The following is a 120,000-nucleotide window of genomic DNA, read 5'->3' on the forward strand; positions in this document are numbered from 1 at the left end:
TTGGACCACATACTATGGTCATTTTGGAGCACATACTATACTATGATTTTTGGCTAATTTTGGACCACATACTATACTATGACTTTTTTGGTGATTTTGGACCACATACTATACTTTTTGGGTAATTTTGGACCACATACTATACTATGACTTTTTTGAGTGATTTTGGACGACATACTATACTATGACTTTTTTTGGTGATTTTGGACCACATACTATACTATGACGTTTTTGGATGATTTTGGACCACATACTATACTATGACTTTTTTGGGTGATTTTGGACCACCTACAAAACTAGGCAATCAGAAATGGCAAACTTCAACCCATTCACACAAAAAGCTTCTGTTGGCAAAACGGTAGCCTGTCTGACCCCAGATCAGAAGGTTGCATCTTCAAATGCATGTCAGGTTCAAACCTCTTGGGGAACGTGCAGAAACATGTGCCTAGTATGTGTGTCTATCACAAATTCTCACAAGCCTCTGTTGCTTATATTGGCAAGTGCGGAAGCACAGAGCCACCAAAAACATTACTTCACTCCCAAGAGGTAAAGTAATAATAACAATGAAGTAATTAATTGTCAAATATCTTCATCATTTATCATTCACCTTGAGATTTTTTTTCTAAAATTAAAACAAGCTCTCTGTTTTTTTCAGCATGAAAATATTTATTTTGAATAATATTTTTTTGCATCTCACATATGTTTGTATGTCACATAAGTCCTTATTTGGGAGTTATAACATGAAATTTCTCTAAAACTGTACAGTAAAAATGTCTAATTTACAGTCATTTCGAGGCTTCGGAAACACTGATCAAGAAAATAATTGACAGATTAATTGATTATCAAAATAATTGTTGGTTACAGCCTTAGTACATATAGCCACATTCTTTCCCCAGGTTGTCTGTTTATATTTGGTATGCAGTCTGTACTGTTTGAATAGAGGTATTATGGCTGTGCTTTCACTGGATTTAAAAGTGAGCAGTTGTTCATTTTCAAAGTCCTTGTGGGTGTTTTTATAGTCACCCAAAAACACATTAACGTGCTGAAGTGCAGGTTCAACACAACAGAAATGCATCACTCACACAATAAAGGTTGCATATACTACGCATACTGTACCCATATATACAAATATATATATATATATATGTATATATACATATATGTATATATACATTGTCTACGCTATGTACAACATATATACAGTATATACAAAAAATAAGAGTTGCTGTTTTGTTTTTATGTATATATATATATATATATACATATACATATATTCATATATATGTATGTATATATATATATATATATGTATGTATATATATATATATATATATACATGTATGTATATGTATAAATTGTCTATGTTGTATATATGTACAACATATATATATATATATATATACACAACAAAATAAGACCTGCTGTTTTTCCGGTCAGTGTGTACAGTATCTTTCATTATGCCTGAAATGCTGAAGTGAGTTCTGTGAGGCTGCAACTACTCTGTGCTGCATTGGGAGCGAGATATTGATTCTACTCCTTTCTCCTTCTTATGTTTGTGCCGGTGAGCACTGAGAAACTGCAAGCTGTCACTACAGTATGTCCGCTCCCTTGCTGCCAATGTCTGAAACATTTTTCACCTGATGGTTAAGATAATTCACAGTGACAGCTGACCAAGCAGACTAATTTGAACAGGAAAGCCTTTTCTCTCTCTCTCTCCACTGCAATTGTGCAGCACGCAACCAGCGACTGTTGTGGAGCGGAAAACTAATTTATTCTGTGGCTCTTGGGCTCTGACGATAGTTTCAATAAGCCACTAATGGTGCTAAAAAAATATGACTGGCATAATGAAATACTATACGCCACAGAGTCTATGTACCGGTGTGCTACCCAAACCCTCATTTAAGATGCCAAACATATTAGAGATGCAAATTGCACTGAATTCACATCTCACGCCTCTTCCGCTCTCGACCTCCTCTCCCCCATAACCCTGCATCGGATTTGCTGGATGCAAAAACAAATGCCCCTGTGTTTTCCGGGGAGCCACTGCTGAGTGATATATCTGAGAGACATACAGGACGAAAGATAAATAGATAGCAGGGAATTCATGGCCTCTGGAATGCTGTACCTGCTTAAGCACATTCATTCCTTTAATGTGTCTCTTACCAGGCTTCCTTATAGCGGACATAGGGGGAGAGGAACCGTGAAAGAGGTTTCTGTTTCCCTCCTGTCATTAACCCCTCTCCTTCAGTCCTATTCAACCCTTGTTTTCGTCCACACACAGACCTTATCCTGCTCTTTTCTGCCTGCCTCCTTAAAACTAAGCCCAAAATCATCTCACTGTCTCTTTCCTGGGCTTTTTTCTTCTTCCATTTTCTCAGATGCTGCACGAAGACAAAGCTCCGCAGACTCCTATCTCTCTCCAGCAAAATTCTTTCTAGTAGGATTAAAGGCATGCTACGCTGACCCGAAATCAGCGGCTATCTGTTATCTGATTGGCTGGCATAGAGAGCTGTCTGTGGACTTTTTGGTTACCGGGGAGAGCAGAGAGATAGTGGCATCACATCCACGACTCCTGGAGGTGATAATAGAGTAAAATAGAACAGTCAATCATGTACTAAAGTGAGAAAAGGCTTCATAGACGTTTTTTTTAATGCAATTGGTTGAGAGATATATGCATTAGGGTGTTTACTGCTGAAACAAAAGATCGCTGCGAGTCATGACATGACAACAAACAAGTGAGTGGCAGCAACAGTATAATTAATACTATACACATACACACCAGCACTTCAAGAATACATTCAAGGGCAAGTGTAAGAATCACTATTTTCTTTCATTTTTTAACAAAATGACCGGCTTTCCCACATTCACAAAAACCTCTGCCATACATGTTTTTACGTATCCCATTATGTGCACTGCGAATAAAAGAGAAATAACTATTATCCAAATGCCACTCTTCAACAAAGATACATGGAGGAAATGCCGAGAATCGGTCCTGATTGGCAGTCAGAAGAGGCTTTGTGAACGACGCTACCCTGCTGATTGCAGCCTTTCATGATGGGTGCGCTAGTTCAAGTGCTGCAATCTAACATGACTGTGTCACAGTGACACATCTCTTCCTGTCCCCACTCCTCAATATATGCTTCTGTTGCTCTTTTGCAGATTCCCAAGTCAACCCACAGTTTTAGGACGAAATTAATCAATGATTTCCTAGAGTTTTGGCTTATTAAACTGTGGTGCGTAAAAGATTTAAACAATACAAGTTCATACAATGCACAATCATGTGACTCTCTATGTTTCTCAGTGTAGCGGTGTTTGGATCTTGAGTCGCCCAGCAACATTCCGGTACAGCTCACATTTGTTTTATGTCAACACAGGCGGAGGCAACACCAACATTGCACTAGTAAAGCGAGATGACTACAAATAGGTTGGAGTATATGATTAAAAACCACAAAGAAAGTAAATTCTGCTGTTCAGGAAAACCCATTCATTCATTCATTTATTCAGCAAATTAAATGGATAAGCTCTTCCTGCCCCACCGCCTCTATGCCACTGTACACACATGCTCCCTCTGACAGGACTGATAGTTTTGCTTGACAGAGCACGTTTGCAGATAAAGGAAGGAGCTTGCAAATAATGTCTTTTCTGTTCATGAAGACCAAACAGAAACGGTTTCAAACAAAAAAAACATTTGATTAGATTAGATAAACAGTAAATATGAAGAATTACAAGTGGCAGCTTCATGGTCCCCAGTGGGAATCATAGTAGCAAGAAATGTGCAGAACACATACTCACAGGTGGAGCAACACAGTGAGGCAGCAGCTCCACAGATGCAACACTGCATTCGTACAGCCATGGTCACTTGCAATCATCTGTGTGCATGTGTGTGCGTGTGTGTGTGTGTGTGTGGATGACACAGTGTTATTCCACACTCTCACACACAAATACACAGACAGTTATATGCAGCAGTGAAGCATTCATCTGTTCCACTACATTCCTCAGCTTCATGCAACCCATTAGAGCAATCTTACCACAGTTAGTTTGAAAGATGGGAAGAACATCAAACAACCTTTACACACACACACACACACACACAGACACACATTCCCATTTCCTTGCTTGCACTGAAAAAAAATTGCCCATCTACTCACTCTCAGTCATCTCAACACTTTTCTTCTCTCTCTTTTCATCTTTGTTTGTTTTAGCTCTGCCTTTCTTACATCTTTCATCTCAGACATGTACTTCAATCCTTGGGAAATACCATCAACAAACAGCAAAGGTGCATCATGTGTGCATGCTGACCGTGCAACTTTTTATGTGACTTTATGAGAGAAAATGAGTCATCCTGCAGATAAAACATGTGTTGAGGATGTCCTGATAATGTGTTTGGGGGCTTTGGGGACCTCATTCAATGCTGTCAGGCTGCACACAAAGGCACACCAGGCTAAAACAATACTCAAACACAGCTTTGCCGACACCTTCAGCAACACAATAGGGTGCAAAGTGAAAATGACAACACATCCCATACACAAGAGGGATGAATGCATCAAAAGCCACAGCACCTGTAGCTCAGAGTCACACAGAACCTTCAAATAATTGACATCAGAGCATATATATTCAGAGAGCGAGAAATAGGACATTTTTTGCTGCTTATGACTCACTCACACACAAAGTTCACATGATAAAGTTACCACGCTAAATTTTGTCACATATTATGGGAATGAGACGATATAATACTCAGTATCAGTCAAAAACTGGTCAAAATCACAGGATCGGCTATTGGACAGATAAAAATGTAATATGAACTGTAAAAATGTAGATAAAATCCAGTAACAGCATTTAAGGTGAGTCGTGCTTATTTCTTCTTCATGTTTGTTACATAATTGGAGAATTGTGTATTTGAAATAGCTAAAAATGGCACCAATACGTTGTTAATTATTAATTGATAACTGTATCATAGAGTTTATGATATCGGTACTGGTATCTGGTGTTGAATAAATAAAACTGCATTCACTAATTAAAGAGATCATATTGATGGCACAATGGAGAGAGAGGAGAAGGCAGAAAAGGCAGGTATGAAACTTTGGAAAGGATAGAGACATTTCATAACAAATAAACCACTAAAATATCTCACAAAACAAAACAAAAAATACTACACAAACTACATGCAGCCAAGAAGAGTAAACATCAATATGAGGGAGAGGCGTGTCATCAATTCACAACGTGATAATGAGCTGGAAGTGGAATTAATTAAATGCTGTGAACGTGTGATTTAATTGAATAAAATCAGCGTTGTTTGCCTTTACACTCGCGGAGAGGGTCAAACATCTGCTGACAAAGAGTTGTTTGAAGAACTGTATAATTAGAGATAATAACACCGCACACATTGTCACACTCTCACAAGACTGCATATACTGTATCTGACCATGTCTCGGTGAGCAGTGTTGCTCTCCTCAATTGTTAGATTCATTTAATTCAAGGTGCTTCGACAAAAGAACTTTAAGGCAGCACACTGGCAGCATAATACTGCACGTCAGAATACGCCGTAGAGTCAGTGAACACTGGTGCAGTACGAGCTGAGCTGAGAGGTTAATTTAAGCAAATGTGGCAAACTGAGGACTTGCAATAAAGGTGCATTTGCATAATGCTTCAGTGAATAAAATAGGCGTGTGTGAGCACTGGAACTTTTTCATCAACTCTGCTCCATTTCACACTATATATATATATATATATATATATATATATATATATACATACATATATAGATATATATATATACATAGATATATACACATATATATACAGGTTATTTAAGATTAAGGAGGATTCTACCACACACACATGCACACCAGAATGCCTTTTGCCTGTTTAGGGAGAGGTCTCTTTCAACAACACTCGGACTGGGAGATCCTGCCTCCTACATCCAGCCAATCTCAACAAAGTATTTAATGCTAAAGGTTCCATTAAGGAAGTCCCACATTAGCCTCAGCACTCGCAACTCCTTTCACGACAGACTCTGTTTTTTCCTGCCTGTCAATGCCAGGAACCCATTAAGGAGCAGGAGAGGGGACACGATGCGGGGAAACAATGAAAGGATGGACCTGGTCATTGTTTCTGAGTGTTGCTTCTTTAAGAAAATGTCCGGTTATATTACATGACTTCTGGCTCAACCTGCAGTGCATGACCCACCTCCACGTTCTAACCTGAAAACCCTGCACGTATAAATGATTTCTGTGTTTGCCTCACAGGAAACGACATCCCCACCACCAGCCTCAGAGCATCAAAGCTGTGGTTTTACATGTTCTGGCTCATAAACTAAATGTGGTTTGAGGCACAAGAGAACGACAATCCAATTACAGTGAGATTTTAAATTTTAAAGCCGATGTAAATTAGTTTGGAACTGACTCAACTTTTTTTTTTCTCTCGCACGACTTTTTAGTTTGGAAACTTTCACTGTGTACGAGCAGTGTTCTCATCCAGATTTGGCGAGTTTGAATATACTGCACGAGAAAAAATTGAATGCGGGCTCTTCCAAAAAAGCTCATGTCTGATGAGCCTGGGCACATCATGGTGCTGGATGATGCAGCAAGCTTAATTCAGTCAGGAACATAATTAAACCATTTAGAAATGCAATTAGACTTAGGCCCTGAATTGGCCGTGAAGCATACAAACCCAAAACACAGTTGACCTGCAGCAAACCCCATACAAGAGCCAAAGCAAGTTAAACTGAATTACCTTTTAAACTCTGAACTAGAAAGGTGAAAGTTAGTGGTGGCAACAAAGTTTTGCCAGCAGCAGCTGAAAAATGCGAGTAAGAGTAAGGAAAGCGTCTTGATTAAAATGGACCATCGTGAGAGTGGCTGTGTTTGGAGCAGGACTAATAGACTGTGGTCAACTAGCTGTCAGCCATCTACAGCTGGGGCATATGAATATTTTGTCCTGCATGAAATACGACAAACTTTGATTTTGTGCCGTTTTAGGGTGAGTTCACACAAGTGGCTGTTGCTGGTCTTTGACAAAGGGGAACCCATTTCAGGTCCAGTTATTTAAACATAACTTCTTACATGAATTCTGCAAATGAACAACTAGAACAAGAATAGGCTCTGCTGTATGCTTCTGCAATGCTGTCAATCAAAAGCTGGTTCCGCCTTTCAGACACTTCCTCCAATATTCATGCAGAAGCCCAGCATCCAGAGAAGCTGAGCTTCTGTGGAAGTCGAGCTCGAAAACCTATTCTCTGCCATCCCATAGAAAAGCTGAGCTTCAAGTGGTTTTAATGCAGGGGCTGCTACGGGAATATGAAAATCACATAAGACGATCAGTCACTTGTGATAAAACAGCTGATTCTGAACGAACGAGTGACACGTTCTAATCGTGTTCTAGCGGATGTTTAGTACAGAAATGTGAATACAACACAGAACATAATTTGACAACAATTTAGAGGACGCTGAGCTTCCCTTGCTGTCTTAGAGTCTTCACCACTGGTTCACACGAGCTTCATTTAGTGTGGTTGAATCACACCCAGGCGTTTTTACCCCATAGTAAAGTTCTTTTGGGTCAGACTACCAAAATAGCAGTTGCAAGTTACCTCTGGAGCAGTTTAAGACTGTAGTATTTCTCCTCAGTTTAACAGTGTAAGAGCATAAGAAATCAATCCCCACCTGGACAGAGGTGGATGAACACCGGGAAAGATAAGGTCCCTGAATCATGATATCAATGGAACAACACTAAACTGAACGATTCAAGTTTGTTTGCCAACAGAACCAGACTGAGGGTTAAATGGGTTCACAGAGTGCAGTGCATTTGTGCTGCACAGATCTAAGGCAGCTGACATTCCTTTAAACACAACATGTGCTTTCAGGGCAAATAAAGAAATCTGCCCACCTTGGCAGTCGCTTCAATGTTGCTTGGGTGATGTCCAAAGAAATGGGCTCGATAAACTCATATATTATCACAGTGCTGATGTTTACAAAATTCTCATTTTGCAAAAAGAATGAAAGAAGTGAACTCCTTGTGAAATTTAATTTTGCAGCTTGTTTATATCTTTTAAGATGCACTGTCTTTACAATCTGAATATGGTAGATTTTGTCCTCAGTGTATTCACTAGTGTTGGACCATCTGATGAATTAGGTAACCTGAAAGAATTTCTCCTATACCCACTCCAAACCACAGAGGACCACTGAGCCACTTTATCTTAACTCCTGCAAAGTCCCACTGCTTTTTGAGGCATGCAGTCGCTGGGACGCTGCGGTTTGCTGAGCTACAGGCACAACGTATTCACGCACACATAAACACACACCTCTGGCTCAGTGTGTGAACTTGCCCCTCTGCTGACACTGATAGCAAGGAATATACCTCCAGCTTTGAGATGCTAACATGGTGGTAGAGAGAGCTGCAGAAGCATGGCACAGCTGAGAAATAGTGTGTCAACAGAGAATGAGATTAGTATTACTATCCCTAGGCGTTCACTCAGCTGGTGTGTGTGTGTGAGTGTGAGTGCAGACATGGCTTTCATGGAATTGTCTGTTCTCAGTGAGGGTTTTTCTGGCTTCTTTTGATGGACACAGACAGAGAGTGCGGGGAGTCCCTCTCCCTCCCACAGCACAGCTAAGACACCCTAAAGCTCCTTTACCCAGACGCCGCCACAAGTTTGACGACACAGAATCTAAAACAATGAACATTTCAACATAGTGTTACTCTGCCATGGTCATTTTAAAAACAACAGTGCATATAGCTTTTAAATATAAACACATGAGTGAGATTCAAACGGTTTGTCAAATGAGTTCCCACGATGCTGAATAAACCGATCAGCGCTCTCTGTGTTTCTCAGTAAAGCAGGGTTTGGATGTGGAGTCACCTGGTGACGTTCCCACACTGCAAAACACAGAGTGATTAGTTTTACGTCAAGGCAACAGCAACATTGTGTTTGTAAAGTGAGACAGTCACCAATAGACTGGAGTACTACTGAAAAAATGGAGAAGGGTTTCAGATATGAATTCTATTGCTCAAAAACCTCGATGGTCTCCATGGTGTCATGAGTGATATAATGTCCATCGTGTGTTTGCAATGTACCACACTAAGGTCAAAAACCAGCTATCGCTTTAGAATGAGTCGAATTTTGTGGAAGTTTCACTCCAAATTCTCCTTACGAAGGTCGAGACTGTGACATCGTTTCAATCCATATTAGTTTTACAATCGAGATTGTGTAACCCCTGGTGGATACAAAGACGCAGCATACAAATAATGTAACCCTCCACGTTCCAGCCTTACGCACACTTGCATGGAAGCAAGTTTGAAAGCACATACCTCACTCTTTCTTTTTCTTTCTTGTCTGTATTTCGTCTGGTAAAAAACAACAACACCACATTTATCCTTTTAAGCAACCGTCTCAGTACACACATTAGTGCACCAACACACCCGTGCAGTGTGGGCCAACAGAGCCATTTGCAGGTTCAGCAAAGCCTTAGGAGGAGTCAGTGGATGTTAAAGTCTCGAGAATATGAACCACATGGGAGCACCGGGCACTCAGCCAGCCGAGACAGAGCACAGACTGGCAATGACTGGCACCGGTCAACTTCACACCCATGCACACACACACACACACGGTGTTCATCTAGTTCTCACTCTGTGAGAAAACAACCTGCAGCACACTGATCCAGACACTCTAGACACGCACACATCACTACACTACACTGGCTGTGTTACATGCCGTGTGGTTTGTGCCGAGTTGTTTCCGTGCTGACAGCAATCTTTACAAATATATGTGTGATGTAACAGAAATTAAGAGGGCGCGCTGCTCTTGCCCGACACGTGAACATATGTCCATGTATGTGTGGTGGCGAGCACAGGAACACATAGCATGTTAAGCTCTATATTGTGAAGCAGCCAACCTAAGATGCTCACTGGACTGCAGCTGATTCTGGGTGGGCCTGTGTGTGTGTGTGTGTGGATTCCTACCCTTGAATACACTTTCCATCAGATTAAGCTGCTTCATGTTCCCTATAGCTCACAGCTCGACCTATGGCTCAACCTCTAATGCTAAATCAGCAATTGGTGGCCCGTGGGCCAAAACTGGCCCGCCAGCATCAGTATCTGGCCCGGGCAGATGATTTAACAAATCTGATCTTAAATTATTTGCTTATTTCTTCACAAAAAAAATTAAATTTCATTAAAACAAGATTTCTGATTGTTTAAGCTTCTTAAATGTGAGTATTTTCTTCATTTCTTTGCTCTAGATAAGAAAGAAATCATTCAAAGTTAATCATTTTTGTTTGTGGACAAGACAAGACATTTGAGAACATCATTATTTCCTGGTTTGAAGAACACCAATCAACATTTTTTCTGATATTTTATGGACCAAACAACAACAATCGAGAAGATAATCAACAGATTAATCGATTATGAAAATATAGAGACAGACAAACAACCATCCACTCTCACACTGAGTGTCCACTTTACCTAATCCTCAAACATTACACTCAAAATTATAAATGTCAACCTCAAAGAGGCCGTGGAGAAAAGGTCCTGGAAACACCAAAGCATCAAAGAAAGCAAATCATCAAATGTACTTCCTGCTTGAATGTATTTGTCATTCGCTGCTTTGATTCAGCAACATCGCAGCAGCGTGAACCACATAACACTAACAGTCTCTTTGACACAGAATCCTGCGAGAGTCACTCATCAGTTGTAAACATTGTATCACGATGACGCCGACAATGAAAGGCAACGCTCGTATCTCTGCCGTTAATATTTTAACACGATTCAAAAGATTACAAGCTCCTCGGAGCGTTGAGCAAATTTGCTCAACAGCTGGGATTATATAGCCTCCTAAAATGTCATTAAATAATCTCACAGATTTGCAGACAGTTCTGTTGGTCTTCATTATATCAGACAGTGTCAATTATGTAATCGCACATTGAGGTATCCTCACAGAGAACGACCCTGAGAGCCGTCAACATGTGAGCTGGCGTGACTCACTTCTCTGCATCGACAAGGAAATCACACTGACACACACAGAAACATCAACACATGCAGAGTGTGGGGACGCACATGTGGATCAGACAGACATGTGATAAAATAAAACTACATAATTAGCAAATCCTAAAAAGAAGCCATTTAAAAATGTTCAAATTTCGATTGTTCAAAGTTCTATTACCATGATTCCCAAAGTATGGGCTGTGGCTAGTGGGCAGTGACGGTACTGCAGGTCATTCCATGTTTTTAATTTTCAGTTTTTTTAGATTCTTAAACTTAAACGGTATAGACTTCTGTTTGCAATGCAACAATGATAACAATCATAAGCTCCCCATTGTGGCACGTTAACGTTAAGGACTGTACGCTGGTGATTTTCAAGTCACTCACGTGAAATATTAATGTTTTTCTCCAGTCATGATGAGCACAATAACAGAAATTCACCACGGTTAACTTACTGTAAGAGCTTTTAATCACGATAAGTGATAATATATTGTATATTGTCCCATCACTAATTGCAAATCAAATTGAAATATAATAGTAGTAGTAGGAGAGATTTATTGTAATTGTTAAAAGAGCAAACAACATAATAAAGGCCAAATTAGGTATTTAAATTTAATTAAAAGTACAAAATAATGCAGTGACACTAGATATTCAAACCAAACAAGCAACAAAGAGATCATTTGGCGTTTATTTTCTCGAATAATTGATAAGTTGTTTGGTTCATACTTGTCAGAAAATGTTGATGATTTGAATGATTTATTTGTTATAAATAAGTCATTTATAACAAATAACTTGTTTTAATTATTTAAAAAAACGCTGAAACCGATGAATCGATCATTAAAATAGATTCATTTCCTTACCAATTATTTATCGATGCATCACTGCAGCCCTAAATGTGTGTGTGTACATGTGTAGTATGTAAATAAGAATGTGCCCTTTAAACTGAGCATGGCAGGAGAGCGCTTTCTTAATGTCAGTGAACACAGCACCACACTATACACACACATGTGGCACCCTGTAAACATGTTGTTTACATTTTTACTGAAATCTGGCCCCAATTAATGAAATACTTTAGTGAACGGATCAACTGGTATCAAGAGACATAAAAGAGACAGATAGCAGAAGGAGCAAAGGAAGAAAACTAGAGATAAAGATTGGTCAGTGTGATAGTGCACACAAGCACAACTATGTATATGCATGCCAGACTTGCAATATCTGATCCACACACACAGATGCTGAGGATCCCGAAGGCAGGAATGTGGAGTGTTTTTATGCTCTTAACCTGTAGCACTTTGAGATTTTATGAATAAAATATATTTTTTATCATATAAACGCTTTTGCTGTGGTATGAAAATGTAGATTTTCCAGAAATAAAGTGTGCCTCTATTATTATTTCTCTGTATTTTCCCTCTTGGCACGATTCATAATAAATGGGGGGATATTAGAAGACGGAATATGTAAAAATATAGTAATGAAAAGGATGCACGATATGGTAAAAATATCTTAGAAGAAGAAGAAGAAAGGGCTTTGAAAGGAAGAAAGAGAATAAATGAAGAAAAAAGCCACAGGAATAAGTGAGGACTAAATCAATTATATTCCCTTACCTCTGCAGCTGTGTGTAGTATCCTTTCTGACAAAACGAAGAGGAAACTTCCACCTTTTCTACTTCTTTCCGAGGTAGTGACTGAGTATCTCTACCTACCAGTCAAGGGGAACACCTCAGTTTACTACGATGGTCCTCAGTCTACCTGTGTGGGCTTGTGTAAATGTATCCTAGATGGGGATGACTAGTGGTGAGTAAAAAGAGACGAGTACTACTACAGTGGCAGAGAGCAGACAGACTGGCTGGGCTGAAACAGGAGAGCAGCGGGGAGAGGAGAGAGCAGACTGAGTAGGATGGTGGAGTCACTGCTTCCTAACATCAGAGCAGCTGAGCTGGATACACCCACCTCTTCAGCATGCATTGAATGGGAGCTGCTCAGATGCTCTGAAGTATGCAGAGAGAGAGAGAGACAGGGAGAGAGAGAGAGAGAGAGATAGGGAGAGAGAGACGGGGAGAGAGAAATATGTGCAGTGTGAGATCTGATCTAATCTGAAACATGCTCATGTGCATGCAGGGATAAGCAACCATGCATACACTGACTCACAGAGAATCTCATTAAATCCATTTTCCATTACTGCTACCATCACCACTACTACTACAACCACTACTACTTCTACTATTACTACTACCACTACTACTACTACTACTACCATCACCACTACTACTCTAATACCTGTTCCTGTGGAATACCTGTGGACAAAACAAGACATTTGAGTCTTGTTTTGTCCACAAACCAAAATGATTAAGTTTTAATGATTTATTTGTTTCTTGCAAAGAAATCAGAAAATATACACATCTTAAAGGCTGAAAACCTAGAATATGTGTTTAAATTCTTGGTAAAAAAATTCTTGAAAAAAACCCCCACTCAAATCAATGACTCAATTATCAAAATGAGAAGTCACTCCAAGCAACTCTAGAAACACGTGTGATCAAATAGTTAATAACTTCGTACCTTTACTGGCCTGTAAGATTATGAGTGCATACATACAGTATGTGTACAGAAGGGGATTTGTCGTCCGGAGGTAAACTAAACTAGACTTCATGACATGCTTGTCATTCTTGGAGCGCACTATTGCTCGTCGCTCAACATGCCTTCATTTTCCCTCCAGTTTTCTGGGAGAAACGGTGGGTGGGTGTGGGTGTGGGTGTGGGTGCTCTCATGTCATGGGCCACAGTTTTGAGCTGCTTCACCACCCACCTCTCCTGCTCTGGCCGTGAGAGCTTCGTGCCTCTTGAGACAAAGCCCGCTTTGATAAAAGCCAATTCTATACAGCTCATTGGATGGAGAATGATCCTCATTACTACTACAGGTTAGAGGTTACATTCCTGCTGGATCTGTTAGTAGGTGGCATCTCTAACATATTTGCATTCATCGCAGTCGAGGTCAGTTTGTCTTTAATAAATGGAAAATGTCTTGAGCAGGAATACTACAACGATTCATTTCTCAATTAACCCAAAAGTGTTTTGGTCCATCATGTCAGAAAATGTTGAAAAATGTTTCGCAAACCTTAAAACAATGATGTTCTTAAATGTCTTGTTTTGTCAGTTCTAATGATTTCCTTGTCCGGAGCAAAGATGTAATATTGCTGCTTAGAAAATTATACAAAGCTCCTGGTTGGACTTAAAGGGCCAGTTCTTGTTTTGAAGTGTGGTTGTATGAGCTAACACAGTGAAACATCAACACTGATCAGACTCTCCCTCTCACTGATAACGGGTCTGCCAGCAAGGACAGAAGGAAAAACAGCAACAAAACTCACGTACAAAAATCTATGTCTGTTCAAGTCTTCTTCTTCTTCTTCTGCTATGATATCTTAAGAATATGTTTGCCATTACTAACTGTACACTCTCCTTCACAAAAGCCCATAGAGAAAATCAGTGATTTTAGATCCTGGCACACAGTGAGTTGTTAATCTACTGCTGCCTCCATCAGTAGCTTCAAAGGTGTTATCTTGTGACTTTGGTGTTTGAAATCTTTAGTTTGAATTCACATAAGTGACCCAAAGCTAAAAAGGATGATTTCCTCTATGGACCTTGGTGTGGGAGAGCGAGCGGTTTACAAGCTTTAATTTCCAGATGGAAAAAAGGCTGTGTAAGGGCCACATAAAGAGACCAACATGTTAGTAGGTGTACAGCAGGTTGTTAGGTGAGCCTTTTCTCACTCACTCATTCATCTTCTACTGCTTTATCCTCCACATGAGGGTTAGGGATAGAGCAAAATTCATGGCATCAGTCCATCACAGGGCCACACATAGAGAAAAAACAACAACCATCCATTCTCACACTTACAGTCAATTTAGAGTGTCCTAAATTTGGACTAATCCCCAAAATCTGCATTTCACCTGGAGATCATGCAAACTCCATGCAGAAAGGCCCTTGTTCCGACCAGGTGACAAAGGCAAGAGTGCTAGTCACGACGCCAACCGCGTGGCCCGTGTAGCCTGTTCTCATGTGGTTAAAATCAGTTTTTCCTTCTCTCATCATCACTAAAAGCAAGTATCCAGCACCCAGACAGGTCCACAGGCATGGAGCATGCTACTACTTCTTACAAACACACTTCAAAACATTGTAACTATTCCTTTAAGATTGGAAGTGAGGGGACATAACGCACCCTCCCCTTCACACACACACCCCTGTTAAATCTGGATAAATCACCTGCTGGTTACGGCACCTTTTTCATTAAGCGAAATACATTTCAATTATACAATTAATGGGGCCTGTGGTGTGAAGGTGCACTCGTTCTGGCGAACTGTGCAGCTACAGCCAGCAGCAGAGCTGGAGATTGTTGAGATAACAAATGGTGATGATGCTTCAGAACAGATGATGATGATGATGATGATGATGGTGGTAGTGGTGGCATGCAGTGGCTCCATCGTCACCTACACTTTTCGGGTGCAACCTAACGACCCAGCATCAGCATCCTGTCCTGCAACATCACTTGATCACTAAGCCAGAAAACACACGAGCGGACAGTTGGAAGCCGGAGCTGTGTGTGGCTCACGTCCATCGACAGTGTGCGTGTTTGTTTGCTGCTGACCAAGCAGGCAGCACACACAAACACTCCGCATCCGGAGCAGCTGCAGCTGCAGCACCGGAACGTGCTGCATTCACACACTACCGTCGGTTTTAACCCAACTGCCTACATCATGCATGGATGAAACATCACACCTGTCATTGCTCATGTCTGTGCTGCATCCAGGTGCAGCACATCCTCTCCGTGTCGTAAAAAAAAAACACAGCGTTAACGCGCTGTAGCCTCATTAAAACCAACACAGTGTAACTCAAGAGCGAGCTCGAACTAAACAGTGGACGTGAACACAGTAGGTTTATCTGTTTCAGTAAAAATGAACGGGAATCGTCAACAGTATCTTACCGTGAAAGTCCCTGAAGGATCAGCCTCTGCTGACAAGAGGAGGAGATGCTCAGTGAAGGGGGGACGGATGCTGACGGACACTCGCGCATCAGTTTCCATGGGCAATGTCGCCCCCTGCCGGTGAGCCGACTCTCAGCAGTCATGTCAGCCTGTTCTGTATTCGCCTGTGTTGCAGTCAAGGGATACATGAGTAAAAAATAAGTGAAAATGACTTTGGTAGAAGTTGAAGTCACTTAAGTAAAAGTCTTAAACTTAAAGTATATGACATTTACTGTACTTAAGTACCAAAAGTAACTTTCTGATACAAAATGTACTTGAAGTAAAAGTAAAAGTATTAAAAAAAAAGTGAGGAGTAGAGCAATGGTAGCACAGTGGTATGGTGAGTTGTCGTTCAACTAGAAGGTTGTGTGTTCAATTCCTGGCTCTGATAGTCTATATGTGTCTTTGAGCAAGACACTTAACCCCATGTTGAAGAGTGTGAATGGATATGAAAGATGTGTGAATGGGTGAAAACTGCAGTGTAAAGCAGCTCATCAAGACTAGAAAGGCTCTATATAAATACAGACCATTACCAACACTTCTTCTTCTGACTTTCTTTGGTAGTAACAAGTAACAAAGATAGTTAGAGGAAATGTAGTTGCCATAAATACGTGACCCTCATGTGGAGGATAAAGCAGTCGAGGATGGATGGATGGATGAAGTACTTGTGCTTTGTTACTTTGTCACTCTATCCTATACTTTGAACTATTCCTTTAAAATGTTTATTTGATGATAATAAAGGGCCGAGCACACCAGCAGGCATTAATGTCTCACTGTTTGTGCTTCAGTTTTTATGGTTTTCTCCTGCTATGACTTCTTTCTTCAACTATGTATTCTTTTTAAAATATTTAATTTTCTTCCCTCGAAAATGAATGGAACCCTCACCTGCCTTTAATGTGTCCCTGGTTTGCCATGGTAGGCAGCTTGTGCAAGGATCAAAGACCAAGACTTGTACAATCAACTTTCAAAAAGTGCATTTGTTTAATGGAAATGCACATTTACATGGCTAATTTTTACATTTTCTAACATAATACATTTGTATTTCATGTTGTTTCATTATTTATTACGTTTTATTTAAAAAAGTAAAGAAAATATGAGGCCACAATGAATAGAGCCTCTTAAAACAGGGCATGGGATCAAATGTGAGCCTTTACATTAAACCTGAAAGGAATTGTGCTTCAAATGAAGATGAAAAATGTCTTTTGAAAACCCTGGATTGGTTAACTAAACTAGTAAAAAAAGAAAATTATTTCAAAAATCAAAACCACAGCACACATCCCATTTAACATGTTGCACACCACCTCTATTTCTCTCAATGTTGCTCTTTACTTTGTATCTACAATAACAGTGCATTTCAAAAACAGTTACAAACTTGGGACCTTGTCTGGAGTGATGTAGTCAATCAAAAGATGAAAGGAAAGGATTTAGAAGGTTTTAGGTACATATAGATATTCAGCCTTTTGATATTGAACTGGAGGTTTGGGAGTTTGGAACTGTAGACAATAGCAGCCTGCGGTAGAAGATATTTGGTGGCACAGTCGAATACTAAAGATGAAGTCCAAGAGTAAACTGGCATGATCAGCTTGGGATAAAGTTTAGACTGCCTGAGCAGTAAAGTGAATTGTTTTTTTTGTAAGGCAAGACAAATTCATTTCCAAGTCCGTCACTGGCATCAGAGCTTTAGAGCTACATTTTCGGTGCAGAAATCTGACTTCATATTGAAAACATGTGCGAGGTGATCATGAAAGAGCAGGAACAGGTGATATCCAGCACAGACCTGCAGGAAAACTCCTCAGAGGAAGAGATTATGTTCATGAAGGGGGTCCATCAAAGCAAGGTCCAACCGCCCTTCAGCATTGTGCTGGCCACCTTGCTCTACGTCTCAGAGTTCATCATCACTGCCGTGGTCTGCACCAAGTTTGACAGAAACGGCCATGTGTTCTGGATGAGCTATTCAGTCATCTTCCTGCTGCTGCCTGCCGTGCTCAGTCAGTTAACGTTGACGTTCATACACAGAGACCTGGGCCGAGATCGGCCTCTGGTATTCTTTCTGCACCTAGTGTTACTTGGACCCGTCCACAGGTGTATTGAGGCTCTCTGGCTCTATTACAGGGTGGGTGAGAGAGAGGAGCCCTATTTCACCATCTGCAGGAAGATCCATCTGGAGAAAGGACACAAGATGCACAAAGAGTGGGAGGAGAGCCAGTCAGAGAGCAAACTGACCACTCACAGGGATGCCTTCAAACGCACCACAGTCATTCAGGCGTTTCTGGGCTCCACTCCTCAACTGACACTCCAGCTGTATGTCACCATTCAGCAGTCATATGTGATGCCTTTAAGACTGATCCTGATGATTATCAACCTGATTTCCATCACATATGGGGCTCTCGTCTGCAGTGTTCTGGCCATCCAGATAAGATATGAAGACTACAAGCTACAGTGGCGTCCTACAGCCTACCTGTGCATGATCATGTGGAGGTTTCTTGAGATTTCCACCCGGATCACCATTCTGGTTCTGTTCAGCACGGCTCTCTCACACTGGGTTGTCCTTGTTGCCATGGTTAACCTGCTCATATTTTTCTTCCTGCCCTGGGTTGAATTCTGGACTAAGAGGGGCTCGATGAATCACAATGTGGATAAGGATTTGACTCAGCTTGGCACCATAGTGGTGCTGTGTGTTTTTACATTGCTCTATGCCTGTATCAATATATTTTGCTGGTCAGCGTTGCAGCTTGACCTTTACAATGAGGACCTCATCAGGAGAAGGCAGACCTGGTACCTCCTGACCACCTACTACTTGGGACGCTTTATTGAGAACATCATCCTCATCGGCATCTGGTTCATCTTTAAGTCTGACTTTGTGTTTTTTAGCGCCACACTGCTGTGTATCCAGCTGGTCATCTGCTACACCCTGGCCGTGTTCTTCATGCTGCTTTTCTTTCAGTACTGCCACCCCTGTAGGAGCCTCTTCAAGCACAACATCAAAGACTTCCTGAGCTGTGTCTGCTGCAGTAGAGTAAGTCGAATAGCAGCTGAAGAGGGAGTCGGACGTGGCTGCCTCTTTCACCCTCAACTACCAACCCCATCCTCCACTGCTGCCACCATTGTGCATGTGACGGAGCAGCCACATGAGCTGCAAGACCCCCAAAACTCTCACCTCTTTGCACAGGGCAAGGAGACTGTTCTTGTTGACATGGTGGAAGGAGCTTATAGATGGCATTCTGCCAAATTTCGTCAACATCCAAGTTCTATTTAGAGATGCATCCGGGGAATACTAAAGCACAATGCTGACACTGCAGGGTTCATACCTGAACAAGGCATTGAGAAGGTTTGCACAAAAACTAGAATTTGTGTATGCGTGTAACGTTGTAGAGAACAAACCTTTTCTTTTTTCCGCTTTAAGAGATAGACTAACATTTGATGATTATTAAGTTCATGTAAAAGCCTTTTTATTATTTGATTTTCCCGTGTGTATTTTGGGTCTTTTTGATGTATTTAGTTTATAGTTTGACCATTAGAGGGAACTCTAATGGTCAAGGGGAACTCGCTACACAAAGGATAAAGCAAGCAAGTGAAACTGCATACTTGGAATGTTTGCTTTCACTGGAAAATAAACTTGTGAGTAAATTACACCTAAATGTTGCATGTAAGACAAGTAAATGTGTGTGGCACCTTGCAGAGGTACAAAATCACAAAGTGCTGTACAAAGTGAAAGTTAAAACCACATTTTTAACTTGGTTTTTACAAAACAGGAACACAATGAGCAACAGTGGAGATAAAAACTCCCTTTTAACAGAAAGAAATATCTGACAGAACCAGACTACTAATGTAAGGTCATCTGCCTGGACAAATGGTAAGGGTAGGAGAGAGGAGAATAAGGAGGAGGAAGGGGGTTAGTGAAGGAGAGGTTGGTGAAAAAAAAAAAAAAGAACAGAGACTCAGTGACAATGTACTAAGTGTATTAATTGTTTATACTGAAATATATTGTAGTGTACTTGACTGTACTATTTCAAGTCAGCATTAAGGTGCAGTGAAAAATATTAAATAATAAAAAAGATGTACTCATTTTAAGTACACTGATGACGACATTTTGGCAGAAGAGGAAAAACAAAAGAAAGATGAAGAACGTGAAAATAACGGATAGTAATCGCTGAGACTTGGATCTTCAAAGCAAGCATTCACTAATGGTGGGGGAAAAAGTACTGACTTCCTTTCGTATCACGTTATGAATATCAACTGCCGTTAAAACACCAAAACCAACCAACACATTTCACATTCTGAGTAAGTGGCCATTCAACAAAATTGAAAATAATACAGCAGCTTCGGCAAAAACACGATTCTCTCGACACGAGCTAACTTGACAAATGACTACAAAAATGGCTTCCGAACGTACACGGAGGGACCCAAAATATAGGTGTTTGAATAGATGCCTGATATTTTGCATGCAAATGTCTGTGGTTGTATCTTTTTTAGATACATGAATGTGTATTCTTAAAATGTCAACGTATTTAATTGAAATATCTTTTCGGTGTGGGCTTATTTTTTACTGGGCGTTTTCCCCCGGATGTTTTGACGTCGTGACGGTGTTTCACCGGCGGTGTATCAGCCAGTGGGTCTTCGAGCAGGAAAAAGCGCCAACTTATGCAGCACCTTGGTCAAATTCTCTGCAAATGGCTTTAAAACTGGACTTTCACTAACATATAGTGAGCTTAAACGTGGGATGACTCGTTCTGGTAAGAGTTAAATGAGACCTAGACACTCTCGGGGTCGTAGTAGTTTGTTAGTTGGTTTTTATCTTGAAGTTAACTGTTAGTTAAGGCGTGCTGCTGCTTGTTCTCCTCACCTCGCCGTTTTGACCTAGTTTCTCCGCCGCGTTGTCTGCTAACTGCTCATCAACACCAGTCTGCAACGCGCCACTCTGAATTGTAACCGCTTCTTGGCGTCAAACAGATAACGATTTCTAACAAGGACGAGTGGGATTTAAATGTTGGTGGGAACAATGTAAACAGGAGGCTCAACGTTAGCCAGCCGCGCTAACATGTTATGTAATGCGCCGTTTGTAACCGTTGGACTGTACACCACATTTGTTGACACAATTAAAATTCATATTACAGCTTGAAGTAACATCACTGTTCACCAACGTGAAGTGCGTAGCCTCTTCCACGTTCGCTGAACTCTGATGGCGCCCTTTGAAAGTAAAACATGCTTCTCCTTCTCTTGCCAGTGAGGGGCGCTGCTGCAACTAGGTAGACAAGTAATCATCCTGAAGCTGCCAGAGTGAAGATGCCAGGTCTGCAGGGTGAAAATGTTGTGGCGGCTGTGGGGAGCCCCATCAAGAGGAGTAAACTGTCTCTGAAGTTCTTCCAGAAGAAAGAAACCAAAAGGGCGCTGGATTTCTCTGAACCCCAAACGGATGAATCTAAAACAGCTGATCCAGTGGAGCAAGAGGCCAGGTGAGTCTGTGCTGTCTATGTGTGATTGGTCTGAGGTCACATGAATATGTCCTTTTATTATCCCCCATTTCTGGAAAGTGGTGTCTGGGATTAACCGGGAGCATATCTTCTCATTCTGACATAGTTTGATTTACACAGCAAGTTAAAAACACAAGTTCACAAAATGCTTTGGCAGACAAAATAAAAAACACGAACAGAAACAAGAAAAACAAAACATGGAGGCAAAGCCATTAAATTGACCAAGTTTCAATAATGAAAACAAGAGTTGGGAATCACATTAGGAGCCCTCCCAGCTGATCAAAGCAAAAGTGAAACTACAGAATCCACTTGAGGGGGAAAACTTTCATCAAGTCTGCCCATTTTTCCCACAGTGTTAACACACTACTCTATCTAGTAAGGTTAAAGATTTGTATTTAAACAGTGCTTTTCTAGTCTTGACAACCATTGAACTGCCTAACACTCCAGTGATGCCATTCACCCTTTCACATGCACACTTTTCTGTCAGGCATTATTCACATGCTCCTGGCTCAATCACCAGGAACAACTTGGGGTTGATTGCAAAGTCAGACTATATGATTTAAGTATGATTGCGTCTAACATCACTCTCTTGTGACCAGTGTTTCTTTAACGCCCACAGTCTATTCTCATACATAGTTTGATGTTTTGGAAACATGGCAATATGCAAGAGATGTCATGGAACCCAATCAAGTGCCATTTGAGGTTCTGCAAATTTGCTTTTCAACCACATAAGCTTGCTAAAATTTGATGTTTTAAAATAATTTAAGGAGTTCAAATGTTTAATATTTTATACAGTTGTAGAATGATTAGTTCAACCTAAAATATTTATGGTGATACTTCATGTGTTTTACGTTCTGAAAATTCTGACAATAGTGATTTGAACTGTGGTGCTGGGTAATATTTCATTATTATAATTAATCAGCTTTTAGCCAAATCACACATTTATTTGTAGAAATTCCACCTCTTATTCTGAGTACACTGCATGGGTATTAAGTATGTGGCCAGTCAAGTTTTGGTCCATGCAAATCAGGAGTTCATTAATATGTCCTTAACAACAGCGGATATTGATTGCAATCCTATGGCCCAGCTTTTATGAAATTACAAGAACTAAATAAGTAGTTGATGTTTAACAGTGTGTGTGTTAAGTGTGTTTTCTTCTTCATTGTTCAGCACCTGTGATGACGTGGTCTTTGGTCCTTCACCATGTCCAGCCTCCCCTGGCCTCCTGCCATGTGAGAAGAGAGAGAGTTTGTTGCCATTTGTGGGGCTCAATAATCTCGGCAACACCTGCTATTTGAACAGTATCTTACAGGTGGGTCATTATGAGAGGCAAACTGTAATAATATTAATAATAATTCTTTCATATTTATATACATGATATCTTTCATGAAGTTAACAATATTGGACTTTTTGCCAACATTTATTTGACTTGGAAAAAGTCAAAAAATATGACTAATCTTGTTCCTGTTTGGTTGCTCCTGAAGGTTCTCTACTACTGTCCAGGACTCAGAGCGGGCATAAAGAAACTGTACGATTTGTCAAAGGGAATAGACAAACCCAAGGAAGAAACGGATAAAAGCGAAGAGGTTAGTGCAAATACAAATGACTTGTATTACATATTTTACATTGGCAAAATGTTGAACCATCATTTGTTAAGAATTGTAGGCTGGGCGATCTAATAAAAATAAATGTATCCAGACCTGAAGTGAATTGAAATGACAGAAATTAAGCCTTCCTTTTGTTTTGATTCTTTTGAATTGTTTTACCTCAGGAGTCGGAAGACGCAGTAGAATCCCTGCCGGCTCACATTGAGCTCCTTGGAAGCTTCAACAGTCTGATAACATCAGTGGAGCAGCTGCAGTCCAGCTTCCTGCTCAACCCCGACAGCTGCAGTGACGGAGAGCTCGCCACACCGCCTCGAAAAATACTGCACACCCTCAGGTAAACAATATGATCTGTACAATGTCTGTTATGGTTATGAGTTGAGCTAGAAGTAGTAGTTTATTTATACTGAGATCAGTGAGTTGTGATTTAGGTCAGAAGTTTCTACATTTTGTCTTTTTATCGGTTCAAGTTATACCATTAAATATTAATACCAAACCATTTGACTGTTACAGTTCCTAAAATATAAATTATTAAAGTAACTATTTATAGTCCAGTTTCTATGAATTAGTTATTTGGAGGACTCATCTGGTCATACATTTATCACATTTTGTGACCAGCAAAAAAACTATTGTTTCATTAAACTGATGTTATTATCTGACTAGTAATCTCTTTCTGTTATGTGTTTCAGGCAGTTGAACCCCATGTATGAAGGCTATCTTCAGCATGATGCCCAGGAGGTGTTGCAGTGCATCCTGGGATACATCCAGGAGGCCTGTGACACCATCAGGAAGGAGCAGCAGTTGGAGAGTGAGGATGACAAAGCTGCAGTAGTCAAAATAGAGAATGATGCTCATTTGGGTTCAGGCACCTCTGCAGCAGAATCCAAAAGTCTGACAGATGAGGATGGTCAAGTCACTGGCAAGAGAAAGAGCGACACAGAGGTGGGCAATGCCAAGAAGAAGCCAAAATCTGTCAAGTCTAAGAAGTCTGACGTGGAGGAAATCAATAAACCCCTTACTCGCTCCAAAAGAAAGTCGTCAAGTGACATCACGACAAATGGCATCCAGGATAAAGCTGGAGATGATAGTGCAGAGAAGGAAGGAATGAAGAAGCTAAATGAGGAAGGAGGGAGTGATGAGGGAAAGGCTGAAAAAACCTCTAAAGAGACGGATGGGAAGAAGAAGAAACGTGCTAAGCTGAGCTGGCTGATGCCCTCTGTGAAACAGCCAAGCATTTTCTCCAAGTTTCGCAGCGTTGGAAGAATCAGCTCAATTTCTGTGAAGAATCAAGAGAACCCAGAGAATGGACAGAGCGATCAGAAGAGTCAGAAGAAAGACAGTAATAAGAAATCACCACTGAACGTGGCTGAAGAGAAGACTGCAAAACATCACGGTATGTGATGGTTACTGATATTTTAGGAATGGTAGAAGAGAAGAAGATATATTTTAAGAATGGCTGGAGAATTTGTTTTCAAAATCACATTTGAACCAATACACATTAAGATAGTGGCAAGAGCTTGACAAGGGTCTATATTTTACTGTTAGTGGGTTTGACCCAGTTTTTTCAATGTCTCGACAATCTCGGTCTTGTAGGAATTCTTTATTTTAATGTATATCAAACTGAAGCTTGCCTTATATTTAGCAAATCAAATAAATCGCAATGTTTGTCAGATAAATTGCAGTTGGATATTTTCCCTAAATTGTTCAGCCCTACTTTCAAGACTGTAAAATGGATTGATCGGTTTTGCCTGGACTCATGAAACTGACCCAATCATTTACACAGAAGTGTGTTTGTTTTGCTGTTGTATTTTAGTTTTAGGCCTGGACCTGATGGAGCGCTTGTTCCAGGGTCAGCTGGTTCTGAGGACACGTTGTCTGGAGTGTGAGAGCTTCACAGAGAGGAGGGAGAACTTCCACGACATCAGCGTCCCAGTGCTCGATGATCCACCCTGCAGCCCAGACGATCTCTCAGAGGGTGAGAAGATAGCAACTAACCTCATAAATGTTAACTTTTTCAGGCCCAAAAGCAAGTTTTAAATGTGTTATTGTCATTTTACGTGTGTGAACACTTTTTCCTCTTCACAAACTTGGAAATGTGTTATACCTGGATTTTTACTCACACTTGAATTAATACTTTATTCTCCAGTGTCTCCAGATCCAAAACCGGAGCTGAAGACTCTGAAATGGGCCATCGCCCAGTTTGCTTCAGTGGAGCGCATCTTTGGAGAGGACAAATACTTCTGTGAGACCTGTCATCATTACACAGAGGCGGAGAGAAGCCTCCTGTTTGACAAGACTCCTGAAGTGATCACCATTCATCTCAAGCGCTTCTCTGCCAACAGTTTAGAGTGAGTCACACTATTAGGATAGCCATCAGTAAATTAACTTGTTAGAAGTTTTAAATTTCTGTTTTGACATGTAAACAAGTATGTGGCATTAACTCATCTCCCTGTTTGTTTTCCTCTCAGCTTGGACCCGTATGCCGGCCTCTCTAAAGTGAACACTCCCCTGCAGACCCCTCTGACCTTGTCTCTGGACGAGTGGTGCACCCGTCCCTCGTCCACAGAAGGTCAACGTTACCAGCTATTTGCTGTGGTCATGCACAGTGGCATCACCATCAGTAGCGGCCACTACACCGCCTACGTCCGCATGTCTGACCTGAAAGACGTGAAGCTCTGCCCGCAGGACAGAGAGGGAACGGAAAAGGAGCAAGAGCTGAAGGAAAGCAGGGAGGGAACACAGGCGAAAGATGAAGCCCTGGACTACGATGATGGAGAAGTTTCTTTCAGCCTGAAGGCGAGGGGGCAGAGAGGTGCCAGTCTGGCTAATGGCAAAATGGCAGGCAAAAAATTGTGTGAGGGTGGGGTTGGACTGTTGGGGGGTCAGAGGAGTTTGTCCAGTTATGAGGTTGCCAGCAGCAGCAGCAGCAGCAACAAACACACAGAAAAATCCAACAGTAGAGCAACAGAAGGATCTAAACGGAGAAAGACGATCAGCAGTTTGGGCAAAAATAATGAAGCTGGACTTAAAAAGGAGCCGGAGGAAGGCGAGGAGGTGTCCACAGCTTCCTGTGGCGTGGCTGCTTCCACAGAGCAGCAGGCTTTGAACAACCTCCTGGAGTACGAAGGCAAATGGATGCTGTTTGACGACTCCGAGGTGCATTTGTTTGAAGAGGAGGATTTCCTACAAGCTTGCTCTCCTGAGACGTGCTCCTCATCAACGCCATACCTGCTCTTCTACAGGAGGATGCCAGCTGGATGCTAACATAAACACACGGGACAGTTTAAAGGGATTGTGCCTGGCAAGTGCTCAGAAAAAGGGACAGTGCCAAAAATACTGTGGTTGCCATATTTAAGTGACTTTCAGGTTAGAATCCATCTGCTCACATTGTTTCATGTAGTTAAATTGAGAACTATCTCGATGACTGAGGATGTGATTTTCTTCACGTCAGGGATGACTAAACCTTTTTTAGACTTTGTTGTACGCTGTCTTTTTGCAGTCTGCCTTTACAAAGTTCTCTTTTTGATTTGTCATGTATGTATGTTTTCTTTTTTTTCCAGATTGGAAAAAGCACTTTTAAACTAAATCAGAATATAACGTGCTGAATATTTTTGTTTGTTTTTTTCTTTTTTTTTATGTTTCATTGTATTGGGTGTAGAGGAGTTTGTCACTGCTGTGTATTTGGACTGATTATGCAACTTTAAAAAGCCAAATAAACAACAAATCCTCTCCACTGACAACCTGAAGTGATACACACTGTAATGCTGGAATGTGTCATAATCCTCGTTTACATTTCACTCAAACATGAACACGTTTGTGTATCAAGCCTGAATCTAATGAGATTATGTAAGTGAACCATGAAGTCTTAACTCCTTCCCTAGATACAATAAAATGCAATTGGGGCTGCAACAATTAGTCGACAGAACTAAATTAATCTTCAACTATTTTTACATTTGATTGGTTTGACTGTGTTGTTGTCCCCCCACTAATTAAGACAATCTCTCAGACATTTTATGGACCAAACAAGTACATGATTAATTGAGAAAATAATGGACAGATGAATTGATTGTGAACATATTTGTCATTTGCAGCCCTAATATAATACATAAGGTTTTATTCAAGCTGAATTGGCATCAGCAGTACCAAGAAAATATGTAAAAACCTGAACTCAAAATAAGTTAAGGTTTTTATAAAATGTTTTAATGCCTAATAATTTTTTTGTGTGTAAACCAGGTGTGTAATCTAGAAGGCATTAAAGGGGTTTATTTTAAGTTCAGTTTATTCTGTTAATTTTCCTGAAGCTCAATGTGATCCAAATATCTTTCAGTTTACAGAAATGTTGAAATGAGCTTGGGAAATAATCAATTATGAAAACGAAAGATTAAAAAAAAAAGAAAAAAAAAAAAGCAGAAGTCCAATATTTGTTTCAGGGATTGACCGTGTGCTGTGTTAATGAGTGAAACATCATCATGAGCCATATTCACTTATGTCACCATAAATCATATTTAACTGAGTAAAGCTTTCCAGGGTAAGTGTTTTTTTTTGTGTTTGACAGAATACTTGCCAACTTAATCCAACATGAAAACAAGTGTGTCTTTTAAACTGTAACCCATTCCGGCTGTAATGACATTAATGATGACGATCTAGTTCTATAAGCAATAAAGTTTTTACCTTTTTCATGTCCTGTCTTGGCGGTCGCATCCACTGCTGCCAACCAACACAACATTATTATGTTCATCAGTTTAACAACTGCATCAGATCATGATATCTAACAAGTGTGTAGTCAAAAAGAAATACAAATCAGATTACAATATAATATTTTAAAATGTTAAAATGTTTTTTGTCAATTTGTAGTGGAGTGGAGGGGTTATAAACATTCTGGTCTAAGGTGAAAAATAACACTGATCTACAAAACAAAATGTTAAGTAAAACCCTTAAGATGCACATATAAAAAATATTTTAAATAAAAAGTGTGCATAACAGGTTTTCATTAACTAAAAATACATTTCTCAGATCACACAATGTAAAGTTACTTTTCTCAGGGTTTGTCTTTGATAATGCTATAAAGTATGTTTAAATACCACTCTCGAATCAACAAGATTATGTATGAAACAGCAAATCTGTCAACCATGCAAATATTTTACAATAAAAGTTGAAAAGCCTTGTTAAAAAAAATTATTGTCCAAGAAATTGAAACCAAGTGCTTTTACTTTGAAACAAGAACAGAATACGTTGTTGTGTTGGTAGCATACGTGGCAGATTGCAAAGTTGGGATGTGTGACTGGTTGTCGCTGTGGTTTGTTGCTAAAAATAGAACAAGGGCTTTAATCGCAACAAAACCAGTGTGGCTGCTGTAATCATGTGACCTGACCTGAAACGAAGCGAGATGCTCAGCAGTGCAGACGCTTGTGACTCTTGGAAAAGCTGCACCCCTTAAAACACAAATGCTCCGTCAAAACGCGGCAGTGATCAGTGATGATGGCGCCTGAGTTCCTGGAGACTATACAAAACAAGAGAATTACCAGCAAACACACAAAGTGAACATTAAAATATTTATTTAGTAAAATATTTCAAATAAACAAAACAACATAAAATTATACAAGCATGTTTAAAGTACGCTTCAACTCAAAGTGATAAAGCATCGAGATAAATAATGGTAGAAGTTAATTTTGCACGTTTTTTTAGCCCCGCCCCGCCCACCCCCATTTTGTTTTACATAAAGTTTCAAGTTTGTAAAATGCGTTTGCTACACCGTAATAAAAAAGTGCACACAATATTGAATACAGATTATTTTCTTCTTTTTTTGACACATCGTACATTATTAAAAGACACCTTGACTTTTAAAATTGTACCTTTTTTACAGTCGCTTGTCAACATTTGGCGTGAATAAAACTTTTGGCACGTTGTCGTTATAGGAATCTGGAGATTCTCTGTATTCTGTAGTTTGATGGCTTTCAACTAAAGAAGAGTGAAGGCGCACATTATGATTTTTTCTTAAGGTAGCACAGGGACAAATACTCAAAAACATCTGTTCCCCGCTGTAACATATGGCCAGCAAATAAAAAAATGTAAAAGCCAAGGTGTCCCTTTCATCTTGAAGTTGTTCGTCCCTCTTGACTGTGAAACAGTTTGTCTGTAAACAAATTAAGACACTGGAATGACGTACCAACACTTTTAGCCTTTTTTTTTAAGCTCGTTCTCACAAACACTATCCAACTCTGGAGACAAACTCCTATTTACACTTGAGAATAAATTAATATTGCAATTTTTCAGTGGAGCGTGTGTCCACGTTCTCTCCGTCTTCAAAGGTCAAACTTGCGAAGGCTCATTCTGCTGAAGGAATCTCTGGAGACAGAAAAACAAAACAGATTTTTATTTGCACAAGCAAAGGATTTGAAAAGCAAATGTCCTGCAGGAGATTTGGTTTGTTTATTTAGCAAAGGAAAGGTTCTTCATTGTCATTATACAACAACTGGTATTGCACAACGAAATGGTGAGGTCAGATGGAGGGTTGATCAGAGCCGCTGCGACTGAGCGCGCCGCCACAAGGGAGCAACCTGACCGAATGTAACCACTGCGCACCATATCGCCCTTTTATAGGTTGCTACGTTAGATCCATATTATTTTATATGAAAATAAAGGGATATGAATCACAAATGCAGGTTTCCCAAACAATTTTCATACCATTCTCTATTACTGTAGCTGTACATTGGTATGTTGATTTAATAAATAGCGTATGTGACATGGTTTGCTCTACTGTGGGATCCCTTGATACTTGAAATGAGGTGAAAAGTGTAAAACTTCACAAATGATAAAAACTAAACACAAAATGTCTGAAGAAATCCAAACTACCTTGTCAAGCTGTCCGTTTGCTGCATGAGTTTACAAAAGCAAAAAAAAAAAAAGCAAATAACTCTTTGTTTAATTTACCATCCAAAAACATCCTCACTTGCTCCTTTTCTCTCTCACATAGAGAGGTGGCGCTGTCACATTACCTGTGTGAGTTGACCTGCAGAACAGGCTTATAAAGCTGAGGGATCTTTCTGTTGATGAGGGGCTGCAGCGCCTCCTTCAGTCGGTGGTAATTCCTCTCCAGTTCCCTCTGGTACTCCTTCTGGTCGGGACCGATCAGACTCTTGTTTTTACGCAGAGCATCTTCACACCTGCAACAGAGAAATCCATCAAATGCTGCCATCATGTACTTTCTGTGCTTCACTATGTTCACACTGACATTTAGAGGATGTTTGCTAGATAGAGTTCTGCTTCGGTCGTTGTTTTGTTGCATATCTTACTGGAGCATGAAGGTGTCACCTATAGGTGAAGCTCAAAGAACTATATGGCAAAATCAGTTTTTGAAAAATCCTTATTAGCAGGTTTTGGACTTCACAGTTTTCTCATTATTCTGAGACACTGATCACATCACTGTGACATCATTTTCTTATTTATGTTTTAAAATTTCCTGGAAGCACTTTACAGGTTCACTGACGGGTGACTTTCTTAGGTACACCTGCTTGTTTTTCTTCTTATCAGCCAATCACATGGCAGCAACTGCATTTAGGCATGCAGACATGGTCAAGACAACTTGCTACAATTTAAACTGAGCATCGGAAAGGTGATTTAAGTAACTCTGAATGTGTCAACGCAGAAACATCTGATCTATTGCACAAGCAACTATCTTTAGGGTTTACAAAGAATGCTCTGAAAAAGAGAAAATATCCTGTGAGCGACAGTTCTTTTGTCGAAAATGCCTTGTTGATCCCAGAGGTGAGAGTAGAACAAGCAGACAGAAAACAGTAACTCCAATAAACACATACAGTATGTACAGATAAAATAATCATTACCTCTTGGTGAAGTCTTTGAAGCAGAGCCGTAGCTTATTATGGTGTCTGTACAGTTTGGGGTCACTGGGGATTTCTGACAGGAACACCTGAGCCACCTCTAAAGGACCCTGAGGAACAACCACACAGCAACATTAATTATCCATCTACAGATCAACTTCACTTGGGCGTTTGTAATATTTTACTTTTGTGGAACTCTGTACTGTTTTATGAGACGGATACACCTAGCATCATAAAACTTCACCTGGTTGACAGTTGTACCAACTGATCCCTGTAGGACCATCTGCAGCATCTTGGCGTCAGCAGGGTCCTGGTGGGTGGCAAAGGCCAACTCCTGAGTCTTCTTTTGCATGTCTTCTATTGCCACCTCGATGGGTGTGGAAATAATCTGGAACATTACATTGGTTTTAGTGATCAGGATTAAAATGATTTCATGAACGAGTTGAAGATGATTCACTGACTTCTTCTTTGTGGATGATGTTGATCCGTGTCTTGATGTACGGGAAGGCATGGGAGGTGGTGAGGATGGTCTTTCGTTTGAACTGTTCGTGCAGATCCCCATGTGCTCGGCCATCCAGCGTGAAGGGGGTGCAATATACGAAGCGGCGCAAATTGTAATTCTTGTCAAAGTAAGTGATGCGGTCCTTCATCTCGTACGTGTCAAAATACGGCTCCACGTACGTGATCTGAATAAATGCCTGCAGGAGGGAACGCAAGTTTTAACAGCGATATTTAGACACAGTGTGAACAAAATCATGCATTCATCCGACAATATGGACACAGTGCCTGACACTGACCTTATTTGGGTCCAGCTTGCATTTGTCCACTGGGTTGGAGTCCTTTATAACTTCTACCTGCTCCTCTCCAAATCGCTCCCCATAGAAACCCTGAGAGGAAACACGACAACGAGTCTCATGAAATGCTGGTTAAGGCTCATAATACACAAATCTAATCTTTAAAATCAAAATAACAGCTGCTAAAGACAGTTTCCTCGAAAAACCTAACCCTAAATTAAGGTCAGAAGGTTCTTGGGAAAAAATGGAATTACAAAAGCCATGAGCAGCCATGGTCACTACTACATATTTTCATTCGGTTATCTTGAGATAACAGATTACAGGATAATGGCCTATTATCTCATGACAACGTGATAATTAACGCATTATTGTAAGATAACGAGGATCATTTTCTCGCGATAACAAGAAATCAATGCGTTATGACAGGATAATGAGATTTGTTTCTCCACGGTGACATAGTTATTTTTTTGGTTTATCTTGCAATCACTTCTGCTTGTGTTTAGACGTACAGCCATCAGGCCCTGATCAGTAATTTCTCCATTTTGTGACATGTTCTGCTGCTGGCAGGTGTCAGAGCCTGCATGCTGCTGCTGGCAGTATCTATCTGTGATAGACAAAATATTAGCCAAGAGGGAGCAACCCTTATTATCCACTATTTGTTATCCCCTATGCTGAGAAAACAAGCCTTGTTATGCCATGATAATGAAATGATTATGCTGAGACCTTGAGACAAAGGAATGCATAAATATAGTAGCGGCCAGGACTGTTTGTGGCTTCTGTATAATTTTAAGTTTATTTCACTTTACCTCCAGCCGGTGAGAGATCTCTGCCAGCTTCGTGATCGCAGGCTCTTTGTACACAAACTCCTGCTCATCCAAGTCGCCAAATTTCGAACCGTAAAATCCAACTCTGAAATACGTACCAAACATCCTCTTCCCAACCTGCAAGCAAAAGAAATGCAATATTAGCACTTGAAGTAATGGGAATAGACAACTATAACTACTGTATATGTGTACAGGTCTGAAGAGTCACAGTCCAAATCAGATTCCCAACTATTATAAAATATTGTAAATGCTGAAAAAGAAAGTGGAGCCAATAATGATTCACCTTTATTTGTTTGAGTGTTTTTGCTTTGTTTTCTGATGGACAAAAATAACAGATTTCAGCTTATTGTATTGCACAAAGAAACAAAGGAAAAGATGAGGGGCTGCAGTTTTGTAACAACAGCAATAATTATAATCTTTCAACAAAACTACTGTAGATATAAGACAATAAGTCGGTATACAGCAGTCAGTGTCAGACAGAACGCAGCCAAAAGGAGCTCAACAACCAAACCGGGAATGACAAAGTGCTTAACCTAACTGACACCCAACAATATCAGGCAAAGAGAAACAAAGGTCAACAACTAACAGCCTTCTTGACCTGAGAGCAGAATATCTGATTGTCACAAGTAGCAGACACACATGATGAATATCTGCACAGCATTCAATCAACTGACCAACATGAACTCTCATTTTTGCTCAGTACATGAGCGGCACAGGTCTGTTTTCCACAATCAAATTGAAGAAGAGGCAGCTTTCAACTGCAACTAAGCACCCACAAGCAGATGCCTAAACTCATCCGCCTTCTTTAGGGACAGGTCGCCATAACTTGTTCGTGTTTCCTATTGATATCACAACCTTGAATTTCTACCAGTGCCAGTCTCCAGTCTTTCACCTCTTTTAAACAAGTTAGCTTGTTTAAAAGGACATTTATGCTGATGCATTTACCGCAAAGCTAAAAACTCATTAAATAAACAAACAAAACTAGAATGTTTTGACTGCCATCTCTCCTTTTAGCATGATGTCTGTGCTTATTCAACCATTTATGTCATATTTTATGGATCATATTAGGTTTTACTTTTCTCTTTTTCCAATATCCGATCTGGTAATTGTAGCCAATATCAGAGTGATATTTACACCGAGTATCGAATCACCTCTTCCCTAACCTTTCTTATTAGTAAGCACTGACATTCAATGATGGGGGAAAAACACCAATAAAATATGTTGGATGGAACATCTGTAACTCAACTGTAAAATAGATAAACAAGGTTGCTATATATACATTTTTGACTAGAGACACATTTAGTTTCTTGCCAGGAATGATGGTAACAATGGTGACCAAGAAGTTCAGCTATTGTAGCTTTTAGACAGTGGGAATACTGTACGTATTCTGGGCACGGCTATGTCCTCATCATGTTGGAATGGAGGCAAACTAAATACTACACTGACTCATAACTGCAAATTAGGATTATGAGACAGGATAGACTAGACCAGGGCTCATAGGATAGTATGGTAACTTCAGTAGAGGAGAAAAAAGCAGAAGCAAAGGTTGACACTGGTGTTGCTTTCTAACGCTAAAGACAATATGTGTTTGGGGGAAGCTGAAGTGACTAGAGCGGCCTCTAGATTGTAATTAAATATTTAGATAAATTCTAATGCTAAGAGCAAATCTAAAAAGGGGAAAACAAATCACATTGACTGCTGACTCCAAAAAAGCTGACAAAAAAAGAAACTTAAGTAGAAATTTAAGAAGCCCCGAAAACTAAAGAACTTACCACAAGACACAATTAAGTAAAGTGGGAAGGGTCGGCAACCGGGGAAATCAAAAAAGGAGAGAACAGAACAAATTTTAATCAGGATGGGTTTGTTCCAGAGAATTTTAAAAACAAAACATACCAGCAGACAACAGCAGAATTATCTACCGATTTAAAAAAAAAAGGAAGAAAAAACAAAGTCACTGAGCAGGGTCTGGACCATGCAGAGGCAGACGGTTAAAAACAGAACAGACAAAATAGGAAAACAAAGATCCACAACCTTCAGAAACACACCATGCACATCACAGTGCATTTCCATACAAACAAAAAGTGCTCAGTCCAATTCATGCAAAAACAAAATAACTACACAAACCTCTGGTGTTAATACTTTTAACAGAAGAACAGAATGGATGAAAAAATATATCAGGGGTCGATTTAGTTTGAGCTATTAAAAAACGGGGCAAGTAATTGAAGTAATCAAAATCAAAAGGCATAAATCAAGTAATCCTGAGATTACTGTAAGATGAACCCTCTTGGGAAAAACATGACTGCCTCAGAAATTTCTTTGTGGCTATTTCAACCCAATACAACAACAATTTGTGTTTGAGAAGACTCATTTAAATAAATAAATATGAAGTGAATGACCCATTTACAAGAGCAGCGATGCTAACGGATAACCTTCAAGTAGAAACAGTGCACTGAAATCGAGCCCTGTGTTTGAGGATGAGATGAAACTGAGTGTGACAGCAGACAGTGCCAGTCAATGAGTGTGTGTTCTGACCGACACACTAGCAGACAGACAGGAGGTGAGGATGAGAAAAAAAGTGCGGATTGTGCGAGTGATGCATTCACGGAGACATTTGGCATTAGTGTGACACACACACTGTGGCTCCCATGCACAGCCTGCCAACACTGTCACGGAAAACAAAACAAAAAAAAGGAAAACAAAACAAGCTCCTCTTGCTCAGTAAGAGGGGGGAGGAGAGAGGAAGACGGGTGTTGCTGCTCGTAGAGCAAATATCCCCCGGTGGGGGCAGACAGATGACTTTGTCTGCAGGTGTTAATGAATTTGATGTGTGTAACAAAGCGGAGATAGTAACAGAATGCCCACGGCTGGCAAATAAAAAAAATGAGAATAAATGAAAACAAATGTGAGCAGGGCCAAGCAGGAACCATTGAGTCACCTACCTCCCAGCCAGTACTCTGTGTGACAAAGAGAATACAGGACATGTGAACAAAAACACACCAACACACATCCACACATGCTCCACGCCACCTTCTCTGTTTTTGGTGTATTTCTGTGGCAGCGTTACAGCGCCACATACAGGCCTGGCATATATACTACAGCGTTTAGAGTCATTTTGAGGCGTTGCGTGCGCATGAAGGCTTGAAATAATGCTGTGTTTACGGCAACTTTTTAGGAATGAATAAGAGAACGATCAAATAGGGAAAGTTGAAATGCAGTGTGGGTAAGGCTTTATTCTACTCCATGGAAGGAATTTAACCTCTCTGCACTGCCTCGTATAGGTAACAGAAGAAATCGTAACTTCAAAAAATGCATGTGAATATGCTGGTGAAGCTTTTCATATTTGTAACCTTCTTTAAACCAAATGTGAGGAGACTGACAGAGTAAATATAAAACATCAAATCTGGGTCTCTCTCTCTCAAACACACACGCATGCAAATGACTTAATTCTCATTTGACTTAAATATGAAGTTTTGCACCTCAAGCTAAGGGGGAAAGAAGAAATCTACATCACACGTGTGTGTGTCCGTTTACCTGGTGAACTATTTTCCCAAAGGCTTCCTGTAGTTTACCATGAATGGTGGCCAGCTTTTTTGCATCCCTGTTGGCTTCGTGGATAGGGATCAGTACCTTGTACACTTCGTTTACTGCCTCGTACATGCCAGCCTGGAATGAATATCAAAGCAAATGTTGCAGTTCATCACATAAAATGCTAAAAAACACCACAGCAAAAAATATACTGTATATTGAGTCAAAGAGTAAAAATCTAACTTTGTCAGACTAATTTTTATTAAAACTGAGAGAAGATCTAAAATTATTCCATCTAATGAACCATCCTCTACTTCTTACCATGGAGAAAGAGGCAGCAGCCTGCTCCAGGAGTCCCACCAGACCAATCTCAGTGAAGTATTTGCCTGAGCAAATGCCCTCTTCATCTGGAGACACCACATCATCGGAGACTGCTGATTCCTCAAGTACATTTGAGGAAATGTTCTGAGAAGCACAAGCGCACACACAAACATCAAGGCTGACATTACTTGGCCCAAGAACTTATGTAGATTTCTTCAGAGGGAAGTGTACAAACATTACTATAGGAGCTGTCCTTACCTGGAAGGTGACACAGCCAACAGGCAGATACTTGCGGTCCTCCAGCATGCTCAGGTATTCAGCAACCAGAGCAGCACTGTGCACAAGACACTGAGCAGCCTCCGCGTGGTTATTCCTCTCAGAGTGTTTTCCAGCCATGTTCTGGAGCCATGTCAGTCGCAGGTCTGGAGACGTCTGGTAACCCTTTGCAATCCTGGACAGACACAACACCCATTTTACAGATAACAAAATGATGATGATCACATAGAAGACGTGTGACAGAAACTTTTTTGTTAGAATGCAAATTTATTCTGTACCTGTACATGAGATCTATCAGCATCTCAGGATCTTCCTGGTGCTCCTTCATTTTCACTGTGTCAGAGAGGATCATGTGCAGGTTAAACACAAGGTCCTGGACCTAAAGGGAGTTAAAAAAAAAAGAAAGAAAGAAGATCTTGTGAGTTAAACTGCTGCTCCCCACAGTTTTTAGAAATAAAAAAACACTAACGTCAAAAAATAAAATCAACCACCAGTAATGATGTAAGGATGTGAGTTATCTACAGTCTTCTCTCCGTACCACCATTCAAAAAACCATTCACTCCCAATTAACTGAATCCCCAATTTGCATGTTTTTGGACAGTGGGAGGAACCCATGCACACACAGGGAGAACATTGAAACACAAAATAAGTCAATGATGAAACACGAACCTGGTCCGGGAACGTGGTCTCCCTCAGCTCCAGGTCCTCCTCTGCGTATGTAAGAATGGTCTTGAGAGAACGTCGCAGGAACTCCTCATTGAAATTCTGAGAGGTTCCCACCAGCGAGGAAAGAGACATGGTCACCTGCATCTTCACTCTGGCAAAGTTCTGAAAAAGTGGCCACACAGATGCATGAGGATTGAACAAATGATGCTCTGTTAAGAGAACTGGACCGTTACACTGTGCAGAGCTCATCTCCTCTCTTACAACCTATTTTGAGAAGGTCTGGCTGCACTACAACAAAAGAAATGAAGCATACGCGAGTAATTGGGCCTAAATTGGATGCCTGGCAGCAGCATTTGGTTTTGCACTAAATATGGAGATGTTAAGTGAAAGAAAAATAGTAGCAAACCAATGAAAGATACTTGTTCTGAATTGGCCAAACACCAGTTACGTTGTTCTCCTTATTAACTGACTATTTAAATAGCAGCATTTTTAAGTAATCAAATAAATTAGAGTAATTTGTTTCTGGCATATGTGCTTGCAAAGCACGAGGCTTCACAAGGCCTTCCTTGTAACTTCATTTGAGGTATTTCCTTGAAGCTTGTAAAAGTAGAGATTGGTGCTTAAGAACACTACAAAAAAGACACAGCGTTATTTGTGAATGGTAAGTTTTGGTGCTGTACTCACGTTGCCAATCTCAAAGTTTTGCCTCATGAGGAGGTAAAGGGAAGCGCTGGCATGGGCCCTGATGGTACTTATGCTGCTGCTGCAACTCCTTAGTAGTCGCAAACATAGGTCAGCACACTGCTCTGTCTCCTCCTCAAACAGCAGTTCAGGGAACTACACAGACACAGAGAAAAATAAACAAGTTATAAATCCAGCAAAAACTGTAATGATGACATGAAATGATAAACTAACAGGTCAGTGCTCAAACCTTTGACACCAGTGCTCTCTGTGTGGCAAAACAGTGCTGCAGGTAGAGGGCGCTCTGGTTGCAGGCCATGCTGTGGAGCAACACCTTTAGCACTCCACCCAAGATACTCTCTTTGGACTCAGTCAGAGATACAGTCTGAAGGAAGAGGGATACGCACAACATCAACATTTATGATTCCCTCAAGCATGTAAAGTAAATATAGTTAAATCTTCTCATGCATACCTGCACAATGATCTCCAAGGTGTCAAGAATAATTATGTTGGCCTCTGTTGCGAGGTTGCCATCAATAAGTGCTTCATGTTCCAACTCTGCTCTGGTCCTGTAATAAATGCAGCAGAGGATCGTGTCACAAAACTCCAAAATTGCTGATATATCCTTGGATGATGCAAAAGCTTCCAGTCACCAAACTCAAAACTACAGCACGTAATCACGAATGATGACTACATGGCATAAACCTCAACCTATTCAAATGATCATAGCAGAAAATTGATGTCATACACAGTTGCCCAAATCCTTTGAGTTATGGTCAGTACTTGGAACTCTAGGGTTAAATGTTGTACACTTTCATGTTGTATATTAAGCATTTAAAACTATGTGTTTATTAGGTGACACTTAGGTTATACAAAAAATAAATAAATAATCCCTGACAAACAATAGCTACGGCTAGAACTGTCTTGTTTTTTGCTCCAGTAGCAACGAGGGAGACACACAAGCCAGAATCCCAAAAACAAGAAGCCTACTGGTTAAAAAAGCAATAACAGACCCACTGCAACCACTACCAATCCTGAGACAGACATTGTTACCAAGGGAGACAGAATGATGGGATGGAATGGGGAGGGGGGATCAAAGGTAAGAACCAGGATCATGGAGGATTCTTCAATTGCATGTGTGAATTCAGAGAGTCAAAATGGAGAAGCAATTAATTTATAATAGAGATGCATCAAGAGCTCACAAAAATATGGAATAGTTCTGTACGTTTTTTGTTTTTTTTTACTACAAATTAATGATTATACAAACAAATAACTTGTCAATTTCAACTGTCTTTCCACATGCATGAGAATACATCATAAATGAGGAACTTGATTGGGGGTAGGGTTTCAAAAAAGCACACAGCAAATGTGGACCATACAATACCTGACTGATCTGTGACTCCTACATAAACACACAGCAACATAAAAGAACACAGGGAAATTAACAGAAAACAAAGTCTGGAGCTGAATTTACTTAAGAAAGTAAAATTAAAGATTTTTGTCATCATTTGACAAAAATCTGTGACAAAAGTTTGGAAAAACAGGGTTAAGGGTTAAATTTGGTAAGCCTGTAAATCCAGCTAACTATATAGAAAACATGATTTGGGTTTGTGATGGCATGATATGAGATACAAAAAAGATTTATGGATGTAATTTTCACATTTGAACACAGAATAATGACTTTCTTTGCAGATGATTGATTCTATAATCAATGGGAAATTCTCATGATCTTTTTTGCTGATAATCAAATTGTATTGAAAAGTTGAAAAGAGCGTACTTGTCCAACTTCTCACTGTTCTGTCTCCAGTGGGTCATGTCCTTCCTCCATCGCAGGTTCTCCTGACTGCCAAATGCACTGCCAGATGGACTTCGTTCTAAATATGAAGAAACAATAACGCACTTTCTTTAACAGTGTGAAAAGGCTATACAGTATATTTCTGTACAAGAGAAGTGAACCGCATACCATTCACGCAAAAAACTACCGCTGTCTACATGGATGGTAATAGCTTCATTAATGACAGTGAAAGTGAACAGGAGACAAACAGCACTTCTGCACCTCTATCTACAAATGCAAGGAATGTCTGTCTATCTGTTAATAGCTTCAATGCATGTCAATGCAAAGCATATCCTGAGTGTGTGTACTCTCACCGAGCTGCCCACGGCTGCGTCGCACCATCTCCTGTCGGGCCCCGATGCTGCCCAGTATGGCTTCCTCGAGCTTGGCTTTCATGTCTTTGGACTTCTTAAAGGTCAGGCTGTTCATTCGTTCAAACGCTTTCTTCCCCTGCATGGTGAACACAACATGGGCCTTGTATCCATGAGGCAGAGGGGGTGAGTGGACAAGACAAGAGAATGCACAGCGGGAAAGTTATTTGCAGCACAGCACCACGCATGCAAAAGCAGGTTAGAGGCACAAGAGCAAAATATGCAAGCATTAAAAGGCAAATAGCAAAACAGGAAGAGGTAGGTATACAAATAAAGTAACATTGATAATGGAAGAGAAAGCAGTGTGTACTATTTAATGCCCACATTTAGTAGCAAAGTTAAGCTTCTTTATATCGAGAAATCAGCCCAGGGGATTCCCTATTTGTTAGTTCAAAATGAATAAGCACCAGTAAAAAGGACAGCAGAACAGTGCATGTCGTTATTACCTTGTATTCGAAACAGGAGACACAGAGGTAGAGGAGATCCAGCAGGCGGTTGAGCTGCGACACAGACAGGTCTGTGAACCATTTCTGTAAGACCAGCTCATCAGCGTTCTTCAGCACCCATAGCAGACAGATGAGAAGACTACGACTCGATTCGGCCGAAAAGCTTCCATGCTGACGACTCGCCTAGGGATATGGACAAGGAGAAGTCAAGAGGGTAAGAATGGATTTTAAAAAACATTTAAGTTTAAGATTTGATAAAATTATACAATATTTTTATGTTCAGTACAGCATATCGCTCACCGTAGAATATTCTGAAGCAATACATGTCATAAACAATAACTTACCTGCGAGTTGAGCAGGAAGCTGCTTGGTCGGGACATTGGAGAGGAAGTAGACGTGCCTGCTATCGCCATGGCAACAGTCTGACTTATCATGCTGTTACCATCTCCTTCCATTTCTTCTCCACTGTTGCCCACTGCTGCTCCCTGGGGACCACCTGGCCGACCCCACTGGTTGTGGGACTCTACTGAGGAGGAATGAATGGAAAATGTATTTCGCACTTACTAATTAAGCGGCATGAGGGACAAAATACGACCACAAAAATACCATTTGTTGTTAATTTACCTGTAAAGTCATGGAGCTGAGGCAGCGTTTCCATGATTATGCCAATTAGAGGCAGGTAAAGCATGGCAACACGGGCCTTGACCTCAGGATCTGCATAGCGTGGATCAGAGTCATGGCTGGACAGGAGGTTATGAACAACATTCACCACTTTCTTATGTAGACCAAACATTCTGCAATAAAAAAAAAAACACAAAAGAAACATGAAAAAAGGGGAGAAAATGATCAAATATTTCATTTCAAATATGAAAAGGAAATGGAACAAAAACCTATTCACATTAAGCTACTACTGCATGACCATAATTTACTGCCATGCTTGTTCAACATGTGCTTATTTACAAGTCACTACGCATACAAGCTTATCTCTCACCAACAGATATGGGGGCTATAAACTGAAGAATCTTTCACTACAACACTTGGCAGATTACTAGGTAAACATACAGACGCAATAAAACCCATTCATTATGTTGGAATGTTTTTAGTGAATTGCTTAATCACTAACATTCAGTAAATGGACAATTCCCAAAATCCAAAACATACAAACCCCTCATTGTCTGGGTCCAGTATTACAGACAGTTCAGAGAGAACCAGTCCAGCCAGATAGTGTTGCTCTCTGAAGGGGACGGACAGCTCAAACATGTTGGCTATCTTTTGGTCCTGGACATGTGTGGAGAACCCAGAACTCTGCAGCATAGAAGAGAGCGAGTTACTGAAAGTGACAACATTAACATTTTAACAGCGAGAGACTACTGATCTTTGACTCACACAAAACTGTAAAGCATCCCTTCATTTCTGTGTCTGAGTCTGACCTGTGAAGTTGCTGAGGATACAGAGGGGGAAGGAGAGGCAGGTGGTGTGAGGAGGCTGCAGGGCAGATTGAGGGTGACGTAGTGTTCATGGCTGCAAACGATTCTCAGGAAATCCAGCCTTAAAGACTCCAGGGTTGGGTTCTGCAGAGCATAAAGCTTTGTGGAGACCTGGAGAGAGGGAAACAATGGGAAACACATCCTTATAAGTAGACACATGGTTTGTGCCACCAAAATAACTACAATTATCAAAGGACAATATCTGGTAATTGCGTTCAAGAAAAAGAAGTCATACATTTCTGCACTTTCTGCCATCTGTTGCTGGAAGTTAATCAGATACCTAAACATACCTCATCTGCTTTCTCTTTCTTTCTACTGATGCTGCTTGAATTGCATCACCATTAATCATTAAATCATTAGCTGTAAACGATATATATATGGCACAAAATAAATAATTTACCTGTTTCCAGTATGCCCTGATTAGGGTAAAGACAAAGCCTCGGTCCATCACTGACAGTAAGTCGTTGACAAAGAAGGCCAGACTTGTGTTGAGTCTCTCCACAAGCTCCAGGTCCTAATTGGATAAGAAACACATCTTAAAAAAGGATATAGAATTGGTGGTTCGATCACATACAGGGTCAGTGAAACGGACACAAATTCTGGCCTCATTTATTGTGTTATGCTGATTTTTGATATTCCAAAAATAGCATGCCCAATGGGAATCCACTGCTGACAAAAAGAAACTTGATTTGGTCAATAATTACCTTCTGGAAACGAGACACAATGTCCCCAGCAATTGTGCTGACCAGAGCTGTAATATCATCCATGAAGCGTTCCGGGAAACGGTTCTTCCTGGGCGACTCTAGGCGTTCAGTGAAGTAAAGGTGGTGGATAATGCTCTTCACCTGTGGACAAGGTGTTCAATACAAGATATAGTATTTTACATATTGACTGTACAGTAACGACTGATGAAAATGTAACTTTTGTCTGTGTCAAGATTGTTTCCCACCATGAGTTCAAAGAAAAACCAGGCCTGTTGTAGAGCTCCCTCTCTGACGCTCCCACTGCTCACCACCCACTGGAGGGCCAACTCCTCATGGAAGAGCTGAGTGGGACAGTAGAAGATATAGAGACAAAGAGGTTGAGAAAGAGAGGGAGGGGGGAGAATGAAAGCAACAGAGCCAGACAGAATAATTGTGAAGCAGCAGAAAAAGAAACTCTTTATCTTTGCATAAAATATATATATATAATTTAACAAATCAAATTGATCCTAAGGAGATGATCAGATTTAAAACCTCCAACTATAAAAATGACAAGCGGTAACAATCTCTATCCAGTCTGGTCCAGAAAAGCTCCAGCAACCCCAACACTGTTAAATTCTATAAGGACAAAGTGAGGTTAAGTGAAAAAAAAACAAGAAGCATTTTAACACAAATTTTATCAAAGAATATAGTTTTCAACTGTGTGCTTCACTTTTCACTTATAAGAAATGAAGGAGAAGGAAGAGAGTCTTCTTCATTTCTTCCAAGTGTTGAAATGCATTTATTTATTTATTTTAATGCAGAACCAGCATCAAACACAGTCCGGCTAACACACTGACTTTAGTCCAGTCTGGAAAGTATTTCTTAATTAATAAATGTGGGTAATAGACAAGACCTGACTGAGATCTGAGGGAATTGTGGGGGCATGAGGATAAAAGGTGGATAATGCTGATTTAGCAAATGAACCACAAAGCAGGAAGACTTCCCAGACAATGTGTGCACAACATTCTGTAACACACAGTCAGTGTTAGCCAGACTATAGCCAACATCGATGTCACGTGAAAAACTCCTCCACACATCCAGAACAAGAGGCTGATCATTGACATTCAGCATTCAACAAGACTCCACAACCACCAAATACGACATCAACCAGTCCAGAGGCACACATCCACAGACAAGACAGGTGACGAGGCAAAAAAAAAAGAGAGAAGAGGTGGGCAGGGTTGGCTCCTCTCCCAGCGGCAGTGGCTCTACCTTTTTTGTGGGTAACCGTCCAGTTAAAGTTTGCAAGAAACTGGCGCTCTCAGTGTGCGAAGACATGCGATTGCCACAGCGCTCCATGGCCTATGGGTGGGATGAATGGAACGGTGACAACAAGGTTAGTGGAGGAACAACGAGGTGGGGTTGCCCCTTTTTCCCCCCTTAGCACACACAGAGAAATGTGTCTGCTGGGTCACACACGCACAGAGTCATCACACATGAAGCACAAAACGGTAAAACACAGGACAGAACACAACACCAAAGTGTTGTACTCATAATCTAGAACAGTCAGATACATCTGTAGTTTGAGTTCCTTGAGGGAGGGATGCAAAATGGTTGCACAAAGAACAGGTAAGGACTTAACAGCCGTTGCTTAATGATAGGCCATTTTGTTTCCCTCAAGGTGAACACATTAATCCAGAGATGTACATTTAAAAGGAAAAATATCCTACAGAATCAAATGTTTATTACTAGTAGGAAAATGATAGCTAAGTTCCATTGCAGATCAAATTCAAATAATGTTACACACATTATTCATCTTTGACAATGTAATCACAATGTAGTAATCTGTGATTTTTTACAAGATGCAAAATGAATTTTATCTTGGTTCTTTGGCATTGATAATATTATACATGTAAATTAGTAAACAGTAAAAGGCTTATGTCACGGCAACTTAAAAGTGACAAGGACATAACATCATGACGATGGACAATGAATTGGACACACATTCATACCATGCACCAGTGGTAAAGTGAGTGCTACATAGGGTTAGTAAGTCATGCAGGGCCACTAGGTGAGAGCGAAGGACCATGGGACAAAAGCAGTGAGTGAATAAATGAGGAAAAAATTAAATGACAGATGAAATAAAATGAAAGAAAAAAAAGTCTACTCTGCTGATGAAGGTAATTTCTAACACTGCCCTTTTTCTCCACCATTCCTACTCTTTCAGTGAAATACTCACAGTAAGACTATGTCTTAATTTTAAGTTGTAATTTTAATCAGTTTAAACCCAAAGCAGCAGGTTGTTGTTGTTTGTTGTTTCTTTGGCATCACCTGGATTTACAATATACAAGTAATGAGAAAAAGGGAGGTGTTGTTAGGTGTGATTATTTCAGTGGGATGACACCTGTGACTCTAGCATGAAATATACAGGATCATGGAGGCGACTGTGACTCCCATGTATGGGATAATGGGAGAGTTATTATTGTACCAGAATACTGCAATATTATGAAGTTTTGGCATCTTTTGTTCTTGTACTATGCTAGGAGTTTCGTCAATGTTGCTGTACTCTGCACAGCAAAAACATTATAAAAGTAACTGTAACCACTAAAATTACTAAATCGTGTGTTAAAGGGGCTAAATGTGAGCTCCACTGATAAAGTAACAAAAGCAACACATACTGTTTCTATGGGGTTTCTGTTGGAGTCTGTGTTGTGCTGGGAAGCGCTTGTTTGTTTATATTAGCAGACTCCATTCCTATGCAAACTCCCTCGTTATATTTAATTCACTGCTTGAGTAACAGTGAGCAGAATTTAGCAGAAGTTTAAAAAGAAAAAAGAAAAAAGAAAAAAAAGGAAGAAAAGAAACCAGACCCGTCTATTGGGCATTTGTTTGTAGAAGGGCTCATTTTTCGCTGTTCATTTATAGGGATTAAAAAAATTATTTATGAATGAATAAGCTTACAAACAGCCCCTTTAAGTAACAGCATAAGAACAAGTTCATAAAAATAAAATACTTAACAAGGATATGAATTCCCCAACTCTTAACATAATAAACCAAAACTCCAAATATCCCAGTATCCCTTCAAGGTGAATAGAGTGATTTTTTTTCCATAGTGAGGCAAGGTGGAGGACAGGGCATTCAAAAACCACCTGCATGGTTTCTGGTGCGGACCCAGGGCTGGATCCCCAGGGAGAATTCTTACACCCCATGGTGTTCACCCACGAGTTGGAGCGGTCTAAGCCCTAGGTGCCAAGGTCAAAAGACACAAGGGCAGACAGGAGTCGAGGGGATAAGCAAGCAGCACGGGGGAAAGGAGGAGGGAAGGCATAATGACAGAGGTTCAGAGGTCAGGACTGATGGAAGATGCCAAGGGCCAAACAAGGTTAGCTGTCAGTAAACTAAAAGCCCAAATCATCACCACAGAGGATCAAAGCAAAAATAGGTTCTCTCTCTCTTTCCCTTTCTCTCTGTGTCAGAAATAATTTAATCTCCTTCAGAGACAAGAGAAGAAAGGTTTAGTTAAGTATTAGCAGCAGAGGGAACATTCATTAATCAACAGGGCTGCATCCATCACATCATCGTTAAAGGTAGAGCAAGATCATCAGAAAAAGGCAGACTGCACCATTCACTCACATGTTGGGTTACATTAAAGCAAAATACAAATTAAACCAGACAAAATTAATAACATCACATCAATCAAAGCAAATAAAGAAGCAAATACAACAGGCTGAACCTGAAAAGACTACACTATCATCAGTGTCCTATAGAAACAATGTAAAGTTACATCTTCTTTCAGCATCTGATGTACCGACTGTATGTCATGTATGCATTTCACAACCTGCACAGACTGAGCATTGTGTGTGTGACAGGTTGCTGCTACAGCGGTTAGAGAGATAAGATGTCCAAGCTTATGTTTACGCATTGGCTATACAGTTTACTAAAAAAGATCAAATATGCCCCATGGTCACTATGCACACGGAAGGCCGCTACTGTGATGTGAGTTAAGAACTATAGATCCAGTGTAATCAGCATCTTAAACGCATCACAAATCAACAAAGCTGCTAGAACATCTCCATGTCAAAGTATTTCACACTGCATCCACGTCCAGTGTGAAAAAGGCAAAAAGTGCAATGGGGACAAGTGTCCCAAATACATAAGTAACTATCACTGCTTGTTGAACCTTTATTGAACTGAGATAAAAAAAAATGCAACCATAGACAGTTACTGATGACCTTACCTTGCTGCCAATGATAGAACGGACCTCATCGTCAGGAGAGGTGGGCGTACCAGAAATGTCAGGGTTACTGTTGCTGAGGCTACGTGAGCGGTTGAGATTGAGGCTGGCTGGTCGAACAGCTGAGCGAGCCATGGTGGCATAATGTACCGAACCTCCTAAACCCCCCGGGCCTGGGACAACACAAAGGACGAGATGGAAATTAAGGCAACCAAGCTATTATGGGACATAGACTGTACTGTATATAAAAATGGATGTAGTCTTCTGGAGGCAAAATGGGCTCCTGTTTTGAAGCCTTGAGAATCAAGATATTACAGGAGCTGTGTCAGTTTTTGTCAATCAAACTGGTGTCCACTCGTATTTGCTGTGCTTTAATTTAATTTTCCTCTTAATACTTCTTGGGCTTCACTTTTCCAACCTCAAGACTACATCCATGTATATCCACATATGTATGTGTGTAAGACCTCTGCGGACTTATGCAAAAAAATATAAATTATGTTGGTTTTGTGAAGCAACCAATATGTCTCGGCAGTGGATGGTTTGTGAGCCAATATAGAGCCTGAAGGAAATTGTCTAGTCTATTACACATACAAACATATTTTTAAGGAAAAACAATTGTACACAAATTAAAAATGCACAGCAGTGCATATCTACCTGTTAAGGATGAGTTGGGGTCTGAGTTTGGCAGAGGACAAAACAAAGGTGGGTAAAATAAAGATTAAAAAAAAGGAGACGTTATGGTGGGTAGGCTTGATAACAGACACCCAGTGATGAAGAGATGGAGGTTGCATTAATGTAGTAGAGAAAAACAGATAAAGAATGAGGAAGAATGTGAGTAGGTAAACTGTGACGAAATACCTGGCGATGGTGAGTTGGGGTCATTGCTGGGCAAGCGGAAAACATAGTGGATATAAGACGACAGCAGGCTGTTACGGCCATGCATGTCTTGGCTGGTGTCCAGGTACTTATGAAGCCGGTTCACTATGGATGCCATGACCTCGAAGGATGCCTGGCCCAGATTCACTAAACATACAAACATGTAGGAACACAGACAGGTTCAAATTGACATACATGTACATGTAGACATGGTCAAAGAATCATGGAAATAAAGCTATATGGCATGATGCACAAACACAAAAGTAGCTATTTTTTAGCATAAATATTTATAGCCTTTCTTCATATCAATATAAATAGTGCTACTGTAAATATAATTCAGGTGAATCATATTTGATATAGAGGGAGTAAAGTAAAACAATCAATACACGCTAGAACAATGGACTTTGCACTGCAGGAGGCGCTTACCTTATGCCCATATTTGTCTGATCCTCAGTCTTGGATATTTAACTTTGGTCAATATAATATGTTATCTTTGCTTTAATTTAAAAAAATAAAAAAAAGATCAAAAACGGTATTCAAGTGTACTTTGTGTGACAGTGATGAACAAAGTACATTGCACTTCGAATGAGAAAAAATAGTGTTATTTGCTTAACATCACCCCTCAGCACAAGGCATTTTGTGATGATTTAACGTACCTATCTGTCCAGCAATGACCGGCGGCCGCACTACAAGCAACACCAACTTGTCAAGTAGGAGGTGAAGGAATCGGACCACTGGTTCCAGCTGGGAAGAGTTGAGAGCTGCGATGCTGGTCTTAAGCTCTGCCTCCAGGTTGTTCTCCATGATACGCATGTCTCCTATCCTGACTGGGAACATGTGCTCATCCAGGGCATGGACCAAGGCAAAGAACTTATCCAGGTACTGGTCCTAAAGTGGGAGAGAGCGAGGCATTTGGTACAAAGGAGAATAGCAAAACAAACAGGGTAAAAGAGATGGAAAGTAAAAGACCAGAAAAAAAACAGAAAGTAGAAGTTGCATATTGCCAGTACAGGTAATGCAGACCTGCTAAGGCTGTGGCAGGGGTGTCATCCAACTTGTTCTAAATTCATGTACAATCAAAATAATCTTGGAGACATTATTTGAATATAAACCATGATTTACTGGTCTGTAACTGTGAAATCCTGCAAAACGAACATTACTGCAGGAACACAGTAAGTCTAATCTATACCAAAGCAGTGATTTATGAGCACATTATTCCCAGTTAGGCTCCTGGGAAACATAGTCAAGCAGCCCACACCACAGCTGACACAGAGACGGAGTAGATCTCAATAACAAAATGTGAAATCCACCAAATAATAAACAGGTGTTAGAAAGGGATTCCTGTTTACATGAATTAATTAATTAATTACTAATTTAATTTTACATTACATGTTGTTTCACTTAACACTAGATGGAATTAAACATGACTATGTTTGTGTAATGAAAATCATTCTTCTCTGGTAAGTGAGTTAACAATAAACATGCTCTTGTTTGTTCCTATAAAGAGTGTTTGGTACATAAAAGTTTCCACGAAGCTCAAATATTGTAGATGTTATCAAGTCAGATGGAGTAGACAAATGAGAAGTGACGAGAATTAATCCAAATAAATCATCAAAAACATTCTTGGTAATTAAAAGAATGGTGTTACCTGTGTGTGGATGGCAGAAACAGCCACCACTTCCACATTAAATACTCCTCGATGGTTGTCCACCCACTTCATCCCTGGGAGAGGGACCTGAGGAACAATGCTGATTGGTTAAGAAGCTAATAGTCTATCATTTTACACTCCTAGGTTTAAACACTTATCTTGAGACATCTGTAGCACACAGTTCCTAACCATAAATGGGAAATAACGAATAAAACTAACTAATACAAATATTGTAACTTCCCATTGATATTTATGTACAAAAAATGTGGTTGCGGTCTTACATCTGGTGAGAGAACAGAGTAGGATTGTGGAGGCTTTTCCAGAGACACAGGAAGGCAGAAGTGTCCCGTCCGGAGACGGCCATTCTGCAACATGGGGATCCACTAAAGAGAAAGGAAGTTTAAGACCCGAAGGACAAAATGCACAGTTCTCAAAGCTTCAGATGGACAGTACATGTTAGTCATCAGTGATGCTGTAACTACTGTAACTGTACCAGTGACTGTTACGTACCGTGTATCCCACAGGCGTTTCCAGAGGTGTATTCTGCTTCTGCTGGCAGCTGACATGGTAAAAGGTGAAGAGAATGTGATGGTGGTCCGACAGGGAGGCAGGCAACTTGATCTTGACCTCATCATGAAAGTCAGGTGATCTGAACACAGCAATAAGAAACAAGATATAAAGATCTGGATACAACAAGCAACTTTAGGACAGAGAATCTCCACTAAAAACAACTACACAGACAAATTTAATCACATGGTTTGTCTGTGCGTACATATATAATGTGGTTATCTCTGTCAGAGCATAGAGTTCATAGTGGAAATCAAGTAATCTACACTTTATAATATACTTCTGTTGAATTCCTCATGTTATTGCATGAGGAAACTGTAAGTTGATGCCCAGAAAAAAAAAAAAACAAAAAACAACTACAGCCAGCCCACCAACAAAACCACTAGCCTGAGGAAGAAAGGGTCAGAGAACGATCCTCAATTCACATGGGAACAATTTTTTTTTTTATCACGTACCATAAAAAGAAAAATCCTCAAAAAGAAATAACAGGAAAATGGATTAAAGCAGACACGCAAAAAAGGTAGAAGTGTTCCACGTTTACAGGAGAATTCTTTAGGGCTGTAAGAATGAATAGATTAAATGGATTAGAAATCCATGACAAAATGAATCACCAACTACTTTGATAATCAATAAATCTGTTTAAAATAAAATCAAGATTGATTGATAGTGAAAATAATCATTTGCAGCAGCCCTACAAATCTTGTAAAGGAGAGCAGTGTCGTTCATCTTTTTTTTTCTCATTTGTCTTTAAGGGACTGACAAAAGAAATATTGTGCCATTTCTGAGCGAAATGTGGACTATAATTGACCATTAACTATAAGTACCTATACAGGCTGGGTATAAGGGTCTCAGGTCTGATTGTCCTACTCACAGTGGTACATTATTCACAGGTTGATTAATTTTGGCCTTGAATGTTTGACCCCTGGGTGACAAATGACAAACCACTGGGTGTCGTAAAAAACACCTAATAGTGGTGATAAAATATTAGAGACCCCTCAACTCTTATGTACAGATGGAGGAAACTTGCGCCAAGGACACCACATGACAATACCCAGAAGGTTGACTCAACTCTTTCTTTAATGAATGCCATCAAACGCAGGGTAGTGAAGGTGTAAGAGTAGATGTCATGATAAAGTTGAATTAGAAGGTGAAACATGTGTGAGTGTAATTACCAATCATCCATAACAGGCGAGACATTTCCGACTTTTAGAATCTACGGTTAACATATCGCTGGCCAGGGTACGCCATTAAATAAATCATACTGCAATAAAATGCATAATGATAGACATTAAAAAGAGTAAGAAACACAAATAAACATATGTTTTTTTTTAAAAACGGGGCTTTTCGGGATCTCAAGCTAAATGTAATTTGACTTACTTTCCAGTCACTGAAACTTTCTATTGACTTGTTTCATGAATGTTTTAGGTGATGATTAATGGTATTCACATGGCAGAGACGATTAAAACCAAATTGAGAAAAATATGACAATGACTTGCCTGTTATGATACACAACAGCAGTGTAGGCCTCTTTAGCGAAATCTGCACAGCTGGACTTCCCAAATATCACCTGAGGGATCATAAACACAATATTATCATTAAATGGCATTTGAGTATATCTGTATCAATGAGCACATTCAGAGATTAATGCAGTGGTATTTACTTGCACAACAATTTATCTATCACTATAAATCAATATGAAACATACAAAAATCATCAGCTGCTACATTCAGCAGAGTCAAGGCACCTGATAATATTGAGGAAACCAAGAATAATTCACAACAAGTACTGATTATTTCAAGTTATCACAGCATACCGGCATTGCATTGTTTGGATCCTCTCCGTTCATAAATTGCACTTTCACAGTGATGTTGCGGGCAGACCCTTGGCGGTTGGCGAAGTTAAGACTCTGTGGGTTCACATACAGCAGATTCCTGAAAAAAACACATAAATGTACAGAGAAAAAAGAAGGTAATAATCATTTAAAAAACACAAGTGAACAGATTATAAAATCAAACATTATTGCTTGGCCTAGGTTGCTTGCATAGTTACATCAGATGCATGAACTGATACATTTAAGGGGGAAAGCCATGGTGTGTAAACCACACTCTGATTGGTGAATACAGGAGGCTTGGCCAGTCTATCAGTAACCATGGAAGGTACAGTCTAAAAATCCTGAATCAGCTTTCAGAGCAGGGAGGTGAAGAGTGAAACGGATACGTGCTATATGCCAAAGAAAATCTGATAATGAGAGGGGTTTAGGGGAAATTGTAACCACAACAAAGCTACAGTGTAATGTCAACAACATAAAAGGAAAACATATGAATTACAGGACAATTATAGGATAAAACATTATAAAACAAAATTAAAAAATTACATAAATTACACCAGTAAACACTCCTCTTGCATGAATTGTATGGTAGACATCAGCTGTTTGTGCAGCACAACTTGAGTTTGTGTATTTTCCAGTTATTGCCAGCAGATGTGTTGAAAAATGTGTTGTAAAAACCGTCTCATCCTTCCCAACAACACTACAGTGAAGATGGAGGACAACTTGAAATAGGAAGTGTAAAGTAACATGGGATCAGCTGACAAACCACAATGACGTAGTAGAGTCAGTGGGGGGCGGCCCCCCAGAGACCACAGCTGGGACCACAACTGACAGTGAAGCGTGGGAATCGTCTGATGATGAGATTTTGCTGTCATGTAGCTTGTCCTAACAATTTTAATGGCCGCTTCAAAGTAATTGTTGAGCTTGATCTTATAATAGACCCAAAGATGGCTTTACTGTGGCAAAGCAGTACTGTGTATATCTCCTTCAAACCAGTTCTTAACTTTACAGGTCTTGCAACTGTAACACAGCAGGTACACACTATTCCCATTTGACAAAAGAGAAAAAAGAAACCTGGTGACAAAGTTATTCACTAGTCAGAAGCTTGGAGGGGAGGAGTGGTAGATGAGTAAATTGCTTGTATGTATATGATGATAAAAATCATGAAATAAAACAAAGAAATCTTAGGTAGGATGGAATAACATTTTAGACATTAAATCAACTGCAGTTAGAAGTCGGTTTCCTCATAAAATCACCTTTTCATTTAAATTAGAATACACAACTCTTAATAAACAAACATAGACATCCCAATAATTACTGATGGGTGAGGCTATTTAACAAATGTGTTTGCAGTTCGTTAAAAACTTCTAATTTGAACTTGGAGACAAACATTCCGGCTGTGCAGAGAAAAGCCCCAAAGGGTCAGGTCAGGTTCAAACCCTTAACACATTATCACTGTTAAGCCTCAGTGCTAACCACTGTGCTGGAATAAAGGATACTGAAGATCATTACCGGCGTTATGCTGACAAAGCATTCCTGGTTCATTCATTCGGTCTATGGCCATTTTTTTCATTTCCAAAGGGCCTTTTCTTTCTGCTCGATTCATATGAAAAAACACAGTGGTCCTTCATTTATGAGGTAATCCATCCGTATAACTGCAAATCACTAGAAAGAGCTCATTAAGATGACCAGGGTATTTAGGTGCACTGCAACAACCGAATGCAAGAGGTAATGGGTCAAAAACACGGTAATCTTCTGCTATTTATCATAATGTAAATGTAACGACGCAACATTAGTTTTGTTTGCTATGCACAGTGACGGTTCGGCTCATTTTCAATGGAGACATTCCTATGTGAATAAAAACTAATTCAAAACAAATGGGAGTGACTCCATGTCAAAGCAATTTTCTTTATCACATCAAAGAGCAGGACACATTTTAGCTCGACTTAGAGGTCGGGAATCGTGAAAGAAGTACTGCCAAAAGGATAAATATTTATATCCTATTAAATACTACAGCAAGTCATTTCAGCGATTACTTTCTCTCCCTCTTCTGAGCACATTTTACCAACACTGCAAGTTTGCTTGCACGAACTTACTTCCCCCCTCTGCTGAGGAGGTAATATATAACGCAGTATTTCCATAAAAAAATGTTTATTTTACGACAAGACAGGAATGATCATTTAAAATCTGCAAGCTAATCACTAAGAATTTCATTAGGAAAACACTTTCTCATTCATGCAAACATTCAATCAGCCAATCATTGAGGCACTGGCAGCAGTGAAAAGCATTAACCCATGCAGATATTGGTCTGGGATTTTAGTTATTGGTCAAATCAAGCATTAGAATGAGGGACATTGCAACTGGTTCCATAATAAAATAGATTAATAAATAAAAATAAATTATGAAAGCAGTGGAAGCAGAGAGGACAAAGTATCACAAACAACAGCATAACTGAGTGACTGTTTCACGACCACCATTAAATTTTTTTGGCTTCAAGTTTTGCCACACTTTGCCATGTTCCCCTCTTATTATCACTAAAATAAAATAAAAAGTACAGTATACAACATTCACCAGGTGCATAAATCCCTTATCTGACTAAAATGGTGGTCTACTGTGGGTAACCAGCATTAGCTTGGCTGTATGACTGCATGTATGGACAAATTAAACCAGGTTAAGCTCCAGCACTGAGCTGACCAACAAACCCATATGTCAGTCCAACTCTAATAGAACCCCTTTTGGATTTGGTAGAGCAGGAGATTATCCCGCATAAATGCACAGTTCACAAATCTGCAAGAATTTTGTGATGAAATGTTTCAGAACTGTTGTTTCTGATGTCATGACACAAAGGATTGAGGCTGTTTTGATACACAAGTTCAATTACATCTGTACATTTATGCGCAGCTTGTGAAGATGCCATGGCCTGGATCACTGAGGACTGTCACAGATGCAGCTCTCGCCAATTTGAGTTTGGTGTTCCTAGTAAAGAGCTCATTAAATGTCCAGTATATTCCTCATATTATGTTGGGGGGGACAATTAGTTATTACATCAGGTATAACAAACACAATCAAATTATGATAAACCTGAGCAATAAAACCAAGATGATAAGTAAACGTTCACCCTCTATGACATCATTCATGCTAAGGAGCTTAACCCTAACACAGATGTCAGTAACACACCCTTCCCCACGCTAAGAGAGAAGGGGTGAGAAGAAAAAAAAAACGCTTGGTGCTAGGCTGATTCAGCACCATGCTAAATCAAACCTAAGGGCATTAATTACATGCAGCCTTATCAATCAGAGCAAAGTGTGTGCAAGGTTATATGGTTTAAAATTGATCAGGCTGACAATCCATCAGAAACCTGTGATGGCCATTGTTGGCATTTTGCTGATCAGCTAAAGCGCTGCACCACGGGTAGAAAACAGTGTAGGGTGGAGCATGATATGGAAAGGGGATTGGGATTAAATGGACAGTAGTGGAGGCGGGGGTAAATGTAATTTGCTCACTGCTGTGATTTGTTTGTTCAGGGAAGGGAGGGCTCAAAGGGGGATTTGGGAGGAGGTGGGGTAAACAGCTAAAAAGTAGTAGGGGTTAACGATCAGCAAATCTCCCCTCCTCTGCTGAGGGGGCAGTATATATAACACAGAGCAGCCTGCTGCTCTCACTTCATTTTAACAGCAGTGAGGCTTATGATGAGAGAACAGAGTTTTGTGCACAGCACAGAGTAGAGGAACGTGTGCAACAGTGTTTATGACGCTCATAGCTATTCTACAACCAAGAATTTTACGGCAACATCATGATGAAGTTGTTTTTTCTAATGCTGCTACTTGCTAGTTTCACTGCTGCTGTCCGTGTGGAAACCTCAAGTAAAGAAAGGCAGCCCACCCTGCCCACACAGGTCTTTACCATGGAACCAAGCCCTACCGAGACCAAGTCACGCTTTGCCATGCTGGATGATGTTCGACTACTTGCAAACGGCCTCCTTCAGCTTGGCCAGAGTTTACGGGAGTTTGTGCACAAGACCAAGGCCCAAATCAACGATATCTTTCAGAAGCTTAACATCTTCGACCGCTCTTTCTACCAGCTTTCAGTCGTCACTTCAGAGATCAAGGAGGAAGAGGAGGAGCTGAAGAAAACCACCAATTTCTTGAAGGCCAACAATGAGGAGATCAAGAACTTGTCACTGGAAATCAACACTAAGATCAACGGCATCCTGCAGGAGCGCACACAGCTGCAGAGCAAGGTGGGAAGCCTCGAGGAGAGGCTGAAGGGACTGTCACAGAGCATTGTCCCGGCTGAACTCAGTGAAATCACAACACTCAAGGTAAGCAACTAGTGGATGCTTATGGAATTAATCTGACTATGTTATTAAACTTTGCACATCAAAAGAAGTAAAAACAGCATGAAAAGTCTCCCTACAAATCTAATTACAATTGCCAACACCACTTGTGCTATACAATTGTGCAATGTGTACTGTTACTGCTAAAATAAATCAATTATTTTTAAAACATTTATAAGAAATCAAGATTCAACCTACAGCTGTAAAATGTATAAATACAATGTAAAACCAATTTTCCCATTATGGCATTTTCAGCAAGTGATTGAAGCACAAGAGAAAACAATCAACAACCTACTGAAAGCTGTGCAAGAGCAGCACGATCAACTCGACCACCAGAAAAACAAGATCAAAAACCTGGAGGAAAAGGTAGACAACCGTTCATAGTGATTTCACTTATTTTGACTTTCAGAGCCAAACATCTGCTATCTGTGAGATGGAAATTCGACTTTACAAAACACAATTTAACAAACAGCAGATTAATTTGCATTTTCTTGCAGCTAAGTGATGACATTTTTCAAGATACAGTCGACAAGCCAATGGATTCAGACACTGCAGTTCCTGATATGTTTGAATATCTGACAGAAAATGCAACTGGCCTAGATACAAGAGGTACAATTATTAGTTGTTCAAAATACTTTATGTATTAATATGTAAGTCCTAGAGAAATTGAAAAACTGAAGTTTAGGTTTATGTTGGTTATGTGTGCAGACCTCCCCATGGACTGCAGTGAGCTGTTTCACAAAGGCGAGACAAAGAGTGGAATCCATGTGATCAAGCCAAACCGATCAGAGCCATTCAACGTTTACTGTGAAATGGATTCAGGTGGGTGAGACCACAACAATCAACTAAGTTCTCAGTGAAAAGCATAGACCATGTTTTGTTGTTCAACTACATTCACAAGAAGGAACACTGGCATGCTCATACATTCAGGGGCAAGGAACAAAAATAGAAGGTTATCAAACTAGTCAGCCGCAGGAACAGGTTATCATAAAGGCCAGACTGAAGGGTAGATAAACAACATTATCCATGATAGAGAAGCTCCCTGATCCTTGGGTAAACATGTGTGTGACTTGAAATACATTTCTCTTTCACCAGATGGAGGTTCAACCGTCATCCAGCAGAGGATCGATGGGTCAGTGGATTTTGACCAGACATGGGTGAAATATGAGAAAGGTTTTGGAGATCTGGAAAGTAAGTACTTTTTTACACTTTGTCGTATCTATAACAAATACACATTAAATAATATCCTTTAATGGAATATTAATTAAAATATGTATGGTTGTGACACATGTATGTAGAGTACTGGGTTTGTAGGAAAGAATATCCTTTGTGCAAATCATGAGAAAATAAAACTATTAAACTATTATTACAAAATAGAATAATGGTGCAAGTCTTTTCTGTAAAGCCTTGTCATAGAAAATAGAATACTCTTACATAGTAACTCTGACTAGATAAAATGATAACTTGTCATGTCATGTCACATTCAGATGAAAATAGGTGCAGTCATGCTGCGTTCCAAAAGAAATACCACCTGCAGCAATGAATATCAGATCACTCTTTTACAACTACCTGGCTTAAAATTATAACTTACAACTTACCGCACCCTGCTACCTCAGGCCAAGGAAGACTAAGACATGTATATGTGGAAAGGTGACTAAAAGCCTATGGGAGATTTATTTGAAATTGATAAATGTTTTTACATGTGAAATGTCTAAATAAGATTTAAATTGATACATGTCCTGTATTTTTCACACAGAGGACTTCTGGCTGGGCTTAAAGAAGATCCACAGTCTTGCACAGCAGGGAGCTTACATCCTACGAGTTGATATGGAGGACTGGAAGGAGGATAAGCACTGGGCTGAGTACCGTTTCTCAATGGAGGGTCCCTCCAAGGACTACACTCTTCAAGTCAGCAACTTTTCTGGTGACCTAGCTGATGCCATGGCCAACATAACAGGCATTAGATTCTCCACCAAAGGCAGAAATAATGATAAAAACCGAAATCCCAACTGCACTCGTAGTTACACAGGTAAAGTGTTATGTACTAACTTGTTATATACCACTAAAATAATAGCTTGTTTGGTGATAAGACATAGATAAGTGTGTTAAATTATGCCTCTTGTTCTGATCCTTCGGCAGGTGGTTGGTGGTTCAATGGCTGCGGCGAGACTAATCTTAATGGACGATATTTGTGGCTGAGGACAAAAGGTCGCTCTTCAAGGAGAAGGGGCATTCACTGGAAGCCTGGCATGGGGTCTTCATACTCCCTCAAGATGACCAAGATCAGCCTACGACCGGTCCTCTCACCTAAAACCCTCAACTGAATACAAAACTTGCATCCTCTTTCACAACACAACAGGTGTCTTTAACAAACAGTAATAATATCTAGTGTTCCACCAAAAGGTTTTAATAGAAGGGTAATGTGAAATAAATTAAACATCAGAGATATTGATCGCAAACAATTTTTAAATGTATTTCCAAAACTGACATGATCCCTAACACCACCTTATCACAGACTGGTGCAGAAAAACTGCAGCAAAAAATGCCTCAAGTCAGAAGTGCTGAACAGCCGCAATGATGCAACTCGTGCTACATGGGTAGTTCACCTACTGAGTCGGATCCAGCAAGGACAATAGAACTTTCATTATGCAACATCGACAATCACTTGCAAAATTGACATATTGATCCATAATAAGCAACTCAATTCAGTGCTGGTTGCAAAAAAGTCACAGCATTGCAGCACCAGTTACAGTTTAGTTCTAAAACTGATAGCACTGAGTTGTCTTTTTTTAACTTATGCATATTTGACTATTTGGGGGAGTTTAAACTTTATTTTAAATAGAACTTTGTGATGTGAAACTGGCTTGCATGTTTTCCAAATGCATGTAAAGGACATACTGTCAAGGCAAGTCATACTGTATGTGTAATGCTGGTGAACGAGAGCTTCACCAAATACAGAACAGAAAAGGCTATGCAAAGGTTTGGCAGTGCACTGGTAAGCTTTTCCCTTTGATTTCTTCTACTTTTTTTACTCTGTTAAGTATTTAAACCATGTTCATGCTATTATATGATTAATGTTGGTGTTGTTAGTCATCATTCCCATGTATTTCCTATGTTATTGAGTCATATTGACTCTTATCCATTATTTGAAATGTAATGTAAATGTACCTCATAAACATTCCTCACTGTCAAGTAGCTATGTGCTCTTCAAGATCATATTTATGTTGATGCAATTAAACACAACATGACCAAAATGATGTCTAAGTAAGAGAAAATTAATAAACGATATATCAATATTTCTATATTATTACAATTGATACATATATCAGGGTATGAATGGAACAGGGTTAGCTAGTAGCAGTATTCAAATTCAATGAGCTCAGATTAAGGGTGTTTAAAGAATGAATAGAGAAAGAAACGTTTTTAATTTAAAGGAAAAATGTGAATCACAATAAATGATAAGACCTAATGTCTTGTGGCAAAAACATTTGTCAAAAATGACTTAAAACATTTTAGCTGAAAAAATACTACAGTTTAATTGAACCCAGTCCCTTTCCCTTTCTGCAGAAGACCAGTTGGGTCTGATATTAGTTAATATACAATAGGACGAGGGTGACACCTGTTATCTACAGACATGCAAATCCTGCTAGTGCAATACCATGTAAGCAGCCACGTCTGGAAATGAGAGCAAGTGACCTTGACAAAAATAGCTCTCGGTCAGATCGAACATTTACACAGCGTGCTGACAGACATGAAAGTGTCAATGTGCAGACCTTGAGCTGAGGTGCACTGATGTTGACAAGTCAAACATGCATTTCTGTTGTCTTTTGATTTAAGGGTTACTTAAAATGAATGTGACATATTGCCCTCTCTGTTCACATTAAACAAGTGTAGGTGACCCAGTCTCAGGGCCAAACAAAATCTACTCAAGGCAAAATCCAGCTGTAGCCAACGCAAAGCGCGATAACGAATGAAATTTGACAGTATTTGCATGCAAGCCTATAAAGAAGGGCCGCAATGATAAGCTTTTGTCAAAATTTGATTGTATAAAACTCTCAAAACCCTCAAATGAAGTAACCGGTGAACAGAACTTTCAATGTTTTTTAGGTTAAGTGGCAACTGTTACTGTGTAACCTTCGTTCTGAAGCTGCACCAGAGTGAAAGTCAACATAAATGCTGTGTTGATATACATTTTTGAGTTGCATTACATTCGTCTTTCTTCTTTGGTGCCCTGTTGTATTACTGCCTCCTCTCTTATCTCATGCTCCTACCTTTGGCTGGTATTGATGTTTTTCGACAGCTTAAGCATTTGCAATCCAGTATATGGACTTTGGAGTAAACTCTTAACAAATTGAAATGATCTCTAGATTCAACTGGAATGACCTAAATGTTCAGAGACAAATTATTTTTCTGTACCTGTATGTAGTGTTTGGCACATAGACATCCCTTGCAGGAAACTCCAGGATCTCCCTGGTGGGGCGTACTCTGCTGTCAGGGTAAGGTTTCACCTGCTGGAGGTCGGGGGTCAAGCAATAGTGGGGGTTCTCTGGAGCTGGAGAAATGTCCAACTTCAACTGGGCTGTGGTGATAATCACAGACAAATGGGAGTAAGTAAAAGTAAGAAAAGAGAAACTAAAGTAATAATATACCATTATACCATTTGTTTTGGGCTTAAACATATGCCCATTTGAAATCATCACCAGGGTGCCATTTGATTTCATATATTTATATACAGTGGGTCATTAAAACATGAAGCTATTTTGGGAATTTGAGACAGTTGCAAATACTGATTGATGTGTACAGCAGCACTAAATGTATGTCCTGTCCCCCAGCGGAAGCAATGAGAGTGACTTCTTAGCACCATTAGACTGATGCATAGAGACTGTAAGTCAAAATGGCAGAATCCATAGTTATTGGGCACAATCGCAAACTTGCAGTAAAAATATGGTGATGTTGTTTTTGCCATATATTCGACAATAAAAAAATAAAAATAAAAACAAAAACCACTAGGACACATGGAAATGTAGGACACTTAGTTCTGTGAGTTTATACCTGTGATGGGTCTGAGCCTCCTCAGAACTGATGAAGGTCTTCTCATATCTGCTAGAAACTTATACAAGTCCTCATCACTTAGCCTGTCGCCCTCCTAAAACACACACACAGATAAAAAAAATGTGAAATTTCACCCTCTAACAAACTAATGGACATATCCCTCATTTCCCCCCAGACTTGTTTATGATTATGAACATGCAGCATGTGCTACTGTGGATACCTGTTTGAAGAAGTTGGTGATGGTAAGTGTCGCAGGTCTGAAACCTGTCAGACTACATGCCTCATCTCCACTGGTGGTCCTCTCCAGGGAACGCCTTCCCATAATGCTCGAGTTCCTGCGTTCTGACCAGGAGCCTTTTCTCTCTGCATATAAACAGAAAAATAAAAATCAGTGAGTTTCAATGATCTGCCGAGGAAAAAAAAAACATAGTCAACATTACTGATACTTTGTGAGGTCAAGGATTAGACAAATACCAAAGGGTCAAACTCAAAATAAAGCAGTTTCTAGATAAAGGCTGTTAAGTGTGGTAAGTTATTGACATACTCATGAGCTTCGTGCGTGACCACCAGGCCATTTCGTACAGTTTCTGTTTCTTTATAACTATAAGTGACATACATTTACTGGCCAATTTATTAGGAACACCTAACAAGCAGCAACTCGATGCATTATCCATGTAAATATGGTTAAGTGTCAGATTTAAGTGACTTTAAATGTGCTATGGTTGTTAATACCAGATGAGATGGTGTGAGTAATTCAGAAGCTGCTTCACAACCATCGCAACGGTTTACAGAGAACGCTTCTAAAAAGAGAAAGCATCCAATGGGCAGCAGTTCTTTCAGAAATAATGCCTGAAAGAAATAATATCTTACTGTTGCAACATAAACTCACAACAGTAAGTCATATGCAACTCATGGCCTTATTCAGATCTGGTATAAACATGTGTTCTGAGAGACAATATCGCAAGAGCGGAAGTTTGTCTGTTAACACCTGGGATTAAATTACATGCTGATTGTGTGTGTTATCAATGCTTGTGTGTCAGGGTGAGGAAGAATGAGAGACTTTAATTCTTCCTTGGAATACACATTAAGGTGTATTCACATCTGAACTTGGAGCTGACCACTTGTAATAGCATCACTTAGGATGAATGTTAGCACCAGGTGGGTAAAAGCATAAAAACATTGCTCAACATTGGCGTGACTGCTAATGTCCTGAGACAGTCCATGTGTTTCTATGTGTTTAGTGTTACAAACAAAAAAATGTCAAACCTGAGAGGCTCATCTCCAGCTCTGTATCTCTCTCAAGACTCCCAGCACTGTTCACAATATTCATAAGATGAATAGCAGTCCAAGCAAAAGGCATTCGATAGCGACCAAGACGTTGGCAGAACTGTTCTGATTGACCGCGGAGCTTCTCCAGCTTCTCTTTATTCTAAAAAAATGAAGAAAATAAGACAGCAAAAGGCAAGTTAATAACTTTTTCTTTTAACTTTTTAAAGTGTAGCCATTTTCTAATAAATGAGAACAACTTGTGTAGTATTGACACACAACATGTGGCCGAAATAATATATTGTTATTGTTTTTTGTGGACACCAACATCTAATTCACACTGATCGTACCTTGGCAGCATCAGACTCCTTGAAGACCATGTAAGGCTCCGCACACTCTCCAATATCACCCTGCTGCAGAACTTTTTCCAACTGAGGACAAAAGGACACACGGTTTATAGGTGTCACACTCTTCCATCACAGTGAAGTGATCATAAAGGACATAGACTGACTGTCAAATAGTTTTTTCAAACACATTTAAATGGACAGCATATATGACTTTCCTCTGGAAACAACATTTGAAAATGTCAAAGTCATATCATATTTAAGGTCCATTTACAACATCAGATATTCTTTTGGAGAGGGAAAGTTTCCAAACAAGACTTGAACGCACTTAAGAAAAATGGAAATCTTGAGTTAGGATCTGGAGTATATATCTACATATATATATATCTATATCTATATCTATATATATATATATATATATATATATATATATAATATATATATATATGTGTATACATATATATATATATATATATATATATATATATATATATACATACATATATATATATATATATATACACATATATTAAACAAGATAATACAAGATAGAGAAATGTATGTGATCACTGTCTGACCTTGATGACCAGGAAGACATCCTGAGAGGGATAGGTGATAGAAAATATAGCAGAGCGTGCCAGTGTAGAGATGGCCGCTGTCTGAATGTGTGGACGCAGCATTCCCTTCGTCTGCTCAGAGTTCAGGTCAAAGAAAAAGTTCTCTGATATCTGAGGGGACACAAACAAAAACAAAACTTTTCAATACCCAAAATATAATTACAGAGGAGACTGTTCATAGTTTCCTGTTACCAAGAGAGATGGGAAAGGGTTTCACACAGACTACCACCAAGAAGCAAAAGTGCAAAACACTTAGATATGTGATCACAACAAGTGTTAAACTGTTCAGCAGTACTATTTGTTCATAAAAAGTGGCTGTATTGGTATTTTGAACGTGCTGCAGACACTTGTACCTTCTTATTTCAGGTTTCTAGTGAGGAAAAAACTCATAATGTACATCCCTAAATTACAGGGTGTATTATGGCAATCTGACTGCTCATTCACAGTGGCTGACAATCATGACAAACATTTAAGTGACAAATTACCCACTTGTGAAATAACAGAGCACAGTACAGAGCATAAATAGATGAGAAAACCACTTCCAAAAGCAAGTGCTACCCTCTAGTGTCTGTCAGGTAGAGGGTAGTGGAACAAACAACTACTTCTGATAGATACATAGTTCCAGTGTATGATTTAATTGCATTCCCAAAAGCATAACAGGGCCACAACATAAAATTTTATAGCCCACTCATCAAAAACGTTTTGGACTTCCAACATTTTTAATGGTTTGCAGAAGTGACCCAACAACTCAGGGCTATGGAAGCACAGAGGAAAGCATAACAGCTTACCTTTTTCTTTTCCTTGACATCATATAAGGCCAAACTAGCAAATATGGGTTCAATTTCGATCTCAAACCTTCAGAGGAAAAAAAAAAAAGAGTAGGTCAGCAGAAAGAAGCAGTTAAACAAAAGAGCTAAAAGGCTTTTTTTTTTCTTCTGAGAATGACTGTCCACCACTTACTTCAAGGACAAGCACTTGACGAGTAGCCTCTGGCCAAAGTGTTCTTTAGGTACCTCGGGCACACAATGGCGTTCAATGGGCTCCTCCTACACATTCACATAAATAAAAGAAACAGTAAAAGCTGTCAATATGATTGTGTACTGCTGTAGAGTCACGGTGTGAGGGAAAAAGTTATGACAAATACTGGTACCATAGGACTGGTTTTAAAGGTAAAGATTAATGTCAAGTCACAAGAATTATATTAAAAATCCAAAGTATGTTGTAAATTTAATTGTGACAATCACACAACAAGGTTCCTATATAGGTAGAGGGATATACGTAATTAACCTCATCAAGGGCAGGATGCAGAGCAAAGAGTTCACGGTGGCGGCTGGCCTTGCGATGCTCTTCGTTGTGCCTGTCAATCTCCTCGTTGGGAGCACGGTCGAGCAGGTGAGGGAGGAGAGCATCAGGGAGTGAGTTCTTCAAGTCAAAGATGCTGCAGGCCCAGCTGCCACGAGGTGTGTCGTCTATAGACATCGACCGCCGCTTCAGGTCATCCTACACAAAAATCAAGTCAAGTCATAAAAACAATGACAACACAACAGTGAGTACATTTCAGACTAAATCAGACTTGTGACAGAGCTAGAGCAGCTTGTGACCTTCGTGCTGTGTTGTGCACACCAGCAGTTGGGTCTTTTTACTACTGAATGATTTAGTACCTGGTCATCCTGGTAGCTGCTGTTGTCAGGCATCTCATCAGCCTCAAACACTTGTTTGGGTAGGCCTTTCTGACGCTCCTTCTGCTTGTCCAACGTGTTGGGGTTAAAGCCCGTACCGAGTTTGTGATATCTGAAGGTTATCAAACACATTAAATGAACAATACTGTGAGTGGTCTATACAATTTATTGTATTCTACAGATAAAATCCCAGTGTGAAAGGAAAACAAATGGTTATGTCAAAGCACAGTGAAGCCTTACTTTCTGTTGACAATGGCCCAGTCCTCTGTGTATGATCGGACACAGTCTCTGACGTGAGCATCAGTGTCCCTGCAACCAGACAAACTCAGTCATATATTGTTCATGCTATTTGCGAGATGCAGACTTTGATGACATTAGCCATTTACATCATGGAGCTATAAAGTACAATGCCAGTGATTTTGCATCTTTGTTGAAATACCAAAGGCCAGGGCTACAGTAAGAAACGTCATCAGGCCAACAGGTTTTTCATCTGTAAGAATTTGGTCCTAGTATAAAAATAAAAGATGGAAGAAGCAAAGGTTTGTGAATCAGAATCAGACTCAGACCTTTAAAGTCACCTCTTTTTGCTTTAGAATCTTTGAATCCATTTCTCTCTCAAACATACAGTACAATCACCAAAATATAATTAGATAAAAAAATGCATTTGTGTGTGTACTCAATCTCCACACTTGCTACAATAAATCATCTCTCAACCACCCAGGACTCTTACCCTTCCTCAGGGACTGCTTGTACCACAGTGCGACACTCTCTGGGTGTGTAAATGACCTCAATGTCATCATGGGGAAACTCAATCAGATCCCTCAGGGGACCAGACTCAACGATGGGAGGGTGAGTGATGAGGTACTCCTCAAAATCCACTGGCTCCACCGCCTCTGTGAGGGGAACCTGCGGGAGAGGAAGGGATAAGAGCAATGGGACAGGTCAAAATGTTGTGAAGACTTCAGCTTTTCAACTCTCCTGTCTGCCCCACTTTTTATTTGTTTGGTATTCAACATAGCAGATGACTGATTCACCATATAACCTCAGAATGAAGCAGCAGAGCTATAGGTTATATTAGCCAGTCTTTGAGTCTGTGCTAAGTAAAGGGTCCAAACATGTGGAGTCACTGCAATAATTTAATCATATAAGAGAGCGGTTGTAGCCTCTGGATAATCTTTATTTTTAAACAATCAATTCTAAAATGAATGAATGTGCCACTTGAAGAATCTACTAATAGTTTGATGCATCATGGTCTGCTTCTGAAATAAAGAATCTAAATTGTGTCAGAAGGTTCAGATTTAAGTCTGAGTTGAGTGTGTGTGTTTTTGTCCTCCCTCTCTATTTATGTCTGTCCCTTCCTCACTCTCTCCCTCTTGAGGAATGTGAACACAAATACCTTTCGCAATCTAATTAAAAGCTAACTGTTGCCTAATTAAGGATGAGAAGGTGGGATATTTGCTAGCTGCTGCTGGTCAATTGGCACTACCCTTTGAGTAAACATAGTGTCTGAGCTCAAATTCTACTTGTAACTCTCAAGACACCGCAGGAGAGACTGGATGTGGCGGCCAAGCTAATCAATAATTATCCCTCATGGTCTTTAGCGAGACGTAAACAACATTTAAATGGCCACAAAGTCAACAGAAAATGACATGCTCATCTAAATCATATATTATTGTGGTACACTTATGTCGGGTATTACAAAAAAGCAAAGTTGTCAGTGATAGGCTACTCACTGTGTTGGTTGTTGTGGTCCCAACATTGAGGTTTTTAAATAGCTGTGGTGAGCCACCATACTGGCCAGCTATCTGCTTCCTGACCTCTGCTGCCACAGTCCTGCAATCAGAGAGAACATATGTAAAAAGGGGGAGACAGAATTAAAACAATTAATATTAAAAATATCACGGAGAAATATAGCTGGCAGAAGAATCTCAGATAAAACTGACAAAATGGCAGCTGCGTCAGCATCAGAGAATAGTCATTTGAGACACTACTGCCCGTTTATGAACACTGTATTGCAGAACAGGTTTCTGCATTACCTCCTTTGGAATCAGGAAGAGAAGAGATGGGGAATAAAAACAAAAAGAGAAGCTTCCAAAATCATTTCACCTCATTAATGGATTGAAGAGAGCATGTGTGAGATTTAACCATTTAGTTGTGACAGTAAAATATAAATGAGAAATAAAATGTAATACATTTTTTAGTATTAAACTGTAAAGCTGGGGAAAAAAATAATCTTGGAGGTAATCCAAGATTAAGTATTACACTTCTTGTCCTTTTACAATTTTCTTTGTGTGTGTCTCAGCTAATAGCACCCAAGTGTTGTCTCAAACAAGATCATATATTACACCCACACAGAAAGAAACTAATAAAAACCTCTGGACCCTGGTGGTCAGCACAAGGCTCTTGGTGTTCAACTGCTGCTGTAGTCACACATGTACCCAGTCCTTTAAATCACAACAACCACCACAACCACTCAGAGACTTTCACCTTGAACAAAACAACAACGCTGCAAGTTGCCCAAAGTGATAAAAACAAACAACAAATTAGAAACATGGATAAGGGCTCAAGGTTGAGTCATACGAGTGACAAGTAGTGGCTAGCACTGTTGCCTCACAGCAAGAAGGTTGCCGGTTTCTTGTCGGTTCAAATCGTGGTTTGAACCTTTCTGTGTGGAGTTTGCACATCCTCCCCGAGTGTGCATGGGTTTACAGGTCGACAAGTACTTTAGTTTCCTCTCATAGTCTAAAAACATGCAGAGATTAACTGGACTCTCTAAATTGACAGAAGGTGTGACTGTGAGTGTGAGTGGTTTCTCTTCTCTAACTGTTGGCCCTGCGGTAGACTAGCGACCTGTCCAGGGTGTACGCCGCCTTTTGCCCTATGTCAGCTGGGATAAGCTCTATCCCCCTGTATAAAGCAGTAAACAATGAGAGTGAGTAATGTGTTGCTCTTTATCAATAACTGCCCATGTGCAATGTCTGTTTGACCTCCATATTGAAAGCAATAGTTACTACTTTGTTAGTTTGATATACTGACCATTATCACAGCAAGTGAGAGCAAGGACTGTTTGATCCACTCAGTGAGATCCTGACAAAACATATCAACCTGGGTCTGGTTTCTCCACTACCACTACAATGTCATGCTTATTTTCTGCTCCATCATTAATAAACTACCAAATTTATATACACACAAGTGATTGTGAGGAGAAACCAGAGACAGGGCTGCAAAACAAATAAAGTAAAGCAGATCATTTTAAGCAGAAAGATGATGTAAAAGCTGCATAGTTTAAGTTGCCAGCTTTAGCTCAACATGACAGTGGTCTGTGGTGGAGATCCAGTAGCCTCTGCAGTGCAGTGCTGTCACCAGTGGAAAAGGGCAGAAGCGCTGAACTGACAAACACATTACACAGTCCTCCCCAATGCCTCTTAATGGACCTCTTCTTAGCGCAGGTCACTGCACAGAGAAATCATTTTATGAAATAAACAGCTCCTTATGGCTACTGCTTCAAGATAATCAACCCTCAGGAACAATAATAACCTGGTGGTAAATGTGCGATAAGCAAATCGCACAAATGAAACATGTGACTTAAACCTCTGGACGAAAGTGTTTGCATCGCTGGTCACTAAATTTGCCAGAGCATGTGACATAAACATACTCACTTTCATTGTTAAATGCACACCAAAGCAGTTCACAGAGGTGTAGGTTTGCTGCTTCAGGAATAATTTTAGCAAAGGAAACTCTGACCGAGTCCATAATAAATGGTGAAGAAAATTAAATGCAATCTGATGTAACAGTCAACAACAAATGTGTCCTTCAAGATGTTTATAAGTATTTCTTTCTTCAAGACACCAGAGTACTGAAGTAGATGTGCAAGTATATAGGTTTGCCATGTTTCTATGTAAACAAGTGATAGTAGACATCTCACCTTTCACAAAACATCAAGATAATCTCCCCAAAACAGTGTTATACGTTTTTTTCCAAATAAAAGCTACATCATTTTATACAGTGTTGGTTCAGAAAAGTAATAAGCTGACAAAAAACTGTTTTTGCTTAATAACTATTTGAATGACTTAAGTGGAGTTAAGTAATTAGCAAGTTTGGTGTGTCTTACTGTATTATTCATTCATACTGTGTGTGATGTGTAACCATCTGCCTCTGTTCTATTATCTTATGTTACAATTCCTGCATGTTCTACATTTTACATATCTCCACTCTGTAAAATTGTTTTGTTTGTAATCTGATGAACTTGTATTTTTTTTATTTTCAGACACACAGTTTACAGACAGTAAAGCCCTTTGAGGTAAATTGTGTTTGTGATGTTGGGCTATATGAATAAAATTGACTTGACTTTTAAATACTGGTTGTTGGTTTGCAGCTGTTGTGGCCCTTTAATGCTAAAAAAAAATGCCCCTGTGTGGTCAATAATGTATATTTTGTTTTGGTTTTAATATGAATGGTGATGACAGAAGTTCATCTCTAAGCATTTAAATACATACATCTAATGAGATTATGTCATTTGACAGCCAGCACAAAGCCCTTTGTTAAAGAGGTTACTTCAATCTTTGAAAGGAGCAGGGAAGATAATGTTTGATACAGTAGCTACTGATACAGCCTTTTTTCCCAGATGTGTGATCTCTCCTTGCAATTATTTCTTGTTTATTATGTCGCTAAACAAAGTTCAGACACATCTCTAGCAGTGGCAACAGTACTTAGCTGCCATCGTTAGCTACTGTATGCAAGATAGCCAACCAGCCGTCCAAAAATAACGGTTTACTATTCAGAGTTATAGCCAGTGGGTGCGAATATTCTACATATACCTAACGCCTCCCTAACCGGGTTATATTTATTACAGCGGTATAACACCTCATCCCTTTGTTGACTATCAGCGTCGCTGTGAGTCTGGGTGGGTCTGAGCATCTTCGCCGACACGGCTAACAGGCGGCTAGCTGGGAGAAAGGCAGGCTGCGCTGGCGGCCGGGCCTCCCTCACTGTATTCCATTTGCGGTGGTCTGCGGGCGACCTAAATTAATGCGAGTCGGGGCTCGGTGTGTGTGTGTTTCACAAGCTCGTTTTCGAGGTCTCGAGTGTTTTTACCTGCTGATTTTTTGGGCGAAGGCGCGGCGTTCAGCCATGGCAGTGGCCGCTGATGGGTTTAAGCGAGATTCCCAGGCAGGCACGCAGGAAGCTGACTGTCTCTGGTTTCCACTCACTCACTACAACCTCAGGGAAAACAGGGGGGACGGGAGAATGGGAGCGTTACCGTAATGACCGTGACGATGCGCAATGTAACACACCCAGCGAAAAGCTGCTGCGCACTGTAGTATTATAAAGTCATATCAAATCAAATCAAATCAATCAAATCACTTTTATTGTCATTAAGCTGTACATACAACAAGTAGTGCAACAAAAAGAGAGAGCGTTTCCCAGGGATCCAAAGATTTAAATACTCTCCTCCAACAGTTAGGTGACTAGTTTAATTTATTACAATATTACAACATAGCCTCAAACCATATATATTTTTATTTACACTAACATATAGTAAACTAAAACATATGTGTGTGTTTATTACTCTTTGGCTTTAGACCCAGTATGAGATGTTGGTTTTATATATTTTTTTTATTGTATGACTTGTTTATTTAAGTTCTACCGTATGGTATTGTTTCATTGTATATTTTATTTGTTTTATTTATCTCTGATGTACAGCACTTTGTATCAGCTGTTGTTTTTAATGTGCTTTATAAATAAAGTTGGATTGGATTGTTCACTACTGTTCTCTATCACTAAATATGTGAGCATGTGCAAAATTAAGCGATTTTCTTTTCTTATAATCATTGTACTGTACTGTATAGGCTACTGTCCCTCTAATTATGATACATATTTTTCGTTTTCCAAGAAGACAGGTTTAATGTAAAACCCTATAATACAGAGAGCCTTTCATAGTAGGAATGTAAAATCTTAAAAGGTAGAAGTTAAGACTTATAGGGTCGAGAGTAATTAATTCCAGTTGGAGTGTTTACTATAAAATAACCACAAAAAAGTAGTATTTACATACATTTATTTGTATATTAATAAGTGATCTTGTTATTCAGCCCATGCTTATATTCTCTGTCCCCTTTCTTGTTTCTAAAAATGCTTTTCTGCATGATGAACAGTTTATTTAATTAAACAAGCACCACAATTCAACACTAACAACTATGATTATAGCCATAATGTGTTAATGAATGTTGTGCTTGTTTTGGTGTTGATGCAATGAATAGTCAAACTCATTTTTAGATGACCACCAAACACCTAATAACAGACCTGCTGCTGTGAGTGTTAAAATTACAGTAATTAGAAATAATGTGATGATGATAACAGTTTGTGTCCTGCCCTCACGCAACAACGGGCGCTTGTTTTGAGAAAAGACATATCGCAAGTGAGCGGGAACTTCATTGAAGATGGGGTTGAACGATTTAAGCCCCGCCCGCTCGGGCTACTCTGAATTTAACAATCGAGCCAGCAGGGACGCACGCCCCCTCCTTCCGCCTCGCCTTGGTTCGGCCGGCGGAAACACGGCGGGATCAGCTGACTGTACTCGTCTACTTCCTCAAAGTGTAAACACAGGACAGTGTTTCCCAGATCAACTCAGCCAAGAGCGATACACAGCAACTGTTTGAATATATATGTGTATGCACAATGTAGCGCGAGGACCTTTGTACGAAGCCACGGAGCGGCCGTGAGAGGAAAACAGCCGAGTCAAGGAGCTCAAAGGTGAAACGAACGTCACCCCACAACAACTCGCTGTAATTTGGTGTAGTTTTTAATTGTAACGTTATCCCGCTCACACTCGTTACTTATCTGTGCGCGTGCACGTCTCTGTGTGTCCTGTGTTTGACCAGTGTTAGAGTGCTGTGTGGGAATGGGTCCCATCCCTTCCTGGTGCAAATGGAGAATAAAGGGAACGACGAAGTGGAAAAATTGAAGACAAAGTTTCTATCAGCGTGGCACAATGTGAAGTACAGTAAGTAGTTTGCTTGTGACCACACACGCACACACACACACACACACCAACAATACCACCACCACCACCACCAACAACAACAACAACAGCTATCTCGGTAAGGACACTCATAGACACAGTGCTTTCCTTTGTCCCTTACCCTAACCTTATCCATTACAACTAAATGCCCAATCATAACTCAAACCATATTTATTTACCATGAGGACGACTGGTCCTGACAAGGCCAGTGTTTATGCCAGAAAATGTCCTAAGGAGGCAACAACTACTAGTACACACACACACACAGCTCTGTCACCCAGGCTTGTGTTTTCTCTGTCCACTTTGTTTCTAATGCTTTTTCATGATGTGTCACTGCTTTTCTTTGTATTTTCTTAATCACAAAAGACTTTTGTTGTTTTGTCTAAATAGGAATGTGATCACTTGATCACATTCAAATGTAGAGTTATTGGAAACACAATGTCCTACAGGCACAGAGGACAAACCAAAACAAGGACTAGATTTCAGTGAGACAAGACCTCACTGCTGCTGAGTCAGACCTTAAAATAGACATTTGTCATAATGCCCTATTTCAGCTCATTTTGACTAGGTCTCGGCTGTTTCGGTTTTCATAGAAAACCCTGTAGATAATTACCACTTGTAATGTAACAGGAAGTGGAGATGAACAATATGGCAGAGAAGGTGTGCGTCTATTAAGTAAATAATGTATCAGGGTTTGTTTTTTTGTTTTTTTTACAGTATCATATAATATAGTTTTTTGTTGTGTGTCTTAGGTTGGGCCCTGAAACCAAAGACTTTATTCAGTAGGAATTCTCCAGTGTTCCTTCTGGGAAAGTGTTACCATTTTAAGGCTGAAGGTACATCACACACACACACACAAATGGCTGTGATTGCAATTAAAACATTCACATAGTACATATGCATTTTCTTGCATATTGCATGTCTGGTGCTTGAAATCCTTGAAAATGCTCTAAATGTAATGTAGCAATAGCACAAAACCACCTCTTTTAATGTGATTTAAAAAAAAAATGATGCATTGTATATAGTTATATACTTTAAGTGTCATTTACCACAGCTGTAAGGTGCTAAAGATTCTTGAAAATGGGCACACGATGTGCTTTAAAAGTGCATGAATCTTAGAAAAGGTGTAACTATGTGAGATGTTGTTCAGATGCTTTAAATATGCAACATTCTCATCAGACAAACATTTATCATGTCCATTTTCTTCATGTGTTTTCATCAAATATTTCTTTATTTTCTCCCTTTCTTAACCTCTGAATAAGAACAACCATGTCGGGCCTGGTTCGTCACAAAGTGAAATATTTACCAGCATTGTATTGTGTTAACCATCAGTTTTAGTCTCAGTATTGACTTCTGTCAGACCATTAATGTGGACCTTACTGTCTCAGTAGTTGGCAGAAAGGAACTTGCAAACAGGTTGAGTTTGCATCTTTCACCAAAATTTCAAATAACAGAGGATAAACATTTTTGTCTTTTTATATGTGTGCCTCATAATTTTGCATTATGAACTCGGAATATTTGATTAATTGCTCAGGAAACTAGGTGAGAAAATGAATTATGCTTGATATACTGATTTGTTTGCCTCAGATGACGATGGTCTCACAGACGCTTGCTATGAAGACTCTGATGACGACTTTGTCGCGGGGAACGTGGAGGCTTTCCGGAGGGACTTTGCGTCTCGAATGTGGCTGACCTACAGGGAGGACTTCCCTCCCTTGCCTGGCTCCACCCTGACCTCTGACTGTGGCTGGGGATGTATGCTGAGAGCCGGACAGATGATGCTGGCTCAGGCACTTATTCTACACTTCTTAGGCAGAGGTGGGTGAGGTGACACTATCACTGCTGAGTTACAGTAAAATAATACACTGGTACAATGAAATTGTATTAAAAACCCTCAAATGTTTCATTCATGTTTCATTCCTTTTAATGCTAATCAACATATACTGACCTAAAGGAGGTGGATTAATTGAAATACTGTAGGTCAGTTTGAAGTGCATATTAACTCTTATTAACGTACTTTAGTCCTGTTTAGATAATTTTTTCTAAGATGGAGAGGAAATGTCTTACAAGTTTTAAGTCGTCTCATTCTCAACCATAAATAGAAAAATGTAATTTTGTTGATGCAAGTCATTGAAAATGAGTGAATTACTCATATCTTTGTGAGATCTATGCAGTCAGTGAAGTGTCCTAGACTTTATGGCTCCACATAATGACATGACAGGGCCTCTTTAATGCAGTCATTTAGAAAACAATATTTAAAACTTGTTCTTCTGTCAAATCTAAAATATGTCACTGATGAAATATTTCTCTATAAAGTGACTAATGGCCACTTAAGGATATTTATTGATCAATTTCACTTTGATTCCCTCCGGATCAAGGTCATTTCGCTCAGGACTTGGACTCTATTCCGGCCCATTTTATAGCCTGGGCCACTCCTATCCTCTCTGCCTCTGGATCCCACCCTGTTTGTAAGGCTAAAGCAGAGTTAAAGTGAAATAATGGGACACTCAACCTTATAATTGAACAGAATGGCACATGTTCTCTTACAGAAGTGGACGAGCTGCTGTCTGTGGAAGTTCTGAAAGACATTTTCTTCTTAAAAGTAACAGCCTCCTTCCTGGTCAAATAAATGCCTTTTGTTATTTTCTGTTTCTTTTATCAGGTTTTAGATATCTGTATTCTGTTTTCAAGACAACATCTTGTAGTTTTAACAAGTCTTCTATGTTGTCAGGTTACAGTAGTTTTGACTCTGTCTTATCTTAAATTTCAGTGTTTTTTTCATCTGAAGCTGAGAGGAAACTTGTCTTGTCAAATTGAAAGCAATGTCCTCAGTTTCTTTTGGCCTCTAAAATGTGTTATAGCTGTTGTTTATTTCTTTTTTCTCTCTCAGATTGGACCTGGCCAGAAGCATTGAATCTCCAGCCTTTAGACACAGAGACATGGACTACAACTGCAGCCAAACGTCTGGTTGCCTCTTTAGAGGCTTCTCTTCACGTTTCCCACCGGCCTTCAGATCAGGGTTTACCACCCATGCCTCAGGCCCAGGCTCTGGGATCTGCAGAGGAGGCAGACCCTCATCTGAAAGAGATGTACCACCGCTTACTGGTGTCCTGGTTTGTCGACAGTCCCTTGGCTCATTTCGGCCTGCACAGGCTGCTGCGCTTAGGTCTGACCATGGGAAAACAGGCAGGGGACTGGTATGGACCTGCTGTGGTGGCACACATCCTTAAGTAGGTCTAAAAGGATTCTTCTGAGATTAATTACACTTTGCGCATTAATCACATCTATTCAACTCCTGTGTTTCATCACATACGGGTTTAGTTTAGAGTTTAGAGAACTATCAATTAATTTTTTGTTAGTGATTAATCCACAGATTTGTTTTTTTTAATCTTGTAAACACATTTAAAATGTTATATTTTCACATAATTGAATAGTTACTAATTTGAGTGTTTATCAGTATTAATGACAATAAAAAGTTGCATAACTTCCAGATATATATTTCCGTTCCTCACCACTCTCTCTTTTCTCCGTCCTTCTCTCCATTCTCTTACACTCACTCTTAGGAAAGCTGTCGAGGAGGCGATGGACCCTGGCTTGGCGGGTATAACTGCCTATGTCTCCCAGGACTGCACAGGTATGAAAGATGAGTCTGTTGATGATAAACCAGGATACTGGACACAGTCCAACTGACCCTTCTTTCTCCACCATCCCTCTAACTGCTGCCGTTGCTGCTGCTGAGAAACTGCAGAGCTGCTAAGAGAAGTGACATGAGTTTAACTGTGTCTATTCCCCAACACACACATCCAATCCAAATCTATGACCACCCACTCCAGCCTCTTCTTAACCTCAGTGGACTATGTTCTGATTCATGTAGTGTGTTACAATTGTCACAGAGGGAAAAAAACAATAACTGTAACTGTACACAATACAATAGCAAATTGATTCTGATTGAGTCACTTATTATGGTTTAAGTCATTTATTATTTAGCAGAAATTCTAAGTAATTATTGTTTCCCGTTTGTCCTATTATCTCAGTTTATACTGTATGTTTACACACGGGAAACGCCTCTGCAAAAATTAGCGGCCGTGTCACTTTCAAGCATCAAGGGTTCACTGCGCACTTTAAATCCACGTAGACCGAGCAATACATGGCAGAACCTGACAGGCTGAATATACCTGACCTGGATAATGCTCCAGGGTGATGACATTATTCCAGACTGCAGTCGACATCTTCAGCTTTCCCTCATCCTACTTCCAACAACACTTACACACTGCAATATAACCATATTGTAAAATAAAGAAAATATTAATGTTAGTTAGCCTTAGATTCCGTATCAATGAAGTAACCACTACACAAACAGAATCTGTTGCCTGTAGGTTTCCATTGCTTCTTAGTGCATCTTATGGCGATCCAACGATGGTAACTTTGTTGATCTAGTAAAAATGCTTTCCAGTCTGTTTGTTGCTGTAATCGCGGGGCACAACATTTATCCACCCTCTTCACTTTTTTTGAACACAGCTGACAAAGAGACCCTGACATTATTACCAGGTATACGCACTGCTGGTTACATGTGTCTATGGATTGGAACGGCGCGGCTTCCTGCCAAAATGGCATTGTTTTGTTGCAAGACAGAATTGTGCGACATCAGCTGCCAGAGCTCTATAAGACTTATGCATTGTTTGTCAGACAAAACAAGCAATATAGAATGTTTTTATTGATTAATTTGATTGATGACTGATGAGTTGATTAATTGCAACCCATAGTTTTTACAGATTAAACCATTTAAAAGAGGGGTATACAAACACTTATGGATACAATATTTTTAGACACATATGCAGACAAATAGGTGAATGAAGAACTTTGTATCTCTCTCACTCACACACACACACACACACACACACACACAGAAAAAGCTCATAATGTTAAAAAAAAAACAAACTGCTGTCCGAATGACCAGACAGTGACTGATAAGTTGATGGCGCAGACTAAAGTGCAGACAAAACACTCTCTAACTCTGACCTTTGTGTTATTGATCTTCCATAGTGTACAGTGCAGATGTCATCGATAGCCACAGGACACAAACAGCGAGGCAGGACACTGCTGAGAGATCAGATGCTCCTCCTCCTCCTACGCCGCCACAGAACAACCAACCGACGTCTGCCTCCACTCAGCCAGACAGCCGAGCGGTTATCATCCTCATCCCTGTGAGGCTGGGAGGGGAGAAGACAAACCCTGAGTATTTTGACTTTGTAAAGGTGAGGTGTGCATAGAGGTTAAAGTGATTTTTAACTTCTCTGATTTGAGAGAAATAATGTTTCAGACAGGATTTTACTTCAATGAGCTGGTTAGTGGTTTCACTGGAGGTGAAGCTTAATTATATAGATAATAGGAAATGGCACTGGGGTTAATGACTAGTTTAAATATAGTTTGTGTTTTTAGGCTTTCCATCAGACATTTATATGTTTTTCTGTCCTCTTTTTATTTAGAGCATACTGAGCCTGGAGTACTGCATAGGTGTCATCGGAGGGAAACCCAAACAGGCCTGCTACTTTGTAGGATTTCAAGGTTAGTGTTAGTTTAATGGAAAATGGAGAAAAGACACACACTCACACACATCGAGAGGATGGTGTGAGTAGCAGATTATTTTGCATAATATACCCTTCTTACGGGGAAGAGACAAAGTAAGTTAATGTATTCCTGTTTGCATGAGGAAAACGGAGAGGAGTGGAGATGGGAGCAAGTGAAGCAGGACTTACTTTATTCTCTCTGACCCATCAAAGCCTCGCCCATTTATCACAAGTAAACCTCCCAAGTTGTAAGCTGTAATTGATTTCCATAGGAGGCACGCATTAAATTTCATCCGGCCCCAAAGTGAGCCACTCTTCATCACCTTCAGGAGCCAGGAGGAACCTTCAGTTGTACATCTTGGCAGTCAATATTTACGCATTTACATTTTACCAATTTGAAATACAGTGGTGGATGATGTCTAAATGACAAGCAATACATTCTCCCTGCCAAGGCTCAGCCCAACGCTTCATTTATCATATGCAAATGATCGAATATAATTGCATGTTTATAAAAGTAATTCCCCCACACAAAAATTAAATGACAACCCCTTTTTCCACGGGCGTAAAGGATGTGCTTGTACAAAAGAATTTGATTATGCAGAATTTAATCCGCCCCGGTGGATATTAAAAAGCAACAACCTTCTGGGAGGCATATCTGATGCACGCGAGTGTAACAGTGGGCAAAGCAAATGACTTTGAGCCGCTTTGCAGAGAAATTGGAGAGAAGCGCGTTTTTGTAATAATCCAGTGTTTTTGAATAACTTGTCTTTTGTTTTGTCCTTGCAGATGACAGCTTGATTTACATGGACCCTCATTACTGTCAGTCTTTTGTGGATGTCAGCACCAGCGATTTCCCTCTCCAGGTAATGTGAAATTACACAGACGAGCTGACTGGAGCCTCAGTAATGTGAATTTAATAGTTTCTGTTAGTACTTAAGGGTATGAATCTGAAAGCAGCCCTCAGCCCAATTACTGAGCCCCTTTCTTCTGATTTATTCGCCGCTCAGATGTGTGGAGCTGCCACTTAAGAGAAATACGGCAAATACATGATCGAGTTCTGTGAGCCTGAATATTTCAGCACCAATACATAAAAATCAGCACATGGCTCCGTGTACGGCAACTTTGTTTTATGCTTTTGCATGCTGTGCTATACAGTGTGACATACATCAGGGCAGTAAATTTAGAGATGCTGTGACAGCAGATAAATAGGATTTCATTCATCAGCTGATGCAGAACACAGCTTATTCTTTGTCGACGCTGCCACAGAGTGTATGTATGGCATGTGCCACAGTTATCAGGCCTTTAAGGTTGATGAATATATATATACATATAAATATATATGTATATATAAGATAATGTATTTTTTATCTCTCTTTGTCAAGTCATATCACTGCCCCTCACCAAAGAAGATGCCTTTCAATAAGATGGACCCAAGCTGCACCATAGGTTTCTACTCTCGAAGTGTCCAAGACTACGAGAGAATCAGCCAGGAGCTGTCGAAGGTGAGGGATGCAAATCCTAAAAATCACAGCCACAAATGTCACACATGTATCAGCCATTTTATAAAGTCTATTATTATTATTATTATTTTTAATTACTGTAAATCAACAACAGTATGTTATGTTTAATGATGAGTGTTGTGTCAGTATAATGGATGACCAGTAGGTGGCACCATTTAGCCACGAATCTGACTCACTTCTCAGCTGCTTACTTACCAGTGAGTCCACGGGGAAGACACTGTAAACCAATGTTCCTTCCTTTAAAGGTCCAATTTGTAAAGTAAAGGCAGAAATTGAAGATAATTGATCTTAATTCCTTCATCAGCGTTCTATCACCTATTTGTAAGAACTGTTGTTTTTCATTATCCCAGAATGAGCCTTTTGCGTTTATATCAGGGACACTGTGTTTTTATAATTTCTTTTGAGTTTTAAAGCTCACTGAAGGCTACATAGATTCTCCAATTCACTCTGAAGGGAAAGGGAAGGTGAGGGACACTCGGCTGCAACACGCAACTGGATCAATAAATGTTCCGTGTATAAAAATGAACCTAACACTGTAGCAAAAATTTACATTGTGGTGTAACACTCCTCTTGTTCCAGGTGCTGCAGCCGTCAGCGAAGGAGAAATACCCAGCGTTCACTTTCGTGCAAGGTCATGGCAGAGATTATGACCTGTCAGCCAGCCTGACCCCAGAGAAGAGAGAATGGCCCTTCATCCGTGACCCGAGGAGAACGGTCACCACTGCTGGGGACTTTGTGCTGCTTTGACAGCGCTGTTTAAGAGACTCTGAGACTGCTCAGGATCCATAGCCCTCCTGTTCAAGACTGACCTTATACTTTATCTGGGAAACTTTGTTGTTGAACAATTTTTCAGACTGCTGTTAGCTAGTTGCCTGGTAATGTGGAATGGAAGACATTGTTGGTGCTCTGCTGAATTTAATTACCTAACGTTTTTATACACTCACTGAGGAAAGAAAAGCATTTAGTTTAAGGGAACATTTCATTTTGCACCAGTGTTTATATTTATAATGTTAACACCAGATTTTGGGGTATTTGGTAAAAAGAGTAATAATAAAAAATGATTTGCTTATAATGATTGCTCAGTTTAATTTAGCTCCCTCCTGTTGCCATACTTAGTAAATTCAAGGATGATGGTGTCAGATATTACTCAAACTATCTGTGGTGGCTCACTTTTAAATGTTTAAATAATACACCTGTAGTATTTCAAGAAGTGTTTTTCAAGTACTGTTGACAGATCTCAGATGCCATGTCATCACAGCATTTCATTACAGATTAATTCCTCTCCCCTTGGAGACGCCTCACAAGAGCAAGCACGTTCTTTAAAGTTCTTTATTTCTTAATTGTTTTATTCACACTAAATAGAGCAATAATATATGATGGTGTTATGGGATATTATTACAATTGTGTGTTTTTTTTTTGAGTAGTATTAATTTTGACTTTAAAAAATGTGACAGATGTAATGATGTTTTCTGCTGCACCTCACTAAGCACAATCTGTTATGAATTTACCTATTTACAATAGGATGCTTCATGTAATATGCACTGTACTGACTATAGTACTGTGCAAGAGTCTTAGGCCACCATTAGATTTGTTGTTTTAGCGATGCTATAATGACCATATAATTATTTCTGAATCATTTTGACAAATATCTGCTGTGAAAAAGGTATTTTACACCACATATATATAAGACAACTTTCAGTCACATTATTCCAGTCCAAATGCCAATGATCACAGAATTTGACAGACATAAAAACAACAAAGCTGGTGGTGCACTGAGACCTTTGCACAGTACTGTACACACAGTTTATAAAACAGCGTTTAAATTTGCATAATTAAAGAACAGATTAGATTCAAGGAACTGCAGTAGCAAAGGGAAATAGTACTCTTTAATCCTAATATTATTATTACTACTACTTGTTGGTATGTTGTGTAAAACTAAAAGAATTTAGCCATTTCATTTAAAGCATTTCTGAGCTCTTACTTTTTCTAACGGGGATTTCCCGATGTTTCATTGTGCGTTTTTGAATATTTCATCAAATGTATTCCCTCATTCATATTCCCTAGCACACTTTACAATAACTTTACTTTAATAAAGCAGAAGGGAAGAGGCACTCTTGGATACACGTAAAAGCAACAAAACCCTTGCACTTTAATCCATCACTTCAAGAAACACTGAGGTTTTCAGACTGATTTATTTTTTCTCCTGTGGTTTCCTGCATCACAATGACCTGCATGTTTTTGGTTTTTTAAGTTAACTTTCAAAAATTAATCTCAACAAATCCAAGAAGATGTTTCTCATGCTGTTGGTTGGAGAAGCTGAATAAAGTAAAAACATTTGACTTTCTTAATCAACTTTTGTCTTTTGGGTTCGTTTCACTCACAAAGAATCTCAAGTGACTCTGAAGCAGAATACAAGAAAAAAAAAATAGTTTGCTTCATTTTCTGTGGTAAATACAAACCTCACTGGTGTGCTGCATTGCATTCAATCCCTTTCTCTTCCAGTCAAATGTAGCAGATTAAAACTAATCGTACGTGCTAACCATCTCTACAGCCCATTAACCAGGGACCGGAAAAAATGTGACCTGCTGACACTGGCAGCGATTGTGTTCCTCTGTGAGGAAAAGAAAATATCCTTGTGTGCAAAGCTCTGTTACCATGGATAATCTATCTGTTGCCCCCTTAGTATGAGCTATGCTGGACTGTTTTCCTGTACAATACAAATTCTTGTATTATGATGAGCCGTGCTTTTTAAAGGAGGGGACTGTGCTCTGTGTCGGAGCCAGGGCAAGGGTGAGGACGGATGGACGGACAGAAAGTTAGAAGAATCCTCCGTCTGTTCTCTGCCACGGAAAAAGCAACGGCTAAGCACATAATGGCATCATTTAGATCCCTCGTCTGATCCGTGTGTCCATCTAAGTTTTTCTTTTTTTCTTAAATGGACGGCCGACTGGCTGTGTGGACAAAGCGGGAACATCAAGTATGCAGGAGCAAAGCAGCAGTGACATTCTTCAGCTTTGGACGACGGAAAGGGAGAGGAATGATTGAATGGACAGGAGGGAGGCGAGGGGACGGGGATGAGACATTTGGGGATTTTTGTCCGAAAAACATGAAAGAGCATTTGTGCTTTGGGGCAAAGAGCGCCCCCAGGGTTGAATGTGTTCTTCATGTATTTACAAGGCATGTATGAATATTTGATTAATGAATCACAGGCTCAGGGGAAATGCAGTGAGGCGAGGGTGATATAGCTTTACAAAGCAAGCTGATTTCTCTCTCTTCTCTCACACACACACACACACAGATATGTATACCATGTCCTGTCATTTAACACAGCTGCCTGAAGTGTCACTGATATTGCAGATTACTGAAAATCTAATCTGCACCCTGGCAAATTCATTACAATGAGATCCACACCACTCTTGGGTGGATATAGGTTGTGTGAGTGGGTCAATGTGAAGTTGCCCAATAAAGATTTGATTTTGTTGTCACCTCTAGGAGGACCTTGCTTTTTAGGATGAAGTCTTTAAAGGAGTAATTCCAATGAAATTGGGTCGGGACACACACCTTTTCCTCTTTTCTTCAGCCTTTTATTAAAGATGTATTTGTGTATTTTAAAAATAACATGCAATAGACAATTGGAAATATCTGGTTTACCTATTCAAAATAATAATATGTGTTACAGAAATGGCAGTATGCACACATTTGCTGCAACATCGTAAATTGCAATAGTTCATCATCCCCACATAAAAGTTGGGTTAACACTACTTTATAGGAATCAGTTGGCAAAAGTAATAAAAGTAATATCATACACTAGTTACAACCGGTTTATCCACAAACAAGTTGGGCCATAAAAGTTATTTAGGTTGAGTTGTTGTTTAATTGGAAAGTGACAGAAATGGAAAAAAAATGGATATAAAATAAAATAAAAAGTAAAACAAACAAATGCAAGCACAATGAGAAGTTCATATGGATGTATTATGTCGGTTACAACAGTAATGTTATGATGTTCGTAACAGCCTCAGCTTCCCTCCAGGCCTGTGAACGAGACACATATTCTCAGCTCTGTGTGTGTGTGCGCTGTCATAATCTCTATGAGTGTCGTGCACACAGTGTCAACATATAAAACAGTTCCCTTTTCCATGACGATATTATCAAATTTGTGTCATTTAACGGTGCCGAGGAAGACGACTGTGATAGTTCCACCGAGTGTCATTTCTATTCCCCTTCACCCCCGTGGGTTCTCAGGATTTCCTCCAGCCAATCTCAGACCATGATGGATGACACCGGGAACATTGAGGGAATTAGATTTAACAAAAAGGATAAGACGCGGAGGGGAAATGCAATATGCACTGTGTATGTGTGTGTTTGTGTGAGTGAAGCCTTTAACGGCTAAAAAGTGATGTCTGCTCCTCTCCATTCATAAGCAGTGTGTAAATTTATATGGATGAGTGTGTAGTTTACACATGTACGGCTTGTGTGGAAGTCATTTTAAATCTTAGGTGTCACACTCCCTCCCTTTCTTCACACCAGGTGTAGGGGGTGCGAGATTTATTCCCAGTAGCCCTTGCCCACCCTTGTGGAATGCCATGCATCTTCAAACAGGTACTTCACTTTGAAATCTCATCTCGACGTGATATCTCTAGGCGGCTAAATATATCCGGCTCCCGGATCCCGCAGCCGTCAGAGCGTAAATAGTGCCGCTGCTGCATCAGACTGCATTCAGAGTCTCAAGTCTGTCCACGCAACTGTCCACTTGTCTCCACCCGTCTCCTCCTATGCACCCCCCCCCGCCTGCCTGCATAGGAACTCCTGCAGAAGTGCTGAGGCATTGCATGCCTCACACATCTCTTCTGGCCTGAAGCCAGACAGATGTCATGACGCTGTGATTAATCAGCAGTACACGGGACAGGAGCGGGTTTTCTGTCTCTACCATGTAAATATGGCCTACTGTACATACTGGGTCAGATGGTCGTCAACTTGCTCGGATGTTTCAGGAATCATCCCAAGTTGCACTCATTAAGGCCTGATGTTCATACGCTCTTTCAAGAGAGACTGAGCTTGGCAAAACATTTCCATTTGATTTGTACAACAAAAATGTTCTTACTGTATATTGACAAGATGTTTCTCTGGGACAAAGTCCTTGGGGGACGTTTTTTAAAATGTTAATTCCACTGTGTTGTTCTGCGTTGCTTCAATCCATTTCTATAAAAATTCAGATTTTACGTGGTCTGTTAAAGCTTTTGCCGACCATTGTTATTGTTGTTGTTTTATCTTGAAATGATGAAGCATTATTTGTATGCTGGGTCCTCATCTACAAATGGGCTCTGCCAAGCGATAGTATGAGACCATTCTACCATTAAACTGCAGAATGACCTGTTTTTTGAGCACTACAATTCTGATTCACTTTGGGCGTTTTCAGTCATACTGAAACCTGTTTGCTGCTGTCTTGCTTTACTAGCACTATGTTGTTGTTGCGTCCATCTGTCTTGAAGTGAAAAGAATCACTTCCCGGATGAAACGCGGGGATGTCTTTGGGCGACACAAAGATCTAAACACCACCTATATGACAGAGTCGTGTGGAGGTGAGAGGCCTAATCAGCATTGAACTCACTTGATAATGATTTAACAGTAAGTAAATGTACCACTATTTTGACAAAATATTACTTCAGCAAAAGTACTGGTAAAAGTTACTCAAGTTAAACTAAAAAAAGTAGCTCGTATATTACTTTTTGGGGTTCTTTCTTGTGTCAAGTAAAAAGGACAAAGGGACACAAATCTCACATGAAGTGTTTTGAGTTAAAAGCAAACCTTGCTGCTGACAAAATAAAATATGTAAATGCATAATGTATCAGTCAACATGGGTCAAAGGTCACAAATGCTTTTACTTTCTCACTCAGGGAACTTAATTACTGCAAATTCACCTGCCCTCATCATTCACTGCCAAAGTCTCTAGTGCGTGAATGTTTTTTTAATTTAATTTAATTTTTTTAATTCAAGCCAACATTTTTTTTACTCAGCAACAGATGTGATTTAAAATGTAGCAAAGTACAGTACTTCAAAAAAATATGCAAATTCTAGTTAGACAAAACTACTGCTTAAAAAGTTACTACCTACAACTTTAACCACATCAAAATATCATGAATGAATCAGTTAAGAATTAGTCATAAAGCACAACATTTATATGTGACACAATAGTCACACAATGCTACGAATTATACCAAACGTATAAACACAGAACGCCCTCCTCTTCTGTTTGAATAAGTTCCTCTCCTTCTACTCAGAGGCATGGACCACAGCACAGGCCCAAAGTGAAGCTCCTCACCTAGTGTTGGCTTACCTTGCCCGGCTGTGACAACAAGAAGGGCACTGGAGTTAACATTTAGATAACGGATGGGTGTGCCTCTTTGGATTTTCATTCCTGGTGACAGGGAATCTTAGGGAGCACATCAGAGGTGTTGTGTGTGTGTGCATGTGTGATGGAGGCTGGGGCACGCCTGTGTGTGTTTCCTGCATCTCGGGGGTGATGTGCAAGAATGCCGAAATTCCTCATTCTGCTGTCCTCTGAGGCATGGCCGGCCCTCTGTCAGCTTTTACTAACCAGATGCATCCGAAACAGGCACCAAGGCTGAAGGCAGGGGATATTGCCTGCTGTGTAGCTGTCGACTTGCTTCTTATTGCATGCCTGTGTTGAGCAGGGTAGCAAGTGTGTGTGTGTGTGTGTGAGTGGGAGGTGGAGGTGAGGAGGGTGTCAGCCTGTCTCTAAACGTGTGTGGCAGGACATGCTATGGGTTTAGGGAGTGTATATATTCCACCACACACTTAGTGCTCCCTGACTCTTGGATTGTGACTTCCATCAGTCTCTGCCATGCTGTGGCCTGTAAATTGTGTCACGTTAGTATTCTTCAATGCTTCTGCTTAATGACGCCGGGTGTGTATGTGTGTGTGTGTGGAGATAAATCAAGAGAAACAGTGACAAAAAGCTGTCTTTTTTTTCCTTTTCTCTTCTTTTATTCTATGAATGCATATTGCTCTTTGTGCACACTGCTATTTGTTATCTCTTTGGGTTGTTTTCTGGCCTTCTCAGTGACCTTGTCATGACGAGGTGTCCTCATGAAGACCGAAACCTGGTTCTAATGGGGCAAAACTGAATTTCTGAAGAACTGGATAAGTTTAGGGTTGAAATCTGAATTGTGGTCAAGTTAAGGTTTGGGTTAGGCATAAACTGGTTATGGTTTTGGTTAGGGATAACGCTTTGTTTATGCTGTCCAAACAAATGAAAGTCAGTGCAGTGTCCTGAGAAGAATAGCAGCACAAACCTCTGTGTGTGCGTGTGTGTGAGAGAGGAAGAGAGAGATCTCCATCCTGCAGATTTGTGTCTGTGTGCGATACTTTGCAATCTCATCTCCATCTCAAACTCCTGCAGGCCCTGTGCACCATTATCACGCAGTTGCAATAAAACCCACAGTAATTAAAGGGGATCTGGCTGTAATTGCCTCAGTGAATCAACTTAATCAGCACCTGTGCTCACAGTCATTCTAATGGTGCAGTCTAACCTTTTAATATCGCAGAAATTAGAATTGTAAAAAATGATACACCTTGTAATCATTCTGTATTTTGAAACTCTTGAGTGGACAACGAGTGGACCATTGTCCAAGGCAAATATTCAAGCTGGAGTCTGTGTGTGTGTGAAAGAAGAGAGAGATAGTTGCATAAAATACGGTTCCTCTCTCAAAACCTGATTAACAAACACTGATTAACGTCTGAGTGAAGTTGCACATATTAATTTGCAGCACTGAGGCAGCTGCCAAACATTCTGACAGTACTGACGACTGAGCGTGTGATAACAAGTGGACAATCGTAGGACAAATTCAGAGCTTCCATGTCCACCAGTTGACTGCGATCTGCTATCGTACTTAAAATATACACAGACCACATCCAGATGACTGCATACATGCCCAAAATGTGTGACCACATGACTATGCATTGACTGGGCATGCACAATGTACTTCAACATTTTGAAATGGAATGGAATGTAGGATCAGGTACACATGTGTGCTCTCAGTGGACACAGAAAAGCTTAGGTGGAGAAAATTCAACTAGCTGTTTCAAATGCAGTCACTTTAAGTAACCTGTCTCTGTATACAAATACTTACAGTATACAACTATACGGACGTGAAATGGGACGGGATTTGCCATTTTTTTGGTATAATCAGACACTTAAAAGTGTCACAACATGAAAAGAATCAATGTTCACTGAACATTTTAATTAAAAATGCACAGGTGAAGCCCATAACAACACCAACCGTGGTCATCTTCCATAAACGTATCAGCACGTAACAGCGAGGCCCACGAACTGGAACAGCTACACTAACTGTAACGCAGCAGCCATTAATAATAACGCCATTAATTAAACCTGTGCTTTGTCTGCAACCTCCTGCTAAAATGTCTGCTATGAAAATGGTCTAATGAGCTCCATTCTTCTCAGACAGCTTTCTGCCAAACACCGAAGTGGCAATACATCGACCGTAGCTTCACAGCTTTATTTCCATGCAGGACCTTTACAGAGTTGCTCAGCAGATACAAGCAAGGTTTAAAACTAGTCTGTGGATTATGAAATGCACAGAGACCATGAGACCTAAATATAGTCTGTAGGTTGTCGCAGCAGAGAGCAGAGAAGGTGTGTGTGTGTGTGTGTGTGTAATATAGCCGGACAACTAAAAAGGTCTCATAAAGGCATGCATATTATTTCGTCCTTGTTGATGTTCAAATTTAGCAAGACATAGAAGTGTATGAGAGAGGTGTTCCACAACAACATTCATTTCAAAGCACATAGTATACACTATTAAACAATACGATAACAACCACGGGGGGGGGAGAAGAAAAAAGCATGTAACGACACAGCTAAAATCATGAATAAATTAACACGCCCATTACTCTTGCACTGCTGGGCCCACAGCCTCATTGAAATATAGGTCTTTTCAACACATATACCTAATATACTAAAAAAGAACATTTAAAATGATTCAGTAGCTTCTGTGAACACATTAATTTCCAGTACTAAAAATATATTTTTAAGCAGGTCTTGGTCGCTACTCTTTTCTTGTGTGGAATGCATAATGGATTCCTATGTAATCCATTAAGGCTGCGGAGGGAGTTGGAGATAAAGAGTCTTCAGCACCCGGGGTTGTTCTTCTTTAAATGAAGTTTTAATAAAGAACGACTGAGAGGCTGCACAAGGTCAATTATCAGACTCTGCCCATCCTCATGCTCCCCTCTCCTCAGATCCACGCGCTTAGTTAAGCGTAATAGCTGTCAGTCATATCCTGCTGATCTACACGTAAAAAACTTACGATGCCCAGATGAAGGCTGAACTAATCTATCCGGCACCTCTGTCAGTGTGCGTTTACTGTTGACTATTTTTCGTCCCGACTGGCACAGAAGGTCACCACTGTCACAGACAGGCAAATCAGGAGAGCTGACTGTGGCTGACGTTCATTTGTCAGTGCCCTCGTTGAGGAGGATATCTCTTTATGCATCAAGAATACGTTAAAAGTCACAGGAGATATTAATTCATATGTCCGGGTGCTTGCTCAGGTTTGAAAGTTGAAAGGCCCCCCTAACCCCTCTCAAAGAGTGAGGTGGATTTAATGTACAGGGTGCTTATGAATACACTTATGTATTCATTTGAGCAATAAACGCCGGGCTGGCTCCCACACAGAAAAACAAACTGCCTAGCTTCCGGCAGCCATTTTAATTAAATGCCATGGATTGTCAAATTTATCGATTTCACCCTCCCTTGACACGAGCGTGAAGGATGTCCTCTGTCATTTCCATATCTTTAGTGGGTTCTCCTGCTAATGTGGGGTGAGCAATGGAAGGAGATGGAGGTCTGCTTGGCTAAAATAGGCCTGGCTTGCACAGCTTGGAGTAGAGGGAGAAAGTGTAAATGGATGTAGATAAGGTAAAGAGAAGGGAAGTGGGGGTGGGCTGCACATGACCTGAAGCGATAGCCGCAGAGCCTCACTCTCCGTCTCTCTGAGCAGATCTGTGTACAGATGGGTGTCTGACAGGCCTACAGCTGTTCTCCTAATTGTTCATTAAGTGTTCTATTGATTCCCTTATTTCGAGTACATGTGTCTTTCAGCCGCTGCTCTCCATGTGAAGTGGCACACACACACGTGGCACACACACACACACACACACGCTCACACTTACTCACACCTACACAAATCCTGGCTGGGCAGAGATGACAGGACCGCTTGATGCTGAAAATGCGAGCTGCCACTTCTAATCCAGGGCTTCTCTCTCTGCAGGGTCTGACCGGGCCTGGAAAGCAGCGCCGCGCTTGACGGCTTTTATTTTCCAAACTTTTAGCATCAATCAATTAAAGTGCTGGCAGCAGCATGAAAAAATGTTTAATTCCTTGTTAAGCAGCAGCCTCAGATTGCACCTGGCTGATAAGGGAGCTTGTGTGAGTCTATTAGATCCTGATACTCTCGCCTGATTACTTGTGGAGAATACACGCTTTATTTAGGCATATGATGATCGTGGAAGATAGGAGGCGAGGAGAAGAGAGGGGAGGAGAGGAGAGGCATCTTGAGGCTGCTGTTGTGATCAGTTGAGATCCTTTGTTGTGGATCAGTGTGAGCAGCTCTCAACACATTTTATTCTGCAAGTAGACAAAAACAGATGTTGCAAGACCTATACTATTGCACTAAATCCCCTAAATTGGATTAGATAAATAAGTTAAATCTTCATAAATAATGTAGATTTCACACTGTTAAAAGTCACTGAGAGCTATTTTACACAACATTGTCTCAAAAAAAAAAATACTAAAACAACTAAAAATATGTAACATGTCTACAGATGTGTGTTAACTACTTTCGGTGGAAATAAGGGTGAAGAAAACCATTTCCTGATGATGAATATGGTTCGGATTAGGAACAAAAACCACTGGGAAAAGACCCCTGTCTATCCTCATTGAATCACAACATCCTTTCCTTAAAACCACACCAGACAGTCGTCAATCAATCTGGTCATGTCATCACCAACCTCTCCTCATCATAGTAATATGTACTTGCCACTGTTGGAGACACATGACAAAAACAAAACAAAACAAACAGAATCTGGAAGAAAATACGTTCCTTATGAGACATCACTGAGAAGGCAGTTAAATTGTGTTGAAGACATGGTGAATTTTCCAGCAGCCACTTGTTCCAATATGAGAACAAATAAGAAATGAGGGGGGAAAAAAACCTGTTGTTACACTGACAGAGATTACTATTGTGTGGGCTGTGAAGCACAATCATGCAGAGCACGTAGAGAAGAAGGCAATTTGTTAGGTCTTTTATGTATTTATAGAAAATTCAGCAAATAGAAATGGTAGTATTATATGGACTGGTCAACGCTAAAGGGAGAAAAATCACCAGACAAACTGTAACCATTCGTCTTTTTTCCCGCCTTTGTTCTAAGCCTCACAATTTGGCTTTCAAATTGGACTTAGCGCTTCAGTGAGTCAAGTCATATACTCCCAGCCCGGGTGGTCGTCTCCATTTCTTGGGCGAGGAAATTCTGTCGGCTCTCCTGCGTTGAGTGGAGTGATAATGTTCTCTGTAAAACACAATCAGTCACCTCCCTCCTTGCCTTTGTATAAGCCTCGAGGACCCCCGATCAATACTGGCTGGCTGGGTGACTTATCATCGCAGGCCGGCCGCAGAGCTGAGCTGAACTGAGCTGAGCCGAGCGGGGCTGGAGACAGAGGGCTGCATCCTGATGCACATGTGACATGGGGCCTGGTGGTGACTTGGCCAATTTGTTGTGAGGCAACATGGGAGGGAAGGTGAGAAATAACTATAAGAGAACACGTGCACAGTCCCTGTTTGTGCAGTAAGTATTTAACCGAATCCGAAACCGAGTCGTTGTGTTGATGAAAACAAAGCTTACATAATTAAGTGACCTGTCCAGGATTCGCCCCGCCTTTCGCAGCAGCCCTGTGACCCTCATGTGGAGGATAAAGTGCTAGACAATGAATGGATGAATGACGGAAAAAACCATACAGAGAGACATCAACACCATATAGTTAAATATTTTGTGTCTGCACAAATGTAAAAGGGTGCAGCAGCTGCCTTCACATAATAATTTAAAAGAGAAAAAATTTAATTAAATTAAATTAAATTAAATTAAACGTATTGTATATGGATAATCCAAGCTGTTTCGTAAATGTGAAGTCATAATATTAAAAAAGTCATTACATTAGGAGAAGAAAGTCATGATATTAGAAGATAAAATGAATAAAATTGAAACATTAGGAGCTTCTTTTTTAACATTATCTGATGTATTATAATTCTTATTCTTATTCTTATTATTATTAATAACAACAATAATAATAATAATAATAATAACAATAGTAAAATATAGCAACAGAACACAGATGTAACCAGCGTTATCCTTGCAGTCGACCACTACCAGACATTTCCTCCTGCAGTCCACAAAAGATGATTTTGTGGACTGCAAAAGAGAACCACACAAACACATAAAACTGCTCGTGCTACATTTTCACCCACCGCTCTAGACCTGTGAACACTAAATTACACTTTAACAAAGATGATAAGTTGCGGTGCAATTACATTTGGTTGACACTAATAAAAGTATCCAGTGTGTACAAATATATGTGCTTCAGTTACAGAATGTGGCTCTATAAGCATGCGAGATACGGAAGACTTTACTGTATGACCAACGTACACACACGATACGCGATAAATAATGTGTTTAATCATCATGTTTAGTAGTCACGTGGGGCAGCGTGTGGTCTCCAACAGCCTTTTGTATAATGTTGTTAAACTTGCGTTGTCTGCTGACGTCGAGAGAATGTTTCATGTTTTCGCAGGAGAACTTCAATCTGGTCGGTACACAGCTACCATAACTGTTCTCGAAGGCCATGCAAGATGATATGTGGTCCTGAGTGGGAGTCTCTTCGGGTCTTGCTTGCCTCTGCAGTTTTGACACAACACTTTCAAGGCCTTTACTTAACACTTACACTATTGTCTCTCAGGTTTTTTATACACGGCGACCGCGGACAAAATCTGCGAACAAGACACAAAGACAGTGTGAGCGCACACAGCTCGGATTAATGTGCAAACTCAGAAACACTTCGGTTAAAACTTAATTCACAAATCACAACACACATTCTCTCGAGGCACTTTCGACAGTTCTCACAATGAGCCAGCACTGAACAGGACAGAGTCCACGTGTACGACAATCTGCCTCGATCAGTGCGGTTAAAAGGAGAGAAAGGGGGGAGACAAAAGTGAGGAGGAGGAGGAGAGAAATTAAAAGGTAGGTGGGAAGAGAATGAGACAATTGTCCAACTTTTAGCTACATTTAAACACTGTCAGACTATTGTTATAATAACGATAGTTGCAGGATTTATTTTTAGTTCATCCAAATACTCCCACAAGATCCCACAAAAGTGTTACATTTCTTTGCTTCTTCTGTCCTCCAGCAAATGAAGCCATCGTCTCTTCTATTCTTACAATGTTTTGCGTCAGTATTGTGCTCTACATTAGTTCACTCACTCATCAGTTTACCACTTAGTGTTGCACAATTTCACAGGAGTTGACATGCTTCAATTTGAAAAAAAACAAACCTTGAGAGAAATGGTTGTAAACCTCCCTGTGTTTATCTTAAAACGGAATTCATCATCTCATCACTAATTTGCCACCATATGCAGCATCAGCAGCTGTTCAAAGACACTGTGCACTCAAGGAAATCCTATGAACCAGTTAATTGAAAAAAAAAAAAAAAGTTAATAAGCCACCACTGAATATGAGTCAATGATCTGCAAATGCCTGCCTACCCTTTTTTTTTGTCTCTGCGTTGTGATTTTAACGAGCAAAAATATTATTCAGTCTATAATCTCTGGAGTGATGCTTTGTTCTAATATCAGTTCATTCAATGAATGGGTTTAATTTAAGTAGTTTAGTTCACTCATCACAGGATGCTGACAGTCATACTACGTAGGTAGATAAACTGAAGATGTACAGGCGAGAGTCGAAGCAGGTCGACTGTTTACTAACATTTCAGTTTCCATGGCTCATCTATTAAAACGGTGAAAAAAAGGGAGGTTGGAGGGATCCCGGTTGGAATTGTCTTTAAATTTGATGATGTTTGCAGCCAAGAAGGCCTGTTAATGGCCTCTAATTAGCTTAGTGAAGAGAACATGTTGACATTTGCTATGTGTTCACAGTCCACGGCCTTTGCTTTAGTCATTATGCTAATTCAACCATTATATATCTGGGGGTATTAATGGGACTGACACAAGTGATGTTACAGGTAAAGGGCTGTGAAATGGTCTGTAAACAGAAGGAATTGATTCCAAGGCTGAGGCGATTGTCACCAGCCGGCACTGAACTGCAATGATAGGCTGCTCCTCCTCCTCCTCCTCCCACCCTTGTCCAGCCTGTCAAATAGTCTCCGACAGCATTCAGCAGAGGCTGTCAGGGGCCATCAAAAAGGTACCCAAACACAACGTGAAATGCCGTCTGCTTACAAAAAGGAGACTGGATCAGGATCAATACAGTTTACCCCACTTGCCCAACACCCCGCGCGCCATCCATCCACTCACGGCGCCGCAGACGAGCCCATGGAATCGGCTGCACCACAGGTGCTGATTCTCAGGCTATAGGCCAGCTCGCTGTCATACTGAGACTGAACTTATTTTACAGCAGCATTGCTTTTGAAAGACCAAGATGGGATTTAAAGCTGATTCACACCTTTATTTTTCTTTTGCGAGTTTGCAGACAGGACTGCTTTCTGTGATGTAAAAGAAATTCCTATTTGGTTAGAAATGACAATAGGCAGGGACAGACAGGGAAGTGCCTTACATTATCATATGAGAGATTTATACGAACAATAACATGCAATTAGACACGATCAAAAAAATTATAATATTATACTTAAACATAATAGAGCTGTGACTATCTTTGCAGTGACATTTCTCTATTGATTAATCCATGTGTTATTAATGCATATTAGAATCATTTATCAAATGTCAAAAGTGAAAAAATAGCATTAGTCCTCTAAAGACCAGTGTAACATTTTTAATTGGCTGGTTTAATCCAAATATGTTTCTCGTTTTTCCTGATTAGACAAAAACAGCAAGTCTTCACAACTGAAAAATAAGTTAAACAAGTTAAATCATTAAATGAATTATTGCAAATAAAATATATTGATTTATTCATAGATATAGAAAAAGAAATCCAGGTGTTTAGTAACAACAGTGACAGATGACCACTGTCTGTCATATTCATTTAGTTGTGGATGAGCTGAGTGATTTAATGACCCCACTGTCCACCTTTCTATTCATTTGCTGTTGCTAGTAATTTTTAAATCCCTGTCCAGTCAGCAGAGAGTGAGCAAGCTGAAAAAAAGGGCATATCTCTTTTAAAATAATCGTTTGCAAAGCAGTAAGGCCGCTTGTGGTTTCATCTGTCAATCTAGGTGTCTCGGTTAACATGGATATCAAATAACAGCCCGCTAACCAGATCTGTCAAAAACATGAGGCTAATAATTACCTGCCTCTGTATCGGGGGTCGGGGAGGAGGCACTGCATAATAAATCTGCTGTATTCACCCAGAGAAAATTCCCTTTTTTTTTTTCCTTGATAGGGTTTGAATATAAAGCCCAGGCTAATAAAAGATTGGCCTGTCATAATGAATCAAGAAGGCCAGTGTCAGATAGGTAGTGTGAGTCTATCCTCTCACATATCCATCTCTGGAACAAGTCTCGGTGTGTCTACATGGCTGCAGAAGAGAGAGACACCGGTCGACAACCTATTTGGCTCTCGCCACTGAAATTAACTTTAGGCCCAGGAGAGAAAGAGAGACAGTGTTTGGAGCGGCATGGCTTCATTTTCTCCCGCAGCGAGCATCAGAGCCCCAGAGGGACACCCAGACGGATTTGCATGCCACTCGCTATTCTCTGCTACCTCAAATTTATTATTGTGGCAAGTCAGCTTCCCCCAACAGCAACTTGGAGGACTTTTCAAACCTAAATGGTATCTGCAGGCGGTCAGGTGACACGCAGAAATCACACACACACACACACTGACTGTCACACACATTGAGGAGAGGAAAAGCTGCATCAAAAAGTAATCATGGAGATCAGAATACAGCTGTCAACGGTGCCAAACAAAAAGTGATGCCTCTGATGAAGTGTTAGACAGTTTCAGAAAGAAAAAAAACACACACACAAAAGAAACTGTGAGCAACTTTTTACATTTTGGAAAGTTTGTTGGCTCTGATAAAGCTACACTGCTTGAGTCATTAAAGTAGCTCAGTGGGTAAAGTCACAATATACTATTTATTAGGTATCTCAACCTGGTGTCATATCTCATCCACTGCTGATTGAGTCAGAATAATTAACTGTTTAAGCAAATATGTCTGTCCAAAAATATTTAATTTGGTATTATTTAAAATCCAGTTTAAACTGCAGAATGTTTTTCATTAAAATACAAATATTAAATGAAAAATCAGTTACCAGATTAATAATTTAATTTCTGCTAAGCACTTAAAAAATACTTCTAAGGTCAGTCTATTATTTTCAGAACAGTGCTGAATTAATAATATCCGACACCTGTCCGTCAGTCATCGCAAACCTGCTCTCAGACACGTTCAAGGTCACACACACCTTGCTTAAAAGGTTATGAAAGAGAGGTGCAGACAGAAAATGGTCTATAGTCTGGGTCACTGATGCCCATTACCTTTCCTTTGTCCCCTGCAAATGAGTATCATTCACGTGATTATCTATTATCATGTTATTGGATGTAAATTTAACAAGCTGTTGAGAGCGGTCGGGGAAAATCAATACCTTTTAAATGCTGTTTATGTGTGATTAACGGTTAATATCCTCACAAATTATTTAATATAATAAGGTCATTTGTCTTTCACATGAGCCCGGCACCCTGCAAAGAATAATAGAATAATAAATGAGGACACTAGTGAAGAGGAGATTTCTGATGCTTTCCCCGGCTCCATTTTATTACCCATATCCTCTTTACAACTACAAAGCTGCACTATGGTTATTTTATGCAAGTCATAAAATTAGGCTGAGATGGAATTAGCAGACTCGGGGCTCTTTATAGGTCAAGCCGGTAGTTTATGAGCCCACGGCTCTCTGGCACTATTGTCAGGAGGCTAGTTAGAGGGGTCTTTAAGCATGATTTAATATGTCCATGCCTTGGAAAATAGTTAAATAGCTAATTAAATGGAGGAGTTAATTTACATATTAATTGACCTTCCAGTAATATTTATATTGATACCTGCACGAGGAGCCCTTGTCTTCATTGCCTTTCATCATAGTTAGTCTGAGCAAATATGGTGTAACTTTTTTTGTTTAAACTCAAGTTTCTTTTTATTGTCGCTGGAGAGAGGGCTGTGTATTCTCCACCATGCCAGGCACACAGCTGGCTGGGCTTCTGTGTGTTGAGGACTCCTTTTGTTGTCGGATAATGGAGGAAGCACCATAAACAGTGATGGGATGTGGCCTGGGGGGGTTGCGGGCTGGGTGGCTGGAGTGTGTGTGTGAGTGTGTGTGTTGGGAGGGGTTGACAAAGGAGCTTGAGGAGGTGGAGGACAGTGTCTGTGTCAAAGCTGCTCTTAATTATATCTCTAATCACCAATCAGCTTGCCAACAGAACAGGACCCACGGGGCTAGACATTAGCCCAACATTTCACCCAAAAAGCTTTACAACACACACACACACACCACGCTGCCCCCTCAGAGCGAAACACGACATAAATCTGTTTGTTTGTTACTCTCCACACTGGCTGTAATGCTCCGTAAGAGATTTGTGCCACATTCTCTGCGATAATAATCTATCGCGCTAATGCGGCGGCTGCATGTTGCATTGTCATGTTGATGTCCCCATGGCCATCGAGGGGTAACGATGACACGGATCAACGATGATAGATTGGAAGCACATTGTTTGTCTTCAACAGGGGGCGCGTCCGTTCTGCGCGTCGTGTTGTTAGCATGGTAAGTGTGTCTCGCAGCCTATTACCAGGTTGATCATTTGTCACTAGCCTGTCTTCACTTCCCCCCCACCCCACATTCTGTGTGGATAATAGACCCTCGAGTGGATCTACATTTGAGGCCGGGGCGTTCAACAATAGCTATCCTGAATGAGCCTTTTCATTCTGTGTAAACTAGAAATGTGGCGACAAATAACCGGCACTCTGGTTTCTGGGATGGTGAGTGCTTAGAGTTAAAGTAAGAGGTTCTTTCACTCTCTCTGTGCTGCTTTTCCATTAAAAAATACACCAGCACTTTATGAGATATGCAGTGGTATCTGTGCCTGATTCCTAAGGTGTGAGAAAATGACCCGATGCGCAGTATCTATCTCCCATTATCTGCTTTCCCCGTGGCCTCTACTCCTGCTGGTTTTGACAATATGGCTGCCAGCCTGAACCCCCTGATCCAGCCACAGACCAGCAGCTGCCCAGCAGACCCGTGCAGCCATCAGCGACACCTCAGGGCCGTCAGTGCTCATCACTCACCGGGGCTAAGTAGCCTGTCACGGGGTGCTGTGGCTGCAAATTGAATATTGTTAGGACCCAAAGGTTTTTCCCATCAACGCACTATAGTATGTGCAAACATCAAAGACGAAACATCTAGCCTTGGATTTTTGGTTGTACTTTCAGATGATAGACGTGAGAGAAATAAGCTACTATGACACACTTGAATATCAATTCAAGTTATTATTTAGAGAATTGTCCTGTGGGTTTTTTTTAAGCGACAAAACATTAACCCTTAGTGCTCACGCGGCACAAATCTGTGCCGCAGGTGCACCCATGGTAAATTGGTAACTCCTTAAATGGACATCCTGGGGGCGTGTGTGTTTTAGGTCACATATTCAGGCTTTAAAAAATGTGTTTATTCGTCTTCTTATGTGTTTGTTGAGTCAAAGTTATGAATCATTTCATATCGCATTTTTAGGAGTGATACAAAGTAGCAATACTTGTGCAGAAGTCACAAAATGTTTCTTTTCTTTTTGTTCAGAAAAATGAGCAATCGTAAACTTTGAACTGTGACGTATTTCCGAATTTCACAAATTCAATCCAATTTCAAACATTTTGAGTACTTTTTGCTCAGGTGTGTTTATATAGTTGGTGAAAATGAAAAAAACTGTATCATCAGAAAAAAAAAGGACATAACACACTCTATATTGCACATTCTTATAGTCTCTGTTGATACTGTACATTTTAACATAGTATTGGAAAAATGCTCTGTGTTCTAAGGGTTAAAAAAAAAACCTGGGTACCAAATATTCTTCAGGTTTTTTTTGTTGTGGAAGACACATCAATTACTTCTTTGTGTTTGATCAAATGATTAATTTAGGAGGTAGTAATGAATGAAACACGGTTTAATACGAGTCATAAAATGCATACATACACACATAGCCGGGTAGCATCATAGAGAGGAGAATAAACTGACTAACAGCTGGTCACCTATAATTCCTCTTCTGCTCTGCGTCATTGGTGTGGCAATTAGTGACTAACAGGCCCTGTCACCCGGACTCTGTCCAAGTAGCCCTGCTATCGCCTCAGGCTCTGGCTTCTGGCTATTCAGGGCCTAACAGTTAGGTAGAGTCTAATGATAGTCCAGAGAAGAGCCTGGGAGATGTCAGCTGTGTAGTAACAATAATGTAGCCAGGCCTCTCCACCCCATCCGGAGCCTCAGCCAGAGTCCGGCATTTCCAACTGAATAACTCTATAAAATGGACACCTGCCACGAGACCGCGCATGCATCACTAGTGCCAGAATGACGAGCACAATCGCCCAGCAGTCACGGCCAGTTGCCTGCTGATATATCAGATGCGATCCCCGGCAAAGGGTCCAGTGCCCCGGCCAAATGTTAAAGTTATTTGTTCTTGTCATTAAACTAAACTTTATTGTGACCCTCTCTCGCTGTTATTGCACTAGTAGCGATTCTACCAGACGGGACTTTATCATTGAGACTGTATATGAATCCCTGGGGCTTTGCCACTGCACTTCACTGAGCTATAATTCCTTGTTGCCCTCACAGTCTACAGGGCCAGAGAGAAGGAGGATGAGGGCAAAAAGGAAGGGAGAGCAAAAAAAAAAAAACTGACATAGAAAAAGTCGCAAAATGTATTTTTTATTTAAATATATATAAATCAATTTGTATGTATGTACGGTATATAATGGTATAAAGAAGGAGGAGGATGTGGATGTATGTGATGTATATGCACTGTAGGTATTGGCAATTTTCAATTTATTATTTATTGGGTTATTAACGTCACAGTATATAGAGACGTAGGTGTATGAAATGATGTTGTGGGTGTGTATTATGTTTGCTTATGAGGGTACGTAGCAGTGTTTGTGTTTATATATATATTCTATATACAATTACTGCTTGTTGAATTTAATGTATGTGTTTTTTTTGTTATCCTTACTATTATGAATGATGTGGATAGATGTGTATAGCAGGAAATGTTTTCTTTCGTTATGTTCAAAAACAAAAAGAGCTAAATAAAATATTCTAAACATATATTGTCGAGTGTCATAGGTAGAGGCAAAATAAACTTAGTATTAAAATCCTCATTGTTTTTGCTTCTAATTGCATTTCACATGCATTTCTTTTGCCAACCACTTATGTATCCTAACAGAATGATATTCAGATTATCCACTTCAGTTTTGCAAGATGGCAGTCGCTAAGTGTGAAATATTCAAAAGCCACGACCTGCAGATACCCGTCGATGCCTAACTGATGCATCGCAGATCCAGGTCTTATTTCCTGCATGCTGGACATTTAATCCAAATCTGAAATGATTCAAGCCACCGAAGCCAATAAGTGATCAAGACAGAGGTTTATCCAAGAGAAGAGGGAAAAGAGAAATACTATATGTGGAAAAACATGTCAGTGATCAACCCAAGATTAGGCCTAATCCACACAGGAACAGGACTTTGCCTATACAATCTTTTTCTATGTCATTTTTAGAATGTTTTCTGTAAACATGGCATTGTTTCAAGAAATGTCTTCATCCACACGCAACGCCCCAAAGCGAGTCTAAACGCCACATGCCAGGCCTGTACGTGGTGCTTTAAGGCTGCAACACCAAAAACAGAGAAGAAGACTTTGAGCATGCACATAAAGCATGCATGCCATGCACAGTATACATCGTGTATATAATCACATAAAAAGAGACATCATGAACCAAGCCCAGGGGACAAAGGAAAGGAAATGAATATTATTATAAACTGAATAGACCAAACAAACTTCAAGAAATGGATGACAACAATTATGAAGAAGATAGCGACAGTGAATGTCAGAGCAAGAGAATTTTCCCAAAGTAGCTTTTTGGTTGTATACACAAGGGTTACATTTTGACATTTTCCCACTCTGAAGAATCATACTTTTTGGATCTGATTGTGGTTGTCGATACAAACGTTCTCCCCTCTTTCTTTAACATTAACAGAAAGGTTGTTTTACATGTTGACGGAGTGATTTCTAGTCATGTGACAGCTGCCTGATGATGTACTGGAGGAGGTTTTTTGGTAATCTATTAGTGGTCAAGGCGCAGGGTGCAGGGCGCAGCACATATTTTTGAATAAAAACAACTGCTACAAACATGGTCTATCATGACTCCTTTTGAGTTTAATTCAAAACCAGAGAAGGACTTATGGAAATACATCCTCCTCTCTGTCTGCACACAGCTCAGATCCAACCCATTAATCAGTAAGCACACAGAAAGCCATTATTATTCTTTTTATTATGGAACTTTACATCAAAGTTTTGGTTTTAATGTTTAAGCTGATGTTGAGAAATGGTAAGTATGGATCCTTTTATACTATTGTAATGAAAAGGGTTGTGATCCATGGGTGTTTGCCTTGCCTCAGTGTGCTTTATCGTTGACGATGAGGGCATCCCTCACTAGCTTTACACCGTTTTCCAAGTGTTTCATTAATCTCTCATTTTTCCTAAGGCTTCCACCTTCACTGACCCCACATCTGCTGCCCAGGAACAGGCACTTAGAGCGACATTAGAAAGAAATATCCTGCCAAAAGTGTTTGTGGATCATTAAGAGGCTGCAACTGTTACAAAAACATTAGCATTTGTGAGGTACACTGCAGACAAAAGGTGGCTCTTTTTACAGCCTGTGTATTTTCCAAAGGTTCTTGAAAGAGACAATGCGGTCATAGAAAATATAAACTGCAGATAAACGACGTGACATAAAACTGCAGCCGCATGTCCTGTCAAGCTCGGGTGGCTTCCGAGCTCAAACTGCCTTAATTTTCACCTCCTGTGAATAGCGCTAACATCCTCTCTCTCATCTGGCATGAAAAAAGGGATATTTTGCTGTGCCTTAATGAGATGGTGTTATGCCTGGTTTATGCCATTTTACATCTTCATACATAAATGCGTTGGGCATATGATATTATCCATGCAGCCGCACAGCGTCTCTATTCAGATGTTCCAAATGAATTTCTTAAAGGACGATGATTTATGGCTTACATACCGCACATTTTGAGACATATTTTAAGTCCACTACTGCACGGGATATTTCTGGCCAGGCAGCCTTGAAAACTACCAACTTGTCTCCAAAAGTCCTTTTTTTACCAGTGAGGTAAAAAGGGCAAGTTTTCGCTCTTTAAGATGGCGGTACATAACCCGTCCATGGAACATAAACGTGCCTGCCAGTTGGGGGAAGATGGATGGAGGCTTACATGCCTGCCTTAATAAAAAGGTCTTTAATCCCACGTCCAGATCTTCTTCCCAAGGAAGCATGATATTAAAGACAGGAACTGGGCTTGGTAAACGTAATGGATCGGCAGGAAAGTTTAAAAGCACCAAGGGGGTAGGCCATTATGCAAAACAGGGCTCGCACAAGTAATCTGCACCCTGTCCCTCAGCTGCCAAAGACAAAGAACACATGCAGAGGCCTTGATTGCTTCTTAAGAAGCTGCTCGCGCTGCCATGATGGATTCTGGTATTTTGACTGTTAATATGTTTGAATGAAAATTATTTATACATTTCAGTGAGGTTGAGCGCCTCTCCCTGTGATTACTGCCTCTAAAAATGAGAGCGGAGGAGCAGGAAATTTCCATGTCACTGAGGCCTGATGTATACTCAGATTATGGGCTGATTGCAGCTCAGATGAGCACTGTGTAGAATCGTTTGCCTGCGCCTGTGACAACTCCCCATCCCTGACAAGGCCTCTTAGTTTTTCCGGTTATTGATGCATTCTGCATAAATTCAATCCATTGATGGTGTCTGCTGCCGGAATATAGGTATGAAGGGTGGCTGTGAGAAAATGTGTGTGTGTGGAAATGAGGTATTTAATACACTCAAGAGGCAGGGAGGCGAACAGCGGGGAGAGAGCATCCTGAATGTTTTTTATCCGCCTTCGTACAGGGGAGCTGATCAAAAGTGAGTCATGTTTGAGGGGGAATCTGCATGTGTGATGATGATACCTGGCTAGACATTTATCAGATTCCATATGCTGCCTCCAAGGAAACAGGGGGGGAAAGGAGATCATGAGCCAAAACACCCATGGGGATTGGTGATGAGGGAACATGAAGGAGGTCATTGAAGGAGGGAAGTGCGTGAACACGAGCAACATGGCTTTTACATACAAATATACCACACCTGTGAGTCCTTCAACACCACCAGAAGACTTAATATCAGTTCTATAGTGTATGCAATGCAAATAATATAACAGAATTAAGTTTTTTACTGCATTACATCTGTCATTTTATTACTATACAGTTTAAAATGTACCATTTCTTAAGGAGTTTAAAGCTGAAACAGACAACGTCTTGTCATTGTGATGTTAAAGCTAATTCTACAGTGTGATGATAATTAAAAAACATCACTATTAGTGTTAATACTGGTCCACTGTCAGGTTTCCTTTTACTATATTATTCTCCTGGCCATCAGGACGAGGTATGTGAGTAAAAATAATGACTCGATTGACAGGCAAACGCTAGGGCTGCTATTGCCTCTTTGATCAAAAGATGTTTGTGTGTTCATAGAGGTCTCAGTGATCACTGGTTGATCATCTGATGCAGCAACCTCATTTTATGTAACCATAAACCCTAAAGAGTGATAGTTAGGCATTTCCAAAAAGTGTTCCAAAGCTAATTTTCATTGTTTCAGAAGAGAAGAGTTTATGATCAATTATTTTGTAGTTCAAAATGATCACAGACGAGGTTCCACACTGGTTGAGAGGAGTTGCTTGAGGCAAAAAAAAAAGTCCTGAAAGGTTGACTTTGAAGATGAAAGATAATCATCCAACAGTAGCGAGGACTTAAGCGGGACCTCCAATATCTGCCCCCCACAGGCCTGAATTCATAAAAATGACTGATAGGTCCACTTACAGCACAACAATCCCCCCGAGAACAATTACACACCACTGTGGTAATACTGCAATCACGGCACTTGATCGCGGCAGATCTAACTCTTTCACTCCATTTCATTCAAGAGAAACTTTTTGGGGTTTTTTTGGTTTCAAGAAAGACTAATGCAAATATTTGAGGAGCCAACTTTTTAAGCCATTGAGAACCCGGCCAGGAAGAAAACCCCTGTCGCAGGAAAGAGGAAAGAGAACAGTGCCACTTTGCAGTAAAAATGGAATAAGCATTACACACACACGCACACACACACACACATATTCATGCATGTACACATTTAGTCAGCAGCCCCAGGCATTCGCTCAGTTATCCTCATCCCTGTCTCTTTTTTTGTGGCCTGATTTGAATATGAGCCTTGTTTTATGGAGGAAGGTAATTGGAAGTTGGTGATTTACTGCAGTGTATACAGGGACTGCATCCAACAAAATATCTGGAAGCTGGGAATAATCACTTTCCAGCCGGCTGCTGCATTTATCCGGACACAGGTATATTTTAACCACTGGGTGTTGACAGTGTTGACTATTAGCCGGCAAATAAATTATTCAGCACTTACATGAGGGGGGGAATGGGGGAAAAAATCTCCTCTCCGCAGCTACAACAGGACAAAGCAGCATGTACTGGGGGGGGGAGGCAGTCATTTTTTTCTTCAATTACAAAAGGCAAATATTTATTATTTATAAGTACTTACCTTGTATGGGCTTAAATGTTATTTATGAACCTGTTGCATAGTGATTTCCAATGTAACTCATTATTTTTAGCTGGAGGGTGTTGTAAAGGAGCAAGGATATATTTAATGACACTCTGCTAGTCGGTGCAATTATAATGTAATCATTATGTAAAATGTCCTATTAATTAAACCAATTTCTGCTCGGGGAACATTCTTTTCCACGGGGCTCGCGCCTCATCCTTCAGCCGCCAGGCTGCCTCCTGTTTTTCACCAGGTCCCCTATTATGTTGTGACTTCGCTGCATACATATTTATAAAAGGGGATTTTCATTATCCACAAGATATGGAACCACTTTGAGAGTAATAAATAGAACATGCCACAAAAGTTTGAAAGGCAGACTAGGTTTCTCCCTAATCATACAACCATTTGGCCTTTTGATCACTGCTGCGGGGCTGCGTACATTCATAAATTGGGAATCAGCCTTTTTGTTTTTTCCTCTGTGACGAGAAGAGCGCTGTCATTAATATTGGCTCCTGTTTCAATAATCTTTTTCACGACAGTGAGTGAAAACAGTACCACCTGAGAAAATACTGAGCTCTCGAAGTAACGCCGTTATGGCCAACGTTAAAATACAGTGGTGACAGACTTTTCACAGGAGGCAGATTTATTCCCATTAAGAAAATTTACTCTCTCATCGTCCTCCTCTTCCTCACATATACCTCAGACACTGGTATAGCAAAATTAGCAAAATTAACAAAAAAAAAGTTCAGACAGACATTTTGAGGCTTAGGTGTTAAAGGGTCAGTCATCATCTAACCGCTTTATCCTCCACCAGACGGTCGCGGGGGGTGCTGTGCCAATCTCAGCTACATCGGGCGATAGGTGGGGTACACCCTGGACAGTTCGCTAGTCCATCGCAGGGCCACACACAGCTAGAGACCATTCACTCTCACGGTCAATTTAGTGTTCAATTCACCTAATCCCCAAATTGCATGTTTTTGGACTGTGGAAAGAAGCCGGAGAACCCGGAGAGAACCCACGCACACACGGGGAGAACATGCAAACTCCATGCAGAAAGGCCCTTGTTCCAACTGGGGCTCGAACCCGAGTGGCCCAGGTGTTAAAGGGTAATTATTATAATTTAATTTAATGTTATTATTTGTTAAATTTATACGCACTCCGGTCACATACCCTGATATATACGTTATAGAACAGTATTTCCCTCCACTTAGTAAGCTTGTGTACCACTAGTGGTACACGTACCACGGTTTGAGAAACAAGGCTTTAAGAGAAGATGTGTTCGTTAATGTGTATACTTTTGAGAGCATCCAGAGTGTCAGGAAAAGCAGAGATATGAGGCACTTATGTTAAAAAACAATGCCGCTTAATGGCACGAAATGTTGAATTCACATTATTTAAAAATGCAGGAGGCTAAGCAGAATTTCAAATTCGCCACCTTTTAACAAAATGTTGGTGATAGTGATCATGGCAGGACAGAGCGGGTTGACCTGTGTGGCTCTTTATCTGCTGTCCTGGCAGTCCTCACGCTGCTGACGTGACCAGAGGTCAATGGCACTTCTAATGCTCCTCAGACACAATCTGTTTTCTTTACTTCCTGGCACAAAGGAAACGATTAAGAAAACAATTCAATAGAGAGGGGAGAACACACAACGCACATCTACATTGCAAATGGAGGCGCGGGGATGTTTGCTATTCAGAGAGCATCGGTTGGGACACGCCATCTTTGAAAGAGCACTTATTACAAGGGGTTCACTTCTCCATACAACAATCTCAACATATTGTTGAGGGGGAATATGCTGATTTTGTGGCTGCACTACATAATATTACAACATTGTTTCAGTTCAACAGTTAAACAGTAATTTATTTCCTCATGAGAGGCGCTGTAATACGAGAATATATACGAGCAAACTGTAACGCATGAACAGAAATAGAGCAGTAACGGTTGGATATGATAGTCTTTCATAGACATAAGGAATGCAAATACCAGCAGCAGATGCCACGTTATTTATTCTAAAAATATAAAACAGAACCACAGACTGTAGATACAAGTGTTCCCACATGAAAAATGAACTCTAGATTTGTGATTTGACAAGTTCCACGTCACTTTGTGAAACCAGAAAATCACTGACATCACCTGCAACCATGGTAGCAGCTGTCAATGACATCGGTGTTGCACCGTGCTTTATGTTCTGTTTTAATGGGAACATAAGTTACAAAATTGACACCATGTGCTGATGAAGAAGACCTGAAACAAGAGACTGAGACCAATAACTCCTCAGGAAAATGTTAACTTATAATTCAAAGTGAGAAGTAGAAGCTCAAATTCTTCCATTCAAATGGAGTTCTTTTGGTTACCTGCCTCGTCCATTTCTTAGTAAAACTAATAAACTAAACTCTACTAGACTTCAGTAGTAAAGGGTCTGTGGACTGCAGAGGCCTGACCAGATGGCACTAACATCTTCACTCATAACTGCCCTGCTGATCTTTTCCCATGCAGCTTGCCACGTGTCATGCGTCCATTCATAAAGTTGTTACAGATGACTATCTGAGCGTGTCAACCGCGTGGGGCTATACGGACAAAGCTGAGGGGACAATGGTGCGGCTCTCATCAGAAGAGAGAGGGACTAAAGCTCCTTGCGAGAGCGTGACTAAAGCGCTGACCGTCTGAGCGGCTTATAGAGAATTGTTGTTAAAGTCAAGACACCTGCTGCGATTGAGGAAGACGGAGGACGCGGATGATGAAGATGATTTTTATGAAAAAAAAGAAAGAGTGATGAGACCACTAGAAGTGGTGAGGGTTGTTGTGGGGTTAGATTTGTGTTATTTTGCTTACACTTTGGCTCCAGAAGTAAAAGTCAACGTACTGTACGTTACTCAGGGTGCTCATACGTTCCAATCCTGCACTTAACCAACACTGCTTAAATATGCGATTGCTGGGTTCACACAAGCCCATCAGAACTGATCTGGATGAGAACGTGTCTGGTTTTAGAACACACATCACATCCTCACTTCTTAGCTGTTTTATTAGTCAAACTTCATTTTTGAGTTAAATGGAAGCTTGAGTGAATTTTGGGGGCTTTTCTTTGCGCCTTTTCACAACTTTTCCACTTAATAATAATAAATATTTCTATTTCATGCCGAAATTAGAATTGCACATAAAAACATGTGGTTTGAAACAGCGAGTTCGCCGAGAACACTGTTTAAATATGAGAATACAGAACGAGGCGAAACCTTTCCCAGAAGCAGTAGCTCCACAAATGAAATGCCTCACAAAAAAAACAAAACATCTGCATAGTTTTGAAAGAAGAATGGAAGTTTAGCCTCTAATGGACTTTTTTGACTTTAGCACAAGTGTGAACACACGATCAGGTATGATTTGGCAACAGGATTCTTATTACAGGTATGAATCACAATATTTAGAGTGCGTTATTTGGGGCTGGCAGACGGATGGCAGTGTGGTGTTTAATCCATTACATTGCATTGGTTGGTGTCAAATTAGGCCGCTTCGTTAATACACTATCCACAAGTGAGATCGTAAGGAGAGAGAGAATGGAAATGGAGGGGGGGGATAAAGAGAGGGGGGGCAACTGTACATCAGGGAGAGATTATTATTATTCCCTCGCTCTCTCTCTCTCGCTCGCTCTCTATCTGAGATGAGCGCAAATTATAAGAACATACACCTTCATCTGTTTGGATAAGTGGGGGGTCGGCGCCTGATGGATGACCGTGTTTACAAATGAGGTTGATAATGTTAAGCAGAGGAGCTGTATATGTACATTTCACACCAATGAGGCTCTCACTGGCCTCACTCACACACACACACACACACACACACACACACAAAGAGGCAGACTGATGATAAGAGTCCCTTGGCTACCGGATTAGGAAATCTTCCCAACAGGCAGCAGATTGATAGAGTCACTCTCCACAGACGCAATTGTAATGGGAGGAATAAAGTTTGGCCTGCTGGTATCATCTGTGCTTACTGCCGGCTTGGTATGAATCTCTGAGGACGGATGACCTGTGAGAAAGACGAGGCGCGGGATATTTTTATTTTTCCGTTTCCCCTGCGTAGGTGTGTGTGTATGTGTGTGTGTGTGTGCAGTGGTGTGAGGAGGCACCACGGTCACGACCTCGTTGGCATGCCAGAAAAATAAATGAAATAATATTTAAGATTCATATTTTCTTCCATTATTGACTGGTTATAAAGTTTCAGTCGTATTCTGTTCTAATGATATTTCACACTACAGTGTTTTCGCCCCTCGTTATGTTCTTTTAAGAGTTGAAATGCTTCATTGATCGACAGAAAATGAATTGATGACTATACAGGCAACTTATTCATTTTGAATATTTTTTCATGATTTTTAATGTGCCATTAAAGTGCTATTTTTTTACCGTTGGTTGGGGGGTGTTGAAGGTGTTTCCTTGAGAATTGTGAAATGATTTAAACATATGCCAAATTACTGGATGATGTCATTAGTTATTGGTAGTTTGTTTTGTTTTTTTACATATGAAGCATCCTAGAAGTCTGACCCACATTATGTTGTGACACTTTCATGTAAAAGCAACTTCCCTGTGCCACAGATTCACTCCACTGTACATTATCTGACATGTTGCTGCACAAATAGTGCGGATAGTTTAATCAACAGCCAGACTCCCGACCCGGGCTGGAATGAATGAATGAATGGTCCGAGTCAGTCAAGAGCAATCGCTGACAGAGAGAGGTTAAATGTCTGCATTAGAATGCGTTGCCCCCGCGAGCATGTTAAAGAGCCCTTCTTTCAGGATCCCTCATAATTCCACAGACCCTAGCATGTCATCTTTCTCCGGCTGTCGCGGGAAATAGACTGATGAATCACTTTGTGATGTCACTGCGGTGGACTGGTGACAATCAGTGAAATGATAGTGTCTGCCTGCCTACACATATCTGTAATTGATAGCCCAAACCCCAAACACTCGCCTCTCTCCACAATCTATGATGGAACATTGGATTGAAATCACGCCGGATGAGGTGGGGTCTGGGCCATTTGTTATTTACTTGCAGCTCGCTTCACGGCAACCTCCCCCCCCCCAACCAACCCCCCCAACCCCTACTAACACCGCCACCCCCTACACCCCCACTCACCCCTGCCGACAGATTTTTGCCCACAAGAACACATTATGGTAATCAGACAGTATGTGTGTATAGGAATCAATCAACGGAAAAGCCCATCGCGAGAGTTATGACACGGCAAAGTCTGTTTGTAACTTTTGATTAATGGGGAGATAACGCAGTGTTTTTCTGTGTGGATGGGGGGAGCAGGACGACCTGCGGGGCCAGTGGGTTCCTGTTCACTGTTTTTATGAAAAGGGGGTCACCCCTCCGACAATGTGTTGCCGTATGGAGGTGGTGGATGCCATCTCAGAATCCTCTCATCAGCGTTAACGCCACCTTGGCACTGCCTCTCCTACTCTCGCTGTCGCCTATATCTCGTATCCCAGTGCCAGCCTGATTTATAAATTTGTTATGGCGACACACTCTGATGTTATTTCCTGCCACATAAATACATGTATTTCAGGTATTATAAGGTCCGTAATGGAGGAGCATCAGGGGATCCTTTGAGGGTATTATGTCAGGATGTTCTTGGTTGCACTGAGGGGAAAAAACACTTACATTAGCATTAATCCTCCGGGTGCATAACAGACGACTGCGGGGACAGTTTTATTATCATCAGACAGGCTTTTTGTTTTAGCCCTCTGCGTGTTCTTCTTGCTAAAATAAAGTTTCAACACCAATTGTTGTGCTTTAAGTATAAATTGTAACCTTTCTTTGTGCCAATTTCTCACTACATCTGCATATCTACACACTGGTGGAGCATTTTATTTATTATTTTAATATTGTTTATTATTTTGATATGAACAAACTGCTCAATGAAGCCTGCAGACACATGCACCTTTAAATAACCCACGTCTCTTTACTATCCCTGTTTGAATTTTCCAGCATGTGCAAACACAAACAAGACACCCATCATCCATCCATCACTCCCTTTTGTAACTTCTGCAGACATTTAGGTTTGCAAATCCAAGGGGCAAATTGTTTGTGGAATCTCCATTATGCCCTTTTCTAATGTTGTCATTAGCAATCAGCTCACTGGGAAAACAGGACCGCAAGAGGTAGAGGAAAATCATTTGAACCTTCGGTCCCTGCCATGGATCCACTGCCGCTGAGGGGGGTCAGGGGTGCCGGTCAGGGTGACAGCTTGGGTCAATACTGAGGTGCTGGTAGAGGGTGGTGGTGATGGGGGGGGGGGAGCCCCAGAGGGGAGATAGAGCAGGTCACATGCTCAGATATAGGCCAGCTTTAACTTGAAGTCTGCAAAATGTTGAGAAGACGAGGTGTGTGTGTGTGTGCATAAAAAGTAGGGGAAGGCAAGTGTAAGTGATAGTTGTTAATGTTGCCAGTTCCAGCTTCCTCAAACACACACACACATGCGCGCATAAGCTAATGAGAGGAAGTGTGGAGGTATTGAAAGGTGTGACGGCCTTGTCAGAGGAAGTGTCCCCCCTCTGTCCTCTGCTGCCAACTTGCCCCCCCTCCACCACTCAGAGGGCATGGCACACCACGCAAGACTGACGCGTGAAATATTGAGTTATCGATACAGTGTCTCGCTGAGACACTGTGTGGGTGTGACACAGTGTGTGACAATGTGTGTGCGTCACTGTACGGACGAGAGAGCTATTGATACGGAGCCGGTGTAGCATAATGTGTGCGTTAATGTGTGTGTGTGTCTATGACTTTTCGGTGCGTGAGGTGTCACTATATGTGTGATGGAGTTATTGATACTATGTACTTGGACTCAAACTATACGCATCGATTCGCAGAAAACACGACACCCGCATGCAAGTCAGATAAAAAGTGGCGCGTTTCAGAAAAAGAAAAAAACACGACAGATAGGTTTGCTGGCAGAATCCAAAGTTTCCAGCAAAGGCATCCAAGGACTTTGAAGATACATGTTTCAGAAAGTACTTATTCAGCTGACGTGTTACGTATTATGTCGTTATGGACTGATTTTATATGTACACAATTGATGGCATGTGGGTGATAACATTTGCATGTGAGCAAAGAAAATTGAAAAAGATGAAGGGGGAGGGAAAAAAAAGTTGCCCGTGGGTAATTGAAAAATCCAGAGGTACAGTGTCAGGTATGGATGTGAAATATAAAGACATTTTTTTTGCCAGGCCCATTTCAGCCAGACAGTAGGGGGTTATTTGGAATGGAAGAAAGTAATAACCTCCATTTGTTCCCCCTTGTCCCTCGGCTTATGAAAAACGCCTTTACAACTTGCTTTGCCTTAACTGGGTTTTCTGGGGGATTTTGAAGTTTGGCAACTTGTCACTTGGATTGGAGCTGGTGGAAATATGATGTTCAGGTCACGGCTCTCTCCGCTAGTTCAATATGTTGCTGTGTGATTGAGGTTGGGTTGGTGAATGGATTTGGACCATTTACAAAGCCCGAGGTGGTGTTGGGGGCCAGTGCGACTCCTATTGTCAAAGGAAAAACCTATAACCCTTTTTGAATACATCGCAAAATATAATTTTATTTGACTGTGAGCAAAAATATGATAGATTTCCAGCTTTACAAAAAAGTAAAAATCTGACTCCAAGAGTAGTGGGGGGGGGTTGTAGGGGGTTGTTATTTCACATTCTGATCTGGTGCTCTTTGAGCCCCCAGAGAGCGTGGTCAGCTAGTGAGCTCCCTCGTCTCCATCACTATCAATTGTCTTTGAGCAGCTCCGATCATCACCTCAATTATCCATTGTCCTGCCCACCTGATGGGTTTTTTGCCAACTATAACTTCTTTGTGGATGGAAAGGGAATAATGACAGCTGAGACCTGAGCCTGGGCAGCACACTGGAATACAAAGAGGGCGAATGGATGCAGATGTGACTGTACGATAAAGCTCTATAAAAGACAGGATATTCAACCAAAACATTTCTTATATATACTGTATATCTAAAGATTATAGAAGCTTTACATTTAAGACACAAAAATCCTTAGCCATGCCTACCCTCATCTCTCTGGAAGAAGCACAACTCCAAGAGGGGGTCGATGTCTTGAAGTATCCTCAGAAAATAAAAGGCTTGTGTGGTGTGAGGACTGGCAGAAAGCTTGTTTGAAAGCTCTGACACAATTCATTCTCATTTTAAATGAATCCAATACGAGAACTTATGTAACATCAAACCTTGTTGAATAAATTGATCTCAGTACCCCAGATGTTTGTGTTCGATGTGCAGCAAAGGGCACATGAATTCACCGCCTGTGAGACTAACCCAGACTTTCTGGACAGTAGTTATTTATGAATGCACTTTTAAATATTACAGGTGTGAAAATGAAATTATGCTTTAAATTGTTTATCCTGGGATTTCTTTCCGAGGGAATAAACAAAACTAAACAACAAAACTATCAGACAGTAGGTTAATTCTTTCTTCAGCTTGTTACAAGCAAAACACAACATAGCCACTTCCGGGAAATCTGTTATTAGACCACTTTTACGAGCCTGGTTGGCCGCGTTGTCAAATTCCCTACAACTGGGAAAGTGTACCTTTGTGATAAGGGGTAAATAAATTCTACCTTTAAGAAGCTCTAAGGGAGGGAAGGCCACAGAGGCTTTACTGACCAAAGTGTGTCTGTGACATCCATTCCAAGAAAGGTGGCGGTCAAACCCTGGACAGGTCGCCATTCCCACTCGCGCACACACACAGGGACAACATGCAAACTCTATGCAGAAAAAATGGGTACAAGGCAACAGCGCTAACCACTATACCACCATGTGGACCTGTCTTTGTGACTTATTTTGTGTTGGCTTTTTACTCTAGCCTTCAACTAGCTCTTTGTTGTGTTTTATTTGCATTTTAAGTTTATTTTACAGGGTTTTAACCTCTTGACTATTTTATTCCACCCTGTGTTGTATTTTACTGCTTTATTTGCATCTTTTTGTTTTGTTTCACAGTTAAAACATGTTGTTTTTTTTACTTTTTGACTTTAGACTTTTCCTTTTCATTTCACCCTGTGTTGTGTTTTATTGTGAAGCCCATTGAGCTGCAATTCTTGTAAGATTTATATTTAGATAAGACATACACATTGACACAAAAAACACTTAAACACACACAAACCTGAGAAAACACGTGTGCAGCACTGCAATTGCACACAGAGATTTTCACAGATGTTGATGCAAGCGGGCACACACAAGACCCATCCTACCTCCTCTTGTAGAAAAGCCATTTACTGACCGACCGCCAAGGTGTCAAGCACTAAAGTGAATCTAAGAACGTGCTTGATGTGTTCTCTCTCCTTCTGTCTCTCCCGCTCTCTCCGAGGCTGAGAGAAACTCATTTACCCTACAAATCCAAATACACGAGCAGAGTGGGAAAATGTATTCGTACCACAGGTGATCTTATTATGGGCGCGGTAAACTGAGGAATGAGAACATCATCCACCGCAAATGACATCTAAACACATATCGACGGGTAAAAAAAAAAGAAAAGAAAAAAAAGAAAAAGTAATATCATCTGCATAATCAGAGGAATGCAGTCAGACACCATCGTCGAGGAAATGGAACAAATCTAAAAGTTCAGTGCCGGAGCATTGTGCTATTTACAAGTGACAGTGATTCAATTTAAAGTCAGCAAAGAATCAACACGTTGGTCCATGGGAAATACATGTATCGCGGGTCGCTTCGGCTATTAAGCGAGAAGTTTACTGCCCCGACGCAAGTATGGTTTACATGAAATTATGTATGAGACGAGGCAGCGGCGCTCACATACAATCACAGTCCATTAAAGCACATAAGCACATCAAATGCAACGATTGCGCTATTAAATTAAACTTTATTTACCCAATCAAGTGTTGACGCTCATCTATCAGGTACTAAATAGTTGGCATCGCTTTGCTGCAGCCGCGTAATTAGAATATATAAATCAACCGCACATAAGCACGATTACAATATCTGCAGACCATTTCTCATGTTGTCTGCGTTGTTTGGACTTTTGAATAACATGTGATTAAAACACACTTTAAGATGTGATGTAATAATAATAATAAAGAATCTGTTCACTGGATTCAAGACTTCAGACTTTGTAGGATGTGTTCATGAGAACCCAAGGAGGTGCAGCCTTGATCGTGAAGCTTCGTGAATGACTGGTTGTTGATCAAATTGACAAAGTTTCTATAGTACATAAAAGCATGATGGCATTGTATTCAGATGTGCTAAAACATGCAGGGATAAACCAACAGTGTCATGGCGGTACAAAAGGGATGTGAAGCACATATTGTGGTGGCATCTTCATGGTGATGAGATGAAGATGAAAAAGCTCAAACATGGTAAGATTATTAAGCTGTTCAGCATATAGAGGAAATACTACGATAGTAACATGGTATAAAATATCTGTTGTATGGTGACAGGCTGTCACACACTGTTGATATACGAGTGTAGAATTCCGCAGAGGTTATGCTTGGAAATTATTATTATTCTGCATTGTCTTAGGCCCATCCAGCCACGTAGCCAAGCCATTAGCAGTTCCCTCTTTGTTCCCATCTATAAACATTTTTGTTGTCCTGAAGGGTCATCTATGTATTCTTCCATCTCTCCCTTTCCTTCCGTAATGAATGAGTGTAATTACCAGGCCTGATTGGTTGGAAGGTCATTGAGAATCCTGTAATTTTTCACTTATGTTAAGCTTGCGTTGGTGATGAATGTACCCAACCTTTCTGCATCCCTCCTCGGATTACTCTAGGCATAGAAATGCATCCACAAATTAAGCTGTTCATTGAACACTGCTTGTGGCTGGCCATGAGTACGTTTATACAGATAAACAAATGGAAAGAGGTGGTGCAGTGGTTCTTAATGCCTGGCCAGCGGAGGTATGTACATTGTATTTTTGTGCATTTTTTTTTAATGTTTTACATGCTACATGTACTTCAAGAGCCTGTAGACTAAAAAAAATGTAATGATTTTATTTTGTCTTTGCATCAGTTAAAAAACACCTGCTAATAAAAGTATAATATTATTGGTGTTGATATTTTAGCTCTGGAAGAGAGTAACGGTGATTTTCCAGCTTCTTGCACACATTTGTGAACGCACAGCTTGTACCACAGTCCATTTAGTATAAATGTTTTGAGATGCTACCCATCAATTATCACCTCAACTCTCTTTCAAAGATAATTGCTCAAATACCCAGGGCTGTTGTTGTGCTGAACTTAATTGGATTTTGGATTTGATTGAATTATTTAGGTGTTTTGTTGTTTTGTTCACTCCTACAAACAAAACTCTGAACAAATAACAGATACAAAATGAAATTTTACTCCCCATCTCTGCTCCTCTTCTTTCATGGCGTCTAATTATCTTCACTTCTTTCTTGTTTCCCTTCAAAACAAGAGAATATTTTCCCCCAGACATTTACCCACCAACTCCATCTCTCTTAGTTCATTTTCTAAACTTTTCTTCCCCTCTTTGGACCAATAATCTGAGTGTTTGGTTGAGGTTGAATTAGTGGCCTGTCAGAGATGGTTCTGCTGCAGGGCGCTGGCAGCTGCCCCACTCACTCTACAGCTTATCAGCCTCACATTCATCTGTCCATAAGAGAAAGATAGAAGGACAGAGGGCTCGCCGGACAGAAAGAGAGAGAGATCAAGCTTCAGAGGACCAAGGGATGGAGGGATGGAGGGATGTAGTGATAGAGAGGATGGGAATATCAAGTACACATCCCTCTTTTCTCGGGGAGGGAGGGGAGAGGAGGCCGAAGAATGGACAGACGGAGTAGAGGAGTGTTTCCGTTCAGGGACCCTGTGGCCAAAAGCCAGGTAGTGAGTCAGTGGAAGAGCGCAAAGGCTATACTCTGGTTGTCTTCCTCTCTTTCTCCATTCTTGTTTCTTCCTCTCCTCTTGTATCTTTTACAATTGCCTTCCTGGTGGACGCTCCCCTCAGGCTTCTTTCCTCCCTCTTCTTCATCTCTCTCTCTTCACTCTCTTTTCCTCCACAATCAGCCAGCTGACAGGTGGACTGGGGCTATGATGGACGATGCCCTCTCCGAGTCCGACAACATTTTCTCTCAGTCCCTGAAGCAGGATCGGGCAGGATCATAAGCAGGCCGGTGCTAGCCTCTTTGACTGTTTGTGAGGTCCAATTGCTGTGTTCAGTCACCCCTCTCACGACCCCCATATCAGCTGTGCTGGGCTTGTGCAAACTGGAGCTGACCACACGGCCCTGCCTCCTCAAAATCTGCACACTGGCCATGCCACGGCGAGCGAAACAACATTTAACCACATTTCAACTCTGTGACTTTTCTCTCTTTCTCTTTGTCTCCAGGAGCAAAACAGGAAGAAGAAAAAACGGACGCTAAATATAAGGACATCAGGGCCTGTCACAAAATAAGATTTCCTCCTTCAGATTGAAAACAGATTCACAATTACTATTATTTTAATTATATGCAGACTTAAATATGTTTAGCCATTTATTCTCATTAATAACACAAATTCAAATAATTGATTGATATATCACATGATTTAGAGACTTTCAAAATAAGAAAACAACAACTTTATGTTTATAAAACTGGGATCCTATCCTGCAGCACGGGGGAAAAAAACAGCCACAACTTAATTCAATCTCATTAATTTGATAATGCTTAATCAATGAGCGTCGCTGTGTTAAAAGGTCTAGTTCAAGCATTGATTACTGTCTTTCATTTCTTCCTCAACAATAAGCTGGGGTGGGGCAGAGGGGAGGAGGCAACTTATCATTATTGGCCTTAAGATTCTTTAATCTGTGCTTCCTGTGCTGCCTTGTTGTAAAAAGAATTATTATAGCTAAAATACTGAGTTTACTCCCCCACACATACACACTCGCAGTGTTGGTACACCCCCACCCCCCAACCACCCCGCCCGCTGACTCCTCAGACCCCTGAATCCCCAGCCTTAATCCAATTTGTTCAGTCCCCTTGTCTACTGCTGGTACAAAATTAAAGGCCTGCTCCCACAAAAACACCTCACATTTCCAAGGTATTGGCTGCCCTGCAAGACTAGAAACTTCATTTATTCTGGCTAACTTCTCAATTATCTTCCCAGTAGTGGAGACGTGTAAAAAGTACAAAAATCAATAGGAATCTATTCCCCTCGTATTGGAAAGGGGAAAATTAATGAGATAGGACACTCTCTTAATCAGAAATAAATGTTTTAATTCAGATAATGACATAGTTTTCCCTTGCAGAAGGATGACAAATGCCGGGGCGCCGCGAGCCCCACCAAGAAGCCATTTCAATTTTATTGTAAATATAAAAGGTATTGATCTGCGAGATGTACAAACCCTATTGCTTACAAAAGCCATTCAGGGGGACTGGGAAAACTATTAAGCGGCGAGTCAGAAATCAATAAACAACACTAAGAGGTGGCTGTGCCTGCCCTCTCTGGCAGATCTCTGGAAAGCCAAATGGCAGAGTTAGTGACAGGCAGCTCAGCAGTGAAGCAATGTTAAGGATGATAGGGTCAGCTGGTTAATGTGGTGAGGGCCCTGACAGGTCGGCAGCCCACCTCAGAGCTGGAGGCCTGACAACCTGCCATTTAAACAGACACTGACTCATCAGCCTGTCGCTACAGTTAGTGTTTCACTGCAGTGGGCCTCGGCTGACAGGAGCCATTCTGCTGTTTCTCTCTTTGGCTCGATTTCTCTCTCCTTTGCCTTACTTCTCTCTCTCCCTCCCTCTCTCTCTCTCTCTCTCTCTTTGTCATGTGCTCTAATTTTCTTTTTTTTCCTCCCCTGTCATTTTAAAAATCATTCTGGGTCTTTCACTCCTTAGTTAGTTGGTGTAGTCTCTACCCAGGTTGCTTTGCATCTGCTTTAAGCAAAGACAGGCAGCAGTAGTTACACATGTATGTCTGATGTTGGAGAGTCTGCCAGGCTGTTTGGATTTCCATCGCTCTGGCTTAAATACAAATACACCGACAGCTGACAGTGCTATTTGAACACATTGACATCAAAAGCTAAGATTTCACTCCCTCTCTAAGTAGCTATAATCTTTTTTTGGAATGTTTGTGTGACAGTATATTTATAGCTATTTTATTGTTGAAATATTTACAGCATTGAGTGACGTTTTAAACACAAAATGTGCTGTTGCTGTTCGATCATTTTCCTTATTTCGAAACAAATTTGTTTTGGGTAACTCAAACTCAATCTAACAGATGGATTCTGGTCGACCAGTACATACAGGTGGTGTGGGATGGCTGAAAGGTTGAAGTGCGCCTCAGCGATGGATTGGTGTTGATTTGAAAGCAGGAAAAGGGGGGGAAGAAAAAAAGTTGTGTTGTGTGAGCAGTAATTATGAGGATAAGCAGGGAACTGACCAGTGAGCCAGGTCAGATGACTTAACCCCAGATCTATGTACTCCATTGGACTGTCGCAGGGTCAGGGCCCTCTGGCAACAATCAGCCTTCGTAGGCATCGAAGCCATGCAACATGCAGCGAATATTAGAAAATAAAAATCATGTTATTTTCGAAATACACAATGTTGTTTTGTACATGACGTAGAAAAAAGTGCAGGTAAGAACAAAAAAGGTTACCCGTGTTTGGATGCAGCAAATGTCGGGTACATGTGCCGCGTCCACACCTGCTGAGCGACTGGGACGCCACAGCAAAGCTATGGTAACAAACATTGTAAATTGATAAATCATTGAAAGACGCAGAGGGACTGCATCTGCTGGGAGATGGTAAGCAGGCTTAGAGGGGATCAGTCTGTGAGTATTGCCATCTTCAGCAGGGAACATCCGCTACATCTGCCAGACAGATAGATAAATAAATCAAGGTGTATGCGTCTGTATACAAATGAGTGAGCCTGTAAAAGAGACCGAGATGGCAGCTGGGAGTCTGGATGGGAGGCTGTAAAATAGGTATAGAAGGGGATGTCAGAGAAAATCCCACGCCATCTCCCCCTGCGTTTGGACGATGATGAGATTTAGGAAGGGTCAACGGCACCTATCAGTAGGTGAAGTGTTTAGTGGGAGTGTTTCTCTACCCCCCTCCTCCTCGGGTGTCATCCCGTGTCACTCTCATCTCCCCAGCCTGATGACGAGGGGGCTGCGGGGGGCCCAAGGTGCTGGCTCCTTCCTCGGGTGTGGGTCATTTGACCCCGTTGTGTAATTCCTGCCTAATGCCACTCATACGAACAAAGCCTCTATCCGTGGCACACTCAGACCCCACTTGACCCCCGCAGCCCAACACAATGCAATTGGCCGTGTCATTATATCAGGCCCGCTCTGTCCCATCTCTCCCTACATGCAATGTGGGACTGTATAAATTGATTTCCAGCTGCTTGTGAAGCACCTCTGCATCTCTGCCACAGGACGTGGGGGGAAAATGAGAAAAAAAATGACAAGGCGGGAAAGGTCATCTGATATCTTAGATGATATCCGGGGAAAAATGGGTCTAAACAGTCAAGGAAAAAATATTTATCTATAGCTCCATCTGAATTTCCATTTAACACCAGCGGCACCTCCGTCTGAAGC

The 120,000-nt window shown here is 40.5% G+C and overlaps 5 protein-coding genes across 29 annotated transcripts; 4 read left to right on the forward strand and 1 right to left on the reverse strand.

Annotated features, from left to right (window-relative positions):
- The first annotated feature begins 17,555 nt into the window (after positions 1 to 17,555).
- On the forward strand, positions 17,556 to 19,239 carry LOC122781024 (membrane transport protein XK-like). Its single transcript, XM_044044516.1, has one exon. It carries the CDS (start codon positions 17,710 to 17,712, stop codon positions 19,237 to 19,239), a length of 1,530 nt encoding a protein of 509 aa, XP_043900451.1. The 5' UTR covers positions 17,556 to 17,709.
- Positions 19,240 to 20,416: 1,177 nt separating this feature from the next.
- On the forward strand, positions 20,417 to 26,967 carry usp1 (ubiquitin specific peptidase 1). The gene is made up of 9 exons (XM_044044316.1): positions 20,417 to 20,716; positions 21,208 to 21,436; positions 22,625 to 22,766; positions 22,939 to 23,040; positions 23,226 to 23,395; positions 23,748 to 24,451; positions 24,872 to 25,033; positions 25,205 to 25,406; positions 25,527 to 26,967. The coding sequence occupies exons 2-9, from the start codon at positions 21,267 to 21,269 to the stop codon at positions 26,320 to 26,322; spliced, it is 2,448 nt and encodes an 815-aa protein (XP_043900251.1). The 5' UTR covers positions 20,417 to 20,716; positions 21,208 to 21,266; the 3' UTR covers positions 26,323 to 26,967.
- Positions 26,968 to 28,248: 1,281 nt separating this feature from the next.
- Positions 28,249 to 70,487, reverse strand: dock7 (dedicator of cytokinesis 7). 25 transcript variants are annotated; one of them, XM_044044301.1, is made up of 53 exons: positions 70,346 to 70,474; positions 66,985 to 67,084; positions 65,982 to 66,157; positions 65,492 to 65,560; positions 65,234 to 65,363; positions 64,860 to 65,072; positions 64,533 to 64,618; positions 64,361 to 64,427; positions 63,534 to 63,683; positions 62,962 to 63,042; positions 62,612 to 62,774; positions 61,566 to 61,708; positions 61,346 to 61,439; positions 60,710 to 60,872; positions 51,943 to 52,060; positions 51,626 to 51,696; positions 50,073 to 50,211; positions 49,844 to 49,945; positions 49,563 to 49,649; positions 48,571 to 48,802; positions 47,897 to 48,061; positions 47,693 to 47,713; positions 47,042 to 47,211; positions 45,954 to 46,046; positions 44,077 to 44,166; positions 43,071 to 43,166; positions 42,826 to 42,966; positions 42,522 to 42,635; positions 42,065 to 42,232; positions 41,800 to 41,939; positions 41,259 to 41,428; positions 40,979 to 41,160; positions 40,635 to 40,817; positions 40,132 to 40,291; positions 39,761 to 39,857; positions 39,368 to 39,385; positions 38,456 to 38,552; positions 38,234 to 38,368; positions 37,987 to 38,139; positions 37,306 to 37,464; positions 36,915 to 37,015; positions 36,619 to 36,811; positions 36,361 to 36,504; positions 36,046 to 36,177; positions 35,454 to 35,468; positions 32,497 to 32,622; positions 31,694 to 31,783; positions 31,358 to 31,594; positions 31,141 to 31,284; positions 30,900 to 31,006; positions 30,054 to 30,221; positions 29,911 to 29,930; positions 28,249 to 29,403 (listed from the first exon to the last, which is right to left on the reverse strand). In XM_044044301.1, exons 1-52 carry the CDS (start codon positions 70,381 to 70,383, stop codon positions 29,915 to 29,917), a joined length of 6,447 nt encoding a protein of 2,148 aa, XP_043900236.1. In that variant the 5' UTR covers positions 70,384 to 70,474; the 3' UTR covers positions 28,249 to 29,403; positions 29,911 to 29,914. The 25 variants fall into 25 exon arrangements, with proteins under 25 accessions (XP_043900236.1, XP_043900226.1, XP_043900234.1 ...); XM_044044291.1 differs by lacking the exon at positions 29,911 to 29,930 and having other exon boundaries at positions 40,979 to 41,157; positions 70,346 to 70,473; XM_044044299.1 differs by lacking the exon at positions 29,911 to 29,930 and having other exon boundaries at positions 40,132 to 40,267; positions 70,346 to 70,473.
- angptl3 (angiopoietin-like 3) lies at positions 55,635 to 59,589 on the forward strand. The gene is made up of 7 exons (XM_044044317.1): positions 55,635 to 56,278; positions 56,549 to 56,659; positions 56,791 to 56,902; positions 57,002 to 57,115; positions 57,389 to 57,484; positions 58,050 to 58,322; positions 58,433 to 59,589. Exons 1-7 carry the CDS (start codon positions 55,751 to 55,753, stop codon positions 58,615 to 58,617), a joined length of 1,419 nt encoding a protein of 472 aa, XP_043900252.1. The 5' UTR covers positions 55,635 to 55,750; the 3' UTR covers positions 58,618 to 59,589.
- Positions 70,488 to 71,793: 1,306 nt separating the features above from the next.
- Positions 71,794 to 81,708, forward strand: atg4c (autophagy related 4C, cysteine peptidase). Its single transcript, XM_044044826.1, has 11 exons — positions 71,794 to 72,001; positions 72,130 to 72,251; positions 73,022 to 73,105; positions 73,857 to 74,087; positions 75,160 to 75,499; positions 75,833 to 75,903; positions 77,313 to 77,524; positions 77,756 to 77,834; positions 78,623 to 78,699; positions 79,219 to 79,338; positions 79,936 to 81,708. The coding sequence occupies exons 2-11, from the start codon at positions 72,176 to 72,178 to the stop codon at positions 80,101 to 80,103; spliced, it is 1,458 nt and encodes a 485-aa protein (XP_043900761.1). The 5' UTR covers positions 71,794 to 72,001; positions 72,130 to 72,175; the 3' UTR covers positions 80,104 to 81,708.
- The last annotated feature ends 38,292 nt before the right edge of the window (positions 81,709 to 120,000 follow it).

Source organism: Solea senegalensis, linkage group LG14, assembly GCF_019176455.1.
Source record: "Solea senegalensis isolate Sse05_10M linkage group LG14, IFAPA_SoseM_1, whole genome shotgun sequence".
In the NCBI taxonomy this organism is placed as follows: Eukaryota; Metazoa; Chordata; class Actinopteri; order Pleuronectiformes; family Soleidae; genus Solea; species Solea senegalensis.

Coding starts and splice junctions, on each gene's coding strand:
- LOC122781024 (XM_044044516.1), top strand. CDS start 17,710: ATGTGCGAGGTGATCATGAAAGAGCAGGAACAGGTGATATCCAGCACA.
- usp1 (XM_044044316.1), top strand. CDS start 21,267: ATGCCAGGTCTGCAGGGTGAAAATGTTGTGGCGGCTGTGGGGAGCCCC. Junction 22,767..22,938: donor ATTTGAACAGTATCTTACAG/GTGGGTCATTAT, acceptor TTGCTCCTGAAG/GTTCTCTACTACTGTCCAGG. Junction 23,041..23,225: donor AAACGGATAAAAGCGAAGAG/GTTAGTGCAAAT, acceptor GTTTTACCTCAG/GAGTCGGAAGACGCAGTAGA.
- angptl3 (XM_044044317.1), top strand. CDS start 55,751: ATGATGAAGTTGTTTTTTCTAATGCTGCTACTTGCTAGTTTCACTGCT. Junction 56,903..57,001: donor AACTGGCCTAGATACAAGAG/GTACAATTATTA, acceptor TTATGTGTGCAG/ACCTCCCCATGGACTGCAGT. Junction 57,485..58,049: donor AGGTTTTGGAGATCTGGAAA/GTAAGTACTTTT, acceptor TTTTTCACACAG/AGGACTTCTGGCTGGGCTTA.
- dock7 (XM_044044290.1), bottom strand. CDS start 70,383: ATGGCTGAACGCCGCGCCTTCGCCCAAAAAATCAGCAG. Junction 60,873..61,345: donor GAGGCTCAGACCCATCACAG/GTATAAACTCAC, acceptor TTATCACCACAG/CCCAGTTGAAGTTGGACATT. Junction 29,404..30,053: donor CTGCAGGTCAACTCACACAG/GTAATGTGACAG, acceptor TTCTGTCTCCAG/AGATTCCTTCAGCAGAATGA.
- atg4c (XM_044044826.1), top strand. CDS start 72,176: ATGGAGAATAAAGGGAACGACGAAGTGGAAAAATTGAAGACAAAGTTT. Junction 74,088..75,159: donor TCTACACTTCTTAGGCAGAG/GTGGGTGAGGTG, acceptor TTTCTCTCTCAG/ATTGGACCTGGCCAGAAGCA. Junction 79,339..79,935: donor TCAGCCAGGAGCTGTCGAAG/GTGAGGGATGCA, acceptor CTCTTGTTCCAG/GTGCTGCAGCCGTCAGCGAA.